Source organism: Corapipo altera, unplaced genomic scaffold (assembly GCF_003945725.1).
Source record: "Corapipo altera isolate COAL_440 unplaced genomic scaffold, ASM394572v1 0, whole genome shotgun sequence".
Classification (NCBI taxonomy): Eukaryota; Metazoa; Chordata; class Aves; order Passeriformes; family Pipridae; genus Corapipo; species Corapipo altera.
This window is the reverse complement of record NW_020884872.1, coordinates 57,744,033-57,868,084: the sequence shown is the minus strand read 5'-3', so window position 1 is coordinate 57,868,084 and position 124,052 is coordinate 57,744,033. Positions and strand designations below refer to the sequence as shown.

Sequence of the window (124,052 nt, the reverse complement as noted above, 5' to 3'; positions counted from 1 at the left end):
ACTAGGCTCCTTGTAAGAAACAATTTTCATAGGACAGGACAGAAGCTGATTCTTCCCCTCCTGGCCATTCCATACCCCATGTCTGCCATTTACTGTGATTTTGAGTTATATTTGTTGGCATCTTCCTCTTCTGCCTGACTTTCTCCTCTTTCCATTGCACAATACAGGATGGAGTTGTGGATGGCACATTGGCCTCATGGACAAGAAGGACACAACAAGGTCAAATGTGTGAGCCATATGCTAAGCCATGGGAGCAGAATCTTGTTGCAGCAGTGGGAGGTCTGGTTCCATTTTAGTGGCCATCATGGACAATCGCTGCACAGTGCTTAGGAAGCATGATGAGGAGTGAGGACTCTCCACCTTACACAGAAGCTGAGAGAATTGACACTGAGGCCACAGAAGACTAATGATCCTTTCCACTTTTTAGAGCTTGCTTTTTTCTATTCAGCTGCTTTATACTTCTCCTTGAAGGTTTGGCTGGACTTAGAGGTACAACTGAGCTCTGTGAAAGCAAGCCAGCCCACTTTCCCACTGCCGCTTCCCAGTGCAGCACACCGCCCCACGTCTAGTGCCCCACAGCACCAGGAGACTCCACAGTGGTGGGTTCCCATCTGGGGAGAAAAGGCATGATGGAAAAACAGCAATTTACAAAAAGGAAACCAGCCTGCTGCTGGTGTGTACAAAGCCCAGAGCCTCGCGGAAGCTGTCCAGAAGCCATCAAGGTCTTGTTGCGGTTTCCAAGGCAACTTCCATCTTCCACCACCCAGGTGAGGCTCAGCTTTTATCATCATGTGAGTAGAATACAAATAGTGGATCTGAGGTGGAAAACAAAATGCACACAAAATGTCATGTGTTACCCCAGCTGCTCTGCTAGTAGTTTCTCATCTTCCACTGTTCCACGTCTGTCCACTGAGGAAAAGTGCCAGGAACAAGGAATCCATCTACCGAAGCTGAACCTCCATGACTCATTTGCTGCCAGAGGGAAGTCAGGTAATTCAAAATTACCTTAGGTGGCTTCCCAACTGGAGTTGTGACTCAAGAGCCCAGGGACCTCATTAATGGACAGCTCCTTGATGCCCACAACACATGGATCTGACCTTCCATATGTGCTCACCTGAGAGGATCAATGAGTCCTCTCAGCTGGCATTAGCACTAGCTGGGCTTGACTGTTGCCTCAAGGCCATCTCAGGATCTTCCAGGGACATAAAAGAGTGAAGGCCTCTCAGACTTCATCTCCATGGCAACCATGGGAGACATGGGCTACTGTCACAGAACTGAGTAGCTCCTCATGCATACAGTCACACAGGTCAGTTGCTATTCACCTCTGGACCATCTGTGACAAAAGCAACTGGGTTTTAATTGCCTCTTCAGCGTGAGAGAGGAAAATAAGAGAAGTGAGAGGATGCGGTCACAGACACGTGCCATACTTTAATTCTTTGATGTACTCATTATTGTCCACAAAAAGAGCAAAGAAACCAAGGCCATCGCCAAAGACTTTGGGCAGTTCTTCCTGTCATTATCATGGTGTGCACAGACAGGGAACTCACACCAAAAATGCCAGCTTTCCATAGAGCCCATGAACACACTCCTGGATTGTGATACTGTTCCTTCCCTCCAACACCTTTTCACAACACAGACCTTGCCTCAGAGAGGGATGCAGGTGCCAGACAGAGCCTATTAGGGTAGAATCCAGCACAAAAACACCAACTCAGTGCTGAGGGTTATGGGGGATGCTCTTGAGGAGGTTTCTGCTCAGTATTGATGCTCTGGCAGGAATGAGTGCATGGCCAGGAACCAGAAAGGTACCTAGCAATGACATGTAATGCAAACGTTGCCTGAAAAACTGCCAGCGAGAAGCCCTCTTTTCCAGGTATTCACAGCTTTCCTGGAATGTCCTGTCAGCTGGCATTACCTATTCCAGGTGTCAGCTCTGAACCACCCACAAGACTCCGCATCACTTTTCTTTTTCAAGTATTTCAGAGCATAAACTTCAGTAGCACTGCGAATATTAAAGCGTTCCTAGCTCTGTGTTGTTAAGAAGCTTTGGCTTGGAATACGGACTTAAATTTGGGAGAGGCAAATTTGGGAGTCTCACCAGAATGAGGAGTATTTTTTTACTTTTTAGCAAATTGACCCCACCTACAAGTCTTGGACCATCTCGAGTCCCAAATGCTGAGAAGAGATGGGCTGGAGCCTGAGGAGCAGCTCCCTGAGACCTCAGGTGATTCTGTATCCCTAGACAAGGGGGCTGTCTGAGATCTGCTTCCCCAGCCAGGGGCTGCAGCAATGCCGGGGTGAGTGGATCTGTGAGCAGTGAGACTGTCCACTCCACAAGATCAGGCTTCTCCATTTATGTGGCTGGGCTGGCCTGCAGAAACCAGGTGGTCTTGTCCATTCCTGGGATAAAATGATGAATCATCATCAGCTGAGGCAACCAGTGAAATTTCTGTCCCATCCCCATTTGTCAAATTCTGCTCATCAAGGTCCTGGAAAACTGGGTGTGGAAGGAGCTACTCAGTCATCTACCAGTTGGGAATAATTTTCACTAACACTGGGAGATGGGTACAGCCTAACAGATTGATACCTCCTGGGACATGGACAAGTGAATAGTCTATTGCACATTTCTACAGCAGGAGAGGACTTGAATCTCTTCCCCTTGAAGCCAGGCATCCTGACTGGGAGCTTCAAAGATGGCTTACCCTGTGTTTGCAAAGCTCTCATGCTTTTGTGGCAGCAGCTGCCACAGCAGATCCCATGGAGAAGGAGTATTGCTCATGGAAGGCAGTGGGCAGGGCAGAGGCTGAGGGACTCCCCATAGCGTGGGCCAAGCCAGTGTTGCCGCACTGCCCCCATGGGAAGCGCTGACTGTGTGGGTGTGGGCTGTGCAAAGAAGCAAGGAGCTCTGGGACCAGCGGGTACCCAGTCTTCAGTGTCACCATGATACGTATTTATCCTGTTTAAAGAACCATCAGAGGAGTAAACTTCGACTGTGCCCAAGTTTTTAATAAAGCATGGAGATCAGCTGAGGCTTTTCTCATACCTGGAGTATTTTAAGCATCTTCTCCCTCAGGCTGCTCTGTTAGCTCTGAAGGGCTGGGTTTATACTTCTCTTGCTCTCTCTTACCAGATCGCTAGCAGGATGTCTTTCCTCAATTGGACCTCTAATTTCCATATATTTATGGCAGTATAGTATCTTTGGGATTTAGCTGAAACTGGTGGGTGGTTTCAAAATCTATGGAGGGAACGACTGTCAAGTAGGCACACACCTACACAGACAGCATGACCCCAGGGGCCTCCTTCTCGTAGAAAAACAAGCTAAATGCTATGTAGTCATGACATTCAAGGCTCTATTGCAAAGCTGAAACATAGAAATACAGAAATAATGGCGCGTGAGCAGCCTAAATTTTGGCCTCTTTTGTTTGGCTTCTTGACTTTGCAATTTTAATGACTCTTTTAAGGAAGCATTTTTTATATGCAATGCAGCACTTCATGCAATGGCACATTGATAGACTGTGTTTAGGTGGGGGAAGATCCCTTTTAAATTTCTGGTGATTTTCATCTTATTTGCATTTTTCCCCACACACACTCTTGCCCGCTAAGAGTAGATTCTCAAACTCATGCAAAAATACACAGAGGATCAGCAATGCAAAAGCTGTCCACATCTTTGTCCCATGCCACAGATGATGGGAGGCCAATGAGTCTGATCCTTGCACAGACAGGCCTATTGAACTTGACAGCACCACTTGTGTGCAGAGAGATGACTCACTTGAGCAGAGGCTGTGGGATCTGCCCCTAGTTGTGGAGACACTTTCTTAGCAAATTTGCTACTCTATAGCAAATACTGGCTGTTCAAACAACACTCATGTTTCTATTTTCTGTCACTGTTTACAAGTACAGACTAACAACTGTGGAAGAATGGAAATCTGCTACCAGCCAGTGGTCTCCCAGAGCTCTCAAAAGCAGTTGACAGAAGCTACATTATTGGTCAGAATGGACAGTTGCTTTAAATACCTTAAAAAGAGATGTAATTAGCTACCAGAGATATCACATTTCCTAAGAGGAAGGTAAGTATCTGGCACTTTCTCTAGCAGGTTAGAGCAGTAATTATTAGTGTGGAGACTTAGATACTGACTCTTATCTTTGACAGGTTGTCAACGATTTCTGAGACTAGGGAAGTATCACAGGTTTTCAAAATATCAGCAAATTTTCTAGTGAAGAGCTGCACAGTTATGGGTGCTTAACTGAAGCACCTCTTAATGGCTATCAGATATAATTTGCACTGTCTCTCAGCAGAGGCAATGGATGGTTTAACATCCAGGCCTTTTGTTCTGTACAGACATATCAGCTAAACACTCATCAGGCCCAAGGGAAGTTGCTACCCATTCTTTTTACATTTGCTTCTCTTGGTGTGAAATCTCCTGCTACTCCAACAGCCATTTCAAAGTCCCTCATCAAAATCGTAATGGTGGTTCAATCAACGATGTTTTACAGGAGAGAAAATCACTTGATCCACAAGTACTCAAAATGGAGTTCATGCCAAACTTACAACTTACCAAAGCATGAGGGCATTTCACATGATCTGCCTTGATCTTCAAAAGCTGAGTTTTATTGAGCAGTCATCTTAATGATTTTGTGTTGTCCACCTTTCTAATATAACAGTGGGCTCCTTTTTTTAAAGGATTCTGTATGCCTAGAAAGACACTTTCTATGTCTGTGTTTTCTTCAGCAAAAGCATGGTTGTATGTCACTGAGATCAGAACAAAAAGACAAGGAAAGCAAGTCACAGAAATTTAATCTCGGGTCTGGTACTCGTCTCTCCATATGGTAAGGAAATCCTTAAATATTTCCCTTTTTCAATTTCAACCATCTAGATGTTGAAAAGTATTGCACAGTTGTTAATGTAGTATTAATATTTAAGATTAATGATGACAGAAAAGCCTGTTTGAGCCAAAGGAAAGACTCCAAGTCAGTCAAATGAGATTTAAGTGGAAGACAAATCAGACTTCATTATTCCTAGCATGGTCAGAAAGATGTCTTCTCTCTCACCCTAGATGTTCTTCATATGAACAAAGAAAGTTCAGGTAATGTAACCATCACGCTGTTAGGGAGTTGTTATTGCCTAGTACAACATGCCAGCAAGTGAGGATAAAGTCTATGGCTGACTTCAAGTCATTGCTGCCTCCACTCCTAATCAAAAGGGTTAGGATCTTCAGTGGTAGCCAGGGCCATCAGAGGTGCCAGTGATGCACAGCAGGGACAGTGAAATGAGTGAGAAGCTCAGCTGGGTCCAGAGTTCTTTTTGGTGTTTTTTTATAAGATGGCTGAGTCAGATCAGCAATGATAGCAAATCTATAACAGCAAATCAGTAAATTAGAGGCAGAGGTGTTGAAGGCAGGAAACGTGGTGGTTCATATTGAAGTGTTTCTAAAAGGATTATGTTCCTTTTGTTCTCTAAGAAATAACTAGCTAATGTGCCAAGCAGACATGAACCAGATCCATGGGGCAAGGCAAGGCAGGCAGAGAGGAAATACTTTTTCTCAAAGAACAGTGTAGAAAAGCAAGACTGGTAATTTGCTGAGGGATTCTGAGCCCCAAACTAAGGACAGGCAGATTAGGCAAATGCTCTGATAATAAGAAACCGAAAGGATAACCTTACATGTGTTTGGTGTAGCACTGGTGCTGCAATACAGGAAAGGGTTTTAAGAAGGTATATGATAAGAATAAGAATATAATGGTAAGGCCCTGAAAAAGCTGTAACAACCAGAAAGGTTATCTGAGTGAGGAAAACTATCCCTACTAAAAAGAAGGGCAACTAAGTAACATGGTAAAATGAGGCCAAGAGCTTGAATTCACAGAACAGTGATAGCCACTGTAAGCCAAAGGGTGAAAGGAGGAAAGGTCCTGTGAGCCATAAGGGCAGGGAGAAGTAATGGGATTAGGTTTACAAAGCTAGTGAAAATACTGCAGGCTTGGAAAGGAAATCTCAGTGCAGACAGAAAAGGTCTATTGTTATTTAAGTTTTTTTCTTCTGGTAACTTTAAGAGTTTAGCATTCAGCTTTGTTACATAAAGCTTCAGTGACTCAACCTCAGGAGTACATGAAGCAAAGAGTTGACCTGACCACGTCAGGACTCCAGAAATGACACTTGCATGTGAAACAGCGTGTGAGCTTCTGGAGGGAGGCGGACATATCCTGCAAGCTGCAAGTGCTAATTTGAGGGCTGCTACTGCCAAATGCTCAATCTCCAGAAGAAATTGTTCTCAGTGATAAGCCTGAGGTTTTCAGCAAGAAGTAGACTGAGGAAATGGCCTCTGATAATAAATAATCCCAGAAACATCATATTTCTTTCTCCCAGCCCCATGTGTCATTTGCCAGAAGATAAAATGAAGCAACATGAGGCCATCAGGGTTGGCTGCGGTCTCTGCCCCTCTCACACTGTTTGACACATGTTCTCATTGGATCTTCTTGTCCTCACTGGTCTTATTTTCTGTTTTCCTTAGTCCTTTTCTGCTTATTTTCCTCCCACTGACTGAAATGCCATTTTTTTTTAATGTTTAACTCATAATAATTAACTAGAAGGTAAAATTTCAGACCTTATTTAACCTTATCCATCAACAGAAATCCAGTAAAATGTGATCCAGTTGTAGCTCTGTAACACTTTCTACTCATTCCAGTTTATTAATTTCAATTAACTGGGAAAGCCATTCTTTCTGGTAAAGAGAATGTATTTTGCTCTGGTCTGTAGTAGCACTGTTAGCTTATGAAGTGAGGAGACAAACCACTCTTGCGTAATCATATTTATTAGATCATTAGCACTGTTTTAGAGAAGTGCCAACAATCAGCACCTAGGGAAAAAAGAAAGTTGACAGCAAAGGCCATTAGGTGAAAAGGCTTTGGAAAGAACCTGCAGGCAGTACACAGCAGTAATGAAGCAGACCTGTCAGATGTCTCCAGTTAATTATATTATTGAGAGCTTGTTGCGAGGCACTGCTGTGGCTTAGCTGCAACCAGGTGCAAGGGTGGGATACCAGGTTGGATGTACACATAATCTCAAAATTATATACACCTGCCTATGCTTTCAGCTGTGGGCAGCTGCAGAAGGTTGTCAGACAGTCAGTCCAGCTCAGTGTGACCCCTATAGAGCTTGGCTTCCCAACAGCAAGGTCTTGTTTTTCTTTAGTAGCCATGTAGATTTGTTCTTCTAGTCACTAATGTTGTTTTTGCTCAGCTTAGTCACACAGCCTTCTCCTAGTCTCATTGGGAAGCTCCCTCTGCAAAACAATAGTCTGTTAGAATATAACAATAACATACTCTGGTGACTGTGCATTGTCTATACCTACATAATAATGGGAATATCAGTGGCATATAATCAGGTTTGTTTAATTATAACACAAGGGAAATAAATCCAATGCAAACTATTTTTTTTTGGTAGCTGAGCAGAAAATGCCTTGCTCTTCAACAAGTCATTTGTGCATTCAGCAAGTCCAGGAGACAAATGAATGTAGATACCACTGACCTTTCATGCTGAAGTAGTACGTCACCAGAAAAAAGGCTCAGAAAAAAAGGTAAAGGAGTGGAGAACTGGAAAACGGGTAGCACTGAGTTCTATATAACATCTACACACCTACAGTGAAAAGGCACTTTAGAAAGCAACAAGTTGCTCAGAGCTCATATTACCTTCGTACAATTACTGAATTGAAAATGTTGATGCTTTAAAATCTTTCTTGAGAGACACTGGTGAAAAATACTAGATAATACTTTTTTATGCAGAGAGAGGCAAAACGTAGCTTGAGTTAAAGAGACAATGTCAATTTTATGGTCATTTTTAAAGAAATTATTTTAAATGAGGTTCAACAATATTCTCTTAAATTCTCTGACAAGCGTTTTCTTCCTTTAAAAAAAAAATGCAGCTGCATCTTTCAATTCTCTCTTCTTTTTTCTTTCTTTCCTTGATATGGTGAAAATCCAAACAAACTAGAGACCAAGATGCCTACAGTCAAATTCACTGCACACTGTTAACATGATGGAAGACATAGTATGGGTGAAACTGTAAGCAAGCTGCAGTGCCACTACCCTGAAAATTAAGTGTTCTCCTATGCATAGCAAAGATAAATATGTGTGGCTGTAAACATATAGAAAGAATTAAAAATGATTAATTAATGAATGAAGATTGCCCTCTGATCAGAACTGGGGGTTTGTGTTCTGTTTTCAGGCAGAAGTGCCATGTTTAAGATTTGATACTGCCTAGCATTGTATTGAAATGGGCGCTCTGCCACGATCTTGATGCTTTCGCACCCTCCGCCACAGAACAGCTTGGGGTGAACAAGTCTGTTATTAACGTGTTGCTCAAAAGCAGTTTGAAAACACAATGGCTACAACATATATTTTGGCCTTAAAGAGACACTGAGAATCCTTTGTTGCCTCAGGAAATAGATAGGCAGAGTGGCCCATGCCCTGTTTTGGGAATAAACAACATAGACTTTCTTTTCTCCTATTCCAAAATAAATGATCATGATCCCCCCAGATGTTTTTTGCCTCTCTGTAGATTATTTCCTCTCTTTTTTCCAGCTTACACAGACCACTTGCAGCGCAGGCAAGCAAATGATACATCATGGGTGAAGATGGCAAAAGTTTGCCTTCTGCTTACCCTGGTAGTTCAAGCATTAACGGTAGTTTCAAGATTTAATTCTTGCACCCTTGCATCTTTGCTGGCCGAAAAATCAGATATTCAGGCTATAGGAGAGATCCTCACTGGACAGCAGAGCTCTGCTGATGCTGTGTGGAACTTGTAATGGAGTAGGACAAGCAGGCCTGTAACAATCTCACTCCATTAGTTTTCCTCTTCCAAAGTGAGTTCCCTGCTCACCTTAATTTGTTAATGAGAAGGTTGGCTGACAGGAATGAAGGAAGTCAGAGCATTAGCTGATGGTAGAATAGTTTTCCTGGCTCAGTGCTCCCAAATCAAAGTCAGCTTCTGCAAGAGCTTCCCTCTGTGCCTGGCAGCAGACCTCAGCTCTAACTCCAGACTCAAATAATTTGACCCTGTGGTCGCCTAGCATAGCTCCTGTGAACACAGCTGAACTGCTGAACTCCGGAATCCTTCAGATGTGGGCAGCACTCAGCTCCTCCAGCACCTAGACATGTTAGAAAACTAACTGGGGGGGTTACCTCATCCACAGAGGAGAGGAGAGGTGAAACTAGATTTCTGCAATATCACAGTCTTTACCTGTGAAATGCCTTCTCAAAACATGAGAACCAAGAGATGAGGAAAGATCACACACCTACCAGGAATCACTTGCAAACGCTAAGGGCTCCCATCAAATATGAAGTGTGTCTCAAGGAGATGGTGATCCTGCAACTTGCTCAGTGCCAGCAGCCAGAAAAGGAGATGAGTGGTCCAGCTGTCCCCCAGGAGACCTGCTCTGAGGAGGAGTGAGAAATCACCAAAGCAAGGTGTTCTAGCTGCATGAATCTAAGTGAACACTTTGGAGTATCTAAGCACAGCATCTGGGCTGTGAGATGGCCAAGCTGCATCTGGTCATAGCAAGGAAGTTGTGGCCTCTGGCTTTTAGGGTGCCCAGTTTTTTGGGCCAGTCGGGTGGCCAGCATGACCTGGGCAGCCTCGTTACCCATCTCAAACTCTTCCCATCCCTATGTGTCTCCAGCCACTCAAGTATTGTGATGGGATGGAAGCTTGCTGGCCGTGCTTCAACGCCTTTCACAGGAAGGGGAGACTGTGGCCCAGTGGTGTGGTTTATCTTGCTGGGAGAGCCCGTGGCTCAACTCTTGTGGCACATCTGGACTCTGAGTTCCAGAGTAGCAAAGCTGCTGCAGCAATTCAAGGTAGGAAGAGGCTTTCATGTGTTTCATGTGATTTCACAGGACCATAGCTAGGAGCTGTAGTCCCTCTCCTCTTTGCCTGTGCCAGACACAGTTCACCTCCTCATCCATCACGTGGAAAGTAATAAAGACAGGGAGTCTGCAAATGCATTGCTGGCAGAGCAGTGAAAAGGAGCCAAAGTCAGCCGTGACTGTTTTTCTGTCACTCAGGGCAATATCTTCTCTGTTGTCATGCATGTAGGGAAATTTTGTTCCTCTCGCTGAAATTCCATGCACTCTGCCTTGCTTAGAAACCGAAACACAGGTTGGGATCCACCTGCTTGATATAATTCAGTGCTTGTAGTTTAGTGTGATTAGAGTTGATTTGTTTAATCTGGTGTACAAAACTGTTTGTTGTCTGCTAGTCTATCCAAATTAGAATGGTTGGGGACATCTGCACAGAGTGCAAAACAGATCTCTGTGTTGTATTAGCTTATAATACGTTAATTATTTTGTGCCCTATTTTTTTTCTTTTCTACACCAACTTCCCCAGGTTTTTCTCTGCACCAGGAAAAATATATTAAAAATGTAGTTTTCATCAAGACCTCTGATGTTTCTAAAACAGTATCATCCCATAGTTTCTTCCTGACAGGCAGGGAATAAGAACCGTGTTGAAGTACTGCGTGCAGTTTTGAGCACCACAAGATAAAAAAGACATTAAGCTCTTAGAGCACATCCAAAGGAGGGTCATGAGGATGGTGAAAAGGTCCGGAGAGGAAGCCATATGAGCAGTGGCTGAGGTCACTTGGTCTGTTCAGACTGCAGGAGACTACGGAGAGACCTCATTGCGGTCTTCAACATTGTCACAAGGGAAAGCAGAGGGGTAAGTAACAATCTCTTCTCTCTGGTGACCAGTGACAGGACTTGAGGAAACAGCATGAAGCTGAGTTGGAGGAGGTTTAGGTTGGATATCAGGAAAAACTTTTTCACCCAGAGGGTGGTTGGGCACAGGAACAGGCTCCCCAGGAAAGTGATCACACCACCAAGCCTATCTGAGTTCAAGAAGTGTTTGGACAATGCTCTCAGGCACATGGTGTGACTCTTGGAGTGTCCCAGTCTGGGCCAGGAGTTGGGCTTTATGATCCTGATGGGTCCCTTCCAACTCAGCATATTCTATGATTCTATGACTCTATGAATCATCTTGCAACTAAAACCAGTGAAGCTGGAGCAAAGGAATCCTGACATCTTCAAGAGCTGTCTTTGTGGGGGTTCCTCTGTTTGGTGCTATTAGGGAGGCTCAGGAAAAGAAAGCCTCCAGGGGTTGCTGGCCAGCTCTCTACCTGTATATCCAGATCTCCTTTCCTCCAGTGGGAACCAGTGAGTCACAAAGCAGTGACTAGTGTGTGCATGAGTGTTGTCCCTGGTGACACCCTTGGGAAGATGAGCTGAAGAGACTTCCCAGGTGTCCTGCTTTAGTGTTACCTAGCTATAAAGCAGGCTTTCTCCACAGAGGATACAACTGAATGGTTCGAGCACTCTCTCATGGAAAAACCCAGCAGGTTTTTCCCCCCCTAAGAGCTTCATTTTATCGCTAAGAAGTGTTTTCAGTGGATCTTCTTTGATGGTGTCCATCACTGACATCTTAGATGGGAACACCAGCTTCCAGAAGCACATCTCCTCTCATTCTTGCCAGTTTTTGAGGAAAGCACATGAATTCCCCTTGGCAAAACTCCCGTCAGCTTCAACAGGACAGCATCAGGCCTTTCGCCTCTTCTGCTGTGCCGGTTTTCATCCAGCACCATCAGAATGCAGTGATTAGCCCGGTCCTAAAAATGATAAAGAGAAACTTTGTGCAATGCTGACGATGTTGCAGACTCTTTATCTCACCTCACTGGACAAGGGGAAAAAAAAGAGAGAAAGGTTGTGCAAGTCTGAATTTGGCCACCTCTCTCCTCAGGCATAACATCTGTTTCAATGCCTGCAAGAAGAAAATGGTTGATTAACTCACAACTCTGCTGCTCAGCAGCTGGCCCCTGGATCCTCCTCCATGGCACTAAATGTGTCCCTGGCAAACAGAAGGTTGAGATTTTAAATGATGAATTAATGAAAATGCACTCTTTTCCTGCTTGTTGTCCCTTCAAATTCAGTTTCCATGGAAACAGGTATGGAAAGGCTGCCTGGAGGAAGCGAGGAGAGATCTCTGCCTGGCTGCCTTCCCCTCTGGGTTGCCAGCTGAGCCACCCCGATTGCCAGGCTTTTACAGAGGTTTTTACTATTGTCTTTTCTGCATGGAATATGAATGATGACTCCTCACTGATTCCTTCTCCAAGGAGTCTGATGTGGTCAGCCGTGCTCCTGTCACCTGCCACTGAGCTGCTTGCAAGTGGAGCTCCTCTTCTTCCATGGCCCATCTGGTGGAGCACAGGTTCATCTGTACCCCCGTGACTCCACTTTGCTGTAAATGTCACTCCTGTTAGAAACATCCACTCCACTGTTTTTTCTTTTTGAAAAGTGGTGGCAGGTGTGATCTGAGCACACAGATTGAGCTGGGAGTGGCGGCAGAGGGACAATTTTGTTGTTAATTCAGTGTTTTTCCTGGGGGAATATTTGAGATCCCACCTGGGGTACTGCATCGAGCTCTGGGGTTCCCAGCACAAGGCAGACACAGACCTGTTGGAGCTGGTCCAGAGGAAGGATGCTAAAATGGTTAGAGGGCTGGAGCACCTCCTCTATGAAGACAGGCTGAGGGAGCTGGGGGCCTGGAGAAGCTTTAGGGAGACCTTATTGTGACCTTTCAGTACATAAAAGGGGCCTACAAGAAAGATGGAGAAACTTTTTACTCAGGGCCTGTAGTGAAAGAACAAGGTGCAAAAAGGGTAGGTTTAGATTGGACATAAGAAAGAAATGTTTTTAAATGAGGGTAGTCAGACTTTGGAACAAGTTGTCCAGAGAAGCTGTGGATCCCCCATCCCTAGAAATGTTCAAGGCCAGGTTGGATGGAGCCCTGAGCAACCTGGTCTAGTGGAAGGGCAAGGGATTTTGAACTAAATTATCTTTAAGGTTGCTTCTAACTCAAACTATTCTATGATTCTATGAGTAGGACCCAAAGCAGACTGCAAAATGATGGTGTTTGTCTGTGTAGATCCATCCTTTTTTTGGGTGAACAAAACCTAAGGGTCTTAGACCTACAACATTTGGAAGTAGAACAGTCCTAGGAATCGTGGCTGGTTTTACAACTGTTGAGATGCATCTGCTTCCATTTTTGTTAGCATTTAAAGAGATGATCTGGTATGTCTGTGAATGGTTGTCTTAATGAAATCTGAATTTCTAGTGAAAGCTGACTAATAATATTAAGCTCAACCCACCCACTCAGGTGAGTTCTGCAGACAAATACAGTTCCAATGTAAAAGCAAAAGTAATTTTTAATTTTAATTAATCTTAATCAGAATAGTTCAATGTTAGCTGTTATTTCTTCAGATATACATAAAAGCATTGCCCTCCTTGGTTACCTAGATGCTTGCCTATAAATAGAAAGGCAGACTATCATATCTGAGATGTAATACTGAGATAGTTTTCTGCAAGCTAGATGAGCAATTTCTTGCATATTGTACCAGAAGAACTCTCTGCTTGCTGCTGGTACAGCCTCAGATGGAGTACAATCTTCATATTGAGCAACCAGACTTCAAGGAGGATGTAAACCTGTACTGGGGGGGATTTCAGAGAACAATGGGCATGACCAGAGGTCTAGAAAATATGACCTATGAGGCAGAGCTGAACGAACTGGGGTTATTTACTATAAGTGGAGGCAAACCAAAGGGAAATATCTCAGTGAAGGGATAAAGTAAAACTGCAGAGAGGAAGGCAATAAAATGCTTTCTATGCCATAGAATCACGGGATCATAGAGTGGTTTTGGTTGGAAGGGACCTTAAAGATCATCTAGTTCCAACCTCTCTGACATGGGAAGGGATGCCACCCACTAGACGAAGTTGCTCAGGGCCCTGTCCAATCTGGCCTTGAACACTGCCAGGGATGGGGCATCCACAGCTTCTCTGGGCAACGTGAGAACCAACCAAGGTCCATGCCTTTCTTGTGAACACAATGGATAGAAGAGAAATAACAAGTTCAAATTGCAAAGAGGAAAACTTCCCCATACATAGGGACAGTCATAAAGTAAGGACTTAGAGAGGTTTTTCTAAGCCAAATACGCCCCACCTCAAAGCAGGATGGGCAGGCACTTGCTCTCTCCTGATACAGAACATTTTCAGTGTTCGAGACACTATCCAACCTTCAAACACCCTGTTCCAACACTAGACCATGAGTTCCTTTTGTGGAAAGCTAAGCTTAATTCCTTACTTTTTATCCATAGAAAGCAATTCACCAACTGTGTTTTCCTGACTTTTGTGACCTTTGGGCACACCATGATGCTCTGACCCCTTTCCTGGGAGCTGGTCCTCTACCGGCCATTTCCCTTTCACACAGAAGAGTACTGTCATGGCCATGCCTCCTCTCTCCAGGCTGCTCCTCCAGTTCCCCTAGATCATTTTGCATGCTGCTGTTGTTCTTCAGTGTGCTTGGATAACTTTTCCTGTACAGGGAGAGAATAACTTCCCACTCTACCCTGTACTGGGGCAGCCTCATCTTTAATCTGGGTGGAGTTTTGGGAACCACAAGATAATGGTATAAAGCTACTCGGGAGTGTCCAAAGGAGGGCTACTGAGGTGATGGAGCGCCTAGAGGGGAAGCTGTATAAGGAGCAGGTGAGGTCACTTGGTGTGTTCAGCCTGGAGAAGAAGAGACTGAGGGGAGACCTCATTGCAGTCTACAACTTCCTCATGAGAGGAAGCGGAGGGGCAGGCACTGATCTCTTCTCTGTGGTGAGCTCTAGTAGGACCAGACGGAATGGCCTGAAACTGAGTTAGTGGAGATTTAGGTTGGATACTGCGACAGGTTTTTCAGCCAGAAGGTGGCTGGGCACTGGAACAGGCTCCCCAGGGAAGTGGTCACAGCACCAAGCCTGACAGAGTTCAAGAAGTGTTTGGACAACACTCTCAGGCACATGGTGGGATTCCTGGGGATGTCCTGTGCAGGGCCAGGAGTTGGACTCGATCATCCTTGAGGGTCCCTCCCAACTCAGAATATTCTGTGATTGCGTGATTCTGCAACTTCCTGCGGCCGCCACCGGAACCGCCCCTCCTCGCGGCCCCGCCAGGGCGGGGACTCGAACCCGTGGCCCGGACGGACACAGTGAGGGCCCGCCCCGCCGCGTAGTGCGAGAGGAGGAGGTTTGTCCGCCGCGGGCCGCCGTTTGCCGGGTGTGCTCTGCTGCCGCCTCTCTCGCTGCCGGATCGGCCCGCGCTGTGCCCGCCCGGCCCCGCCATGAGCGACAGGGCCGAGCTAGACCTCACCGGCGCCAAGCAGAACACGGGCATGTGGCTGGTGAAGGTGAGGAGCCGCCGGCGCGCCCGCGGGCCCGGCCCAGCGCGGCCTGTGACGGCCGGGCCCCTCCGTTCGTCCCCGCCCCACTGTGCTCAGGGTGGCTGCCGGCGGGTCCCGCAGCCTGAGACCGGGGCTGCCCGCGTCAGGCTTGCCCTGTGCCCCGGGGCAGCCGCCCCCTCCCGGTGCCTTTTCTCGAGGACAGCGCGGGACTGGGCCCGGATACGTGCTGAGTGAAGGAAGCACCGCAGGGAAAGTTGGGTACCGGGGGCCGTCATAGAATCGTGGAATGTGAAGGGGTTGGGATGGGCTTTAACGGTTATCTGGCCCAACCCCCCCCCAACCCACCCCCTTCCCCCGCCATGGGCAGGAATATCTGTCTCTAGACCAGGTTGCTGAGGGCCACATCGAGCCTGGCATTGAACACTTCCAGGGATGGGACAGCCACAAACCTTCCTGGGCAACCTGTGCCAGTGTGTCACCGCCGTCACAGTAAAAAATCTCGTCCTTGTCCTTGGCTGGTGCTTTGTTACAAGTAACAAACATGGCAACGTAACTTTATTTCCCCAAAACTCTGAGGCTTGAGGAGAGTTTGAGTGTGCCCAAAAAAACCCAAAAAACCCCCAAAAACCAGTAAGGAAAGTGAATGTCAGTATCTTGTCACTACAGCTCCCTTTGGCGCTGGAGAAGTACAGCTGTAGTGAAGGGGCTATGAAAAGATACTGAGATCATCAAATCAAACCTGTCTGATGCAGGGCCACACATCTGGTGCTTCCTCTCCTTCCTCCTTTAGGAACAGGCTCAGACCATCCACTTCAAAGAACCTGTGGGGACAGGGTGGTACCCAAATACTGGTCCTGGGTGGTGAGGGGGGCGTGACATCATCATACTTCAGCTACCAAAGTATCTTATTATGGCCCTTATAAATGATGGGGAATTTCAGACTTGATTTGCTGAATTTTTGGTGGGCAGATCACTGCCTCTGTCTCCCTCTTTTGTAATGACACTTGAGTCTCTGGTGTGTCTTGTCCTGCCACCTGAGTGTCATGAAACCACAATAAATGCTGCATAGTGCTATAATTGTAATAGCTATCCAAGGCAGTATCAAGGAAAGCTGACAGGAGAAAGCTGCAGAAGTATATCATGATACACCGAGTGACAGGATGATAAAATGGCAGATAGAGTTGAAAAATCTAATCCTACGTGCAGAGAGAAACATTATCCTAGTTATACATACACAGCAGTTTGGTCTCGGCTGGTTGTTGTCATTCAAGAAGAAATTTACGTTTTCAGTATATGTGGGTAACTCTAGGAATGTCATGTCAGATGAGCAGAGTGAACATTGGACGTGATTACAAAGGATACAGAAAACAAAAGAGAAAATGTTATTGCACCATCATGTTGCCTCTGTTTGGAATGCTCTATGTATTTGTGGTCTCGTCCTCCCCACTGTGGAAAGTGTACAGTGACCTAGAAACAGTACAGAGGAGAGTACCAGGGATGGTCTTGGAAACAAGGAATGATGGCTGTGGAGGGAGCTCCTAAATATGTTATTACCTTTCAGGTTGGCAAGTTTGGAGATCTTATAGAGATCTGAAGTAGTAAGTAATGTCATGTGTGGACAAGGAAGAAGTGAATAGGCAAAAATAAATAGGAAAGAGTAATTTTGAACACAAGAATTAGAGGTGTGTCAGATTAATTCAGCTGATGCGGCTTGGAGCAAACAAAGCAGGTACCATTTTGCACAATATCTAGTTAAATTTTGAAACGTGTTGCAATAAGAAGTTGTGAATTTCAAAATTGCAGAAGCTCAAATCAAGTTCAGGCAAGAAAATTGAATTGAGAGATTAAAAATAAATATGCTGCCATAACCCAAGTCTGCTAAAACATCCTAGAAATTAGAAGAACATGCTGGGGAAATATCTTTTCTTCGTATTTTCTCCTGGTATCTGCTGTTGGCTGCATTTGGAGACAGGACACTAAACTTGCTTGTCCTCTAGTCTGATACAGTTTGATGTTTCTTAAAGCAAGCCAGGAATTTTCAGGCACATGCCTGCTTACAGTTGGTACCACTCTGAGTAGAGAGTGCTGCCTGGTTTAATGAGAAAATGGGACTAAAACGAACGCTTAAAGATTACTCTTCCAAGTAAGTGTTAATGTAATCCTTCGAGTATGTGTTCTGAGCTTATAATTTGTCTGTCTTCTTGTATAATAGTGATAATAAAAAAATATTAAAATGTTGCTAACACTGATGGACCATAACAAGGGACATGCACGATTTTATCCTTTGATTTCCTTCAGACTTGAACTTCGAAACAATCATCCTTGTTAGTAGGATTTCTAAAACACTTAGAGGCACAGTACAGGTACTGTCTTCACTAGCTGGGATAATGAGGCTGAATTTATTCTTCCTTAGAGGGAGGGAGCAATCAGTTCTGATGGAATAAAAAACCTGACTTATTTGATTTCCTTTTAGCATGCATTGTGCTAGCATGGGAATTATTCCAGGGAGACTACTTAACAGGCAATAAAAATGCATTGATGAGTGTTTTAAAAACATGAGCAGTAAAAGGAGGTACCATAAAGAGAGCAAGTTGCTTTAGTACAAGTCCAGAAAGCAACTGGATTTTTTTCTGTGTTTCCAGTGAAAGCCAATATAGAGAAATACTATAAGAACTTTTAGTTATGTACTTGTGGTAAAGTGAAGCCCATTTAGTGTTAGCTGGTAGAATTGTCAATTTTTATTCCCTGTGTGTTGGTCAGGTTTTTTTTATTTAATGTGCTGCACTTATCTATAGTTAGAAAGATGATATCTTTATGTAATTATTTTTGTATGTTCAAAGGAAAATTGAAACATAGAACCTGACAGCAGCCTTACTCAGTTTCTGATGTACACACTGCATATGGATTGCTATATAGAGAAAGAGCTAATTTAGTTTCTTATAGAAAAGTGGAAGTAGTTTGTTACAGATAGGGGCTACTTTTGTGTTTTCTCTTGAAGGTGGATAGGAAGCTGTGAATAAGCTGAAAGATGTGTGAAGCAGCGGCCCTCATGTCATACACTGTCTGCAGGGTGCATTGTGTACTGGAGCCTGAGCGTGTTTGTGCAATGTGAGTAGCAAGAGGAAAGCAGCAGTGTGAAGAGGTCTTGAAGTGATGCTCCTTAGTACGTCAGATTTGTTCTAGTGATTAAAGTGTATATTTTTTTTGAGAGAAGAGTATTCTTACCAACAAACCTCAGAATAAAGGCCTCTTGTCTTGAAAACGTTCAGTAGCCTTAATCCTGTTGTGAGATCTTTGGAAATTCTGCTCTGTAAAAGCAGGTTGCTCTTGTTTTCCATATGCTCTTTCAGGAAGTGTTGAGTTTGAAAACTGACTTTTCTCCATAAGTTAAACTTTTATTATGCTGAAGTTAGGAAAAAGGGGCAAAATAAGATGTCGACAGCGTGTAAGACTTTATTTAATCTTTCCTGTAATTGTTCATGTCATTAGTGTGGTATTCCAGAGTTTATTATGTGGTTTTGTGAGTACTGTCTGGTTTTATCTGAAGTATCTGTGGATAGCTAGAAGTAATCCTTTGATCACAGTCCTTCATAACCCTTTGTCTTTCTGTGCATAGCCCTTGATTGCAGGTAGGCCAGCAGAAAGATGATTAAATGCACTCTTTGAGGCTGTTTCCCTTGCAACTGAAAAAAGCATGATTGATCTGCCACCTCTTAATCTGAATAAATTTCCTGTCTGAATATAGCAAGTCAGTGATTTTAACAGCATGACTGTCCTTTACTCCTTGTGCACTCACACTGAATGTGCGTCTGCCTTATTACCTGGCAGTATAACTTAAATACAGGTTAGGTGCAAGTACATAATAATATTTCTATTGAGTCAGCTTGAGCACATGTCATAGCATTTATCTTGGCCTTAGAAAAAGAATTATATCTGATCTGGTGTGGAATCTGCTGTAGGAAATTACTACTTTGAAAACTGTGAAAAATTATATATTAATAGATGGTGCCAGTTGATGGCTCTCTATTGTGCTTTTGTGGTATTTCTGACCCAGTGTCTGAACTTTATGGGAACCTGGACTGACATTCAGTTAGTCTGAACAGTTGGAGGACATCTGGATTTTCTAGTTATTCCACAGTACTTTATGGAGTGCTGTGAGTCTAAAGGAAAGTGCTAAACACCAGTTCCAGGATATCTTCTGGAGTTTTTGAAGAACAGGTAAATGCAAAGTTATTGTTAAATTAATTTGAGCTTTAGGAAGTTAGCAGGTTTCTTTTTGTCAACAAGTTCTTGGAACATCATCTTTGCCTTCTCAGCTCTGTTGTGAAACTTGGCTTAGTTTTATTCTATGCAAGACCAAAGTCAGACTTCAAAGTGCTTCTTTACTGCTTGAAACAGAAAATGCCACGCGCATAGCTTAGTGTGTCTCTCATTGGCTGTGCCTCACACCTTTTTTCTACGTAAGCACAGATGTTTTCAGTAGCTATGGACTGTGTGAGCCACAGTAAGCTTTGCTGTACAGTAAAGAACATTGCTGCAAAGTTCTGAAGAGCACGCTGCTTCCCAGAGGCCTTTATTGTCCATTATGAGCCCAGGTCAATCGATGCTGCAGATACCAAAATCTTTGTAACTGAAGGAATTTGTGTGTAGGTGATTTAACATCACTGGAACAGCTTTTAATTCTCGAATGTGTCACGTTAAGCAGGCCTCCTTATTCCTGTCCCTGCACTGACCTCTAATTTGTGCAACTGTTCAGGAAAATGGGTTGGGAAGCTCATTTGGTTGTTCCACCCACTAAATACAAAATCAGCACAGCTAAAACATGGAAGTCCCCCACATCTCCCAGCCAGATCGGTCTGTTTTCTGTATAATGACCAACTGCACAAAGACTTTTCCCCATACAGTGGAGGTGTGGGAATGAGTGATGGGAGGCAGATTTGCCTCAGGTAGTTCTGCTGTTGGCAAAATGGACATCTCGTAGAGTGGGGCTGTGATCTGCTGCTCAGCATTTCTGAGGTTTCCAAACTCTAAGCCTTCCCTTCAGAGGCACCTTTTGGTCTCTGACTTGTAATTCTCTAAATTCTCATCACTGTGATTGTTTGGTTCATGTTTTTTTTTTTTCCTGGAGAGATTATAAGTTCTAATAAATATTTAAAAGTATAGTTTTACCTCATAAAAAATAGAGACTACTTAGTTTAAAAATATGATGCCGATCTTTTTCTGCCTTTCATGATTGGATAATAGTATTTGAGATTCAAGTTATTATAAGATTTTTCCCTCATTTGGGACTCTATGCCAACCTTATTTTTGTTATACCCTTTGTCTCCCTAGCAGAACATATGTATATATATAACTGCTTGGGAAGTGGGCTCGTGTGAACCTCATGAAGTTCAACAAGGCCAACTGCAAGGCCCTGCACCTGGGTCAGGTCAATCCCCAGGATCAATACAGGCTGAGGGATGAAGGGATCGAGAGCAACCATACGGAGAAGAACTTTGGTTCTTCTGGACCAAAGGGGCTGGACATGACTCAGCAACGTGCACTTGCAGTCCAGAAGGCCAACTGTGTCCTGGGCTGCGTCAAAAGCAGCATGACCAGCAGGGCAAGGGAGGTGATTCTGCCCCTCTACTCTGGTGAAATCCCACCTGGAGCTCTAGGTCCCCCATCATAAGAAGGATGTGGACCTGTTGGATCAAGTACGGAGAAGGGCCACTAGAATGATTAGAGGACTGGAGCACCTCTTCTGTGAAGAAGGGGTAGAGGGGCTGGAGTTGTTCAGCCTGAAGGAGGGAAGGCTCCAGGGAGACCTTATAGCAGCCTTCAGGTACCTGAAGGGGCCTGGTAAGACAGATGGGGTCAGACTTTAGTAGTGCCTCTGGCAGTTGGACAAGGAATACTAGTTTTAAGTGAAAGGAAGGTAGATTTAGACTACATGTAAGGAAGAAATGTTTTATGATGGGGCTAGTGAAACACAGGCAGAGGTTGCCCAGAGAAGTTGTGGAAACATTCAAGGTCAGGTTGGATGAGGCTTTGAGCAACCTGATCTGGTTGCAGATGTCCCTGCTCATTGCAGGAAGATTGGGCTTAGATGACTATTAAGGCCCTTTCCAACCCAAACCATTCTATGACTCTATATTATCTACTACATTTACCTCATACTTCGTTCTGAAGTGGTCAGGGTAAAAGCATTTGAAGAATATACACATACACAACTAATACAGAATTTTAAAATCTGCTTTTTGTGAAATCTGTCTTCTTTGATTAGGTCCCCAAATACCTGTCACAACAGTGGAATAAAGCTTCAGGAAGAGGTGAAGTGGGAAAACTAAGGATTGTCAAGTAAGCCTTTACTATACCTTTACTAGTTGAATTTCTTAGAAGAAGTTACCTGCAACAATAGTTGCAGCTATTGTAATACGTAATCCAGTTTCTTGCCAACAATGTACCTATTTCTCTGATACCTGAATGGTACTTGCTCGTGTATGATTAGGAATATAAATTGTACAAAACTATGCTAGGGAGTCACTGTATCCCATTACATGATGTTTGGTTTCTTAAACCTAAGAAATGTAACTGGAGAATTTTCTTTAACTTACATGTGCTGTTTTGCTGCTTCTGTTCTCATGTGCTGACTTTTCACGTGTATTCTTGGGCACCAGAATAAAAAAAATGTTGAGCAGCTCAGGAGTGAAGATGAGTAACAAAACTAGAATTTGAATTTTCTTTTTTATCGGGAAAGCTAAACTTGAGGAATTAGGTTATGGAAACGTTGTTAAATATTTTAAATATTTATATACTTATTAAATATTTAAATATTTTCTTTTGCAGAAATCAAGGAAGAACGGAAGTGAGTATTTACTAATTAAAAAGACTATAAATGTTTATATTTTGAATTCTAAAAATTGTTTAGAACATGTTGGTTTCTAATGTCACATATTTTTTGTTACACCTGTACATAGAATCAGGAGGAGAGAATTCTGCTAGTAGTTCTGCCTGTAGACTTACTGTGGGACTTCCATCTGGTCTGTCAGTTCCCTCAGTTTGTTTACCCATCTGTAAGCAGCAGTCATAGTGATGACATTCTTTCTTTCTAAACGTTTTGAGATGTGTTAGTGCTAAAGGCTAAGTTGAATGCACAGGAGAAGCACACAGTGCTGGTCTGAAAAATCCCTCTTCAAGTTTCTTTCTGTGACCTGTGATTCTGGTTACCCAGCCCCCCACTCCTTAGCAAAGGAGCCATGTTTAAATCTCTTCCAGGCTGTATGAAATTCAGGAGTCCCAGGCTAATAACACTTGTTGTGATACTTGAGCACTTTTTCTGGAACTCAGCTGGCTGTGTGAAACATTTTTAAGCACTCATACTGAGCAATGGCTGAAAACTTATTATGCCTTACATTTTAATCAAATTGTTCTCTGACTTAAGGAGGAGGTAATTTACAATTTTTTAAAATTTGAGTAAATTTTATTAAGTACATGAAAGCTTTGAATTCTGTATTTCAACAAGAGATTAATGTAGGACTCTTATCCCACTTTTTATGTTTTTGAAATGGAAATGTGCTATGCTACTTGTATTTTCTCTCTTTTTGTTTCCCTGTAACTAGAAAAAACAGTGTAATTGAGTCTGTTTAGTAACACTCTGGCAATTGTGACTGTTAGGTGTCATTTACTTTGAATGAAGATCTTGCAAGCATCAATGATATTGGAGGAAAACCTGCTTCAGTCAGTGCACCAAGGGAACATCCATTTCTTTTGCAAAGTGTGGGAGGACAGACCTTAACTGTGTTCACAGAAACTCCAGTAGGTAAGTTAGAATTAAAGTTATTTGTTATGATTCCATTATTTATGATTTCAATAAACTCAATGCTGTAAAAGAAGAAGACTTGGAAGTAAGGTTTTGGCTCTGTTTTGTTGCTGTCTGCATACATAGCACTGTTGGATTTTTTTGTGTCTGCTGTCTCTTTTCTTCGTGTGGTTGAGCAACTGATTTATGTTCTTCACAAAGGGTTATCATGTACAGTTCAGCTGTGGGTCTGCTGAAGAGAACAGTGTGGAGTGCAATATAGAGTGCAGTACATTGTGTACATTCCCGTTTGGGGTTTTCACTGCAAAAAATGTTTCCGTGTTCCTATGTGTTTTTGAGATGAACTAGTATTTCTTTTTCTCCTTGAGTTGGTCTCTGCTGTGAATAGGGTTTTATAAGAATGCTGATTTTTCCTCTATCCAGTTGAACAGATGCATTTGAACAATAAACACATCTGTTCAGCACATTTTCTGGAAGTATATACATGGTTTAAGTGTATTAAAGCTTAATAAGGTCATAATAACCAAACAGTGCAGCAGTGAGGTTATAGTTTTTCTTACTGGATTTCAGATGCCTGCCTTAATTTCAGATCAGTAGCTGTATGAGTGATTAGGATATTCAAGGTTGTGTGCCCTAAACTGCATGTCAGACTTAAGAGACATGGTAGTGTTATACTGTACAGTAAGTTCAGCAGACTGCCTTGTATATAAGTCCCTTATGCGGAAAGGTTTTCTACTGGAATTACATGAGCAAGTTCTGGATGTTAGAGAGAGAAGGCAGGTGTCTGCAGAGCATATCTCATTGTCTGCAGAAGGTATCCCAGTTTCAGGAATGTAGGTTTCAGTGTTTCCAGAAGACAAATATACTAGTATTGTTTGTTACCTCTGTCTTCTGCAGAGCAGCAAACTACAGCGTGACCAGCTTCTGATTTTTTTGATGTTCATAGGCTGGCAAGTAATTGCTGTGATGTCAGTGTGATAAATAAATGAAGGAAGGAGAATTGTAACTCATAGGACAGACTTACAATACTTAGTAGGTTTGACCATCTCCTTTTAAAAATCTATTTTAAAGCTTTAATGACTGAGCAGTGAGATATTAAGGTACAAGTAGCTTGGCTGTCTCAGTTGTGTTTAGGTATAAAAGCACTTATGATACAACGTAGGGGCTTTTCATTTGTTATCCCTTTCTCTGAAATTAATGTGATGGTGTTATTGGTTTTTCACTTTAAAAAATTTGTATTTTTCTGTGTATGACTTGCAACTTTTTAAAAATGCTGGAGTTTGTAATTCATAGATTACAAATGCGGAAAGAGACAGGCAGCAAGTTTTCAAGAATTTTCCAAGCATTTTAGTAGTACCTCATCCTTTTTCCTTTCTCTATGCCTCAACCTTAGAATGCTTAACAAAAGAAAGAGATTTTAGGTTTGAAGATGTGTTTAGAATATACATTCAGTGACTTGTGCATGTTTGCTGCAAATCCCAAGACACTTTTGATACAAAATATTGCTTCAGAAACCTCTAACAGTAACTTAAACTGCAGTGAGTGCTGATGCTTACCTGGAATGTGGAGTATTTGTCATCAGTTGGAATGAAAGTCGTTATGTGGTAGTTAGAAGATGCCCATTTATCTCTGTTCTATCATCTGTTAATACCAGTGTCTCAAAACTTTTACATACTCAGAACCTGTCCAGTCTTTTTATTTAATCAGTTAAAAATTTTGCATTTCTCAGCAACCAGAAAATGTTATTCGAGGACTATGGATCTACTGAGTAGAAGTTATTATTTTAATTGAGAGCAAAGTGTAGTTAGTGACATGAGAAATGTTTGGAATGAAGCACTGAATAAGCATAGACCTTGTCAAAATTGGTTTTGCTTGAGATTAGCAAGCCTGACATACAGTCAGTGAGTTTTCATGGAACTGGTTTGGATGCAAAATGGCTAAAATCTCTTGCTCTTGTGTTTGAGTTGGTGTTGAGAGTGCAATCAGACATAAACTTTATTGTGCTTTTCTTGCCTGACTTCTTTTGCTTGTAAAAATGAATGTGGCACAAATATTCCAAATTCCATTCAGATTCCTTACTGACACTGTGTTTCCGCAGCCATACTTGTGTTTTTAAATGTGTATCACCAGTATGTTTTGAGCTCCATGACTAATTTCAACAAATTTCATAGTGAATTGTGACTAGTGTGAAAATAGGTGTCTGAAGAGTGGACTGAAACTGTATGGATATCCCAGCTGAAAGAAAGGCTGCTACCCTGTTTTCCATGCCACATGGAAAAACCCACTATATTTATATCAACCATGGAAAAACACTCAAAAAAACCTTACACATCTTTGCACATCAGTCAATCCACAGTAAGAGACAGTCATAGGAAGTTGAAGTTCATTAATTTGTAGGTTCACAGACTTAGTACTTGTCTTCATATTATAATTAGCACATTTTTTTCTGAAAAGCATTGGTGATCCTATTCCTCTTCCTTTTGTGAAGTGTACCATGTAACAGAAGCAATATGCTGGTTTGAACCGTGGGCCAGAGATTAAGCTGGTATGGAACTGCAGATGTCATGCATCTGGAAGGATGCATCTTGGAAATTAGGCAAATGAAATATGAATAAAAAAGTGCTTCATGCGCCATTGCTCTCAGTCCTTCTTGAGGACTGAATTTACCTAAAATGGAGCAAATGGCATAAAGCAGTTTGTTTTATTTTGCAGAGGGTGCGGTTTATTTGTGCATTTGTGTTTTATTCCCCCCCCACTCGTTTTTTTGAGCATATTGAATGCCTTAAGATCTATTCTGTGTACAGTCCTTTAATCCTGTGATCCTTATGTTGTAGTGTCTTTCTTATGGTCTTTCTGAAGTATGTTGTAATTTTGGAAGACGCTGCAGGGAGTTCACATATTCTGGATAATTCAGCACTTCACATCGACTCATCAGGTCATTTAGAGCAAGCAAAAAAGATCAAATTTGACAAGTAATTTAATATTTTCTGTATGATGTAATTTCTAGACTTCTGAATGGATATTCTATGAGTTTTGCTTTGCTCTGTCTTAACTGAGCTTGCTTCTAATACCTGTTTTACTGGAAGAAATCCTTTAGTTCTTTCACTGTAAACCTCTGCATGTCTGGGTGTCCTGTATTAGTTAATGGACAGCAGCAGACTTTTCTGAAGTGAAGTTTGGTATGTCCAACACCTAATGAATTGGTTTTTTGGTCTTCTGCAGTGTATGTACTAGATCTGAGCTAATATAAAGCTGGATAAAATGGCTCCCATCCCAGATACTATTAAAAATCTGGTCTATCCGCACATGCTGCACGTTCTGTTTGGAGTAACTCTGGGGTTTTCTCCCGTTTCTTTTCTTTTCCTGTTTTTGTATTTTGAAATAGCTCCAGTGAGTAATACAGAGTAGTACAATATAGTCTGAAAGTAGTAGTTCCTACTTCCTTTGCAAGGCTGTTTGCACGTGTGAGACATTGCATTGTCTTCGTTGCTGGGTCGATCACTAAGGCCTGCGGGATGGTGTTCCTGAGCATCAGGATAGCAAAGCTGGTGGGAAGTGTGGCTTCCTTCATGTCTGCAGAGGGATCTGAAGCACAGTCGTCTCTTACTGTCTAGGTCTTGCTGTCGAGGCTGGTTTCAGTATTATTTCTGCATTAAATATGAACTACATTCTGTTCCATAAACATGACCATATGTACATCAACAGTTGCTATGCAACAATGCTATTTGTGCTTCCAGTCATTTTATTTTTTCTTTGTCATCAGCTATCATAGCTGTAATTTTTGGGGTGGGTGGAAAGGAGAGCATCTTGCTTATATTTTAATGTATTGAATAAAAGGAATCTATCTTATGTATAGCTACAAATTATCTAGGGGCAATTCATGGGCCTGGTATATAGAGTATATTTGGTTAAAATTGTTTTCTGAGCTTCCTACTAGCAGACACCCTGGCATAAGGTAGTGCTATAATTTAACAGTTTCTTTCTTGGTTGAAGGAAGAGGAAGACTCTTTTGTTAAACATTTAACAGCAAACATTTCTGATTGTGATTTTAAATTAGTTCCCTTCCTGCTTTAATTGCCTGATGCTTAATTTTTCTGCCAGCATGTAGTTTAGGTTTGCAGGATCTAAATATAAATGAAAAATGCAGCTTTGTTAGAGATAATGATAAATGTTTCTTACTGACCTCTTTTTTGGAAAAATGTGCTACTAATGTGACTTGGGAAAACGCAGACCTTGGCAAGCAATTGCATCCCGAACTGTAAAGGACTGATAGGTGGAGAAGAAGATTTTACACTGTAGACACAAATAAAGTATAAGATATTTCTGTAAAGTTGGGTGAGATGATTCATTTTATTGAAATTTTGAATATATCTTCCCAACTCCCCCTTCATAAGTGGGATTGCCTTAATGTCTGTTTTTGTGTCTTTAAAGTCTTTCATGCTCTTTCAATCTTACTGAAAGTAAAACATGTTCAGAGAATTCCATTGACAGAATACCTGCCAGAGCTTTGCTTCTGAGCAGCATTCATGCATGGATTGTCTCAGTGTTTCATGCTTCGCAGAACATTTCTGTCTTTTAGCATTGTGTTTTTCTTCTGTTTTCTGAGTCTTCTCTTTCAGAAACTCAATTCATGACATTAGATTTTTTTCTTTTGTATTCTTGTTCAGTAAAACACATAACTCCACCTATATACCTTAGAACAGCTTCTTTATTCCCACATTCCTCGAAAATTCTCCCACTGTTTTGAATTGTTGTTTTTTTTCCCTTTATGCAGCTTCTCATATACAAAAGGACCTTTTCTGAGTTTGTACATGAATCACACCTGCCGTATAATGTACAATGTGCAATTGTATTCAGTGAAAATGGATATTCAGAGGTTTTTATTCTGTATTTTGTATATATGTATTTTTACGTATTGGATATATCCAGCCATTAAAGTAATGTGAAGGGAAGAAACACTAATGAAAATCTTTCATTCAAGCAGCTACTTCTTTAATTACACTTAATTATTTTCAGTAAAATACATAGTACTCAGAATCTTGATGCCTTGTAATACTACTTCCACTCTTGTTAGATAAATGTTTGAATTCTGAAGTTCCTCATCAAACTGTTACTTGGGAAATAAACACCCTCGCTGTTTCGCCATCTTAGCACAGCCTGCTGAGGGGTTTTGGTGTTTACCTGTCTACTATAACGGTACTTCCCAATTGTCTCTGTTCAGGCTGTCACTTAACCACATATTCCAGTCTGCAAAACACTTTGGGATCTTATTTAATGTTTCTTTGTTCCGTTGTGTACTTTAGTCTTTTGTGGACTGTTAGCAGAAACAGAAAACCTATCAGCAGCCTCACGATCAAAAGAAATAGAAATAACAGCAGCCTTTCAGATCTCTGGCATTTATGCAAACTTCTGAATATTTTTGAGGATCATAAAGGTGAAACCTGTGATCAGAAGAGAAGAATGTGTGACTCAAGCTAGTCTAATTACAGATATCATTTTGATGGCTCAAAATTTTGTGTGTATTATTGTGTCAAAAAGTCCATTTAGAAGACAATTGTAACTGCTTACATCATACCCCTTCTCCATGGCAAAAAAAGTGGAAGTTATATTTATTTAATTACTTTATATGCATGTTGGATGACTAAAAAATTACTGTAAAGGAGGCTCAGCTGGCTGGCAGGGATAAGCTAATCTTATTTTCATTTCTGTTATTAAAACTGCAGACTGTTAATTTCTACACAAATTTAAACAATTGAGGATATGACACACAAATTATATGGTATGTTAGAATGAGCTCACTGTGATGAGAATAGTCTTTCTGCCTGCTTTATTGACTTAAAATATCTTTGTTTTTTTCAGTTTCAGGGATGTGCATGTAAAAAACAATATCCCAACACCCTGTCACCACAACAACAGCAAAAACCCCCCAACAACAACCAAAAAACCCAACTAACCAACCCCAACCCGTTGACCTTTATCTGTGACAAGTACACTCTCCCTGTAGACATAATATACATTTATTGTTATTTGAATCAGAGATGCTATTAGCAATGTTTAAGTGTGATGTCTTTGGCTATAGTTTTGGCTAGGTGACTGATCTTCCATTGAAACAGAGTTAGAAATGAAACAGCTTTAAACCCAGCTGTATCTCACATCTCAGTCTAGACAGGTGTTCATATCTTGGTATGTTTGTATGTTCTTCATTAAATCCTCTTTGCATCTTGTGTACTGAATGTTTCCTTAATTAAGTTACCATTGAGTTAGGGTATTGGTTGGGTAATAACTTTATGATGTAATTGTGCTAAATACACACCAAAAATAGTGTCAACAAGAAAATGCAGGGTTTTCTGCAAACAGGCTATCCTGCATGTATATCTGAAAGTTATCAGGAATCTTTACTCACTTTATGAAGGCTCATAGCTCGGAGGAGACTATATAGTGATGGTTTCTGATTGAAAAAGCAGATGCCTTCAGTTGCTGAGACCAACAACAGCCACCTGGTATAAAGAAAGAGATTGGTGGCAGACTGGTTTTTAGATTTGCTAAAATTGATCTGCTAAGATTGTCAGCAATCTCAGTGAGAAAAGAGGGACATCAGACTTGAAAGCCAGCAAGAATCAGTGGCAAGAAAAAGATTTTTTAAAATATTTCTTGTTTTCAATTCTGTTAATACTCAGCCTATAAGTGGCAGAAATGATCAACCTAACTGAACTAAAAAATTAGTCTTTGAGTTAGAGCAGTAATTCAGTTTTGTCTGTAAGTAAATAGCTGTGACTTGTTTGAGTTGAAAGCCAAAGACAAGTATATTTTACCATTTTTAACTGTATTTTGGGTAGGTGAAAATGTTCTTTATATCCTCTGCCTTAGAAGATGTGTAAAAAGAAGAAATATAGGAGGAACAGTCAAGTATAAGCTTGACAAATTTATGTAGGGGTTTAATTTCATAGGACTGTGTAAGTGTTAGAACTCAGTTCACCAAAATACATCTACCGTCTGCCATTTCTTGAAATGTGGGATTGGAATTTGTTGCAGAAAACTGTTTCTGAATCTGACTCTGCCATTCACCTGAGTGATAATAGTTCAGCAAGTCACTCTGCAGCACTGTGTCTGTTTCTCCTTCTTACATACTTAAGATTCTCTGCTCTGTGGAAGAGGTGATGTTTCAGATTATGTGTATTTGGTGTACTTGACAAGTACAAATACTTGACAAACAGATAAAATGGGCTATAATGTGGTACCATTTGAGGACAAATGTTATAGGTTTGAAAAGAGAAACTCCCTTCATTTTTTACCGTGGAGCCACCATCGCTCTTGTGGCTGTGAGCAGTTGTTGAGCTGCCGGGAACAGCCCGTGGACAGCCCGTGAATCTCACAGGGAGCCACAGAGGCCACCACCTGGGAAAGCAGGACTTGTTTTGAAAGTTTTGATTGCACCACTGTTGCTTATTTGGATTTGTTATATATATGTTAATAAAGAGCTGTTATTTTTCTTTTCCACACCTTTCACCTGAAGCCTCTTAATTTCAAAGTTAGAATAACTTGGAGCAGTTTGGTTTCTTGTTTCTCCCTAACCTGCCCTCCTTTGCAAACATTTTTGTCTTTTTAAGCTAAGACAACAAACAACCAGAAAGGAGTAAGGTTGAAGAAATAAATTTTTGCGTGGTCTGTAAAAAGAGTAGAGAAAAGGTTGATCAAGTTCAAAAATCTACCTAGTGCCTATTAAGAGCATTCTTTTGCAAAACCTTGATTATTTTTTTAATATACAAAAATTATATTTGTTTTATCTAGGCTGACCAGTGAGATAGATTAATAATGTACTTCGCTTAAGCATAATCTTACTACTGATTTTGCATAAATATATAGCTTCATTCTTGCAGACCTCAGACGTGTAATAGAGTTCTTTCATTTCTCTCATTTTGAATTTGGGCACTAAAGGACTTCTTTTGTTGCTCCTAGTGGCAAATTATTCTTCAGAAGGTAAATTTGTAAATATTAATCAAGTCCAGTGATTATGATTTTGTCGTAATTTATCATTCTTTGCTTTGCAACCCACTTTTCAGATGTAATTTCGAATAAACAAAACAGAAACGTTGATTCCTTTTTTGTTTATTTTTTTTTTCAGAAAGCCAATCAGAAGAAAAATCGGAAAGTGGCAGTGCTGGTGAGTATGGACACTTTCTTTGAAGCACTTACAAAAATTACTTTTCAGTTTTACTTTAAAAAAAGATGGTAGATTAAAAAAAAAATTCTTTTTTTTAATATCTAGTGGAATACCATAAAATTGAAAAATAACTTGATAAACTGGTTATCTGCTGTGACCAAAAGCTTAAATTATTAACATTTTTTATTTAAACCAAGGGGAATAAAATGAGAAGGGAGAGGTTTAGAAATGTTCTTTGGATTGTTTTATTTATTTCTCAACTCTTTTACTTAGGTTCCTTGTATGTATTTTTTACTTTGAATTCTTTCTTTTTGATTGGAAAGTTTGTAGCAAACTTCCAGATGTTTTGTTATTCTGTTTCAATTGCATAAACTAAGCAGTCATAAAAGCAGTCCATAAAGATTAGGTTTTATCTCTGATGCACACATATTAAATAGTATTGGGAGTGGGATGGCACTCGAAAGTGCTAATTGCACAGATAGGAGATGGGTGGGAAGAATCTCACACCCCTACCTTTCTTAAAAGCAATTCCTAAATGTAAGACTAATGCTAGTGGGCGTTCAAAATGTCTTCTTGAAAGTACTGTTTTGGGCACTTAGAGATATCTGCTTTTTCCAATGTTTGACTTCTTTTGAATGGTATTTCAGGATCAAATGTTATCACAAGTGTATACTTTGTGTCTGGCTAGAAGTAGGGTTTGAGTTTTCTTTTCTCTTGTAGGGAATTCTTTGTAAAATTGAGATGCCTTTTATTACACTGGCTCAAGCATGTCAAAAGACTAGTGTTAGAAATGTTAAAGGCTTTAGACTTGTACTGAATCCAGGGTGTTTTTTATAGCTTGCAGTTTTTCTCAATTACTTGGTAAAACCTGTTCAGTCTGATTCTGTGTTAATTGTCGTGTGGTTTTAAGGTTATGAAGGGCTAGTTTCTAAAAATTAGTACTTTATACCACTTGGAAACAGACTCACTGCTATGTAATGACTCAGGTAAAATAGATATTGAACGTTTAACTGCTAAAATGAATCAGAATTTTGATACTTACATTTGGTTGTTTTGTAGTTTTAGGAATGCACCCTTGGTTTTGCTTGGGTTTTGTGGTTTGTTTATTCTGTTTCGGTTTGGTTTTGAATTATTGAATTGTCTGCTCTTTACTCTTGGTGCCTCGTCCTTGTTCTGTGAATATTGTGTAAGGTGGCCACGTGTTTAGTTGTTTTTTTTTTTGCTTCAGCCAGAAGAATGAATTACTGTGTGCTGTTTAAATATGCTGACAAGATGAGTACTAAACTCATTTGGTGGAATCAAGCTGGCTGTGGATTCAGCTTCTTAGTGATGGTAGTGGGTTACCCTGGGGCGTGTAAAGGATTCTTAACAGTCAGTTGTGATTATTTGCTTACTCACTTTTTTCCTCAAAATTGTTGTGGAACTCAGATGACCTTTACCAAACTACCTCTCAAGTAATTCAGATAATTGAGTACTCCGTTTTTCTGGTAATCTACTTTATCCTGGCCTACAACAAGTACTTCTGAGGCGAAGATGATGTCTTTCATGTATTTATGTAGCATTTTATTATATACTATATATATAATTTATTGGTATTTATGTTATATATTACATGTATATAAATATTAACATTAAACATTAAATTTATATGTAGTATATAATAAATAATTACATAAATAAAAGACAACAATAAATTATATGATAAATTAATATCATATGATACATATATTTAATATTTTAGAAACAAAACTTTTGGGTATTACTGTAATACAACTGTGTGAGGTTCATTTGTAGCTAGAAAGTAAAGGCAGTAAATGAGATTAATAACATTCAGAAGTTGTTTGATTTATATCCTTAAAAAAATTTCTTCACATTTTTACATTGTTAAACTTATGTCATAAATCATTAGTATTACGTATGATATTTTAAATCACATTTATTATTGGGATGGTTGTAAACCACTTATAAAAGGGAAGATAGTACCAGTGTTGCTACTTTACTTCATAAACATTTGGAGACAGGCAATGTAAAACCCACCTAGTCCAACCCCCTGTAGTGAGCAGGGGTCATCTTTGACTGGATCAGGTTGCTCAGATCCCTGTCCAACCTGACCTTAAATGTTTCCAGTGATGAGGCATATTACCACCTCTCTGGGCAATCTATTCCAGCTTCTTCCAGCCTTTAATGATTCACAGTTCAGAGAGAACCAGAGCTGGGGGTGATGGTGTATTATTTAACAGGGTCTCATGGATTTTCCCTCTGTGAAATGTTCCTCTTGATTGAGCCCATGTAAATTTTAGTATCCATAATATCTCAAATGATGCTATGGTTACAGTCAAAATATGCAAGAATCAAGATGTATGTGTAAGAAGTTTACTTAAACTAATGTTGAACTCCTTTTGCATATTATCATTTTAGATCACTTTTCCACACAGAAATCCTATTTGTTTAGTGCTTGTGATATAAACAGTGCTTGATGATTAAAGCAGTGTTGTTTAGTGCCTGAAGGCTGGTTTATGTTAAATGTGAAAGGAATGTAGCAAGCTACACATGTAGCTAAAGGAAAAGAGAATTAAGAATTGGCTTTGCTTGATCACGTATGATGATGAGCAAGTGATTTTAAATCCAAATATATGTATGTAGCTCTTGTTTGTTTATGGCGTTGCTTGCACCTACCTGTAAGTGCTGTCAGTGGTGACAGAAGCTGTGAAAACCAAGCATTTGTGCCAATATAAAGTGTGACCTGCTCCCTCCCCCCAATAAAAATACCCAAAAGCTGCTGCTCTGAGCCTGTACGGTCTGTTAGGAATGATACAGTAAAGGCATGCATTCTCATGTAACAGCAAATGTAAAGAGGTGCTGTCCTTGTGGAAGTGTGTTAAGTGGAAGTTGCTTGTGCAGGAACTGAGTATATAGTGTTGCCTAAGCTTTGAGCATGTAGACAGACAGTACAGTATGAACTTACTTATTGACTTATTTACAATAACTTATTTGTAATAACCTATTTATTTATAATGACTTATTTTTATTCACAATTTTACCAATTGTGAATGTACTTGTTTGTCTGCAGACAAAAATATACAACATTTGAATTGTCTGTAGATCACACTTACTTAATTTTTTGATGTAATAAAAAAAAAGGATTCATGTGTTGTTTATACATGTGTTGGAATATTTGAAACTCAGTGTAAGCACTATGATAGAACACTAAACTTCATGTGATAAAATCAGCAATTTTTTGTTAAAGGCACAGAGTTCTTATGTTATAACGTGGGGCTATATAAAGCTGCTCAATGTACATTTGAGTTTATCCTCTTTCAAGCAGTTAAAATACATTAATAATACTTCAAAAGTGAAACTCTAAATGAAAAATGATTGTCAAGAGGAGTAAAACAGTAATCCTTAATTTAACTACTAGCTTGAAACTCAGTGTTGAAGATAACTTAAATATGGATTCTGCCATTTTCAAGCCACAGGAACTGTTTGTGTCTTGGAAATATAACTGATTTTGTTGGCAGGTAAATACAACAAAACTTAAAATACAAGCTTTCCGGTACTTTTCCAGGAGTTGTAATCAGTGAGACTCCATTTGTAGCTGTTGAAACACAAGTAACAATTTCTGCTTTAAGGTATATCATACTGGTTATAATAAATGTTGTGGAGGAACAGGGAAGGTGCACTAGTACAACAACAAAAAGGATATGGATTTAATTTAGGTCAGCACTAACTGAAGTTAAATTTTATAAGAATTTGCATAAATATCCTTGGCGTCCTTAGAGTCTGGCTATTTGTTTCAGTATACTGTATGAATATTCCAACATTTATGTTTGTCTGAGCGAACTGATGTATTTGTTGTCATACAGTCGCCACCCTGAGAACAGGACCTGATACAAAACAGTGGGAGTTAATCCCACAATGCTGTTCTGTCCTTCAGTGATGTCCAAGTCGAGCTTGTTGAAGTACTGAACTAAGCAGAAGTGTGCTTTTGGCTCGTATCAGAGTTCTTGGTTTTCACTTATGGCTCTTGAGAAATCCCAGGAATGTCAGCCATGCCTGGCGTGGCAGACTGTGACTTCACAAATTGTGTTTGTCTTCTATGAGGGATTTTGCTGATTACTGCAGTTCACCCACCTACCAGCATGATCACATTGGATGGGTTCAGACCTTTGCAGTATTGCAAATTAGAGCCTTGAATGATGGATCAAAGGAGCAGAGAAACAAGACTGGCGAGTAGCAGTTGTCTCCTAGCAGGAGGCAATTTCAAAGTAAATAAAATGAGGTAGTTCTGCATGCAGAATGTAAGTGAGCAATTGAATTCCTTGACAGAAGATGTGGACATGAAGGTGGTATTTGCTAAAGGTGTACACAACCTTAGAGGAGACCAAAAAGATGTGTGAAAGAAGATCACAGAATGTTAAAATGGTTTGAGTTGGAAGGAACCTTGAAGATCATCAAGTTCCAATTCCCCTGTCAGGGGCAGGGACACCTTCCACTAGTCAAGGTTGCTCAAAGCCCTGTGCAGCCTGGTGTGGAACACTTCCAGGGATGTGGCATTCACAACTTCTCTGGGCAACCTGTCCCAATGTGTCATCACCCTGACAGTAAAGATATTCTTCCTAATATATATAAATCTACCCTCTTTCTGTTTAAAGCCTTTGCCTCTTGTCCTATCACTACATGCCCTTACAAAAAGTCCCTCTCCAGTTCTGTTGTAGCCTTCTTTAGGTACTCGAAGGCTACTCTAAGGTCTCCCTGGAGCCTTCTCTTCTCCAGGCTGAGCAACTGCATCTCCTTCAGTCTGTCTTCATAGAAGAGGGCTGCAGCTCTCTCAGCATTTTAATGGCCCTTCTCTGGGCTTGCTCCAACAGATCTATGTCCTTCTTATGTTGGGGCCACCAGGGCTGGAAGTAGTATTCCATCTGGGGTTTCAAGGGAGTGGAGAAGGGCAGAATTACCTCCATCGACCTGCTCATCGCCCCTCTTTTGATGCAGCTCAGGATACGGTTGGCTTTCTGGACTGTGAGTGCACATTGCTGGGTTACCTTGAGCTTCTTGTCAATTAAAGTCCACCAAATGGTACTAAGATTGAGAGGACGTTGGGTTTAAGAGACCTCGAGCCACAAAAGCCAGGTGGACACTGGGATGCATACCCAGTAGGTGAATCATACATGACTGCACTTCTTTGTGGATATTCAGTTGTGACCACTGTGCTGCTGGAGTCGTGATGTTGAGCAAAGCAGCAGGCATTTAGTCTGATACAGTTCTCTTACTCTCAGGCTCTTATTCTCCTGTCCCGTCCCTGCCCCCCTTCCACCTAGTTCTGTTCTGTTGTTACAGAAGTTCCAGTTCTTTCTTCTTTTTAACCATGGAAGTAGCTTTTCTGGGGGAAGGCAATGAAGGCAAAGGCAAGAACAGCTCTTCTAAGAGTCATTTATTTCTACCTTTGCTGACTGCAGCTACAAGAACACTGTAAGCTGTAGTGCAGTAGAATCTGAGCTTTCTGTATGTTTCAGCCTGGACACAGTCTGTCAGAGCTCATTGGTGCTCTTCCTGAGCTTATAAGGCCTTTTCAGCCCCAGTATCTTGCCGATATCAGGGGTGATACAGGAGCAGGAACAATGTGTAGCTGTGCTACTGCATATTGTCTTACTCATGCAGGTTGTCTTGCCCTGTACTGTGTCGGCAAACCTAGAAATCGTAATCTCTGCATGGCAGAAAAGTTATGGAGGTGGACTTCATATTAGAAGGCATAAAATAGCCTACATGTTACATTTCTTCCTGTTGGGAAAGAACTTTATTGCAGTTCATTTTAGAAAATGTGTTGGAAATATCACAAGACCTGGTAAATGCTGCAGGCCTTAGATAACATTAGTATTGATGAGACTCCTAACTTAAGAGCACGTTTTTCTCTGTTCATCTGACTCTTATCAACCTGCCTGGCAGGACCTTTAATTTGTCTCCTCTGAGATTACCAGTTTCAGCATTGAGAAAATGTACTGCTTTATCCCTAATACTTGCCAAAGGCTTTATTTAAGTAGTAGAGAGGCAATAAATGACTGGGTTTGGTGTTCACAGTTGTTTGTTCTGTTTACATTGTCTGATGCTTAGCCTTCATTGCTAGTTTGTGTGCTTATTTTTTTCTTCCTGATTGAGAAAGTCTGTACCCTCCTCTGACCTGTTCTTTTTTTTTCACTTCATCTGTTCCCTATGGTACAAAATCAAGAACCCCCTAGGAGCTAACAAGCAGCCTTCTATGGAGCTGCAGCAGTAGATTTGTAGCTCAAAGTTTTCTATTAACAAAGTTTTAAGAGTTAATTCCTCTGACTTCTGCTACAATACAGAAAATTGCCTCTTTGAAACCTGATATATGAAAAGTCAAAAGAGAATTTTTTAAAAACTTTTTTTCCCCGTTATTTATTTGTTAATTTCAGGATTATTAGACCTTACTTGTACAACCTCAGTGTTGCACTGTGTGGGTATCTGCCTTCTCCATAAACCCAAGACCCTCAGGTAACACCAGTTGCCTTCCTTTTCATCTAATGGTGCTCAGGTATTGTAGGCTCTCTCACCACACTACTCCCTCCCCATCCTCACAGCTCGGGGAGTCCAGCAGTGCAAACTTCACTGAGCATCAGACTCCAGACTCTAGCAAGTCCCTTGGACCTCATCTTTCTGGGGTGTTTCCCCAGCAAGCAGCCTTGGGTTTTTAAATTAGAATTCTCATCTCCTTGTTGCGCTTCTGCGACAGGTGAAGTGCCACCCCCTTACACACAATGCCAAATCTCTCTTCAGGAGATGTGAGTAAGAAAGTGTTATGCTGCCTTTTGGCTAGGCTTTCCATGCCTGGGACAAAGCTGCTGCTGAAAGCTTGGGGTGGGGCAGTGGCAAAGGCAAAAAAAAAAGATACATCCTGGAAAAGCATGGAGATCTAGCTTTTCACATAATTGAAATAATGCTTGGGGTGGAACTAGTGGAATGCCCCTTTAACGACCACAAGGATGGTGGCCTTCCTGAACTCTCTGTAAACCAAGGTTATGTCCCCCAAAGTCACACCGTTGGCAAAATTTGCAAACAAACAAGGCAATATTGTTGTAATTTTTAGCATTACCCGGAGAAGTTTACAGACATTCAGAATGACTCAATTTATAACAGTCATCTTCTAACTACTTGGTTTTGAAATCTTAACATGTTGAACTTGCATATCATTGTGTCATAATAGTGTTTTAAATTAGTAGATGCTGTTTACAGCTATATTTGTTGTACCAGCTCAGTTTTGTTTCTGAACTGGCAGAGCAGTATTCTTTTCTGAAGCTTAAAATGAACAAACATGGTGTTAAATGATAATGGCAATGATGTTCAACTGTTACCAGCGCCAGTAGAAACAGCTTCTTGGGAGACTGTTGCATTAGCTGTGTGTGATACTCCTACTATACACGTTTTTAGGAAAAGCAATCAACTGTTTAGTTCTACAGAATATTACACAATTTCTTGCAGAAAGAAAGGCAACTGCAGTTTCTTTTTCTGAGTGCTTGCTCATCCACATTCCTCAGGTATCATCATACATCTTCCTCCTAGCTTCCCCAGTCCTTGCCACACTGCTTGTTTTCTGGCATTTTGTTGTGAATGGTGATGATCTGCAGAGGCAGTGTTTTGAGACAATGTTCTCTGTGATATACCACTGCACAGGAGTTACAGAGTGTCTATTTCAAAAATAAACCCCATAATGTTATTTTTTCTGATCCTAAATTTCTTGTGTCTCATTTATTGATTTTGTTTCAACCCAGTGGATTATGCAAGCCTCTCTCTTCGTATAAAAATTCCTTCAGGTTTTTAACTATTAGTCACTTTCCTATGAATCTGCCCTGTGTTGCAGGGCAGGAGACAAAATTAGGATTATGTAATAGTTATTTAGCAAAGATGATCTAGCCTAGGAAAATAATATTTATTTTGTTATATACCCAAGTTAACATGTCCTCTTCATCCCCAATCCTGATTCTTGAATCAACAGAGTAAGGGCAACATGACCCTTCTACCCAAAATAGATAAGATGAGATACTGCTCTTATTAAATTGTATTATTTATTGCCTGCCATTATTCTGCTTGTATACTAATGGGGAGAGGAGAAGGAAGATAATTTTCTCAAACTGTTCTCATCTTACTGAATGGAAACCTTGCAATACTTTTAAAAGGTGAAAATAATAATACCACTGATTGCTGCAAATGATGATGTAATTTTTTTTCCGTTTATGATCTAGAGGGGCATTACCTACTGTAGAAAAGAAGAGACTAATTGTCACTTAAACAGTTGTAATAGGTACAAATAGAAAAAAAAAAGACATGAGTGTTTGAAAATGTCAATAGTGCAATTATGGTGCTGTGAAACTTTGGCCAGTGGGTGAGCTAGAGCTGGAGGTGCAGAGTTGGAGCTGCAATTGGACAGCCTGTGTATTTCACAGCATCAAGGCTCCTCCTAGAAACCAAATCTAACTCTAGAAGTCATTGGGCAGTATGTGTTTGGAGACTGAGGAAATACTTCAAGGGGGCATAACATATGTTTTTTCTAGTTTTATATTCTTTCCTAGGCATCCCTAGGAATGGTCTGGTGAAAGAAAAATGAAAAGTCGTTGTATGATGGGAGGAGAGAACAAGGGGAAGAGTCAAAGGATCAAAAATGGGGATTTCTGCCCAGAGATGGGAAAGCTCAGGGGTTAGAAACAGTTCACAATGACCAGGGGACACTGGGCTAAACAGACCTTAGTCTGGGGTAGTGCAGCCTCATAGTTTTGTCCTCATATAGAAATCCATGCAGTTGGTACCTATGCCAGTGTACTATCAAGTGTGATAAGGAGCCCTTGGCTTCTCCTCTACCAATGGGGAAAGATGGGCATCCAAGTGTCAGTATTTTGGTCAATTTGGCAACTATTAATATTTTTCTATGAGCAGTCATTCAAGGAATTCATAGGGGCAAGGATATTCTTTTTGCAGTGTATGGGGGTCAGTCCTACCTTCAACTGCCTCTGTCCTCTCTGCTTGGTGTCCCCTTTTCTCACCCAAGAAAATGGACAGGAGGCAAGTGGAGCTGACCAAGCCTGGCAGCAGGTTAAGTGCCTCCTTGGGGAGAGGGGAGGAAGTTCCTTTTTACTCATAGCCAAGCAGTTGAAGATCATTGGATAAATTTTGGTAATTGTCATTCCTTCCTGATACTTGCAGGAGAGTTCTGGTAAGTTCATTGTGATCCAAGTCTTAATGACAGAAAGAAAAATAGAAATACTTTGCATGCACATTGTGTCCTAAAGGATGTTGTTAGAAGAACTGTTGGTATTTCTAACTTAAGCACTTGATTTTGCAACTTTCCTATTGTTATGGTAGTTATTGAATTTGAAATTTCCAGCCTTAAAAAAAGACTGAAGAGATAACTGATGTATAACTGGGTACCTTTTCTGGCACACCCTACTATGGTGGAACACAAGTATCCACTGGACTGACACAACATATGCAAAATATATTTAAGTTTTATTTAATATCTTTATGGAGTAAAAAGGAAACAGTATTCACAGTATGGAGATTTTATGTGATCATTTTATTCATATATCAAAGCAAGACACGCCTCCACCCTGGTTTGAAAAATTACTCAAGTTTATAAGTACTTTGAAGTGTCTGTAGCTGATATGGCAGCTGATATATTCAATATGCTTGTGGATTTGTTCAATGTGAACAGGGAAAAGAACGAATTTTTTACTCTATGTTCCTTTCTGCTTTGTAATTCAAAGAGCTGAGTGAGGTGCCTCTGATCAGAGATGGTGTGTAAAAATTTCAAGCCCTGACACTTGCAGAAATGCATGAGTGCTCATGAAAATGGGAAAAGAAGACAACACTGTGTTACAGCAGATGTCTTCACATGTATGCCATAGATGTCAGTGTTATTTACACAGACATATAAAAAATCCATTTAAAAGTGTGTAACTTAATGAGTCACTGAATTAAAAAAAAAAAAGGCAACAAACCAACCAAACAACACAGGAGTTTATTTTTACTAATGATTAGAACTGTACATTTTTCACTTAAAAAAAAGGGTTTCAAGTTCTCTTTCACAGGTTAAGAGGGCAGTAGGTACTCTGAACCAAAAACCTGACAAATAAAGACTTTCTGTAAATCTTTTATGATAGACTATTGTATAGAATATTCTTAGAAAATGTGTCAGATGGTTTGCATTTTACCTGTGATTACCAGTTTATGAATAACTTTAATTAAAAAGGTATTTTCTACAACAAATGCAGACCTATCAAATTCTCTAATGGTTTTTCATGAGTGAAATCATGCTCTGATAAATACAGGTACTGCTTTCTGATATAAAGTGCTAATGATTGATTCCTTGATGTTTGGCATCCTAAGAGCCCAACTGAAAGGCAAACAACCACAACATATTTTAATTAACATATATTAATTGTTTGAAATCAAAATTGATTGGGGCTTTTTTTCTTTTCAACTGCAATGACATTTTAAATGTCAGTCAAAGATCCATTACAAATGAAGGTTATAACCACAAGCATTTAAGTGAAAATGGATGATTTGACATCCTAGGAGCAACAGCCTCCTCCACTTTGTGCTGATGCAGGCTGTGTATTTGACAGCACTGAGAGCATACTGCTTTAAAACTTGTAGATTCGTTATGGAGCTTTTTTAGACTGTCATGTCACTTTTTCTTGCTCATGTAGAGAATTGTGTCTACAAAGGCCTTTTCTTGTAATTGTTCTGTGTGATGGTGTTTCTTGATCTTGTCCTAGAAGATCAGCAGGATTTTGGATTTCTTTTAGGGGAGCTTTCACATTTATTTTCACAGAAGTTCTACAGATTCTTATAAGCACAAGATTAGTGGTTAATGAGGATTTTTTTTAATATATCAATTAGAAAAGAACTTGGAGGGGGAGGAGAGAAGGATGACACACTGATGGCATATGTAAAGAATAGTATTTTACTATATTATACCTTTTGTTTGTAGATAGTTAATGCATTTGGACAAATTCAGAAAAGTTTTGGGATACATGGACAGTTCTTCAGCTTGTATACCTGAAATGTAGAGTGATCTGATTTTTAGATAGTTGAGTTTGGAAAAGTTCCACTTAGAACCACAACTTTTATGAACTGTAAGTCTGTACTGTGGGGACTGGATTAGAAAACTTGATCATTTCTAGATAGTGGATTCATTCTGAGGGAGTATTCTGGAGAGGTGGAATTTTCCCATTTGATAAAATCATATTGGAATATGGTTCAGTCACTGCTGCCTGGTCTGGAGTTGTGGAGTCCCCGTCTTAGTTGATGTCTGGCAAGGAACCTAGTTAGCAACACTTGTTGTATGTTACAAGTGAAACAGTTTCATCTTGAAGGATAAATAGACCTTGCATTTATATTTGTAGTTGGTACTACTAAGGATTGATTTTTTTCCCTCTAAAATCCAAAACAAAACTGTTCTCAGCTTGTCTCGTGTTAGCTGTTTTTCTTGGCTGTTGCTTCTACTATAGATTGTACTGTGTTCTGTTGACATTCTTAGTATTTTTTCCTTTACAAAATTGATGTTTTGGGAGAACTACTTAGTTGGTTTTTTTATTTCATTTTTTTTTATTTATTATTATTTTATTTTTTTTTATTAGCATTTTACCTGAATTTTGGGTTCATATGAGCTGTGAATGATGATTGTGTTCAATGACAAACAAAGCTTAAACTTAGATTTAGTGAAGCTTTTTTTTTTGCCTTTTGTGATGATTTTTCAGTTTGCTTTTGTGAAGTGACTGCTTTGTAATGCCTGTGGTTAAATTAGTTACAGTTGTTCTATAGAAGCTATTACAACTTTGTTTAAAATATAAATGAAAATATTTGATAAATAGTGGAGATGAGGAGAATTAAGGTTTATTCACTCTATTACTTAGAGTGAATAATCTTAAATGCCAGCAGGTGGTCTATTCAAAACTGATAGTACTAGTTGCATTTAGTAAGCCACTGTGCAAAGCAAGGGCTCTGGTAATTGCCTGTCCTTATGAGCACAAATGATTGCTAGGAAATAGTGACTATAGCATTGTAGGATGTCATTACTGGAAACCTGTTACATTTAGCTTTATGTCAAATATTTTTATTAGCCATTTGATATGTATATATATTAGAAAATGTAGCATTCTGTGCAGATTGAACTCGTTTCTCATAATAGAATGAATCTCCCCCAGCATTATTTTGTTGGTTTACATCTTTTTGGCAATTGTTATTAGTGTAATAACATAGTATAAACTTGGTAGTGAGTTGAGAAATCATTTAAAATCAAGTTGATTAATTTTAAACTCTCTTTCAATCTTGTTTTTTGCAAATGTGGTACAATAGATTAGCATAAACACTAATGAACAGTCAAAATCATTTATTCCAGTTAAAATCCATTTTAAATTTGTTATAAGCAAAACATATTTTAAGCCTATTTATTATGTGAAAATACTGCCACTGCTGTTCAGCAGAGCAGTTAGGTGTATGCATGTTAGTCACACAGGTACACAAAAATTCAGCTAGACTCTGCTTGAAAGACAGCAGTGGAAAAACATATTACAAAAAGCATAAAGCATTCAATCTGTGTTTACAATGTTAACAGGTAATTTTTATTAAATTCAGACATAAAATTTTCATTCAGCTTAGGTAAGCCAGAGATAGATGTCATTATGAGATTTACATACCATTAGCTCACATCAGTTGATTAGCAGCTGAGCTCTGTGGTACAAGGCTAGTTAGATACATTATTTGTGATGCCAGGAGGCTGCAGCTGAAGGAGGTTTACTGGCTGCATGCTTGTGTCCTTTGCCTTTGTGATTACTTGATAAAATGCAGTGCATCACTGTGAACAATTGACCCTTTTGAGCAATCCAGACTGGTCAGCAGTCTAAATCCACATTTTAAAGCCGTCATTATAGCCTCAAACTTAAGAGTTTCCAAGGTGCAGACAAAGGTGTTATCCTCCTTCAGTACCAGTCGTGTACCATTTTCAGACTTTATGAAGTACTTGAATTGAATAATATTTGAAGATACTGAAAACTCTTCCGGAAATCCATCCAGCCTGCTTTTAGACACCAGTACAATTCTGGATTTTATTTTTGCAATGAAATCAGGAGCATTACAAAAGATTCTGAGTCCCTGTGAACGGTCGTGGCTGTCAGTTATTTCCAGGAAAGTAGTCTCTCGAGATGCTAGCTGCTCCTTCTCCCACCTTGATTTCACTGCATCCGAGAGTACCTTAAGCTGGAAAAATTCAGCTTCTTGTGCCAAAAGTTGATTTTCTCGAAACCCCTCCGGTAGAAGAAGTTCTCCATTTCGTAGGAAGTTGAGTATGTGTCTGAAAAGGAGTCCATCTCTGTCTATGAAGTAATGACCATCTGCATCAAATGGACACATTATTCTTCCGTTTATGATTCCTTCCAGAAACGAATCAGGATACTTGGTTAGTGTCTGTTTTTGTGTGATATATAGATAACCACCAACATTCAGAGTAATCAGAGACGTTTTATATTCCTTGTCTTGCTCAGAGCCTTCAGAGTTCCTGTTTTTTTCTTCGCATTCATTTTCTCTTCTGCTTGCTTTTTTCTCCATTATTGAAGCTGAGACAAAAAGCCAGCTATCCTGCTTTGTTCTTGTCAGCTTGTAAAGAGGGTGTTTCTTTTTAAAAAGCACCTTTATTCAGCTCCGGAACGATGTTGGAATGGAAATGCTGCTAGCATTGCTCTGACTGCCAGCTTGGGTTTGCAGTAGGTGGCGTATCAGCTGTGTGTGCAGGGTGATAGCAGGAATATGACTGTAAAGGAGAATTTGCATTTAACTGTATAAGGGAAGAAGGGTATAACAGCTGTTTGTCTCCTTCTTTCCTTTAAGTCTTAAGAAGTTTATGTAGCTTCTGGGCTTATCCACAGAAATGCATACTACTGTTCTAAATGACACCTTATCTTTAATGGTTGAGGATATATTTGTAGTATCAGCTAGCCAAATCATATTTAGTGCTTAAAGTGTTAAACAGATAGCTTTATTTATGTTTCAAGGATTTTAATTTTCACAAGGCCTCTTTTGACATTTTTTTTGGTAATGAGTATAGTATCTGACACATACAGCAGGACAGTACTGAAAGGAAAGGTGTCCCTGTCTGTACAAGGGGGCTGTCGTCTATGGAGTGTGTGCACATGCATGACACTCATTTATTGGACACGTACACAGCAGTGAGATGTTTCCACAGAAGATACTCTGGAGGTGATGCTTATGCTTAGGGCTCGTTGGTCTGACTGTTTTAAGTTTTTGGTGAAAGCTCTCATTTGCAGTCACAGGGAATATCCTCACCAACACAGGAGCTGCAGCCTGATTAGGTTTTGCTTACTGCCTTTCTGTGTGCCACAGACAAAAACTGTTTTAGAGGGGGTATTTACTATTTATATTTGTAATTGCTTTTAAGTCACCAAGACTGTCTAGCATCAGTTTGTTCTTTTTTGATAGAAAAACTGAGCTGCCCTGTGGAACAAAGGGTTAGTGTGCCTAGAGATAGCTTTGAACATCACATAACAACACTTAGCAACACTTGGGTGTGGGGAGGCGAAACATCGTTGGAATCGAATGGCTGTCTTCCCTCCTGTGCTTTAAGCCTCTCTCTCAGTTGCCTCTTAAAAAAAGGTTTCCCCTTTAAACATTTGCAGCTTGGAGCAGGAAAGGGAAAGCTCTCCACACATCTCTATGTTTCTTTCCTTGGGGAAGTGGACGGATGGGAGCCACATCATGCATTCCCCAGCACAGGTGGAAGCAAACGCTTACCTTGGGCTAGATCTGGAGAGGAGGTCCCATCTTTTTCAAGATGTATTTTTCACTTTACAGGTAGATGTGTCCTGTTTTGCCTGATTAGCAGTGGAAAGGCAATTATTCTTATGTAAATTCTTCTGCTCTATTTCTAAATATTTCTACTGCTCCCACTTTCTCTAAGGCTGTTTATTGATACTGCAGGGTAATTGCTATTATATTTTATTAATTAATAACTGAATCTAGCGCAAATAAATACACTTTTTTTTTACTCTCTATTCTTCTTGCCAGGGTATCTCTAGCACTTACACACTAAATTTTTCTGCTGCTGTATGTGATATATTAAGCAGATATTATTCATTAGGTTTGATTTATCAGGAATTAGTCATGGTTTTGTTTTTAACTCTTTGATATGATGGATATGTTCATCATAACTTCAGTTGAAGGAATTTCAACTAGTTTCTAATTTTTAAACATTTGGATTTTTTTTCAAAATTAAATCCTTTCATGGTTATTGAATTAATAATTGAGAAAATGAAAGAGCCAATTAGTTTCAAGTGTGATTTTCTTTTTCTGTTACAGGAGACATCCATTCAAATTTAGTTTATTGTCAAGTAATGGAAAATTTACTTAATGGGCTTACATCGGGCATAGCTACAGTATTAAACCATCTTATAGTCTGTTAAACTCTAAGAGAATGATTTCTGTGGTGCTTGCATCTTACACAGTGAACTTGAAATACTCTGAAGCTGAACTACGAGTGTCCTGGCACAGGTGAGCAGGAGTTTACAAGGAGAGCAGGGATTTGTAAAAGATAAGAAATTTTCCATGGCCAGTTAAGCTGTCTACACTTTAACAGACAGAAGTTAGAGAACAGTATCTGCTTACTTAAATTTTCATCATCTTCTCAGTGTTCTAACTCTTGCAGTTGAAATTTTCCACTTTGGTAAACGAGTAAGTATTCTTTGAAAGATCATGCAAAGTCGTTCTAGTAGTTTGTATGATACAATATTCAAAATGAATTTGATGTGGAAAATATACTCTGTGGAGTTCATGAATATTTACATTTAAACCTTTGAGACTTGAAAAATTTAGAGCTGCTGTAAAATTTTCATCACCACAAACCCATGTAACTTTATTTCACTTCAGCTGACAGTCATCTGTGATACAAAATTAAAGCCTGGCATTTCTTGGTGAAAATTTTCCACTTTCTGTGCCATACTACAAGACTTTTCAAAAAAACCCATGGTTATTCCTGTGCACTCAGTGATACATATGGTATTGTCGTGCCTGTAGTTTTAGTGGGGCGGTTTCACATAGCTCGTTGTTTTTTGAAGGTGTAGCTGTGCTGGATTTCCTTTTTTCTGTCTTTTTGTCCATGCACTGGAAGATCATCCAGAAGTTCATTTTGGCAAAGATATGGAAGTATTTCTTGCAGTCAAGTTCGAGACTTTGACCGTTTTTGTGCTTTGGGAATCTTTTTTTGTTGTGTACCGCTGTGACAGCTGAGATATGCTAAATGCATCCCAGATCTTCTTGCTTCCAGCTTCTATTGAGACAGAGTAACTTGTTGCTGGGTGCATTCCCTTGCTGTGAGTGAACTGTCTGTTTCTGCCCTATCCAGCTGAAGTGTCCCACTTGCCCATGTGGGTAGCTAGCAATCCTGAAATGACTGCTGCTTCACAGATTATCAATGTCACCTGTATGCTGGGATTGGCCATTCAAGTAAGGAGTAGTGCTGGAATCCAGCAATTGAAAGCATATTGTTTGGGTTCCATATTAAGCCAGAAAATATACTAAGCACCCTTACACACACTTAGGAGAGTGGCTGTAGTAGTACTCAGTTTCCAAGTTAGTCACCCTTTGGGTTGCACCAAAGGGCAACCCACAGAGCTTTTCGGTTTCTTCTCGGTCAGACAAACCATCCTGGAGACAGTGAAAATGCAGTGCTGGTATTTATCACTTACACAGAAAAAACAAAACCAAGGAGGAAGAGGCTAGCCTGCTGCTCCTCATTCTGCCCTACAAATTTCCTTTTGGAAAATAAGGTCACTCCCGCTCAGTTTCCACCCTCTTCCTGAACCTCCTGGTCTGGAAGCTTGAGCATGCCATGGAACTGAGAATTCACGTCCAGAGCACACCACAGAAAAGTTGGTGCTTTACTAATGTTTCAGCTTACCTATCCAAAGAGTACCAGCCTCACTGACAGTCTGCTGTCCAGTGAAAATAACCTGGGTTACAGAAAACAGCTACTTTTATTTATTACAGTGCAAAAGGATATGAGGAGAAAACTCAGCTATAAGATGGAGAGAATTTTAGATGTGTATTAGGAAGCCATGCTAATGGAATCCATTTGGGTTACTGAGGCAGCTTACTTGCCATTTAATGTCATAACTCAGAAAATTGGCCAGGTCATTGGACAATTAAACCATTCAGTAGCTCCTGTTTCACGATGTTGGTAGCACAGATATAACTGGAATGAGAATATCTCCAGATGTTGATTAACAGTCATTGAAGCTGTTACGTAGTAACAGCTCTATATAGTAATTAAAATTGAAGATTTTCAAATCAGCAAGTCTGAAAAATTTGCATTCAAGTGATGGCTTAAGGTCCATCTGTTTTTTTTTTATTTTTCTAATTTTTATAAGTTTTATAAGTAGTTATATACCAGAAGTAGGTTTTAGAAGCAGCAGCACTTATTCCCTTACCTTTATCTTAGTAACTACAACCCTTTTACCCCAATTCCCCATATCAAATATCCCCTGAATTCCATTAGAAAATGTTTAGTCTCTTGTCAAGGTAGGCCTATTCTGTTTAGAGAACACTTGTACTTTGGCCTAAACCACAGAGCACAGTCAAGGACTAGGTGACTATGTGCCCCCTGTACCCTGAGAAAGATGAAGAATGATGAAGAGAGGGTCTCAGAGACCCCAGGCCCAGTTCCCAAGAGGCGTGACTGAGGGTGGACCAGGGCAAAAGCCGGGGTGGAAAATCTGGGATTGGACAGGCAGTATTATAAATTGTAACATTTATAACAGAGAGGCATGCTCGCATCTTGTAGCTTTATGCCTAGGCACAAATTAAATCCTTTCCTTATCTCACCTTCAAAACTAAATTGTCTCGGAGTTTTTCTCCCTGAATTTTCTTTTAGGCATCAAAGAGTTTTCAAAGGGCTTTCTAAGAAACTATTCAGGTTGCTGTTGATATTTTTAATAATTTTTGAGCACTGCAGTGCTACAAGACTGGAAAAGCAAATGCTGTGCCAGTATTTGAAAGGTGAATTGGATGACACAGGTATTTAAATATGAAAAGGTACTGTACGAAAAACAATAAAACATCTGACTTGGAAATCAATCAGTTAAAAATTAAGGGAGAATAATATAATACTAATCAATATGGGTGGAGAGAAAATAAGTGGTGCCAAATTTTTTTGCCCTCTTTTTTAGTTAGAATTTGTTCGGAACAGCAGATGATGATTTTTCTGTTAAATCTTGCAGTATGTTTCATTTGTCATTTTGTAGTAGAATGTATACCATATTAGTTTTCCTATAATTTAGCTATACAAAAATTGTCTGCAGGCTTCAAACTGGGAAATGTTAAGTAGAGAATTATCACTGAAATGTTCCTGTGATTTGGTTCTTGGTCCTATGTTTTTTAGTGAGCGATCAAGAAAGAGATAGTTAGTTACTGGTGATCTTGGAGATGATACTGATGAGAGTGTAATCAGTAAGGCAGTACACTGCTGATGCAGAACCATTTGGATTGTTGGTTGGGATAGTATTTTAACATCACCAAATATGAAGTTTATATGCCCAGGAATACACCCTAGACAGGGCTTGCAGTGTGTATTTTTGCAGGAGAGTTAGGGCAGAGGCTCTGATCTATATATAATGCATCACTGGCAACTGAACATAAGGTCATTTTTCTGTGCAGTGGTCAGTAAACAAATGTAGGATGCATCCTTGGATTCCTAAATAAGGGAATGCCAAGTGAAGACTGGGTGATCCTCTTCTCTAGTTGCATAGCTGCTAGGGAAGGGTGGTCTGAGAAGGGCACCAGCTTTGAGGCTGCCTTTTGAATGCAAGAGAGGTGCCATAAAATGCCTTTAGTCTGTAAGAGCAGAGCTTAGATCTAGTGTAGGAGGGGGCTATTCCATGTCCAGCCAACACATGTAGTAGCTGGGAAGCTGCACAGCAGTTTAAGTGAGCAGAATGGACTTCCAGGGCTTCCAACTTGGATGCTGGTGTGCTGCTTTTGGCTGGGGTAGAGTTAACTTTCTCCACAGTGGCTGTTATGAGGCTGTGTTTTGGATCTGTGCTGAACACAAGGTCGATGATATAGAGGGGGTTTTTTTATTGCTGAGCAGGGTTTACACAGAGCCAAGGCCTTTTGTGCTCTTCATACTGCCACACTGGCAAGGAAGTTGTGGATGCATGGGAGAAGACACAGCCAGGACATGTGACCCAAACTGACCAAGGGGATATTCCAGACCATATGACATCATCCTTATATATGTAAACTGTGGGAAAGAAGGAGGAAAGGGGCAACGTTTGGAGTGATGGTGTTTATCTTGCCAAGTAGCTGTTGTGTGTGATGGGGCCCTGCTCTCCTGGGGATGGCTGAACACCTGACTGCACATGGGAAGCAGCAAATTAGTTCCTTGTTTCACTTTGCTTGTATGTGTAGCTTTTGTTTTCCCTATGAAACTGTCTTTACCTCAACCCACAAGTTTCCTGTCTTTTACCCTTCCGATTCTGTCTCTAATCCTGCTGGTGGGGGAGTGAGTGAGTGGCTGCATGGGGCTTGGTTGCTGGCTGGGGTTAAACCATGGCAGTCCTTTTTGGTGCCTAATGTGAGGCTCAAAGGGTTTGAGACAATGACAAATTTGATGGGAATGTGCTGGATTGAATTTATCACTGTTAGTGGTGTTCAGCTAGAAATGAGCAGGCTCATGCTCAGTCTGTGGGGCTTGGTTGCTGACTGGGGTTAAACCATGACAGCTGGGAAGCAACAGCCCAGCTTCTACCAGTCAAGGAGCTGGAAGCACATGTGCCCATAGCCTGTCCTTACTGCACTTTCATCTGCTTTTTACCACTGCCTGAGAACCATGCATACTGAGTAAGGTATTCATCTCCTTCTTCCTTGGCACTGCCCACAAAGTGAAGGAGTTGGTAAAGGACCAGATCCTGTCCCACATGCTGTCAAGTCTGGCTGTGATAGACGTCGTCTCAGGAGAGACATTCATGAACTGAACTTTTTCAGGCCAATAAGAATGATTAAGAAGCTGAAAAATTGGCATAATGGAAGATTCAAGGAAACATGATTTATTTTTATTAGACTTGATAAAGGTGGAGAGTACATAAGTGCATGGATGGGCAGAAATGCTTTCCTAGCAGGCTCTTCAACCTAGCAGTCAATGGTCTAATAAGACAGTGGCTGGAAATTGGAGCTGAGTGCAGTCAAACAGATACATTAAAATCTCCAAGTCAGCCCATCTCTCTCTAAAAACTCCAACAATCGAATCCATATCAGACCATATTCTGCACAATTTCAGTAAATTTCTTTCATACCTGTTTGTGAAAATTGCCTTAAATGCTTTTACTGCATTCTGTTCATTTGATAATGATTGTCAGCAGGACTTGAAGCTGGAATCAGCATCTCCCCAGCATATCTCTCAATTGTCTCACTGAGACAACAGTTGAAATTACTTTATGACTTAGCACCAGGGCATTTGGGCAGGGAGGTCAGGGTGAGCGTGCAGTTGGCAGCTAACGATGAAGCTATGGGTCACGTAGACCAGCCTGTTGGGAGCTGCACTGACTGTGTATTTGTACCTGCCATCCCATTTAGGGCAACTGAGAGCATAAGACACTTGGGAAAATGTTTTATTTTCCCTTCTCATCACTGGTCTTAGCTAGTTTTCCAGACCTATTTATTTATCTTGTACTATCTGCATTAATTTGAGTAGGTATTTTTAACAGGGAATTGCCACTTTCATGCCTTATTCATCCGTTACCTTATAGGCTGATGTGACTATGGAAATACCAAGGCAGATGTGTAGCACTTTGGATGTTTTCCAGTGCAGCTGTGGTCCTGCAACAGGAGAAGACAGACTCAAGTCTCTGAATTTGAGTTTGGTGAATGAAGGCTGAGTGGGCTGCAAAGACACTAAAAACTGTATTCCGCCACTACAGTCTTGTATCAAGAGGTTTGCATGTGTCTTTGCAGATTTATTCTGCTAGACTCTCTGGGTATGTTAAAATCCTTAAGAGGGTCCAGGGAAAATGGGACATAAACCTTGGCTTTTGGACAGTGGTTGAGCTTAGACATCAGACAAGCTTAGCTGCAAGGCAGCGTTCTTGGAGACTGTGGACAACCTTGTACTGTGAGGCGATTGGAACATTTGATCTGGATTTGACTGCAGAAGTCAATCTGGATCAGTGGTAATTAAAAGAGGGTATTAGCCAAGACATCGAAGAGGACATATCCAGAGAAGTCGTGGATGCCACATCCCTGACAGTGTTCAAGGCCAGGTTAGATGTGGCTTTGAGCAACCTGGTCTAGTGGAAGATGTCCCTGCCCATGGCATTGGGGTCGGAACTAAGTGATTTTTAAGGTCCCTTCCAACCCAAACCATTTTGTGATTCTATGATAATGCTGAGAATAAACATGCTTAATTGGCAGGTTCATTTCCTAAATAGTTGGTATGGGGGAGCTCTCTGCTTTACCTATCCTAATCCTTAAAACTTAAAAATAATTCAAAAATTCTGCAAGGTGCAGGGAGATTGATGGTGACATGTCAGTGTTCAGGCAGCTGGCCTGGATGGCTCAAATGAATATAGGTTAGCAAGCCTTGAACCTGTGCCAGAGAAACTAGTGGAAAAATTGTTACCTAGTTCAAACAAACCTAATTTTGTTTATTTGTTTATTTTGAAGATTGTGAGTTGAAAGTAACAGCGTGTTTGCAGCCTGCTTAGCATTTCATATTGCACATAGAGTCTTGTGACATTCCAATTTATGTATAAAAAAAATCAGCAAACACAGAACAAGATGAAAAACTGACAGTTATCAGAAAGTAATTATGAATAGGAAGCCACTGGGGTTGTAGTTTGAAGGGCTTCCTCCAGGATTAGCGAGGAGGATAGTAGTGGTAAGTGAGAATCACTGCTTATAAAATGTCATGATTGACACAAATGGTGGTCAGACAGTGAATAGCTATGACAGGACTGTCATGGTGTGACTGGGATCGCTTAATTCACAGAATCTGTTTAAAGACAATGCATTTTAATGAAGCCAAAGGCAATTATACCCCTAGGAACTGGGAATGCAGAGCACATAAATGTGAGGTTAGAAAATACTCAAAGTAGTTGTGTTAGTAATATAATAGCCAGTCAGCTCCATAAACCCTCAGATCTTGATTTTTAGAGACAAACTGATCTTAACACAGTTTAGCCATCTAAACATGAAGTGGTCATGAGACACAGACACCACTGTCCTGCCCCACCCCCCCCAAAACCAAACCCCAAAAAACCACAACAAAAAAAATCCAACACAAGGCAGATCACTGAATTCTAAAAGAAGTAGGACCAATTTTCTTTCAGCAGTCTCCCTTCTTCCCTCTCTCAGCTGAATTCAGAGATTGAATTGAGATGTCTGAAGTGAGGTGAGAGAAATTCCATCTCCTGTATCTGTTATTTAACCTCCATGTATGTTTTTTGTAAGATCAGTACAATAGTATTGTATCTGGTTTCTGGTCTCTGTATTCAGCTTCATTTCAAGATTGAACAAGTTGCAAATAAGAAACTCAAAATTGATTTAAGTGTGCCATAAATGCTGTGTGATGAGATAATGCATGGGCTTAAATTACTTCATTTATTGAAAAGATGGTTGAGAAATGATTTGATTACTATGTATAAGTACTTTCAAAGGGAAAAAACACCAGGTACTGAAAGGCTCTTTATGAGAGTCATAAGAAGAACCAACTGCTAGAAGCTGGAGTCAAATTCTTATTAGAAATTAAGCAGCAATATTAGTACAACTAGCCACAAATAGTACGTACAAAATAGTATGTCCTAATAGTACAACTAGCCACAAGGTTCTGTAGAGAAGAAAGACAACAAAATTTTTCTATCTGTAATACATAGGAAGTCAGGCAAATTTACCAAGTTGTCTCTCCTGACCATAAACCTAGGAATCTACAAAACCAGAAGTGTTTTAATACAAATTTTCTTTCTTTCATTCAAAACTATCTGAAAAAAATATGGCATTCTTATTCCCTTCAAGGATTACCAAGAAATTTTAGATTAAGTCATTTTAAAATACATGATGTTGGAGTAATTGCTCTCTGCGTTATTCAGGGAGAGCAGACTTAGATTTGCAGATGTAGTAATATTTCAGTCTATAAGGTAGTAGAAAAATCAGAGGCGTCTCATAGTGCCTTGTGTTACTTGGCATCAGTACATCTAAGCATTTCTGTTATCTTTTGTGTTGCCAATTGAAAGTGACAATGGCAATGTGGTGCCCTACCCCAACAGCAAGACAAGGCTCTCTGTTGGAAAGACATTTTAAAGAGTGAGAGCTAATGAAGCCATTAAAGCTCATTGTTTGTTGTATGGCAAATCTGTTCCAGAGGTATCTGTTTTACACATATTGTACTGGCGATGTCCAAAAGAGAGGAACAAATTGACAGGCTCTCCCCTCCCCCCCCATCATTATGCATTAGAACACTGTAGTAGAGATGCAGGTGTTTGCCCACCATCACTTCTCTCTTCCTTTCTACATCAAGTTGCTTTTAATTTTTGGGCTTCCCCACCTTTATTGAGTAGGCTGTTACTGCTCTGTTAGTCATCATCGCTTTAGGCAAAAAGGTGGATTGGATAGCATTGGATAACAGCGACTGTCACGGAGGTGACTGTACAGAGACAAGTATTAGCTAGAATACATGTACGTGATGTCCTAGGTTATTAACTGAAAGTTTTTATTTCTTTTTCCTGAGTGTTAGCATATGTTGTTCCTTTAGTGAATTTTTTTTTTATATTGTAATAAGATGAAAATGTGTTACTCTTTTCCTGAGGATAGGAATGAAATTAACTTTTCATTTTACTGTCCACTAATTTTGGATACTTGATAATTGATTTTCTTTGTACATTATGTTTTTATAGTCACTGACTATATTCATTGCACGTTTCCAGAAAGCAGTTCCTAGATAATCGGAGCGCAACATCTAGAGAAAGGAGGTGCCACTTCTTACTTCAAATTTGATCTTTGTGATTCATTCTTAATATATAAAACATCTGAAGGCAAAATAAGGAAGTCTAGGGTATACCAACTGTGCAAACATGTTTTTCCTGCTTATTTCTTTGATGTCTAAATATCAGATATTTTAGAACTTTATTTGAGAACATATAATTACATTTTATTTAGTAAATTCTTACTTAGTGAAAAATAATTCAAATTTTGACCATGTTGGTGACACTCATTTTAATGTCCAGTTTTGTTTGTTTTTTTTTCATTTTAGATAAACTTGCCTTGGAAGGAATAGTGGTGCAACGTGCTGAATGCAGACCTGCAGCTAGTGAAAATTATATGAAGCTGAAAAGGTAGGAGTGCTTCATTAAAATGGATATGTGATATCCCACTTTGATGCTTTTATTATTGCCTTACTAGGGGTGGATGACTTCAGTATTATCATGGTCTTACTTCACATTTATACGGGATCGGAACTGGTCTTGCTTTTGGGGTGGATTTACAGTAGGGAGGGAATGAAGGCTTGTGTGGGACTTGTACCTCCCTCTGATTTTGTCTGGTGGGATGATGCAGACCTCTGTGTCCTATCATAGGCAAAACTCTTACTAGAGCACATGCTGTGCCTCTTCATACCTGAACATATGAATGTATGACTATATTCAACTATGATTGAAGCTGAATTTCCTGAAGACTTAAAGGTTTACATTGGTCTGTTCAGGACACACTTCTTGAGTATGGGTTTCGCTGTGGATCGTCCGAGTTTAATTCCACTTAATACTGTGCCATGTTAGACAAAAAGAATCTCTAAAAAGATAATTAAAATGCCCAGAATAGGAAAGAGTTTGTGGAGAAGTGCTCTAGCATGCTTGCTAGAAAAGGTAATGACTGAAAGTATCAGAAGTGGTATGGAAACCACAACACATAGATTTGAAAAAAAAAATCATTTAGTGACTTCTAAAAAGTTCAGCAGATATGTCTAGAGTTGTGATACGTGTGATTCATGTATCTTATGGATACATCTTTATGATGTTCTCTAGTAATAAATCAGATTTGGGATTGAAATGTGCATTGTATTAAGTGCTTCTTTATATATATTAAGCATGTGAGTTTTCATTAAATCACCCTTTTGTACTGGGAGTTTGTTGTAAATAGAGAAATTCAAAGCAGGACATTTCAGGAAGAGAATCACGTGTGACTAGTTTTAGAATTGTCAAAAGAAATGCAGAAAAGGCAAAGTGATGTTTTTCTCTAATTCCCGATCTGTTTTCTATGTATCATATACATTTTCAGTATCTTATGTTTTATTAACCTCCTCTGTCATCTAAATTGCTCCAGTATTTCCTTATTGCATTCATTCATTTTCGAGACTTTATGTTCTAGCTCTTGGCAAATCAGTACCATAAGTTTGTTCCTGTGCAGTGAACTGCTTCATTTCAGACTGAGTTTTGTGATTGCTATCATGGTTTTTGTCATCAGGGGGAAATGGAGTATGAGGCGAACGTGATGGTGGCAGAAAAGGACTCATTTCAATCTGGCAATTTTAAATATACATGAATATAATCTGTGGGATGTATTTGCTTCATAATTGTTCTAATTACAGGTTTCCCGATCCAAGTGCTTTTTTGCATTTTGCACATAGTTGATCAGATAAGCTGCTTCTGGTAAGGCCTCAGCAGGAGACTGAAACAGAACTGATAGCTTTAATTATGTGCTACCCAAACTTTGAATTTTTCAGCATTCTGCTTTCTGTCTCAGATGCATGCAGCCCCTCCTGGTATTCAATTTTGTCATATTCAACTCCTATAGGAGCAACAGAAGTACAAACATAAAGGCAGATTTTGTGTTTGGTATTGTTGTTTTTTCTTTCCTGCAGAAAAATTGTCAGGCTGTGTATACCTACTTTCTAGTTTTCCATGTTTGTAAAGATTTTTTGCCTTTTACCAAGAAGTTTAAAAAAAAGTAATCTGATCTGTTGGGAATCGGCATGAGATTTAGCAGATCTAGCAGTCACAGCTTCAGAAGAAATTGAGTTTTGTCCAAATACTGTGTCTGGTATTTGAGTAGTAGGATCAAATTTTTCACTCCCTTTACGCTCTCCCACCTTCAACATGCTGCAGTCTGTATTTGTGCATAAAAAAGGGTGACAGTATTAAAGATAAAACACATAAGTTACACAACCATGTTATATTAAACCATTTTATTCATTTTTCTGTTTACTGTTGTGCTTTATATGAGACAGACTCTCCAAAGATGAACTTTATAATATTGACAGAACAGCAAGTCTATTGTGTAGGCTTTAAGTGTTACAATATTAAGTTGAGTTGGGGAGGAAATAAAATTAAAAGATAAATACAGTTGCTTCAAACTTTTAAGATCTAGAAAATGAAGTTAAGCTGCATGCTCTCAACAACTGTAATCGTTTGTTTTCTGAGAGCTAGCAATGACCAAAAGAGATTATGTATCTCCTGGTATTAAATGCAGATATGGATCCTGTCTATTTTACCATCTGTATCTGGGTCAACAAGATCAGCTGATGGATGCATGGTATTTGATTTCCCTGCTGCTCAATAGAGTTTCAGTGAGAGGACAAAGCAATGGTCTTGTGATGCAGTTGCCAGCAGTTAGGTGGGAGATAAGTGTGACATGTAGGTTTGAGGATGAATAATGAAATCACAGAAATTGGTGAAACATGTGAGTGAAAGTGTTATCAAGTGTAGTAGCTGGGAGAGGTTTTTCCCCAAGAAGCAGCTTTTGATATGATTACAGGAAGGCTGTAGATGGCTGATGTTCACAACACTTTGAATACAAGGTACAAATGAGTGTCTAGGGACAACTAACTGGAAAGGTAAAATAAAGGTTGTGTGACCTTCACTTGGTGTTTTCTATTTTGGAAGTTTTGTTGTTGGCAGATTTATTTAATTTTTTTCAATTTTCCTGAACTTCAAGTTCTAGAAGGAGAACAAATACCATGAAACTCCTGCAATCCTGCACTAGTAAAGCTTTGTGCTGTTGAATTTCCTAGAAAATTTTTATTAGCAATGTATTTGTTCTTTGTAACAGCTTAATGATTAGTTGTACATTTGCAATTAGTGCTGCTGATGCTATTGAGGCTAGCTGGAAAATAATGTGTGGTTTCCAAGCACCTGTCCTGATTTCTGTCTTGTGGGAGTGGATCTCATGATCCCATTTAAAATATTTTAACTGTGTGGGGGGAAGAAATGAGCAGTCTATTCCCAGCTGCAGACAGTTTTACTGTGCCGTGGTCACAGAAAATACTGTGCCTACACTATACTTACTGTTTGATAGTTCCCCTCTTTACATCCTCTCTAGCCGGTCCCACCCAACCTAGACTATTTTCTTCATCTTACTTTCCACCATGAAGATGCATTATCTGTACCTTTATTTTTTCTTTCTGAGCGCAAGAGATTTTTTCTTCTATTACATTAATTTCATGATCCCAGTGTTTAACCACCTTGGGGTTAATGGCTCTTCAAAAAGAAAGATCTCCCAAGAGGCTTGTCTGCACTGGGAAAAATGGGGCACAGGGAGAGAGGAGTCCCCCAGACATTCAGGATCTCTTAGGCTCCAGATGATTTGAGAGGAGATGAGAATAAGATGTTGACACTCGCAAGGGGCTTTTGCTGTTCACAGAAGAGGGGAAATGGGGGACTGGCATGCACCCCATCTCAGATTCTTTCTGACAAATTACCTGTTTCTATCCTTCACTGGTCCTCATGTCTATTCTCTTCATCCCTCTGATCTTAGCAAACTCTCTTCTTCCCCAGTTCTTTCTCTGTCCCCCTTTCCCATTTTTGTTTGCTTCTGTTTCTCCATTTCCTCACAGGAAAAAAAATTTCAAAAATATTTGGAACACATTGGTATCATATACCTCAAACTACATTTCATTTTGAAGTAAAGTTGAGAAGAAAAAAAAAAAAATCTAAGAGCAACTTCTGCAAAGCTCCAATTCAAACTGATATTGTCAAGTTCAGTAGTTACAGAAAGTTCTAGAGGGCTGCTCAGGTCCTCTGCAATGTGATGGCCAGGCACCAGACTCACAGTTCTTGGGGGAGGTTTTGAAGGTGCATGAAACTGCAGCTCTGGCAGTTGTCAAATGCACTGTTTGATAGCGCTTCCCCAACAGCAGAGGATGGCAGGCAAAAACCGAGTTAAAATCATAGCCCTTGTTTTCATTCTCAAATGTGCTGCTGAAATACTGGTCACCTTTCAAAATGGATTTTGGAAGACTCTGATTCAATAACACCTAATCTGAACTACCAAACTGTCACAAAATGTACAAAATGAAGAAGATAAAAAAAAAAAAAGAGTCCCAGGATTACCTAAAGCCTGCAGGAGCCAACATTTAACACTGCAGTGAGGCTGGTAATGCCTACAGTTCTCTTAAGTAACTTAAAAATACATTTTGAAGTATGGTTAGTCTAAAGTGGTGATTGCCAATATGGCAGCTTGTAACAGGATTGCAAGAATTCTGTATATCTTTTTGCTTTTTCCTACAAGAGTTTTCTACAAAGAGTAGGATGAAAGTCCTTAGTATAAGCTAGTGGAAACATGCATGATAGGGTTTTAGGAAAAAATGAGTTGCAAAATGTTCTAGAATAGTTAAGGAACTTCCATGTTTGAAAAGTCACATCTTTACAACTACACCGTGGAGGCCTCTAGAAGTCCAGACATTTGGTGGTCTGTGTCAAGCAAGTGAAATTTATTAGTGCATATGAGTTGCTCACCTTCTCTAAAATACTGTGAGAGGATTGACTGACTGACAGTTTAGAATATTGCTGAAAATGAGCATTATACCAGTTCTTTTTTCACAAATAGCCCCTACTAGCAGAATAAGATTAATAACTTGACCAGCATGCTGTTTCATATATGTTCTTGTAGATATGCTTAGTTGGCTATGAATTCCTTTCCAGAATGAATATGTGTGCATACATTTGTGCATTTTCCACAAAAGCTGACACACTGCACAAAGGCTGCTCAGTTTGTTTGAGGTGGGAGGCCATTTTTATGCAAAGCTGAGACTGCATCTGCCTCTGAGTCAATACAACCTTGATTTTTCACATACCGAAGATCATTTTCTGTGGCTTGAAGTAGGATTCAGCATAGTACAAAAATACATTCCTCAGGATGATTTGAGTTACTCATCCCATACAAAAAATATAATTTTTTTCCATGTGCTAAAATGTTTCCAATCACAGTTTTTCTGGAGAATTTTGTGCAATTTGTGAAAAATTAAACATATCCATAAGGGTACTGTTAAAAGATGTATTTTATATTATTCTTGTGTTCCTGGACACCCACCAGGACCCACAAGTCAAGCAAATAGTTTTCTGATTGTGAACAATTGAACTGCAGAGTAGCAGCCACACTAGTACTGAAGTCTCTTTGTCCATTTTTAGTCCATTTTTCACATTTTTCGAAGAGACTAGTGGAGAGAAGCAAGTAAGAAAAATAAGGTTAAAGACAGATCAACTCGGCAGCACAGAGGAGTGGTTATTCCCCATTTAAGGGGTCAGGAGAGTTGCTTTTGTTGGTTTGCTATATATTTCTTTGTCATCTTAGGTTCTTTTCTCTGTCTCTCGTCCTTTTCATTTTGTCCGTCATGTTTTACTGTTCTGAGACTGGATTTTAATTGGTCTTTTATATTACCATGCTTTTTTGTTCAGTGATATGAAAAGGTCGTAATTTTGGTCTCTGCTTCCAACCATTATAATAATGCTAATAAATAAGGAATAGCTAATGTTGGTAATGCAGCAGGTATTTTGTCATATTCCTCTTAAATCTGCAGCTGAATGCAGAAGGTTAGCATGTTCTTTTTACCCCATTCTTGTCTTTAGCTTCTAGTAGCCAGATGTATATAGGCCAGTTGGGGGGCGGGGTGGGTTTTGTAGGGAAAAAAAAAGAGGTATGGTACATTCCCTCTTTTTTTGATACATTTTCTGGCATATGAATTATATTAGTTATGGAAACTGATACTTTCTTAAATTCTGGGAGAGACCGTTGATCTGATCACTGGATCTCAGTTTCCTTCCTTTTTGTAAATGCCTGGATACAAAAGATGAAAAGCATAGGCTTACTTGGTGGCTGACTTACCATTCTCCTTTCGTTTTAACTTAAAATGACTTTGTTACAGTGTGACATGAAATTTGCCTTCTTTCTGTTTTTTAAACATTATCGTTTCCAGGTTAGAGTCACAGAATCACAGTATAGTTGAGCTGGGAAGGGACCTCTGGAGGTCATCTAGTCCAAACACCCCTGCTCAAGCCAGGCCACCTAGAGTTGGTTGTCCAAGACTGTGTCCAGACTCCCCCTTATTTCTCTGGAATTGAAATAGTTTCTTAACAGTGAGCATAGTGAGTGTGTTCTGTGCCTTTTTAGAAAGGCATATTGCTGAGAGAAGCCTAGCATGAAGGTCATTTTCAGAAAGAAGAGAGATTGCATGTATCAGAGGGAAGGTACATATATAAGAATAGTTTATAGCAAATACTGCATGGATTTTTTTCCTTATACTTTGGGGAAGAAAATCAATAGTTGTGATTGGAGAGTTCTCATTGTTCTGGTTTTTTAACACCAGAGTTCATGAAACAGTATTTCTCTTCAGCTGGTTATACTGCTCCTTTTCCCCTGCCATCGGAGGCATTGCATTTAAGAACATACCTAATTTACTTTTATGGTAATTAGCAAAAAAGCATCCATTTCCTTTTTATCTGCTGAAAGGGTTGAGGCTAAAAATAGTCACACTGGAATATGTTCAGGCTTCAGTTGTAGCCAGCTTCTTCAGGCTGAAAAAAAGCCTCATTCAGTACCATTGCTCAGCACCAGAAGTTCTGGATATTTGTAATTCCAGTAAACCTATATTCCTGTCAGTGGCACACATTCCTTCTCTTGAAACCAATGTCTTTGGTGTCGTACAGTGCTGGAGGGCTTTTAACCTTACTGTTAACAGGACTACAATAATTATGAAGATGTCTCTGCTGCTAAGGTGGTTTGCAGATTTCAATGAGGGACTTGTTTAGTGCATAGGGACATCCTTCCTCTTCCCAGGGCAGACCAATTCCTTCTTTTCATCTCTTTTCCATCTGTAATATGAAAGTCACACTATAGTGGGTGAAAATCTGAAAGAGGGTTCGGTTTTAGCTGTCATGAGATATATGTTGTTACTAGACGTGTTAACCTTCTGTTCTTCTCATTTATCATCACGCTTGACCCTGCCAGGGAAAGTGGGATAGGCAGCTGATCTAAAAAAGGCCATTTCTGTATCGGTGTTAGCCTTTAGATGTAAATTTTCATTTTCTCTGTTGCAGAGCAGAGCTCTCTCAAGCTCATGGGTCTCTTCCTGGCTCCCATGCCAGATGCTATAGTCATGCTGAGTACTGCTGGTGTTCTGGGTTCTGCAAAGCTGCTTTGGCAACTACTAGGCTGATAAGTTTAAATTTTCACAATATGTAGAATGTCAGCACCATAGCACATCTTCTATTTTTAAGCAACTTTGCTCACATACTACTGATGATATTTAGAGTTTGTGACATACTACTGATGATATTTGGAGATCAGTAGACCAGTATCATCCAACAGTAACCCTGATGCCAAGGAGCTCCCAAAGTTATATGATATCACTGAATACTAAAAATTATCCTGGTGCGAAATCAAAGATTAGAATCAGGTGGCAAGTTCTGTCTGTGGCATAGTAATTTCCTGGCTTATTGAAGTATTTCTGGAACTGATGAAACTGAAGGAAGGCAGTGAAACAATGGCCTGAAAGATGACAGGGTACATGTCTGTCCATCCAAATAGCACTTGTTACTTGGGATGTCACAAAGTTCAAAAAAGTTCATAGATGACAAATCCTCTGGTTTCTGGTTCTTTTTCGAAGGAATGTCTGTCTGTAGGACTCCAGCGCTTCTCAAACTGGGGTTGCCTGTGATCAGTGGGTGATTTAATTCGTGAAGCCATGGCAAAACTCCAGCAGGAGCTTAACTCCCAGAGTGCCGCAGGACCAACTACACCATGGGGGAAGCAGTGGCAGTATCTCCGGTGCTCTTCAGAGACTCTGTGGGAGGAAAAAATGCCAGCTTTAGAAACTAATCACAGCATTACATTTTATGGAAGAATCGTTCATTCTCTAAATATCTCAGATATTAATACAAGATACTGAAGCACTGCAACCATCAGTTAATACTCAGACACAATCCTGAAATATTTTCCAAAGGAGTGGATACTGTGCAGCCACCTGCTAATACTTGAGTCTGGGATGTTTTTAAAATGGCTTAGGAGTTGAATTCAAATGAACAACATACCTGAGATTGAAATTAAATGTTTTTTTTCTAAATGCTTTTATGTACCCAACAGGAAAGCATAAAGAGTGCTTGTGGACTGCTGCTCAGTTCCTCCTTCCCTGTTGCCCAGGGTAGAAAGCTGGAACTAAGCAGCTTTCTGACAACTACCTGTGATCATTAAGGTTTAGGGTCAGTGTTATTTTACATTACATTGTTGTATATATTTGTTCTATAATATGGGTTCTGTAGAACGCATAGATATATGATAATGTACAAGGTCCTGTGCCTGGGGCAGGGCAATCCCCAGAATCAGTACAAACTGGGTAATGAGTTGACTGAGAGCAGCCTGGTAGAGAAGGACTTGAGAATACTGGTAGATGACAAATTGGGCATGAGCTGGCAATGTGCACTCACAGCCCAGAAAGGCTGTTGCACCGGAGTTGTGAAGATCTGTTTTGCCTTGGAGTGCCATGTTCTAGGTGACTGCTCTGTGCTTTCTCAGTGCCTAACAAAAAGCCTGAAATGTCCAAACACAAAGTTAAAATGGATAGTGCAGTACCTGGGAATTGTCAGCTTCTACTGTTTCAGGTGCTTGCAAGCCATGAGTTGGAAGCAAGGTATGACATAAAGTAGTGGAACTTAGAAATTGTATGCTGGTATTTGAAATTAAAGTTTCCAACAGAGTGTAATTAATATAGCAAAGCCACTAAATGGAAATAATTAAAGAAGAGAAGTATGCTTATCTTCACCTAAGTTGCTGACGCACCTCAACATTGATGATGTTATGTACTAAAAGTGATTCTGCATAACTGAATTAATATCTTGCTGATATCCATGTGTATCACATTGGTAGATACAATATATGTTACCTACTCTATTAAAATTTTTAAGTTTTCTTCTCTTTGGGATCCATTGTCTCTCCTAAGGTGGTGTAACATAGCTACCTAAAGCCACTTCTAGTTGGGCTGTGCCTGAACAATTTAGAAACCATGGTGTGCAAAGACCAGAATTTAGACTTAGAAGATAGAGGACAGGCAGTAGTGAAACCTGCAGCGGTGGACTGACTGGAGTTGGGATGTTTTGGAGGACAGACTGACTTTTTTCAGTTGATCAGAGTGTGTGTGTCTTTTTCCATCCTCCACCCTTCTCTCATCCAGCCTATTTTTCTCACTCAAACTTTAGGTGTGCTGAGTGCTCCTAGTATTGTCAAGCACTGTTGAATATTTGCTGATAGAAGATTATGGTGACCCTTTCTGACTCAGAAGGAATTGCAAGTGAATTTATCCGGGAGTTGTCTTTATCAGCAGTTTTAAAATATAAATCAATTTAAATCTGTGCTCAACTCCTGTGAGTTAATAAAATAATGAGTTAATTTTTAATAAAATACATCCTATGATGTATTTTATTAACAATTTGCATTTAATTTTCCAAATGCCTGAGGTAGCAAACCTCCAACTTTATTAATATATGAGTCCATTGTGACAGACAGTACATACAGTTAATTCTGCAAGTCCAAAAAGACCTGTCAGAAATTAACAGGTACAGCACTATCTTGCAAGTCCTACACACACTGAAACAATAACAGAGAAAAGTGTGAACAAACTGGGTCCTAACCAAAGTTAATGCCAATGGAATATCTTTGTTAGATCTTTGAACACGTCCGTGTTTTTGCAGGAATAACTGACTAACCTCTTTTTTAATGATAGTGGCAAAATCAGGAGGAACTGTACTCTATGGCTTGTAATAGAAATTTGAATTACTACCCTGCTGTTTCCTCTATGTGAGTGTGCTTGAGTGCTTACTGAGACCTTGCCAAGGAGGAAGATAAAGAAGAAATAGTAATGAATTAGGCAAAGAAACAGCTCACTGAAGAGCTTTCCTCTGCTCCTTCTGCTCTTGGACTGTATTCAGTTCTGAGGCTTTGTGCAGCACTCCCATTAATAGGCATGGGGAAGTTTGAGATTTTACAGGGTTCATTTCTGTGTGTAACATAAGGTTCTGAGTTCATGATTCCAGTCTGCAGGCGGTGGAGACACACGGGCGTCCGTCCTTCTTCAGAATTGGTGGAACTGAACACCCTGAAGGTGAAGAATCTGCGTGTAAAAAACTAGGGTAACACCAGTGCTTAACTCCTCCTGAACTCAGGCTCTTGTTAATCCTTAGACCATCATGACCATGACAATGCAATGGCTTCTGCTTTAAAAGCAGAGGGAGGTGAAAAAATCACTTTCAAAATGGTTCAGATTTAAAAAAAAAAAAAGGTGTTTAGTTGGGGCTAGAAGCAATGAGACACACATTCTGACTGCTAAGCTCATTTTTAAAAGTTCCTCTGTTATTTCTGAAAAGATCTTAGCTCTCCAACAGTGTTAACTATATCTGTTTCTGAGCTTAAAGAAAGCCCCGTGTTCAGAACTTGTTACAAGGTTGAATGTTATCTGTATTATAGTTCACTCCATTTTTTTTCTAACTGGAAAACAGACAGGAGAAACAGGAGCACAGAAATATCCATGGCCAGATTTCTTTATGTAAAAAAAGAAGAAAATCCCTGCATTCTGGGATGTACTTTGAATTGAGAAGTCACTTTGAAAGAGAAATTTCAGTGTATGTGAGTGTAGGCGGGAGTATAAAAATGTGATAAAAATAGCAGACTACATGGAAATCAACACTGATATGTGGATGCATACCTAAAGATGTTACATGATAACATCTGAGAGAGAATTATACTTTAGAACTGTATTTATATGATACATTCCAAAAAATTTAAAAATGCCCTTATATAATTTTCAAATTATATTTCAGATAATCTCTTTATTTTGAATTCTGATTTTGACTCAGACATTGGCTCCTGTTCTGATTTAGGGAACTGCTTAGAAAAAAAAAGTACTCTGTAGTTGGTGGCACATATTGACAAAGAACTTTTCAACAAAGTCCTTGGGAAGTAGGTACTCTTTCTCTGAAGTAAAATGCAGGGAATAAGTACTACATCCTGAAAGTTTGAAAATTATCAAAATGCTTAGAGCACATAGAAATTGCTATATTGCAGAAGTGACCACCCAGTTAACAAGAGGTTAATTGATCCAAATTGTGATTTTCAAAGTGAGTGTTTGTAGGCTCTCATAAAACACAATTATGGGTACAGCAAACTGAGAATTTTTTCATATGCAGTGTTTATAGTATTGGAAGCAAAAGATAAAAGTTTTGTCAATCTGCAAAGTATACTTCATGAGGTTAATTTGTTTGTACTGTATAAAATAAACTGCCTTTCAAGTTGATATGGTAAAGCAACTGGGAAAAAACATTTATACTTTTATTCAGCACTGTTTTTTTATTCTCTGACTGTACCTAATGCCATTGGAAAACCACCCTTCAGATGTGCTCTTAAGTATCAGTTTTCTTTGTTATTATCAGCATGATGCAGGAGCAGCATATGTCTCTGGGAATGCAATTTATGATAAAATACACCTAATTAAATCCCTTGAGGATTTATATTCACACATGCTGTGAAATCGAATCATATGAATACTTCCTATTAAATTGTAGCAGACTTGAAGCATCTGTTTTAATTTCTAACTGTGCACCTAAACCCTTTTCCCCTGTCTTTATACCACAAATGTAAACTAACATGAAATATGCTTTATTGCTGCAATATTGACCATGAGGTACTCAGGGCAACTTGGAGAGAAACACAGCATAGTTATGCTGCCTCATGTTAGAGTAGGAGGAGTAGTGTGGGTTTTGTAGATTGATGCCTAAATCACCCAATCGGAGTAGATCATTAAAGCTGTTTTTATTGCTGTTTCTTCTTTTAACTCTTTTAAGCTCACTTTTATATTAGAAGACAAATATGTGATTTAGTATCCACTCTAGGGGGGAAAAGTGCTTCCCACAAACTGGTACAGTTTGTGGTATCTTAGCAAGGACAAAGCTAGCAAATAGTTCTTCCAGATTTGATACATTTTATTACAATCATACACAGATATTTTTTCTCTCTTCTCTGTCCTGAACTCTAATATGTATGGTGTGGTACAGAAAGAATTGTCAGTTAATACATCCTTCTGCTGCTTTTAAAATAAAAAATAGTAACTTTGAATGTCACTTGGGTATTGGTTTGTGCTCTGTGGAGGATGTTTATTGTGTACCATTTAGATTTTTTTTAAAATTATTTCATTAGGCTGTATGTGAGGGAAATGTGAGGCTAGTAAATGATATGTTAGACTTAGTGAGCATACTGATTTTTGTTCCTGACCATGCCTAAGAACTAGTACTTGTGGAAAATGAGCTGTGGTTTTGTGTATTCAGTGAAGTATATTAGTTACTGCATAGCCTGTACTTAACATAACGAAATTTGGTAGAACATAGATTGGAATATGGCAGTTATTTGATTTAATTCCATTATAGGCTCTTAAAATTTAAGAACTTGTTTTCTATTTATACTCTACTTCATGTTTATAAATGTACATTATACAACTGAAAGAGGTATTTTACAGGCTTCAGTTACCTAAGCACAGCATTTGTGGAAGTCTAGAAACTGCTTAAATGGAGGACAGGATAAAGTTTTTTGGAAATAACTAGGACCTTATTTTTGTCTTCAGGGTATATACTGAGACTTCAGCTGTATGAAGGAAAGTAAGATTTGTGAAGGCTGCTTGAAAAGCAGCTGCATGATCTAAACGGGGCACAGTTGTTCATCTAAATTGATGAGAACAAATCATAAACTGATCTATTGTTACTATTTTCCAACAAGGATTTCAAACTGCCATTTCTTTAAATATAGTTTTAAAAAAATACTTTAAAATGGTATATAAGGAATCACAGGTAAAGCGTTACCAGCTTTAGTGAATCCAAGCTGATATGTTTTAGCGGTAAGTACACAAGTTGGGAAATAAAATGGCAGATGTGCTTTACTTATGGTTTTATTTCTCTGAAAGGGTCAGTAAATTCAAATGAGTTTATACACCTCAGGGACTTTTCAGTCTCTGAACATCTGGGTGATGAGCCTGGAACAAGGCCCTTGAAAACCATATCCTCACTTCTGGAGGAATAGAACCAAATGAAATGTATATAATTAGTGATATGTTCCAATCTATACATGGGCAGCTGTATGCTTGGTGCTGTGTAAATATTGCAGAGATAAACATGAGTAATGAAAATCAGGAAGTGCCTAATTATGCATGAAGTAATTTGAAGATTATGGGCAGATCCACTTCAGAAGCTACTGAGTGAAGCACAAGTGTCCTGTGTGTCATCCAGAGAAGATGAAGAGGATTTATAAACGTATTTGCCCACATGTCACATATGCCATTATTTTAATAAAAGAATAAACACTGAATTCAAGTCTACGATTTAGGAAATGTGTTGAGTGCAAAACAGAAGTAGTACATGGTATAGATGTCTGAAACTTGCTAAAAAGCAAGTGCATAAGCTCTTACTAAGTTCAGAAAGACCTGTGTCGTTTTTGGAAGCAAGGGAAACCATCTTGTTACATGGTCAACTTTGATGGTTACATGGGCCTTTTGATGTATTTCTCTGTATAAAAAATGACTTGATGCACAAGACATTTATTTAGCAAAATTTAAAGGGCAGAAATCAAACAATGTCGTGAATTCATGACACGCTACAGCAACCAAGTAGTTAGTAGGAGCTTCTAGGGTCTGATCCCTAAATCCTATCAAATCAAAGAGGAAGGCTTCCATTGGGTGTAGCAGTTATTAAATCCATCCCTTTAATGGTGGTGCAGAATCCATGTGTTAGCTATATTTTGTGGTCATATAATACTCAGTTTGCTTTTTCAATTTTTTTTTTTTCTCTTCTCGCGGGTCTGCTTCTACTGTGTAAGCAAAGAAGATGCTGCTGTAGCAGTGCTTTTTCCCCCTGGAATAAAATGCAGGGTGGAGACCACCCATTCTGCAATACTGCCTTCAAAATGATTAAGTGTTGTTTTGTCTCCCAAGTGCTCCTCGGATAACCTGGCTTCTCACAGTGGCTTGACAGTTGCAGCTCTTCTCTTTATTAATCACTATGAGCACAAGCAAGTGCTCTGGACCCAGTTAATGTCAGAATAAAATAAATTGAACCTGACTTTGTCTTCAGTTTTGAGTGTGAATTGAAAGTCCCCTGTGAAAGAAATTGAGGCTAAAAAGGGTCATCTACTCTAAGTTCTCAGAGACCAGGCGATTAGCACACACTGCTTTTTTGCCTTCTATTAAGATAAATCAGTAGTTTCATTCGGAGTATAGGCATCTTCCTTACCTTGTAAAAAATAAGGTTTTGCTTTGGTTTTGTTCAGAAATTTTCTTAAGTTGAAGAAAAAAGATTGTTGAAGGTTTGGCAGGATGCAGAAGTACTTCCAGTTCATTGCAATTTTAATAAATAAGGGAAAGAAAAGTCAGTTTCAGAGGCTTTAAAAACCAGCTGACAAGATGATTCTTGTTCAGATACAGCTTCTTGCTGCAGTAGACAGGAGCTTTTTGGAAACAACTATGTCAAAGTAAATGACTCAAACCAAGTGTCTAGTAGCCCATCTTCAAGGAAGATGAAGGTCTGGGCATTAAAAAGAAAACAACCAAAAAACCACAAAACCCCTCTCAAGATTACAAGAAAGAAATACTTGATGCCATCAACAGTTCCTATTCCTCATTGAAATAGCCTTGAGGACGCCCTGTTTTAACTTCTGGATGGAGACTGAAGTGCAATAGTTCACTGTCTCTACCTACAAATGGATGTGTTTTTCCAAGAATCCCAAGTATTCAGACAAAATTCTGTCTGATGTCTCTAATTTCCTATGTGAACTACAGAAAATTAATTAGGAAGGCTGTTTGTGGGCCTCTCTTTTCTATTTGTTGGTTATCTTTTTTCCTCCCAGTTGTGCCTTTATTCCTTTTTGAAGAAATCCTCTTTTATTTATGTGATTGTGACTTCTTAGTTATTTAGAAAACTCTTCCAAAACCCTCCCAATTTTCTGTAGTGTGTTTCTGTCTACATTTTCATTCTTCATTTTCTCTATCTTTAGGGGATAGTCCTATCTGAATGTCTCCATGGGTGCATGGAGTTCCCTGCTTGAGGCTGTCCTCATCAGGTCAGGACTATGTTACTTCATCCTAAATAAATGTAGTAACTTGTAGATCTTTTTTTTTACTCTGTTTTATTTATTGTAGTTCTTTTCTATCATGGGTGTAAATGTCCAGCTTTGGTCATGTATGTGCATCTTGAGGTAATTTAATTTCTCTGCAGCTTCACTGGTCAGCAGGAGTAAGTGTTTCACTTTTTTCTTCTTCTGACTGTTTTTAGGTTAACTATTTACAGAATCACAGAATCACAGAATATGCTGAGTTGGAAGGAACCCACAAGGATCATCAAGTCCAACTTGGGCCCAGGATCATTTGCAAGAGTCATACCATGTACCTGAGAGTATCATCCAAACTCTCCTTGAACTCTGTCAGGCTTGGTGCTGTGACCACTGTCCTGGGGAGCCTGTTCCAGTGCCCAACCACCCTCTAGGTGAAGACCCTTTTTCTAATATGCAACCTAAACCTCCCCTGACACAACTTCAGGCCGTTCCCTTGGGTCCTGTCACTGGTCACCACAGAGAAGAGATCAGTACCTGCCCCTCCTCTTTCCCTCGTAAGGAAGTTGTAGACTACAATGAGGTCTCCCCTCAGTCTTCTCTTCTCCAGGTTGAACAGACCAAGTGACCTCAGCTGCTCCTCATTCAGCTTCCCCTCAAGGCCCTTCACCATCTTTGTTGCCCTCCTTTGGATGCTCTCTAAGAGCTTAATATCTTTCTTCTGTTGTGGTGCCCAAAACTGCACACAGAACTCAAGGTGAGACTGTCCCAGTGCAGAGCAGAGCAGGACAATCCCCTCCCTCGACCAGCTGGTGATGTGTTGCCTGATACCCCCCAGGACAGGTTGGCCCTCCTGGCTGCCAGGGCACTGCTGACTCATATTCAACTTGTCATCGACCAGGACCCCCAAGTCCCTTTCCACGGCACTGCTTTCCAGCATCTCATTCCCCAGTCTGTCCATACATCCAGGGTTGCCCTATCCCAGGTGCAGAATCTGGCACTTTCCTTTCCAGAACTTCATCTGGTTGGTGATTGTCCAGTCCTCTAGTTTGTTGAGGTCTCTCAGTTGGCTGATCAAACCTGGCAGCTGCTCCACTCTCATTTGGCCTATGAGTACTGTCTTCAGTCCTGGCAAGCCAGCAGCCCATTCACAACCATGTGGCTGTCATTAGTTGAATTCAATGTGTTTCACTATCAGGAGATATCATAGAATCGTAGAATCATAGCTTACGCATTATTCCAAAGTGGTACCACTGTGTTTATTCACATGTTCATGGCACAGCTCAGTGGGGTTTGTTAATAGTCCATGTAATATGCCTGTATCCAGGGGTCATGAAAGGCTTTGCATTTTGAATGGTCAATTTTATGCTGTTTTTTCAAGTGGGGAAACAGGCATATGGAGAAGCTGACTAGCCCAGCTTTGGTGAGTGAACTGATGGTGTTCTTCATGTCGTGACAGAAATTCTGTGCCATGGTCACTACCTAGCTTCAGGCAAAAAACAGGTTCATCTTATTTTCCTTTGTCTATATGGGTCATATGAGATGCTTCTGTCCCCCCAAGACTCTGAAGTCAAAGGCCTTGGCTTTGAAATAATACTCACTCAACTCAGAAAGTCCTCCTTTCCGTTTTTCTTCTCTCTCTTAGACTTATTTCTAGCAATAGGATTGCAGCAATATATGCCTTTGTGTCCTTGTATTGGATCCCATCCTTCTGCTAAGAGGTACCTTTGAGCAGAAGCTAATTAAATCTACACACGTTTAGGGTGACATTAAAATTCTTTTTTTTTCCTTACTTACTGTAGCTGCTTTATGAAATATGATTACTGGCCTAGTAATTAACATTTCTCAGCACTGTCATTTCAAGTGAGTGAGAAAAAATCCCAACAGTATCTGATATGTTTTCTCATTCTGGAGTGTCAGTTTTATTGAGCTGGAGCTGCACTGTAGTTACAAAGGGGAGATTCTGCAACAGCTCACTTTTGATACGTGGTAGAGGGCCGTGCCTCAGTGCCTCACTCTGCTCAAGGGAAGGACAGATTGCATTGTCTCTTCAGTTTTCCTGGTAAATCCAGCATGTTGTGCTTGTCCTGTGATACATGTAATGTTATATTTGATGCATATGACAAGTTTAATGCCTGAATTGAAGATTGTCTGCTGGGACAGGGCAAAAACTGTCTCACGGAATGTCTGAAAGAGTTACCAGTAATGGGTGGCTTAGAGAAAGAAGACTGTTGGAACAGGGTAGGCACCTGATGATCCTCTCTCAGCACAGTCCCTGAGTCTGCAGCAGCTCATATCTTAAGGACTGTTGGGTTGTCCTGGCGTTTACCAGTTGTCAATAAAGTTACTTTTTGGGAACTCATATGCAGTTTTAACATCCATAATATCCTGCATCAGGAAGTTCCATCATTTATTTACAAGTTGTGTGAAGAACTGCTTTCCTCTGTTTGCTTTGGATTTTCCTATGACTTAATGCCTGCTAGTTCTGGTATTCAAATCATACCGTTGTTCCCTATTTGTTGTCTTCCTGGACCGAAAGAATTTATAGACCTCAGTCATACTTTCATATCTCTTTTTTTTTCTTTTTCAGCCCTGAAGGGTCCTGCTCTTTATTTTCTTAGAGCCTAACTTGTTCCATACCTCTGTGCATTTATCCTGGGGCAGATTAGTGCCTTAATAGTTCTTGTTTCTTTTACTGTCCTTTCAAAGAAGAGAAGACCACAATTTTTAATGAAATACTATTTCATTAATTGTATCTTACTGGCCTGGAAATAATTGTCCTTGCTACTGAGGATGCATAAAATAATAATGGTGGAATCTCACTTGGGCTTCTCAAGCATTTATCTCAGGTTCATTTTTGCGATGCTGGTCAATCAATGCGTCACAAAATGTCACACTAGTATGCCAGCCTGACTTTTCAGCTGCTTATAAGAAGCGTTCTAGTCTGTGAAGTGTCAGCGGTTCTAAAGTCATCTGCCTGGTACTGGTGATGAGTGATGTGGGGAGCAGGCTGGCTTGGGAGTGCAGGGCTGTGGCGTTCCTGAGCAACTGGAGCTGGAGTCTAAGGTAGTTTTTGTCATTTTTGTCGCCACAGCGAGCCATGGAAATGGCAGTTGTGAAACAACAAGAAATACATTAATTTCAGTTAGCAGCTGCTGAGGATACTGGGAAAGCATATCTTGTTTTGGGAACATGATGTTTGGGTTTCCAAAACAAAATTTTGAAGGATTTCTGTTCCACGAAAACTTCAAATGTTGGCTTACCTCCTGATCTAAGGGGGTTTTTTTGTTGCTGTTGGTTTTGGTTTTGGCATTTTTTTTCCTTGAAAACACAAAACCCATGTAATAAAAATCCAGATTTCCAGCCAGCTCTACTTAGGCTTCAGTTGGAAGATTATTTCTCTTTTTTTCTACATGTTATTAGTAAGAAACTTTCTTGCACCTACGCCTTTTGCATTTGTATTTCTTTCATCACTGCAACAATTGTTAGTGTCCCAGTGTGCTGCTTAAATTTTCTTTTGCCTAATTTCACTTCGCTACTTCATTGCACAGCCTTCAATAATCCACCTACTTTTTTGTTTACACCCTTGACATTCTCAAATAACGATGCTTTTTAGTTATTCTGTAGCTAAACTATACCTATTTGTCTCAAAGTCTTCTGATTACAGAGTAAATATGCAGCTATAGAAAATACACATTTTCTAATGTATATTAGTAGAAGCAGATGGTGCAATCTGTTCATCGATGGAATTCAGTTTCTAAAACTGATTTAATCTGGTTTGCAGCAAATACCGTTCCAGTACCGTCTGTCATGGAACATGTGCAAAGGGAGACATCCCATTTCAGGTTGTTTGTATTTCATTGCAATAAGGTGTTTATTTCATGTGTTACATAGGGTATACCATAACAGAACACCTGCTGTAAAACCATGTTGTTTCAATGCACAAGACCACTTTGTTTGTTATTTGGTATTTTTATGTATTATTATTTTTCACTACCTTTTTTGCATTACAAAGCTGTGTACTGTTGGTCCCTTTGTAAACCTGATTTTCATGCAGTCATTAATAGAATTTACACTTGAGAAGAAACAATGGAGAACTATTTTCTTAATTTGTGAAGTGGAGAGGAATCTTAAATTAATTATAACAGCATTTTGTGTAAGTTGGTATTTTTCCCATTGTGAAAAAGTTTCTTCAGAACGGAGGATTTTCCAGAATTAGGAAGGCTGTATAAATTGTTTGCGTTCTGCTTCTGCTAAGCCAAATGTAGAAGAGAATACAGTGTGTAGTGTCTGTCTTGTTTAGCTGAGAGAAGTCCTGTAGTCTCTAAAGCAGGAACTACTTGGCCTGAAATGCTGAATTGCCATAGAAGTCTTGAAGCTCTGTATAGCTGGAGAAAAATGCTAGCAGAGAGAGTTTTCTTCTCCCCACTTACCACAGAATGTTTGCAGCTTTAGATACAGATTTTGCAAGTAATAAAGACAAGAAATTGGTAGGTAATTTCTATCTCATTTCCTTCTGCAGTGAAAGATGTGTGAATCCTTCAAAATCTTGCAGAGTTAATAAAGAGTGTAGCGGGGTAGAGCAGGTAGTACAAAAATTATTGCAGAAGTAGCATGATACAAAAGCATGTGTTTGGAAAAAAACCTGTTAGGCTTCTTGCCTTTTTGATTAATTGCTTGACTGTTTTCTGCATTTTGAGATTTAAATATTTGCTACAGCTACTTTTTTCTTTTAAATCATTCTGTTTTCCAGTTCTGTTCTCTAGAGTGTCTTCATCTCCTCTGGAGCTAGAATTCAAAAACTGATCTCCCACACAATTTAAACCCTGTCCATCAGCTCCAAAGCTGTCAAATGTCACAACTTTCACAAAAGGTGGTTTGTTTCCCAGGTCCCCTTAGAGCTGCTTATAACTTTATTTTTGTACAAAGCCAGTAAATAATAATGATAAAAATTAATATGGGTCTTTAAAGGTGATAATATTGTATAAACCAAGAGGAACTTAGTAGGAGATGTGTCAGTGGGGAAAATAAACTTCCTTTTTCATTGAATCATAGAATGGTTTGGGTTGGAAGGGACTTTAAGGTTCATCTGTGTCCAACCCCCTGACATAGGCAGGGACACCTTCCACTAGAAAGTGTAGTAAAGTAGTAAGTGTATATGATATACCGAGATGGTTCCTAGAAGTATGCACTGAAGAGACAGCACACGCCCAGCAGTTACATCGTTCTGAGCTGACCTGTATCTACTGCTGTTACTCTCTGCCAACACTAGTGTCTGTGTTGTTTCATCCCGAAAACTTCTCCTGCTGATGGTGATAGTTTTTAAAACATTTACAGCTCTAAATATCTCTAATACTAAGGTAACTTTTTATAATGTTAGTTTTTTTAGCATTTCTGAGTGTGGTGTGTAGCCTTGGCTGGCTGCCATACTCCCACCCAGCTGTTCTCTCACTCTCTCTCCTCATCAGGGCAGTGGAAAAAAGTAGTATGGAAACTATCATGGGTTAAGTTAAAGGCAGTTTAATGGAAGAAAGCAAAGGTTGTGTGTGGAAGCAAAGCAAAAAGATAGATTTATTCTCTACTTCCCATCAATAGACACTTTTTGGAGAGCAGGGCCCCAGTATGCTTAGCAGCTACTTTGGAAGACGAACACCTTAGTAAATGAATATCTCCTCCTCCTCCTTTCTTTTAACTTTTATTGCTGAGCATGACATTGTATAGTATAGGATATCCCTTTGAACATCTAGGTCAGCTGTCCTGGTTGTGTTGCCTCCCAACCTCTTGCCCACCCCCAGCCTACCAGCCCTTGGGGGTGTTGGAGAGACAGCCTTGGTTCTTGTGGGTGCTTGTGGGTGGGTTACCAACACCCTCCTAGACACTGATTGGGCTGCCGTGAGGAAGGTTCAGCCCATCCCATTCAGGTTCAATACAATGAGATGCAGTGTTTTACACTGCCATTTGATAAGTGTATGCACACTGAATTAAAAATTGTAGAAGGTTTTGGAAAGGTTTTCTCAGTAATAATGGTTTCACATTATATTATATTTCATGTTTGGATTACTGACTAACAAATTCAGTTCCATGCAAGTTAATGACAAACCAATGAAACTTCTGTGGAGCATTTCTTCCTGTATATATGTGGGTTTTTTTTTTTAAATTGCAGTCTTAGGTATAATTAAGAAAAGAGTTATGCAGAGCAAGCTTTAAAATACAATGGTCCTAGAACTTCTTTCAAGACTTTTTTTTTTTTCTGTGGAGGACTCAACAAAATTACACATGAATGGAGTCTCCTTGCACACAGATCTTATGGAGGACCTAGTTATCCAGCTTCCTCCTGGGGAAGCTAGACAATGTTTGTGCTTCAGCCATTAACTGGTTTTGGAATTTGTCATGCCAGACAAATCTATAATCAAATCTTTGGGGTTTTTTATTTAATAACAGACTAGGTATGACTTCACAAAGCCTGAGTAAGTTTCTTTGTATTCACAAATAACAGGAACTCTTCTGAAAATCTCTAATTAAGAGGAGAATATTAATGTAGCAGAGCTCAGAAGTGCATGGAGCTAAGTTTATTTCTTAACAAATAAGCTCTGTACAGAATGCTCAAAAGATAATGTTCTGAACTACTTGGATTATGATAGTTTTTTCTTCAAAGCAAAGACAAAGTTATTTATAAATTACATTTTTCAAATGCAAAATCAAATCTTACACCTTCTGGACTCACCTGAAAACCTAGACATATCCTTGTGCCTTGTGGTCATAGTGTGCTTTTCAAAGAAAGATATTTTGAAATAATTTTGAGGATTGTTGGTTTAAAGCTATAGAGGAGCTTAAAGCTCCAGACCCTGAATGTAGTTTCAATTTACTGAGTGAGAGCTCCTATCAGGGCTAATGGTGATACACCTGTAGCTCTGGTGAGCACCACTTTGAAGATGATGCACAGAAGCCAGTTAAGGCTTTTTAAGAAAATAACACTCACATTTGCCCTCTGCAGCAGTATTTCCAAGAGCAGACCTTGAGGAAGGTGACTCGGACCAAACTGTGATGCCGTGCTGGTATAAAACCATCCTTCACAGCTTGGCAAGCAGGAGCAGAGTCCTGTGGCAGGTGGCTCTGTGGTGGCTCTTCTTTCTCTATTGCCATCACCTCCCAGCTGCAGTGCAGCCCAACAGCTCCCACCCATATTCCTGCTTTCTGGGCTCCCTCTGCACAGCTGGTTTCTGCCTCTGGCTTTGCTACAGCCATGCACCCTCTTGCTCTGTTTCTGGTAGCACAGTTCCCACTTGAACAGGTGAGGAATATCTGGTAGTGATTTTCCACTGGAGGTGAGCACGTATATAATGTGTTGGAGAGGGAGCTGAGGGAGCACTTGTTTTGCAAAATAGGAGGTGGTAAAATATGGTTAAACTGTTTGAGCAAATACAGCAGAGCAGTAGTGCTGTACAATTGGCAAAGGAAATACAGTTGGCTGAAAGAAGGATCAAAGTTTTAAAAAAAACCAACTCACTTTTCTGATTTAACTGATACATCGGTTCATTGTGTTACATTTATTTTTTTTCCCATGTTTTGCAGGAGAAACTGGTAAGTTTTCCAGCTGGGGGTTGAGCAAGACTGCATTTTTGCATGGACTAATGAGGAAGGTTCTTTACTGTATTTGCTTTGGATTCCTAGGGTTGCTGAACCTACACAGCTCATCTTAACTTAATCCTGATTTTGTTTGGATTATGTGTGATTTCAGAGTTCAATTGAAACCAATTTCATTTTCTTTGCTTGCAGAAAAGAATGTTGAGTGGGTTAATTTGGCAGTTCAATGTGAGCTAATTCGGCAGTTTAGTGCAACCATATGTTTAAGTTATTGCACAGTAGCTGAACTGTGCAAGATTCCCTTTTAAGCTATCAGAGGCACTATGTAGTCATTAACACATGGTCATGCCCGATGTGTTTTCCCAGCAGCTTCCTTTCAGTACCCTTTGCAGCAGTCCCTTGTTGGTTGTTTCCAGATGTATTTTAATAGAAGGGAGGTGGAGGTCCTCAAAAAGGCATCTGCTATGCAGCATTTTAGGTCTGAATGCTAAGGAAGGAAGAGGCAGAGAAAATCCTCAAGGATTTGAGCCAGCTAGGTTTTTTAGGGAAGCAGTCCAAATGTTTCCCAGATTGCCACAAACTGTTCAATTGTTTACGGTAAATTTTAACTGGAAGATCCCCAATGGAGCCAGATGCCGTGGCTGTTTGCAGAGTGATTGGAGGAGTGGTGAAGTATTGGGAAGTGGAGTTTTAGAGATGGGAGCATGTAGTTGGAGGCAGAGTGCTGGCAGCTGTAACTTGATAAAGACATTTTGCAGAAGGGGAGGAGAGGTTCAGATTTAGATATAGCTGAGATGCTGTAGGGATTTTTATTTTCATTTGAGGACTTGTAGCCAAGAGGCTGCCTCTTTCTTTCCATCTCCTGTTTAGCTGTGAGCAGTTTCACTGCAGAGTGAATTGACTGAGCCTGTAAATCATCCATCCTTTTACCAGTAATTCAAGACCTAGGCCTTTCAGGGTGTGGTAAAGATGTACCTTTTCTGTCTAACAGACTACTTTTAAAATTCTCTTTCTTGTCCTCATTAGCAAAGTGTTGCAACATTTCTGGATCTGCAGGCTGACAAGAAGTTTGTGTTGCCTGGATTTAAAAACCCCTGTTATTTCTACCAGTGGTTTCAAAAGAGCAACAAGCGCAGCAAATTAGTTTTGGCAGGAAAATGAAGATTACGTCATTTTGAGACGTCTATTTGTTGTACTTTTAAAAATAATTAATAGTTGAGAATTTAAAATTCCTCTTCTAAAATCTAAATTGAAAATAATGTCTAACAAATGAATCCATTTGTTGTGGAGAAATTTGAGGACTGAGGAAACTGGGAGCAGGAAAGGAAACTGCATCTTTGAAAATAGAAGTTGGAAAGGAGACTTCATCTTTAGAAACATGATAAAAAGGTATAGACATGCAGTGTTTCTTAATAGTTTTTGGTTTTTTGCATCACGACAGGATGTTTTTCTATAAATGATTTGTGGCAAAATTGAAATTATATCACGGGATCCTCTTCAGTCGGTAGTATACAGAAGAAAAGATTAGATTATCGTTTCATAATTATAATGGTAATTTCTGTTCTTAACACATATAAATACCCGAAGGTAATTAATTTTTAAAGATCTGGTTTGACTTGTTTTTGTCTCTAAGATGTCAGATTTTTTTTTTCTCTGTTACCTCCTCAGGCACCAAAGCATAATATTGCTGCTAATTGTTTTATGACATCAAAGAAAATATTCAGGTTGAAGTTCTTAAACAGGAAACAGTTTAGAGTTGTATATACAGGTGCACACACTTTTAAACACATTGTTTATTCATATGGGTAGAAGAGTGGGCAGCCAAACATCTGATTGAAAAGCAAGAAAAGGTCTTGAGCCAGATCAGGGGAGATAAAAGTATTCCTTGCACTTTTGCCTTAAAAATAAGAAGTACATTTCTTAATATGTTTTTGCATGTTTTTAAGCTAACTTGTATATTTTCAAGAAGTCTGTGCCCTTTTCCAAAACCATGCAGTCTTCTGGTTTTTTTCCAACTTGCCTTCAAAACCATCTAGTAGCATAAAAGAGGAAGAAGTGATGTTGTATAGTTGTTTCCTAAAGGTTCTTTTTTGATTAGGAGCAACTAAGATACGTATGCATGCATAATTAAAATTTTATGTGATTCTTTTGGAAAAAATACATCTGGCTTTAATTCAGGAGATAATCTTCGTGTTAAAATTAAAGGGCTGGGCTTTTTCTGTCCTGCTTAGGTTGCTAATGACTCAGTTTTCCTAGATCTTCAGTCTTTGCCTTCTGTAGTATTAGTAATGGGCTTGTGAGACTCCTGGTGCTTCCCCTGAAGCGAGGAACTGCTCTCTGTGGTTATTCATCCCTACTGATATTTAAGGTGCAGACACCTGTCTGCATTATATAGACTGCTGTACAGACAGTGTTGAATGGTTAGCTCAGAGGTAGCGATCTGTAGGTCTTCACACGTATGTCTCGGCCGAACAAACACAAAGGGAAACTAAGATTTTTCAACCCACTTTTCCCCCTTCCTTGCTGTTATTCAGGAGTATGTCCACCAGACTCCTACCTATCCAGCCATTCCCATTGTGTTGTGCTTCTCTTGCAGCCTCTGTGTTGCCTCTCTCTCTTTTGCCATATGGGACTGACATGGCTCTTCACAGCTCTCTCCAAAATTTCACCTGCATTCCCACTTTTTCTGGCATGCTGCTTAAATTTTTATGTTTGGTGTACCTTGTCACTCTGTCTCACGCCTCATCTCGTGCCTGTGGTTGAGGTACCTTACATGCTCTGGACAACATAAAAGGACATCCAGGTTTTACTTAACCCTAGTTTTAGACCTTTCTATCACTGGAATAAGCCACAAGTGTAAACACCCTGGTATAAATATGTACCATGTCCTGTAGTTTTATCCACTTAAAAATTAAGATGAAGTGCCCCACAGCAAGATACAGCATGTAACTGAGCATATGTGGATGGACTTAGTCCTCAGGGAAGACTGTCCCCTTTAGCTCTGCTTTTGTTCTTGCACTTAATCTTCTTGTTTGTGTTGGGCTGAAAGCTGAGCAGAGCAGAGATGTTCATGGTGTGTGTTAAATGTTAAAATGGTGTGAAAATGTTAAAAGTATGGCAGGAACCAATAATGGAGGGTTTGTTTCCCTTCTGGGCACTAACTGATTGAATATGACTGTAGGTTGGAAAGGACTGCAAAATCCTGACTTCTGTAACAACTGCAAAGCTGCAAAGTTCTCTGCTCCTCCAGAGTACATGAATTGTGATAAGGAAGTGTTGATTTCTTTGCAGTAATTGATAGGACAAGAGGAAACAGCCTCAAGCTATACCAGGGGGACTTAGATTGGATTTTAGCAACCATTTCTTCAGTGAAATGGATGTCAAGCACTGGAACAGGTTGCCAAGGGAAGTGACTGAGTCACCATCCCTGGAGGCATTTAAAAGATGTGTAGGGACTGTTAGGGACATGCTGTAGGGGTGGACTTGGCAGTGCTGGGTTAATAGTTAGAACTGATGATCTTAAAGGTCTTTTCTAACTTAAGTGGTTCTATGATTCTGTGGTTGGCTGTGCAAGACCTTTCCATCAAATCACAGCCTGAACAGTGCTGAAAGGGCCATTTTACTTGACAAGGTGGTGATGCTGTGACCCAAGTCCTACTGGAAGACCAAGGAGAGTGCAGAGGCTGCTTTGCTTCACAAAGGAAGATGGGAATCTGTGCCCTTAAGGATATCTTGTCAAGGATCCTTTTCAGTGCAAAAAAGGGTGCTGAGTAAATGGGGAAGCAACAAACCAAACATACAGAGACACAAACCTGGACAGACAAACCTAATGGAGGAAGAGACAAGAAACAAACTTTGTCAGCCACAGTAATTGATGGGCTACTTATAATCTCATTTAACAGTCACATTGCATAGAAGATATCTCTGAGTTATGATTCCTTTTTGAGCTTAGCCTTGGATAAAACACTTCCACCCACTCCCCAGTGTGGACCAGGTACTGCCAGAGCCTGACTTCATTGGTGTCAGAACGCTTCTGGAGGAAACATCTGTAGACACATGTGAGCTAGATTAAAAATATCTGTGATGTCAAGCAGATATTATAGTTTTCTTCATGCTAATTGCATTAGGGTATCACTTAATATGTTAAAAGTTGGGCATCAAGTAAATCGAGAAAATTATTCAATTATATCACACCTAGAATGCTGAAGTAGGTCTTATTTTATCTTTACATGATTTGTTCTCACAACCTCAGCGGAGAAGGTTTTAGTCATTTGCAATGCTAAATTCAGAGAGGAAAAATGGGAGTGGTTTTTATCAATTATTCACATCTTGTCGGTCCAGAAAACAGAATGCATAAGAAATTGTTACTTATTGTTGAATTGCCATTTATGTCATCTCATTTTCTGTACTGGAAAAAGATACGTAGAATTGGAGTCTTCAGTTGTGACTGTGATGCCTGTCTGAGTATTAGACATGAAATTATCATATATTCCTATGATTCACTGCTTAGCCTTCAGCATATATAGTTGAAGATGTCAACTTCAGAAAAATCTAATCTGTTTCCTGAACATATAATAATTGTAGCACTTTTCTTGAAATGTCAGGATTTCAGGACTTAAAATTAGTTATAAATCATATTCTCTATTAATAATCTGAAACATTTCATTGGCAAATGCACTTCTTAATGCCATTTCCATTCAGCTCATGCTCTTCTCTGTCTGCCTGTCTAGTCTTAATAAATGGGGACAGACTCACTTTACTTTGACTCTGTGTGTGTGTGTGCTGGAGTAACACGCAGCATCTCAAGAACAGTGGATTCATCTGTGCAACAGTGGAGTCATCCGCCTCCATTTAACGTGAGACAGTAAGACCTTGCAATGAAACCACAACATGCTGAATTTTCATGTTGCTAGTTCTTATGTTTCAGTATATATGACAAATTGTTTTGTGTAGCAACAGTTTGTAATTTTTATTACTATATAATGTGTATTTTTACCGGTGTGGCCATTCTGGTAGTTTCCTATGTTGTTTGTGCATGGGCATTGCCATGGGGTTGTTTTACCAGGATGTGCCCCACAGGGTGCTGAATTCCCTTAGTTCTCACAGAATTACAAAAACTTTTTAAGTTTCAGTATCTTCCAGGAGTGTTCATCTCTTTCCCATTTCACTTCTTACATTACTAATATTCTTACTTGGAAGAAAAGTCAAAAGAGATGCTACCTGAACCTCAGCAAGGTGCAGTAGTCCAAATGAATACAAGAGAAGTAACTGCAAGGCTATATTGTTATATTTATTGCATTAGTTTGTTTTGGATGAGGTTTTTCAGGATGTACCTACCTCTGTCATGTTTGGGATGCTTAGCAAAATCGGAAAGCAGAGAAAAAGCTTTGTGGCCCTTATCAAGTATTGTGAAGCTTCATGTCATGCAGCTGTCAATGTCTGGTTCAAGTACAGAATTACTGAGTACTGAAAGACTATGAGAGCGTTAGTCCTTGGCTTTCAATTCCCTGGTGTTGGGCTGGGAACTTCTGTGAGCAGTCAGAAAAAAAAGCTGCAAAACTGTGCAGAGCTGGAGAGTTTGTGTTTCTTCCCCTCCAAAGTTTGGGCAGTGGGTCTGCTCTTTTCCAGTGCATTTCTGCTGGTTGATACTGCGGAGAGAGAAGCAATCTAACTTTTCCTTTTTTGCAGCAGTAAGGCAAAGCTCCTTGCTTACATATAGCCAAGCATAAAAAGTATTGAAACTTTCTTCTCTTGTCTGTGGAATAATTTCTTTAGAAATGTAAAGAATTCAAGCCCTAGCAGTGTTTCTGATTAATACTTTAATGCTTCAAATCTTTGAAACATTTGTTTTGTGACAAAAGATTAATCACAGTAGATTATCAGTTCTAAAGGTCCTTGGTTTATTTTTTATTGCTGGAAATTACATTGATTTAAAAACAAATGAATATCTCCTCCTAGGAGTGTATGTACTGTCTTCATCTGTCTCCCTGTATGAGCCTGCTGCATGTCGACAAGTCCTATAGAATTATATCCAAATTGTTTGAGTGTTTTTTTCCTCCTATTCAACTGTAAGCATAATGACAAATCAGAGCTGCAGTATAAAATGTATTTTGCTGGGAAATGACTGTGATGAATTCAATGCCGTGCTGGTTACTTGCTGTATTTCAAGGCAGAAGAGCTATATTTGATCTTGGGGGTGGAAGAGAAAACCACAGTGTGCAGGCTAGTGGCTGCTCTGTTTCTAATTTATTGGCAGTTTTGGGGGAAAAAGTCTGCATTCTCTTTTTATTTTTTTTTAGGCCAGATATTAGCATGAATTATGGCTCTAGCTATTTCAACAGGAGTTCAGTGGAAAATTTATTTCCTTGGAGAGTCTTCTGTAGTTCTGAGCCATAACTAAGTCTTTTAATTCCTGCAAATCATAATAAAGAGTAATTGGTAAAAAGCCACTGCTCCTTTAAATCAGTGTCACCAGTGACTCAGAATATCTATTGATTTTTTTCTTTATTCCTACCAGCAGTTTCAATTAAGATTCAGCAGGTCCACTCTGAGAAAACTGCATAAAACACTGCTTCATATTTTTGGTTAATACTGCTTTTTAAATTCTCTTTAAGAAGTGAAAAATTAAAAGTAATTATGTCTGTAACACATTAAAACATCAGTCTAAAAGGCTAGTATAATGCCCAATTCATAGCTTTTGGTGTGTATTTTTGATTGTATAATTACTGGAATGTATATATATATATACACACACACGTATTTGAACAAATTTTTTCAGACAACAGCTATACAAATTTATAAAGTCAGTTGTATTCACTGAGGCATATTACTTTCTGAATATGAGAGAACTGCAGCATGGTTTTGAAAAATAAAACCAAATGCTGTATTTTCCCTGCAAGTAGTGTCTGTATCAACAAATCATCTGGACAAAATGATTACAGGCTGTTTGTCTTTACCCTTTGTAATGCACTTAGCAAATTTCAGTGCTTCATCCACACGTGAACCATTTGATAATTTGGTGTTTATACCACATTTGTCAGTCCCTTTACTTGTATTCGTGCATTTTAGGGAAGCTAATTCCAGATGTGCAACAGCTGTTGTTCCACATAGGATTGTGTGACGATATTCTGCATGGAAACCTGGTGGAAGGAAGGTAACCTGAGGCTGTGTCATTCTCTATGAGATCTTGAAAGCTGCAGAAAAAGAAATGAGAAGGACAGCCATTAGGGAGAAGAGCAAGATGTATGTATAGAATAAACGATAGTAATAAAAAGGTTTCCCTCCTGGTTCACCACGCTTACCATATAAATTTCTATATTAGCATGTGTCCACTGCTGTAATTGTTTGCATTAAAAAGTAATACCAGGAATGTGGTATATTTTTAGCTCTCACTACAGCAGTTTGTCAACTAGAAACAAAAAAAAGGTCAACATTTTACTGTAAGATGGTTTTCTAAAGACCATCAAGATCTGTGAGATCTGTGAATCCTTGTAATTTGGAAACCTTTGGCAAGAAATCTCAAAGTACAACACAAACATCTCTGAAATTTTAGAGACATACATTTGTAGCTGATTAATTTGTTATTTGCTATATGTAGATCTTCCTGAAGTCTTCTGCCATTTCACAAACAACCTTAGATTATCCATTTCCATTTTTACTAGGTAGGCTTCCATTCTGTTTCCTAAGCAAGCAGTAAGTTTTTCTGTGCTTTCAAGGTTGTATACTGGGGCACTTCCCTTGTTAAATGTAACTTCACCGCCATCAGCCTTTGGAAGAAGGCCTTTGAGAAGTGTTTTAACTCTCCTACATGTTTGGGTTTCTGCTGGTTTGGAAACTGGCAGGTTAAAATAAAAGAGCTAAAATGCATATCCTGCATGATGAGTGAAAAATGTTAAGAAATATGTTACTGGTGTTCTTTTAAGCAAAGAAGGATTAATTTAAGGGAGCTGCACTGAAGTGGGGCTTGAAATGTCCTATCTTGTGATTTTAAAATGCCAGAACAGGAAGAGACCTTTAAGATTGAATGGTGTCTGATGTTCATGACTGATGATTCACCATTGAAGGGCTAATGTTCTTTGGCTGTTTACCTGAAGAAATGGAGGATGTTGTAAATTTACGTTGTAAAAAGTAATCAATATAAAGCCCAGTGCAAGGAGGATTAATCATGATGAAATGCCTCCATGGAATGCCCATCTCTCCCTGAAAATGTGACACCAACTGATGTATTTAGGTGTTGTTAGGGCCTTGTGCTGCAGCTGTAATGAGAAGGACTCTCAAACAATATCACAAATCAAATAACTAAATCTAGTGCACGTGAAGTTGGTGCACTGGCCTTGGAGGGGAGAAGAGTGACAAGAATTCCCAGTTTGTCTCAAGGACCCCCTGTTTCATGAACAGGAGCAGTATCAGTAAGCAGGTTGAGCAGAAAATCTCCTCTAAATTAAAACGTGGGGAGAAGTGAGATGAAAAATAGCTAGAATAGGGGAGAGGGAGGACTGGAAAACTCCCCAGGTCAAAACAGTAGAAAACATGGTGAAGAACTGCAAAAAAAAAAAAAAAAGCCAAACTATTTAAAAATTTAAAAAGTCACTGAGACCAAAAACAAAAAAAAAGAAATGGAGAAGTGGAGAAAAAGACAGATTTGTAGAAAAGATATTGATTTAACTTTAGCCTTTGGCTCTTTGTGAAGCGTGAGTTTAGAAGACCTTTGGTAACCAGATCAATAAAATCTTTAAAATCATTTAATTAGATTGAAGGCCAAAAGATAAACCCTTGTGATAAGTGAAAAGTGTTCAGTGTTCATTTGCCTTCCAATTGATGTTCCTTCAAGCTAAGAAAGAAACATGCTACATTTGGATAGAAGGCAGCATTGATAGAGAAATGTAGAATACAAGGCAGTGGTTGCTTAGGGGTAGTTAAAACTATAGAACAAATGACAAGTCTGCCAAGATTCAAGAGGAAGCAGGTTTATATCTATGTATGAATCAAAACTGTTCCCACCTACTGTCCAGCAATATAGCTATGAAAGATGATTGGCTTTACATCTAGTTGCTAAAACTAGAGAAGAATTTAATATTTACTTCAAATTAATTTATTTAGGTTGTTCAGGTGTTAAATCAAAAGCACGCTGAATTTAAGCTTTAGCTTTTTCGGTGTACATTATATCTTTACAAAAGTAAATCAGTGATTTCAAACATTTATAAGGGTTTTTAAAGAACTGTTTTATCATTTTTATGTTTTACACTAGTAAACATGCAGTTATTATTTGAATTAATGTACCATATTAATTTTTGTTTGGAAAGAAGTAAGCATCACTGTACATTTATTGGGCTGTAAGTCTTGTGTTTAGTAAAAATTGACTGTTCTGCCTAGAAGATACACTTTTGGAATTAAAGAGCTTCACTGATGATGAACATATTAATTGTATGTGCCATAAAGCTATTTGTCTGAAGGGACCACATCCTGCACCTTTCTAGAGCTTGGTGTCTTGTGTCATTTCAAGTAGTAATTCTTGAGTGCTAAACCTGAAGTAAATGGAACACTCCCTCTACACCATCATAGATAAGTTTTAAATTATGTAGGGATGAGCTTGACAGGATACCTTCAATATCTGACCTTCTCAGAGTCTTTCCGACTGTAAGTCACCTATTGTTGTCTGTGTGATAGAGTCTTTATTGCACATTCGTTTGAAGTTGGGTGGATTTCTCTGGCTGCACATTTTTAAAAGTGCTCTTAAAACTATTGTTTGTGCTCTTAATGTACTGTAATGCCAAAAGAAAGGTCACAGAAATTTATGTTTTTACATTAAAATATATAAGAGAAGGTCATGGAGTCAGCAGAGATGAATGGAAAGCTTTTTCATCCCTCAGCTGAGTAAACTGTGAGATTCTGAGTTTATTTGGGTCGGGTTTGATTTTTTTTTCAACCTGAGCATTAGGCTTTTGGAATGAAATTGTGTTCAGACATTGGTTTTAGTATCTTCCCTTCACAGTTGCTTTGTTTTCAGTATTTCATTTATCTTCTGTAGCATATAGCACCCTAATAATTCAGTGCCCTCAAGCAAAAATAAAAACGAAAAAACCTAATTCAGAAGAATGCATCGGGTTTTGCCTTATGGTTTATTTGCAGCTGACCTTTGATAATGGCTGGTTCATACTTGCAGATCTTCAGAATTCATTTTGAGCATGCGCTTTTCTGAACTTTTTATTAATTATTTTTTTCTTTTCTTTTGCAGATTACAGATAGAAGAATCTTCTAAACCTCTAAGGCTATCACAACAGCTGGACAAAGCTGTAACCACGAACTATAAACCAGTGGCTAACCATCAATATAATGTAAGTAGCTTTTAGTATTTTCCCTTCTTCTCTTCAGGAGGAGTTTGGCTTAGGATTCCAGAATTGCTCTGCTGCAGTCCTGCAGCATTTTGCTCAGAGTTGGCCACTGTCTTTGGAAATGCTCCATGTTGTCTGGTTTTCTCCCTGAGTTTGTCTTCTGGGGATCTTTCTGTCTCATGACCAATATCACCCTTGGGGCTGAGGTCTGCCAATTGTAACTGTCTTGTGTTACCTGATGGAGGACAGACCATCTTCACCCAAGCCTTTTTAGTGGCTTTATTACATTTTTCCTCTAGTCTTTTTTTTTAAATGCAATTTTGAAGTTTGTGGGTAAAAAGCTGTTCTGGCTTTATGCTATGAGATGTGGAAGCACTGCTTAAAACCAAATAAAATATCATCTGGAGCAGGGTAAAGGACTTGAAAAGAATCATTAGTTTCCAGTCTTTTGGAGCAATTAACAAGTATAAAAGAATAACAGCTGATAATTTTTCACATTTCATACCTTCACAGTACATGTTATTGGCATCATTGGCTTTGTCAATATTACACCCACACTGCTGTTCCGGATCAGTTGATGTACATACAAACTATAATGTCCTTTTCCTTAAAGATCCTCTTTGAGTAATTTGTGCATATAGAATCACTGTTATTGTTGAATGTGAGAAATGTTAAATCATGCTTAAAATGAGTCACTGTGTTAGTCATTTAAACTTTTACACTTTTTATTAAGATTTTATTTACATAAAACAAATGACAATATACTAGATGATATTTAATCCTTATTATGAAAGTCAGTCCATTTCCACAGAACCAAAAATAATCGTTTCTCTCTCATGGGACTGTTTTGTAGTAGTTACTGTTGAAAGCCTGATCTATACATAGATGATCATACCAATATAACTATTGCAACTGAGGGAATGACATTTAACCAAAATAGTAACACTGGTATGTCCTGCTGTGGAGATGCAGTTTTGTGTGAGTATATTCTTTTATGATGCTACTGTTATTCCCCTTCTTTAATTCTGAAATAACCTTCAGTGATGTACAGCTTCTCTTTTTAGCGGGATGCTGTGCCATTTCCCTGACACTACCATAATTACAGCAGTATGACTTCAACCTGGAAACAATCTTAGTATCTTTATTCCAGTTGCAAACTGCAGTCATCATGTCATTACAGAAATTAAAGTCTCCTGTGAGCTTGAGGGGGTATAAATAGAACATAACTGGGACTCTTAGAAGTGATGATTCTCTTGTAAGGTTTTTATTGGTTATATATCTGTCTATGGTAATGGAAATTCATTAGCAGTGTGTTTACTTTTCATGTCTACCTTAAAGGTGTTCTGATAGGAAAATGCTAGTAAGACGTACTTGTACTTGAGTCACCCTTGACCTTGCCATGACTACCTTTCGAAAACATCTTTCTATTCATTAAGTCTTTTATTAAGGTACAAGTTAGATGGCTGGGAAAAAGTCCGTGAACTTTTTAAACCTCTTGTTCTCTTGTTTGAATTTGTCTGCTGTGTTCAAGCAGCAATCGCTTTCTTAAAACTTGCTGCACTGCTGGTAATCATATGACTGTTATGTTGGGGACAGGACTTCTCATAAGAAAGAAGAAAAAACTACCATATGCTGATACATTCAGTCATCATCTGGGCAGTTTCTGAGGATAGAATGAGTATCTACTAAATAAGAAAGAAAGGGTTAACATTTCCTGAAGGAGAAAATTTAAAATGGCGCTTAAGTGTGGCTGTTCCATGTACCTATAAATTTACATACAAGAAGAAGGAGGAGGGAAGTAAATTATATATGGATGGGAAATAGCAATAGCTTGTTTGAATTCAAGGACTGGTAAAGTGTTTAGGAGTTTTTTCACTAAATTATATTAAGCCTATCTTTTCTATTAGAAAAAATTGCAATTCCATTACAATATATGCTAAGACTGTGACTTAGCTTTTCTTCTCTGGGAAAGGGACCTTCATTTTCTGTATGTCTGTAAGTGTTACACGTGTTTGCAAGGTTAATATTTTTGCAGCTGGATTCTTTACATGATTGAATTGTAATACAGCAGAAAAGTTCTCTAGTGGTCCTGGTTACCTGTGCTGGTTTAAAGGTAAACCAGCAGGGGAAATGAACCCAACTCAAAAGAGAGATTATAAGTCAGAATAACAATTTAATAAAATAATACAATAAGTACAATTATACAGACAAACAATTGGTTTTAACCCACAAAACCCAAATGTATAACCCAGCACCCTGGGGCATGAACAGAGTGGTGTTCGTTGGGCCCCCTGAGTCCAGAGTAAAGGGAGAGGGGGAAAACCTGTTGCTGAGAGTGCTGTTGCAGTCTGGTCAAGAGTGGTGATTGCAGTCCAATTGAAAAGTGGTGGTTGCAGTCTGGTTGAGAGTGGTGGTCTGCAGTCTTCCTCTGGATCCCACGAGTGGTTAAAAAAGTCCCAAGACTCCAAGCTTATATATCCTCCAGTTCAGGCAGGAATGCCCAGTACCTCCCTCAGGGTGGGGAGTTCCACAATGGGTGTGAGGACACGAGCATCCTCCTGTCTCGCAGGCTTCTTAACACCTAGTTTATAGTCTGAGGAGTTAGGCATGCCATGGGCAGATGGTGTAAATGGTCTATTGATAACAGTTTCTGGGAAATGGCATGGAAGGCTATAGAATACCATCATCGTCATGGCTGGGCTTCCAGGACAAAGATTTGGGTTACACCCATACAGTGATGAACTGATCCCAGCTGTTCTAACTACGACATTACCCCTTCAAAGACTTCTTTGTGATCCCCTCTTCCCACTGTCCTGTACTGTAGAGGTTGGTATCCATGCTCCAGGAGATGGGAAAACCTTTGAGACTTCTTTCAAGCATCTTCAGATGAAACTTTAGATTTAAATTGCTTCTCTATCACCTTTGTATTATCTGTCTACTGAAGCAGCTACATCAGCTTCAGTGTTAATGGTACTTCAAGAAGGCAATTTTGACAGCTTTTCAGCAAGCTTAGCAACATCATGGGAAGGTAAACAAAGAGAAATTGATTTCAGTATGAAGTCTTGCAGGGATAAACTCACAACTTCTGTGCTAAACACTTTCTTCTAAGATGGTCTTTCCTTGAAGTAAAATCATATTTGAATGCTTTTTAAATTAAAAAACCACACAACTTTAAAACAAATCTAATTAGTTTACAGTGTTGGCACGTTCTATAATATGACTATTAAAAAGTGTTTTAAGCCTACTGCATAAAAGATTCCATTTGCAAAGAAAACAGGAAGGTAAAAAATGAAAGGCTGCATTGTAACTTGCTATGAGCAGTGTATTCACAAAACAAAAAAGAAGAAAACAGCAACAGAGATACCATTCTTTTTTTTTTCAGTAGCACTTCACAATGTGCTCTGTGTTTTTAGACAACTATGGGAGCTGTCGCTAAAGTTGGAGGGAAATGCTAGAGTGTTGCTAATTAAAATGTGGACAACTGGGACACCAGCTGCAAATAACTTTTCAGTAAAGGGATATTCAGTTTTCTGTGTGAGTTGATTTTATACATTAATGAATTAAGAATATTAGAATATTCACATTGCATTTGCCTAAGGAATACAAATACTCTTATCTGATTTACCTTAGCTCATCCAGAGAATGTAAAATAGAAGCTTCTACTGCAGAGAGTGTACTGAGGCACTAAAATAATAGAGAAAGAAGAGTACTGGGCAGTACAATTTACTACCAAAAAAAAGACTCTGCATTGGTTAATTGCTGTTAATTGCATCCTTGGGATTTTATACCCAGTCATGAAATAGTTGTCTCAGAGACCTAATATCAGTGAAGAATTTCCTTATTGTAACTTTGGGGTTTTGTGTAGGAAGCATAAATTTTTAAGCAAATATGTTTTTTTCTGCACATGGAAAGAGTTATAGTTGATAGCTAGTTGCTAGCTAAGCACATTTTCACTATATGTCATTTGAATTGTACAAACAGTACTGTGGATTTTTTGATGTTGTTCTTAGAGATTGCCTTGAGAGTCCCAGCAGCTTTTCCCGTTACAATCATGTTGCTTACCCATTATTTACATAGCTCTGCCTCATACAGAAGGAATAACCTCAGTGCTTTGCTCTTGTTCTTGCTCCTTAAAAACAAAACAAAAACCAGAACAGGAGGAAATCCGTTTCTTCCATCACTTCAGCTTAACCTTCCACCTGAGGAGGTTCCAGTTTGTTTCTGGTTTTCTTCTTGTTCATTTTGATTTTGCCAGTTGGGAAGGTAGAAGACTTCAGAAGGGTTAGTATAATAGCTGCTGGTGTGGCACAGGGATGCAGCCTGTGTCTTTGTCTTTTATGCCTCATCTTTCAACTGGTGCATTTTTGAGTCAGAGAAAAGCTGCTACCCTTAGAAACAAATGCATAAGTCTTTGCACTGAAAAGTGACCTCAGGTGTATGCAGGAACCCAGAACTCAAGCATTGCAAATAGAGATGCCATCTTCTCTCCTACCATCTTCTGAACTTCAGCTCTGAAGTGTTGGATGCTTTTCTGGCAACAAATTAAGGCTGGATAATCCATCTCTTCTTGTAAAATGTTAACATCTGCATGTATTCAAAAAGTGTTTAATGTACTTAGACCTAATTTCCCATAAACCAGTGTATCAAATGTAATAGGGCTCCAGTGAAAATCCAGTAGAGTGTATTTTACTGATATCAGCTGTGACCTGATCAGCAACTGCACAGAGAAACTGGAAAATTCTGTGCATCCCTAAGTCAGAAAAGGCTGAAAACTCGGGTTCAAGAAAGTCAGCTGCAGCTGATCGCAGTGACTAATTAGGAAACTGCTTCCAAGAGAATACAGTGTCAGTGTCTTGATTCCATGAAGTTGTAGGTGTACTTTCCTTCCCGTGTCGTACAGCATATCCTACAGGGCAATAATTCCAATGAACTACCAAGGGAAAGAATCTGGAGCAGTTTTCTAAGAGGACCAAAAATGTTTGTTCTATCCAACTAGATTAGGTTAGATTAGGTTAGATGATTTTTAAAAAGACCTCAACAAGTTGGAGAGATGGGCAGAGAAGAACCATCTGAAGTTCAACAAAGGCAAATGCAGGGTCCTGCACCTGGGGATGAATAACCCCAGGCACCACTAGAGGATGGGGGCTGACCTGCTGGGGAGCAGCTCTGTGGAGAAAGAGCTGGGGGTCCTGATAGACTACAAACTGTCCATGAGCCAGCAATGTGTCCTTGTGACCAGGAAGGCCAGTGGTATCCTGGGGTACATTAGGAAAAGCAATGCCAGTAGGTCGAAGGAGGTAATCCTGCTCCTCTACTCAACCCTAGTGAGGCTGCATCTGGAGTGCTGCATCCTGTTCTGGGCTCTTCAGTACAGGAGAGACAGGGAGCTCCTGGACCAGATCCAGTGGAGGGCTGCAGAGATGTTGAGGGGACTGGAGCATCCCTCTTATGAGGAAAGGCTGAGAGAGTTGGGCCTGTTCAGCCTCTAGAAGAGACAACTGAGAGGGAACCTCATCAATGTGCATATTAATGCCTTTTTGACACTAGAACTCTCACACATCTCATACTTCATCCTACATCTTGCACAACAAGGAGCCAGTCTCCTCCTACTCCCCACTCTTTGTGTCATTTCTTTAGGTGCTTCACAGAAACCCTTGTTCACATACCAGGACATGGATAATGCTGTAGTTATAGTAACTTTTAGATGAATGAGATTTATCCAGCTTCTTCAATAACTGCATGATGATGTAAACATACCCAGATAACTGGGCAACTGCTTTGTTGGTGGAGTTACAACCAACAGAGGCAGGTAACCCCTAGTGACCCTGGCCATACTGTTTGGTAAAGAATTCAACTCATGTCATGTTTTGGTGTGATAATTTTCTGTTGTATTAATGGATCCTGACAGTATTCAGGGTTTTTAGTTTTAAAGTATGTCAACTGAGTAGACTTGTTCATATATATATTTCAGTACCATTGCAGTTTTACTTCCTGTGTTTGTGACTAGGTGCAGTCTACGTGCATTGTCCTGCATGGTGAGATTGTACCAGTAGAGAAACAGAAATGCAATATACAACAGGACCTCCAAAGCTTGCAATTTAGACCTTTTCAAGGTCAACAGAAGCTCCTAATAATTGTCTCTTGGTGTTCAGAAGAAGCGAATGTTTTGACATACTATGGTTTATAGGAAGGCCAATGTGCTAGGTTTACATCCCTACTCTAGTGTCTGTGGTGTAGCAGTTCTACTGTAGGTCATGACAAGCAAGATGATGTACTGTGAAGTTGGTTTACTTGGTGTTACACTTTGCTATTGTTGCAAAGCTATTACTGTTTTAAAGATTTGTTCTTCTTTAAATGCAGAGACTAAAGAGTTAAATAATTACACAAACCTGTATTAGTGGATAAAAATCAATTGTGTGGTGGGTTTGTGTCATTAGATTGTAGCTTTTATAACACTGATATGCAGTTAGAAAAGCAGACAAGTATTTGGTTGTGCAAGCCCCTTTTAGGTTTAAAGCAGAAGAAACAGACTTCAAGCTACAGGTTGGGAACAATTGTTCTGCATTCAGTTACATCTGTTTCAGGATTTGAAAGATATTTGGCTGGCTGGAGATCTGTGAACTATGGCAAAGGTGGTAATAGTCTTAACCTGCTTTGGGACATCTACCAAGAGACAGGCTGTTTTCACTCTGAGACTAGGAGGGAGTTAGCTGGCAAGGAAACATAGGAAAAAAAAATAAATCGTGCCATAAAACCAATCTCTCTTCTTAAAAATAAGATTTTTAGTATCCAGTAGAACTGTGAATTTTCATTTCTAGGCTTTTTATCCAAAGGCCTTCCTTTTGAGGATCAGGTTTGAGACATCAGAAGCAGAATGACTCCCATAAAAAAATTATCCTAGCTTACGGCCAGGCATGTGTCCCTCATGGATCACATGAATCTTTTCTGCTGTACATTGTGCCGCTATGGATTCACCCACGCAGTTTGCCTGAAAGCACTTGATGATTACATGAGTTACATTACCTTCTGCATCACTTTTGTTGGTTCTGAGGAGCTTGGTGGTTTTCTGTTATCGGGGGCGGTATTGGGGGTGGATGGGGTGGTATGCTGGCAGGTGTTGTGGTTGGTGCTCTGTGGTAATTGGGGTTTGTTTGGGGTGTGATGGTCTGTGCAAATCATGCTTTTAATGATGAATCAGAGGAAGTATTTTTGGAAGTGATAAAAGTTTCTGCAAAAATACATGGTCATCTTGTGCAGATTATAATGGTTAAGCAATTTTTAATATGCAATTTGAAGTAGTATGATCTGTGGCAACAAGGGGCCTCTCCCTGCTTAGAAGGTTTGTGTTTTTGGGTGTAACTGTTGTAACTTTGGGTATACTACTGGGATTTGTCCTGAAGAGAAACCATCTGCATCCTCAAAGCATATCTTCCATTGCTGAAGACTGTATATTAACAGGGTGGATGCCCTGAGTGCTGTTTTTGGAGCAGATAAGGCAGTGTCCAAGGCCTGTCTGAGCATCCTTTGGGTTGTTATGATTGCAGATGTAGCCATGTTGGTCTGTGGATTTTCCCAAGTATGGCAATTTGTAAGTTATTTGACATTTGTCGTTATACTTCAGAAGCTGATATCAACAGAGGCGGATGGAGAATTCCATCTCAGTTTGGATTCCTGTCCTATTATTAATTTTCCCTCTAGGTTTGGGAACACCATTCAGGCTCTGTTTCTGCGGGTTTTTTCTGGTTAAAGCAGAAATACATATCTGAAAAGCTTATTGTGCTGAGGACAAAATGCTTAGTTTATGTTCGTAAAAGAACATTTGAATCTTCAAAAGAAAATTTTCCAGATGAAAACCACTGAGCCATTAAACAGTGTTTTATTAAATAGAAGAGGTTTTTTATATCTTGATGTTCACCACTGAGAATTACAGAGCATTACATATGAATGTCTTCAAAATGTGTTTTGTAACAGATTGAATATGAGAAGAAGAAGAAAGAAGATGGAAAACGAGCTCGAGCTGATAAACAACAGGTGTTGGACATGCTTTTTTCAGCCTTTGAGAAACATCAGTATTACAACATTAAAGACCTGGTGGACATAACCAAACAGCCCGTGGTATGTACTAGGAGTCTTGTAAATACAACCATTTTCAGTAGTTACTATTGTGTATATTTTACATATTTACATATTTTTACAGAAAATAGTTTAGTATATATTATATGCCTTTGAAACAGCTCTCTAAATATGTTTTACGATGGACTGAATTCATCAGTTTTAAGTTTGTTATTGTAGGACAGTGTAGGATACCAGTCATTGCAGTGAGTATGCTTTTTCTTGACAGAGATGGTTTAAATAACCTGAATGATCACTTTCTTATTTAGGTTTGCTTTAATACTGGGAACCAAATTCTGTTATGCTCTCATGTCTCCCCTGCTACTCTCCTCGGTGAAGCCTAATTCTTTTGGCTGTAGACAGCTTGTATAAGTGTGTGGTCAGTCCTTCCTTCAGCTTCTGAACTTTACCTTAGCAGAGCAACAGGGGTTGCTCTTTTTCTGTGGGTCTAGAAAACTGTGTTTCATGGAATTAGTATTAAATGCAGGCATTATCCACCTCAGGCATCATGTCAATGTTCCCAAAAGCACTGTATTTCCTTTACGAATAGAGTAATTTTTAGGATAAGAGTTTAGGTAGTTGATATTTAGGATTTATTTTGGGGTTTTTTTAAACACTGTTTTGATACACAAACAGGAAAAGCACAAAGGCATCTGCTTATGTGGTGGTTTTGTTGTCTTGCAGTGTCTGCCAGCCTCTTCATCTGTTTATCCTAACTTTCCAGTTCTTTCCCTTCTTCCCCTGTTCAAGCTTTCCTTGAGCAGACCAGTTGGGATGCAGAGGGAGATGATGACACGTGAAGTATCTTTGGTGTTTTTGATGTTTCTCACTGCCAACTTAAATATCTATCCTCAACCCAGCTGTATATTTCAAAAAACTTAAAGGGACTTAATTTTGAGTCTAAATGAAGCAACAATGTCACAAGAGCTAAAGCAGAAGAAAGAACAGCAACATCTGGATTATGGAAAAAATACTCCTATGTAAAAAAAAGGGGGGGAAATAAAGATGCTTACTAGTTTTGCTCACTTCACGTTTAGAATTAAGTATACCCATGTCAGAGCATTGGCATAAGGTGCACAATATAGTTAGAAGCTGCACAAAGATGTTACCCAACTCAAACCCATGTAGGTTCACTGTATTCTAGTACCTTAAAAGAAACTTAGTTGAGTAACATATTTGTGTCTTCCATTCCATTCATGTATCTCATGAGTCAATTCTTTATCTGTGTGGAGAAGGTGTGTGGATCATGGGAAATGAGAAGGAGGAAGGAATAGGAGGAAGATATGGAGGAAGTGACAAGAAAATTTTAAGTGTTTCTGTTTGTTTGTTTTGTGGTTTTCTGTTTTTGGTTTGTTTGGGTTTTTTTTGTTAGAAAGGTGTAACAATCACTGTCTTGATCACTTTGAATGTAAGTAGGTGCAGATTTATCCCATCTAGCATGACATCAACTAGCAATAGTCATCCACAATTCCCACTTAAACCACTAGAGAACTTGAAGTTACAAATAAGTAAGGGTATTTTTCTTACATAATGTTAAATGTAAATAGTAAATTAAACCCTTACTACAGAATATGTTGCATGTTACACAGGAAATTGCTGCCAATTTTATTTGTGATCATAAAATCACAAAGCAAGTCTGTTCTGAATACAAATATTATGGTAACCTGGGTTTATTTGTTTTCCATTTTAATGAAAAATAACAATTTGCACTAGTAGGCAAATCTATTGCCACCTACCCAAATGTAAGTACTGAGTGCTCCCTGGAAATACTACAGTAGTTCTAGATTTGGGCTACATGGTTGAGAACATAATACAATTTTCCGTGAGCAGTCAAATGTTTGTGAAGAATGGAACCAGTATGGAACCAGTGGTCTAAGATGAACTGTCTTTTTAAAAAATTACTTTTTAGCTTGAAGTAATGGTTGTCCTAAACACAGTGGGGTTTGTTTTCCCCTCAAGGTTTCAGAAGGATTTTCAGAGCTTGAAATTTCACTCCTCAGTAATTTTTATCCCATGATTCTTTAATAACATTTCACTTTTTATGAAAAAAAATCAAGAGGGAAGGTGGAACAGAGCAGGGGATGCCTTGAATGTAGAAACAGATCACGTACAAATGAGCTTCTGTATTAGAATTCTGTGTATATAAGCATACTGAATCCCTTTCTGAGAAAAGAATTGTGGGTCCCCAGTATTTGGCATTAGGGGGGGAAGTGTGGAGTTTCTCTCGATGGTATGGTGTCAGAGGAGTATGTTTCATGATGTATAGGCCAGCCTGGTGCAGTGCAGACCCAGATGGATAGTCCTGGTTTCTAGAAGGAGAACTGATGCACGTACAGTGATTTTTCAGGGCTAATGTTCTTAGCTACCCTCTCTAAAGCCACTGCTGCCTGGTTCTCCCCTGCACCAGAGATGGCAAATCATCAGTTGCTGCTGTTTCATTGGTTCCAGCTTGAAGTTCTGTTACTTGTGGCACTTGCTATTCAGTTTGGGTTGGTTTTGTTCCATTTTGTTATGCTGTTGAATCAAAACTCTTGGAAGTTTTGCCCTGAGAGAAGCAGAACTGCCTGGGGAGTTAGGTCTGAAAACTAGCTGAAATTAAAAGTAACCCTCATCTAGCTGGGTGGGCAGTTTTGAGTGAGTGAGCACCAGGAGCTTTGGAATGTGCAGCTGCAGTGGTTTTGCACTGCCTGAGCCCAGCAGCACCGTCACGCCTCATGACCTGGCTTCCCAGATACAGACCTGTCAGCCCAGGAAATGCATATGGATGTACTTCATGAGACTAAATGCAATTATAGGATTTTTTTCCCCAATTCTCTGTTCACGTGGTCTAGAGCAGAATTTAACCTTGCATCCAAGAGTTCCTTCCACCCTCTCTGCCATGTTTTGAAGTCTCTGTCAGTTGTATTACTGAAAGCTGCCTCGTGTGCCTGCACAGGGATTGCAATCAAGGCAGTGGATATGCAGCTTTACACATCTACCCATAACCCATGTAGAAATCTCTTTCTCACCTGCTTTCAGCACCTTCAAAAAAGTGCGTGGCACAAAGAGAGTGTCGTCCTACAAAAACGTTTGTGCACCGATTGCTGTTGTAGTGAGCGTGTTTGTCCTGCGTACCTGACTCTGGAATAATGACGGCATCTCTGCAATAGGCGAGATGCGGAAAGGTGTGCGAAGGGAGGTACAGCGATCTGCTGCTGCCACCTGCTGGGGCTGGCATCCTGCGCCCTCGAAGGCCAAGGAACCATCCTGGCAGTGCAAAATAAACTCTCTGCTCACAGCTCCTGTGCCCAGCCACTCCGCTCCAGGAGAAGACCCTAAGAAACTAGTTCTTATATGCAATCTGCTACGATCACCTTTCTTACTTGTGGGACCAACACCTCTCGTTGCTTTGAGATAGGTTTTTAAGAATAATTTTGCTAGATGAGTCCACATGAAGTGTCATCATTAGTGCGGGATCTGGATTTTTATTTTGCTTTGTATATTTTTGATGTGTACCTAGAAAGTAATGATTGGTTTCTCTAAAAGAGACATTTTTTTTTTCTGACTGAGAACATAGTTTTTATTTGTGTATTTCCCATCTTTTCCATTTAGCAAAAGGGAGAAGAGTGTAAGGAACAGACTGGGCCATCAGCATTTCTTTTTTTCTATCTCCTCAACAAATATTTGCTGGTTTTAATGAGTGGGAGTATATTGATATTTGTGCTTAGTGGAACTGTAGATGCAGAAAATACATGGGTTCCAATAACTCCAGTACAATATATGCACTCCAAGAAGATTAAATTGCTCAAACTAAAGCAATTATGAATTTAATGTGAGGATTCTTAAAGTGTGGTCTGTGGTTGCCATGGCAATCCATTCACATCAGTCCCAATTAATATTTAAACAAACAATCAAGAAAATGGCTGTTAAGAAAATTACTGGTGTTTATTATAAAGAGTAAAGCAGGGCAATATTAGTGAGCTGTGTTTTCTCAAAGGTTATACTGCTGGTATCATAGCTGTACTTGTTTGGGTTTTTTTTTCTTTCTCTTCCAAGTCTAAATAATGTATTAGAAAATCTTCTAACATCTACTCAGTTCTCCTCTAAAAATGAGGCCATAATAAAATGCTTAAAGCTTTTAAGCCAACATCTTGGGGCTTTGATAATCTGAATAAGGCAAGGAGTTTCAAGATAATCCCAACCCAAGCAAGAAGAAAGATCATGAGCTTTTAGCTCAAGTGGAGGAATTCCAGCAGGAGGATGTGTGAGATAACCTAAGCATCAGCTTCCCAGGAGGTTCTGGGAGCTTCATTTTGGCAGCCCATGGAGCATCCATCTTGCTAGTACTTGCCTTTCACAGGGGACTGTGTGGGAACCATCATCCCTGGGGCTCGGGTGCTCCCTGCTGCATCCCTGGGGCCTTGCAGCAGGTGTTACACCCGGGCTGCTCTAATCCCTGTTGGAGCCTGAGGGTTGAAGTCCATGGCAGAGCCGTTATTGCCAGCGCCAATCACCAGCCTTGCTGTCCACGCCTTGTGAACTGGGGGAATGCAATTGAGCAGATATGTAGGAACCCTGGCAATTGCCTGCCTGTGTAATATGAATTTGTGTTTTCTTTCAGATATACTTGAAAGAAATTTTGAGAGAAATAGGCATCTACAATGTGAAGGGGACCCACAAAAACACATGGGAGCTGAAGCCAGAATACAGACATTACCAAGGAGAAGAAAAGAGCGATTAACAAAAAAATTTCAAACCAAGAGAGAATTACAGTGATTGCACTGAGGGAACTGTGGTGGATTTGCAGACAGGACTGAGCACAGTGCAATTATGCAAGGATAAAGATAAATTAAAGCAACTGATACTTTGTCATTTTCTGTAGTTCTTTTCCCAAGGAATATTTCTTGTATGTTTCTATAACTGCGTTGTCTTTTGACAGGAAAAAAATGTTTATAGAATAAACTTGTATTAGATTTATCTTTATTAGAAATCTTTTGAGCTCTGAACTTACTTTTTCTTTGTAGCTTTGTGGCTTTTCCAAGCCTCAATGACTTTGAAAGAAAACGTGTCCTAGAGGAACCGAGGACTTTGTGGTTTTGCATTCCGGTATAACCAGGTTAATACCCTCAGTTCTGCTGGGATCTGCTAGGGCTTCGTCTGGAAGGCTGCAAGGGTACACAACCCTTTGTGCAGTGTTTGGGTGGAATGGACATGATGCTCCTATTAGGATCAGGCTTTAGGAAAAACAGCCACAACCATGGTGCTCATCACGGTCCTCAGACTCCGTGGGAACTAATCAATAGTTAAAAACCCGTAAAGCAAAGGCTGTTTGACACACAGATCAGTGGGACAAGGACAGTCCCCTCCAGGTGATTACTGAGAAAAAATTGAAATACCTGTTAGGTACAGCAAGGAGTGGTTTTATTTTTGTTTTCTTTTTATGCTGATACCTATGTTTTGTTCAAGCATATCAATAAAACATTATTTTAATTTGTACCACGCAATGTTCTACATTATTGACTGAACATGTGATTTAGGTGGCGTAGGTCTGAAGGGTGTTTTCAAACCAAGGGGTTTTTATTGCAGGCTTTGCCATTGGATTCCTCTGTGTTTTGGGAAAGATTGCTGAATTTATCTGTGTCTCTGTTTGCCCATTTTTCAAATGCATATTGCAAGGGTTGTCTGTTCAGCATCCTTTTGGGAGGGAACTATTTAATTATATTCTCAAAGCTTTTATGTTAAAGAAAGAGCAAAGAACACGCTGGAAAAAACCTTATTAGTATACCTGCAAGTGAAGCAGGTGAGGTTTGATAGCACAACTTTCACACTCCCTCAGGTCCTTCAGACTGTGTATCATTTCTGCCCACTCTAATGAAACAAGGTCTGTGTGAAAAGCTAACATCCCACTATTGGTCCACTTAGAAGCAATGAAAGGCTTGCAGGGGTGTCAAATGCCTTTGGAAGCTTGTAAAACTCTGACCCAAATTTTACTCATTTATTTTTTCTAGAGTTGTTTGTGTAGTTATCTCTGCACAGATACACTTCCTGCTGGTGCTCAGCTTCCTGTGGTGTGAAGTGTTCAGTTCCTAGGAGGTGATCTGCTGAGAGTTTTGAAGAGCAGATCACATTCCAGAGATATGTGTGTGCTTTCATAAATACTGCCATCGACTTGTGTCTCCTTGGGCTCTACAAGCAGGACCCAGCTTGCTAACAGTTGCAGGAGACATCTGAGGATGCTGAGGAACTCAGGAAGTCAGCCTTTGTGTCTTGCTGTGGTACATGATGTGCTCTCCAGCAATAGCCAGAGCCTGCACACATTGCTGTCCTCATTGGGCTGTTTGAGTCCTCCGTGGGCTTGTGCTCACTGACATATAGGATGAGAGCTCTTGTTTTTCATGAGCTGGGCTCCTCTGTTCGATTTGTGTCCTGTTTTAGCAGCTGAAGTACCTAGCAAGTCTAGATCAGCTTTTCCTTTGTGTTGCTCCTCACATGGTCCTTTAAAACCATGCAGGGGTATGCCATGCAGTCCTGATTTAGGAGTACTGTAATTCATTGTCACAGGTAAAAATGACCATGCTGTTTCAGAGGGCAGTGGTTACCTTTAGTGGGATCCACGGCAGGATTAGCTTAGCAGGAGAGTGTTTTGGATCTGCTTTATTTTTGGTATTATGAGCTGCTTCACAGTTAGACTTCAATTGAGGACATAGTCAGTGTAAAATGCCAGATGATTTAAGTAAAGGAGGTATTTTATTGATCTGTAGAATGCCTTGGACAGGGTAGATAAGCTCTATTCAGGTGTAATGGAAAGTGTACAGAGCTTTTTATGGGATTTATGGTTTTTACAAAAGACTGGGGTTTTTTTATGAGTATCACTAAAAACGTGGAGAGTGCTAGAAGTAAACAAGCAGTGGAGTTTTCAACTGATGAGCAACAGAGAGGTTGAGGAATGCCAAGGTGCACTGGTTTGCTTGCAGCCTTCTGTGTAATAGCACCAGTTATAAAAAATGAGGAACAGGACAGTGAGGAAACACCATTTAAAAAATTGAACTAGGAAATGCTATGCCAGGGTAAACTAAAAGATAACCAATGGGCAGTCCAGAAGCCAGGCAGCTTGTGAAGTACTTTTTTACCTCCTTCCTGCATGATTTTGAAGGCTTTCTGGCTTGCTAGGGTGCAATTGGAATTTTGGCCCCCAAAGCTGCCACAAAATCCAAGTGGCATGAGAGAAGGGATCCATGAGCCCACAGATATGCTGATGTGGAACGTGAAGAATGTGCCATGCATTCAAGGACTCTGCTGGCTCCTGCCTGCTAGGAGTGCACTAATTCTGCAAGAGGACCTTATGCAAGTGCTGTTAGCAGGATTGCCATCTGCCAGAAGAGAGGAGGAGGCTTGTAGGTGTTCAGGTCTGATTCCCTGCCCCCCACATTTGGATTAATTTAAACTCCAAACTCACAGCAGTGATAAACACTGATTCCCTGCTGGTCTTCCCATGTGCTGCTGTCTCTGCTCACTGCTGAACTCTGCTCATGCAGATGTTCTTGAATATTAGTGGTTGAAACACTGGTTGACAAGTGGGTCCCATAAGCACAAGCAGAAGTATCAATGTGCTAAATGCCATTAAATGAGATTAAAAACATGTCCACTCTAGCATTACTTCTCCCAAATGACTAGTTTGAGTCACTGGACATTTCATACTCAGTAAACCCAGCCAGTTACTAGCATGGACCTGAGCACACAGGAGGTGATGGTAATGCAGCTACCCTATTAGAGACACCTCCATGCCAGGGGGCTGGGAGTGGGCAAGAAGACACATGACTGGAGGCTGACACTGTAAACCGGGAAAGGCATGGATTCAAACCGAGAATGGGACGGGCTGGCCCCAGTGCTCTTGTGTTCCATTCCCTACCTGCCCACAGCTCTGCCTGCCTCATCCTCTGCTGCCCTGCCTGTAGCCAGCCAGGAAGCTGCTGGTGGGACAGCCCAGTGGGCATCAGGGTTGTATGAGGAATTGGAGCAGAAAACACCACATTAGTTTTGAGCCGACAGAAAGTTATATGGCTACAAGACCTGGTGCTGACACCACATCTTTGGCACAGGGCTTGGAGTGGGATCAGAGCTCACTAGCTGCTGTGATCCCAGTGGATGCTCACTAAAAGTTGTCCATGCTTTGAGTCACCTACATATTGCTTTCACCAGCTGCTTAGAGTTGGCTCCAGCTGAACATACCTCTTGCATGTCAGCTATGCCCACCCACATTCACATGTCCCTGTCGCCAGGATGGTATTTTCATTAGTCACTGTTTTTATGGACTCCTAACAAATTGTTTTTCTCACTAATGCAGTATCAGAGCTGAGCCATGGCTCCAGGCTCATCTGAAAGACAGCTCTGCATCTTGAGCTTTTTAAAGAGCTGTGGCTGGGTACAACCTGCCCCTTTTCTCATACCAATGGCAGGACTAGAAGACTCTTTCTTGGCTCTCCTAATCAAGGCTATGTGTGGCTACCAGGCTGCGGGGTCAGCCTTTCTCAGGGAGTATTTAATTATTCACACAAAGATGACAAATTCCAACACAAAAGATAAAAAAGGCACCTTTAAGCCAGAAGGGTCAATGAACGCCTCTGAGCCTCCCTTCGGGTAACTATACCTAGGGCTTGTGTTATAAGTGACAGTCAAGGACTTTACAATGGAGACCCCATTTTCCTGTCCAGCTCAGCAAACCTCGGCACAAGGAGCTGCTTGGGGCTAGTCTTATGAATACCTCAGCCAAAATGTGTTCCTTGGAGAAGGAATGCACCCCCAAGAGGGCTTTCTGCTCCTGATGGTGTTTAGGCTTTTGCAGGCACTATACTTGCAACTACAGGCAAATAAACAGGAGAAGCTGCAGTAGTTTGTTGTCAATCTTGAAAGGAAGAGAATGATAGTTTCTTTTCCTCTCTACTCCATTAACTGGTTTTACCTCTGGAGCTCATTCTTGAGATGGGACCTGTGCGCCTCCAGGAAGCAGGGAAGGTTTTCAGCAGCTGTGAGACAGATGACCAAGTACTGAGCACCAGAGGAACAGGTAAGGGTAAATTAAAATGATTAAAAGCAATGAACAAATCATGGAGAGTCCTTCCTCAGCCTCCTGGGCCTATGCATGCCCTTGCCCAGCTGCTTTGAGCAGTCTATGGGAGACTCACATAAGACACAGCATGGATTCCCAAAAAGCCTCCCTCTGCCACCTGGCCAAGCCCAGCCTTGGGAAGAAGCTATTTATACTCCAGCAATGAGAGAAGCTGCCAGCAGCAAGGGCTGTAACCACACAGGGTCCACCAGCCCAAGAGCCCCCCAGCCACAAGATTTTCCCTTTGCATGTCTTTCCTGCAGTGAGGTGGCCATGAACATGAAACCCTTCTACTTGTGGGCAGCTGCTATATTGCTCGTTTGGCTTAAAAATTAAGTGGGTTTATGGGAGTTAAAGCACTCTTAGGCCAACCACAACAGGTGTGTCACATGCTGCCAGGAAGTGGCTGCCGGGCTAGGGCATCTGAAGCTGATGTGAGAAGGGCTGCCCTGACTCCATGAAACCCCTTTTTGTGGGCAGTGTGAGGAAACACCAGCAGCTGCAGGCAGTTCTATGGCTGCAGCCTACAGCAACCACTCAGCTGCAGGGGCAGTGAATCATCCCTCCCTGCCTTGACTGGAGGGGCCTGGCTCATGTGTAGGTAGAGGAGATAGATCTCAGGCCTTGAACCAGACTATTGCAATAGCAAGTGGGGTTTTGCTGGCTAAGCATCCATGGTGAGCAGGGAGGGAACATCCAGCTTTACAGGGCTGTTTCTCAACTAGTCCGTAACAAAGATTTTGAGAAGCTAATCTTTAAAACCTTTCTGGGCATCTACTTTTATGGACATTCCGTATTAAAAAAAAAAAAAATAAACAGCTGCACGCTTTGGCAGGGCTGCCAGCATGCCAGCACCTAGCTGAAGATAGGAAGAAAGTGGGCTGCTCTCCAAAGTGCCAGTAGTGCTTCTTCCTTATGCTGCTGGCCACAGAAATGGGGAGGTGAATCCCTGCTGTTAGCTCCCAAGACAAAGGGAGGCCCGCAGAGGAACAATTGCTCAGCATTTTTATCACCATCCAGCTGCTGCCTCTGGCAAGGTTGGCATCACACAACCAAAATAGTCTTAAAAAGGCCTCCAAGGGTGTTTGGTTCCTTTCTGCTGAAGTGGAAGGCAATGAATGCAGCTCTAATGGATCAAAATAGCTCTGCCCATCCTCAACAGCATCCTGTGCATTCCTGCAGAACACACTTGCAGGACTGCCAGCATTTGCTGGCACCCAAAAAAAAGCTCCCTCTGGCCACCAGCCCTGGCCACAGCTACTTGGCTGCGATCTTTGCACAACAACTTCCAGCTGCAGCTTCAACCAAAAGGCAGCCAACACACAGGGCCTGCAAACCAGCACGGCTATTGGCATGCTCTTGGCAGTGGATTTTGTACTGTTCATGGCAAAAAACTTTCAGGCTTGGTTAGGAGCTTTTTTCCCCTCCCACCATGACATTTTTCTCTGAGCTAAATGAATACAGTGTTTAACCGCTGCTCTCCCACCGTGGGCTAGCAGCAACAGAGATTTCCTGGCTGGTTGAGCCAGGGCTAAACATCCCAGCTTTTAATTCCCTGGCCACAAGCCAGGGAAGTGGCTACAGAGCTGAAGCATAGATGGAGGTTCACAGGAGCAGAGGGAGGTGTCTTACCCGGTCCAAGCCAGCAGCAGCGTGTGAGAAAGCAGAACTATCTTGACACAGATACTATTGCTCTTAAATAAAAGCATCCTCCCTAAAGGGCTGTCACTGAAAACACCGCCAGGACTGCAGCAGGCTGGCAACAGCCAGAAACTTGCTAAGGGATAAAATGCAAATTACAGCTTTTTAATTTTTTCTTACCCATTTTTAAAAAAATTAGTCTAATTTTATTTCTCTGACAACAACCATGTTCTAAGCTTATGTTAATTCCCTCCTGGCCATGAACTAAACCAATTTAAAAAAAAATTCCACAAAAAAAGCCCCCCAAACCAAGGAAACCCCACGTTTCCTACTTACTTTCAGTTAAAATTTCCCTTTTGCGGGTTCTCCATCCTTGTTCTAAACTGAGGGCTGCACAAGGCTCCAGGACCATCACCCACTTAGGCTTTAGCATCCGCCCCCAGCCCATGCTGAGTGGGCAAAGCCAAGGGATGGAGTGGGGCTGGCTCAGCCCAAGAGGGGGCAATGGGGCCACCAGTGCCTCTTCCACACACCCAGATATTCCCTCCATTGCATGAACATCCCCAGGTATGCTGCACACTTTTCTCCTCAAAGCAGGCAGCCAAGGAGAAACAAGCTGCTGTAGCAGCATTCAGATATTAACATCATTGTTACTGTCTCATGGGAAATGTGGGTTTTTCTTTGCTTTCAGAGGGCAAAGAGAGTGGACTTGTAGATGGGGCAAGACCCAGATGGGACAGAACAACTGTGAGACAAAAGCAGGCACTGAGGGGGAACAGTGGGGTGGGAGGGCAAAAGGTGGGACACATGCCAAGCACAGCAGCTGCTTCCTCCAGCCCCAAGACATCACTCCCTTAACCAAGCACCACAAAACCATGAAAGTAAAAAGGGGAGTTTTTTTCCCCTCTTCATAAGCAATCAGCCTTTGTTCCCCTGTCAGCATCCAGCTCACAGTGGGTGCAGGAGACCTGAGCCAGCAGGGGAAAGGTTTCTATCTAGCTGCTTAAACTGCTCCATGAGGCACAGGGGAAAAGCTATTTGGATCCTTCCCAGTTCCACAGCCCTTCCAGCCACTGAAAATCTTTCCAGGAATGAAAGATACAACCCTGATAAGCACATTTTAAAATGAGACAGGCATATGTTTTAAAGCTGTCCTTCAGTTCAGGCTTGCGTTTAAGCAGCACCAGGGTAATTTGTAATCATTGGGGATTTTTAGCAATTAAATAACTCCAAAGCTGTTGTGTGAAGTATGAAGCTTTGTCTTCCCAAATCACCTCAGCTTTTCAGCCCCAGGAAACAGCTGCTTGAAATGAAGATGGGCCAGAAGAGGAACTGGGTTATGAGGAAATACACTGACTTCCTTTCCAACTCAGAGTTGCGTCACAGACTGTTGACAAGTGCATTTACCAGCCATGGACCTCCCACTTACCAGGATGTAGTGACTCCCAACCCTCCCTCACCCAGGCTCCACAGCAGGCAGCTGTGGCTGTGACAGCTGCTTGTTACCGCCACAGCTACTGGTCGTGGCCATGACCCTTCCCTGCCATTGATTGTGGTTTAACCTCTTCTCTTGGATGACTGACAGACTTGACACCGCACAACAGCAGGACTTGCCCTTTTCCCTGAGAAACTGAAGGCAGCAATACATTTTTGAGAAGTGCAGCAAGTGCAACAAGCAGCAAAACCACACCTCTTCCAGCTCACTGAAGAAAACAAACATAACCAAGTCCTTCATCTCCACAGCCTTTGAACTGACACTTCCTTACAGCAGGCTGGGAGGAGACTTTCCATCAGAGGCTGTGCTGTGCAGAAAAGCACACAAGACTGCTTGGAGCACAGAACCCTCTAGTCAGGTATGTTTGCCCACACCAGTTAAATATCCCAATTAGCCTGGAGGACAGATAGGATGATACACAATTTGCCATTCAACCAAACAGCAAGGCTGTGCTCGTCATGGTTTGAAGCACCTGCTTTTCAAAGCAGCACCTCAGCTGTACACAGGTGCCACGTAGCAATTTTCTCCGGGCTGGTGCCCAGGGCTCCCAGCCTCGGTATAACGAGCCAGGAAGGGGGAGGAGCAATTTCCCCTCCCATATATCAGCCCCTCACAGTTTTAAACTTATGATTCACCGGAAATGGGAGCCAGGGCTCTTAGGGGCTGCACAGCCATACCAGCACTGCCCTGCCCACACTAACTTCAGCTCAACTAAGCACCTGTTTCCTCTCTCTTTCCTTTAATCCTCCCAGTTTTTAACAAGGATGCAACAAGAAAGGTAAGATAACATCCTCACCTGGTCCCATTAAAGAAATCCTCTGCAAGGAAAGCAAGAGACAACCCAGTGATTTTATTTAGGCTTTGAACCTGCCTCCCTGCCTTTCAGCCCCATTGGGTGAAGGCAGGTTACAGCATAATTGTACCTCATCCAGAAGCTCAGCTGCCCCAAGATCCTTTCTTGGGAAAGCTAAAAAAAAAAAAAAAAAAAAAAAATTAAAAAAATTATGTTCCCACAGAACTAAAATAGGGTTTATTTAACCAGACAGGAACCTCAGAGATAACTAGGGCACACTCCACTCCCTCCTCCAGTCTCTCACTCCTCCCAGCCTGCTGCCACATCTATCTCACCTCTGCAGAAATGTACCTCCACCCTGCAGTACCAGGGGCCAAAAACTGACTCAAGATAGCGAAGATGCAAAAACTCACAGCTGGTGAGTGGGCTATGCCCTCCCCTTCCAGGCACCTTAACCTCCTATGCCTCTGCCATTGCTGCAGTAGGAAAAAAGTTAATCATTTGCAGTCCAAGGCAAAATCCCATGTCAGGCACACAGTCAGCAGTGACAGCTGGGGCTGTGAAGGCATTTGTGTTCCTTTATTCAATCCAAACTGCCACAGGGTTGGACAGGTAGAAAGCGCAAGGAACCTGTTACTGTTGCATCTCAGAAAGAACCAGAGAAGCAACGGCCGTTTGCTCCAGGTCTGTCAAACAGATGCATTTCCTAAGAAGGAACACAGCATGAACAGTACTTTATAAACACTCAGGTCTCAAGCACAGAGATGCACCTGGTTTGCAGGAAGTCTACACTAGGCCATTCCAACAGCTCTCTCCAGGAGGTCAAATACAGAAACCCCTCAAATCCTGCAACTTGACAGAGCTCCAGTTAACATGGTCCCTTCAACAGCTGTCAAATACAAAGGAGCCAGTACCACAGCCAGGCTGTGTTGGAAAACCTAGTAATTTCACCCTCTCCCCACAATGTTCCCGGTACCTAGACTCAGAGAGTGCTGGTGTTAAGACTCCTGCTCCCTCCAGTCATCCTCCTACCTTGATCTTGGAGCCATACCAGACCTGAGGACAAACTCGAGTATTCTTGTGTGACAAAGAAGTTCAGCCAGCACTCAGTTTGAATAGCACATATTCCATTCTGGGATTTTATTTTCTTTCTTTTTTTTTTTCCAGAGATAAGTCTGTGCAATCATGAAAGATGAAGGTGGTTCACTCCATTATGACATTTCTTGGACTTTGCCTTATTGACTTCTCTTGCACTCCAGAGCCACAGGCAAACTGTGAAATCTGTCTGGAAACAGTCCAGTTGTAGCACACTAGCACCAGGCTATGCTACTGATAGTACCAAATTCCTGGTGCAATTTCTCCTGTGAGTCACCTTAAGAAACACATCAGACCAAAAGACATTACCTAGAATGGGTTTAAATGAGTTTTATTTCAGACAACCTACATGATAGATGTTTTTTTCGTTTTTCAAAACAATGCCTCCACTCCAAATCAGGGTCAAAATAAGTGAATAAAGCTCAAGATGACATCAGTCCAATTGTTAGACATTGCCGATTCCTGGTGGTGTGCCGATGAAGAAGAAACAGCAGCCAGCTATGAAGACAAGTGATCCAAAACCATACTGTTTGATTTGTTACTGAAACAAGAGTAGCAAGTGTTAGCTCAAGGGTCACGACAGTCACAGTAAATTCCTACAACTTGTGTTTTCCCTAATTCAATCTGGGCTGCCACAGTCAGGCAGGCAGAAAGCGCAAGGAAATTGTTTTTGCATCTTAGTGCAAACCAGAGAGCAACAGGAAAACTGCCCATGGTCTATCAGAGGATGCTGATCACTTTTACAGTCATACAGAGCACCTGGCACCAATCAGCTGCTGAGCAAGCTGGACAGAATACTCATTCACACCCTTTCCTAAACAAGTACCAAAGCATACAATCTACTCTCTTAGGAAACTGGAATACCCCATTGATATTCTTTTACTCCATCTTGAAGCAGACATAGGTTACCCAAATTGCACATCCAAAAGGTGTGCCCCTGTAGAGAAGATGCACACAAGCTCCTGCTCCCAAGGATGTGCCTTCCACGTCTGGCCTGTTCTAGGGCCCAGGACAGACATCACCATTCCATCAGGCTGCAGGAGGTGCCAGGTCTGTTTTGGCCAATAAAAGCATTCCTTAGTTTGCCTACTGCTCCACACTACAAACTGGCTCATCTTTACATGATTTGCATACCAGAAAGTTTTTAAGAGGCTTTACAGATAAATTTAGCTGGCTATTAACAGACTTCATAAGTCCACAATGACTGGGGAAAGCAACTGGTGATCCTACACGGCACTTAATTCCACAGCTCTCCCAATAAGCAAAAGAAACGAGTGTTGGGATCCAAATACTGTTCTGTTGCAACCACATTCCAATACAGAGTAGTTAAAGCAGACCACAGGAGCTGTCTTGAGCTCAGGTAGCTGGAGATTCCAGAGAGAATAAGGTTAAATACTTGGTCAAGTATTACTGTGTTCCAAAATTTAGGGCAACATTTAAACTGACAGTTCTTGCATAAAAGAATATGGGCATCAGATTAAGTGAAAGAAGATGGAACGTGACCGCGCAAAGCAGTGCACAATTAAACCCCACCAGAGGGATCTGAACTACAAGTGCTTCATTTCAGAGCACATTGTCTTTCATCTTATAGTTTAAAACCATTCCCAATTACACACATCTTGCCAGGACAATTCCTTCTGCATTCCTTAGCCATTAAGTCACCATGAATCACTGCTGTGACACTACATCCCCGTTTAGCACAAGTTAATAGCATTCAAGGGAAGTTCCAGGCATTTTGCATAATATGAAGCACCAAATAGGCTGTACTTACACAGACTTCTAAGTTTTTAAACTGACAGCTACTGTTCAACTTACACAGGGACAAGAGAGAACAAGTGCTGCACTGAAGGAACTCATCACGTAGTTAGGCACATTCACCCAATGCAGTACTTACACACTTCTCGATTTCTAAGCCGTCCTTAAAGAAAATCATATATGGGGTTACACCATCCTCACGGAAGTCCAGGAGAGCCACCATACCATCTGGATTCATGTTCTCTCCTACAAAGAACTTCAAAGCAATGTGTTACTGAGACATTTAATCAGCCGTTACCAGGAAAGAATGCATTTTTACACAAGAACAATACAAAGGCACCAAGTTCAGGTTAAAAGTCTCCCTGACCAGCTGCAGGGATTTTGCTCTCCACAGCTTGCCCATTTTAGTACCACAGGAGGGAAAGGATGCTATCCAAAGGAACAGGCTTGAGAGGTGAGCTCATAGGAACCACATCAAGTTCAACAATGCCAAGTGCACGGTCGTACACCTGGGTCAGGGCAATCCTGAGCACAAACACAGGCTGGGCAGAGAATGGACTGACAGAAGCTCTGAGGAGAAAGACCTGGGGTACTGCTGACAGAAAGCTCAACATGATCCAGCAATATGCACTTACAGCCCAGGAATTCAACTGTATCCTGGGCTGCACCAAAAGGAGTATGGTTAGCAGGTTGAAGGAAGTGATTCTGCCCCTCTGCTCCGGTGAGACCCCAGCTGGAGTGCTGCATCCAGCTCTGGAGCTGGGATCTCAAGGTAAGAAGGATGTGGACTTGTTGGAGCAAGTCGAGGATGGCCACAAAGATGAAGGTTGGAGCACCACTCCTGTGAAGACAGGCTAACAGAACTGGGGTTGTTCAGCCTGGAGAAGAGAAGGTTCCAGGCAGACTTTAGAGCAGCATTCCAGTACCCTAAAGGGGGCTACAGAAAGTCTGAAGAAGGACTTTTTACAAAGCCACATTGCAAGAGGACAAGGGACAATGGCTTTAAACTGAAAGAGGACAAATTTAGATCATATATTACAAAGAAATTTTTAAGTATAAGGTGGGAGGCATAGACCCAGGTTGTCCAGAGAAGCTGTGGATGCCCCATCCCTGGAAATGTTCAAGGGCAGGCTGGATGGGGTTATGAGCAACCTAATCTAGGGAAAGGTGTCCCTGCCCATGGCATGGGGACTGGAATTAGATGATCCTTTGCAACTCAAACCATTCTGTGATTCTGTAATTTTACCACAGTGCTATGAACAGTGTAAGACTCAGCAAGGGCCAAAGTGATCCACATTTCAAGTCTTTTAACTCCAAAATCCCTAAACCACAATAACAACAAATGCAGCTAACTACAAGCACTATGAGCTGAAATGAGATCCCCAAACACCTAACACCCTTTTGCTGTTTCTCCTCCCTAAGTCTCAGAGAAGAGCAAGTTAGACATCCTCACAACAGGAGAACTCAAAATTCTCAACAAGCCACTTCAGTAGGTGAACCAGCTTGTAACACTGCAATACTACGGTAAGGAGATGCAAGTTACCTGGTAGTTTTTGAAGTTGGCAAGGATGTGTTTGATTTGTTCTGCAGCCCCTGTCATGAAAGGCTTTACTCTCTCTGGCTTGTGTTCCTCAAGTCTGGCTTTGATTCTGGAGGGGGGAAAAAAAATATCAAAACTCTGAAAACATGTTCTAGTTTAACTTCACTGTGTAAAGTCACATCATAGCAGAAACAGTTACTATCAAACTTTAATTCTGCTTTCCCCCCACTCCCTTTCAAAGCCCCCACGTTTTAATTTAATTTTGCTAGTGAAATAGCAGAACAGTGCCTGCCACTCATATCAGGGTCATTTTACTGCTAGGCTAGCGGTAGACAAAAATCAGCAAGTCATTTCCACAGCACCAAGAGTACTTTCTATCAGTGTCACAAAGCGTTTTCACCTTTAGTAGCAATCCACTGAACAGAGATCAACAGAAAGTACATCTTGAATTAGCAAAAAGTCCCATTCACACACATTTGTTAGATATTTGCCAACTTAGAAAAGCTTCAGAAAGCTTTTCTTTACCACCTCACTCCCATCCACAGGAAGGTTTGGCATAAAAAAAATACAGAAGAAAACAGCAAGGTTACAAACTAGATCTAAAGCACGTGATCAGGTCCTCTACCTCAGCCAAGATAAACATAGATATTCCAGTATCAACCTCTGGAGCTCCAGTTCTGCCAAGTATTCAGACGTTGCTGAAGTTTACAGCCAGTTTCACACCTGTATCAGAACTAACACCTACTAGGAATATGTCCAATGCTGTTTTTAAATCTCAATCATGCAAAAACTCTGCAATCCCATTCAAAGGAAAAGCCTATCAACACTTACGCTTTCATGTAATCCTTGATGTACTTCTTGTAGGATTCTTTTGTGAAGCTGGTCTCCTGAAGGTGGTGGTTAATTACTATATCAACACCAGTTATGACCGTGGCTTCTGTTCCATCTCCCTCTGGACCTTCAGCAGAGGCATTGCCACCAATTAGAGAGTCATCAATTTGACCCTCTGTCCTGGTGACCATCTGGATTTAGAGACATCAAAAAACTTAACGGCTCTGCAAAAAACCTTAATGCTACCACTCTTACACACCTACGACTTGAGAGCAGGACATTACTCCAGAGCCACAGATCAGTGCAAGGAACCTGACTGCAGCCTAAGCACTAATTTCCCAGTGACAGGAGAAGGGGGAACAGGTTCAAATTGAAAGACAGGTTTAGATTAGACACTAGGAAGAAATTCTTTACTGTGAGGGTGGCAAGGCACTGATACAGGTTGCCCACAGAAGCTATGAATGCCTCATCCCCAGAAGTGTTCGAGGCCAGGTTGGATGGCGCTTTGAGCAACCTGGTCGAGCAAAAGGTGTCCCTGCCCATGGCAGGGGGGTGGAACCAGATGGTCCTTAACGTCCTTTCCAACCCAACACATTCTATGATTCTGTGACTGCCATGCCGGGTGCCTCTCCTGGTGCCTGACCCAGACTCCATTACACTCCAGCCTGGTTGACCCGGGCTCTCTCAGGCACCACCCGGGGGAGCAGCCAGCCTTGCCCCGGCACAGGCACCGGGCCGTGGTGGGTCACCCCTCCCTCGGGCCCCTCGCAGGGACGCCAGCCCCGCTCCCCACCGGCCCTGAGTCACCGCAGCATCCCTGCCCCGCTCCCTCCCTTCCTCCCTCCCTCGGGGCGGGCGGACACTCACCTTCCCCTCCACTTCCAGGCACAGGCCGTCCGCCACCTCCCGGATCTTGTAGATGTCCGAGAACATCTCGTCCTCTGCGGGGACACGCAGACATGCACACACAGGGTCAGCCCCCGCCTGCCCGCACCCCCGCCCGCCCCGCCCCCCCCCCCCCCCCCCCCCCCCCCCCCGCCTGGCCCCGCATCGCACATGCGCGGCGGCACCGCCAGGCCCGGCGCCCGGGCCCGGCCCGCTCTCCCCACCCCCCCCACCCCGCGCACCCGCCCGGCCGCCGCTCCAGGCCGCGCCGCGCCCCTCCCGCCCCCCTCCCCGCGCCCTTACGGCTGATGCAGTCCCGGTAGATGATCATGGCGGCGGCGGGGGGCGGCGGGGGCGCGGGGTCTCAGCGCAGCGACCCGGGCGCGGGGCGGGAGCGGGGCGGAAAAGGCCGAGTCAGCGCCTGCTGGGGCTCATATAGCGGGCACGGCCCCGCGCGTCACCGCGCACGCGCACTGCGCATGGCCCCGCCCCCGCCACGGGCGGCGCCCCCGCGCGGCCGCTCCCGGGACCGCCCTGGGAGGGGGACACGGCCCCGAGCGCTCCCGCAGCGCCGGCCGGGAGAGCTCCGCGACACCCAGCTCGCCCGCTCCTCCGCAGCGCCTCCGCTCCACAGGGGAGGCTGGTGTGGGATTCCCCACCTCTGCTTCGTGCCGCCCAGGGGAGCTCCGAATCCTTCGCCGCGTCTTGCGGTGGTGGAGCAGGTGAGGACCCTTCCAAAAAGGGCTGACGTGCCTGGCAGGGTGTGCCCAGGAGGGCAGGGAGTTCTGTGAGACCTCATCGCAAAAAATCATAGAATTACAAGATATGCTAAGTTGGAAGGGACCCATCAGGATCGTCGGAGTCCAACCCTTAGCCCTGCACAGGACCATCCCCAAGAATCCCACCATGTGCCTGAGAGCATTGTCCAAATGCTTCTTGAACTCTCAGGCTTGATGCTGTGATCACTTCCCTGAGGAGCCTGTTCCAGTGCCCAACTACCCTCTGGGTGAAGAACCTTTTTTCTAATATCCAACCTAAACCTCCCGTGACACAAGGCCATTCCCTCGGATCCTGTCACTGGTCACCACAGAGAAGAGATCAGTGCCTGCCCCTCCTCTTCCCCTCGCGAGGAAGTTGTAGACTGCAGTGAGGTCTCCCCTCGGTCTCCTCCAGGCTGAACAGACCAAGTGACCTCAGCCGCTCCTCATTCGGTTTCCCCTCAAGGCCCTTCACCATCCTCATTGCCCTCTTTTGGACCCTCTGTAACAGCCTAATATCTTTCTTACATTGTAGTGCCCAAAACTGCACATAATATTAAAGGTGAGACTGTCCCAATGCAGAGCAGAGTGGGACAATCCCCTCCCTGATGCTTTGCCTGATGCCCCCCAGGACATGGTTGGCCCTCCTGGCTGCCAAGGCACTGCTGACTCATATTCAACTTGCAAAATGGGAAAGAGGGTTTCATCCTTCCAAAGTCAGAAGGGGTCAGGGCTGGCAGGGACCTCCGGAGAGCAGCCAGTCCTGCACCGTGCCAGAGCAGGGCTGGTGCCTCTCCCTCATCACCTGTCCTTGCATTTCATGGGTTTCAACACCAATTTTCCTCTTTCTTCTAATTTTTTAACCTCTCAGTAACACTTTTATTTTGTCTAGCTTCTTGTGATGTTTCTGGGATGTCTCATCCCTGGCCCATTTCTCATTACACAGTCACTGAGCTGGGCCGATCACATTTACATTTTCTTTTTGCCAGTTGGTGCAGGATGGAAACAGCTTTTGGGCATATCTATGCATCCGCTCTTTTTCCTCAATTTTTTTTTCCAGGGAGAGAATTACTCTCTTTTCTTTCTGTGGTATTATAAAACATCTTTGCACCCCCATGTTCCAAACCAGTTTCTCATTTTACATAGGCATGCTCATAAATACTGTAAGGTAAAACAAGAATGCCAAGGCAGTGGAAGGATTAAAAAAAGGTTTATTTCAGATGCAAGGATCACTTCTTAACGATGTTGCACATACCGGGCCCCCAGGGAAAAAGGCAATGCCCCGCCTTCTCCAAGGCTTTTTGTATCTTTTCTCTCTCCTCCCCCACCCTCTCTGGCCCGAGGAGGCCTTGTACATGTCTGCAAAGGTGTTATCTCTCTGCATACCAGGGAAAGAGAGAGATTGCTCACAGCTTATCCCTGCAACTTTCTCTGAAATGCAGAAGGAAGGAAAAAAAAACCACATCTAACCCGTTTGAGAAGGCATTTTACAGTCTTCCTAAGTGAAATCAAGTTCTAGCTTTCCATCACAAATTCTTCCGAAATGGTACCTATCCCTACAAATACACGCATTGACTTTCCAAGGAGAAGCACTCCCAGTCTTTCCCAGACACCCTGGGGAAGGGCTGCTGCCCGTGTCCCACCAGCGCCTGGGTGTCACCTCCATAGGCAGCCTGGCAGGTGTGTGTGGGGGGGGGCGGTGTTGGCTGTCCTGGCCACCTCCAGCTGCTGCCTCCTCCTCATGATCTCCATCATCTGGACAGACTGCCACAATGTGAGCCCTGCTCACACACTGCTAAGGGGCTGCAGACCTCTTACAAGGGCAGTGACACTGGGACATGGACATTCATTAGCTGTACTGGGTGCTGCACCTTCTCCAAATAAGTGATGCTTTTCAAATGGGCAAATAATTAAGAAGCCATTAGACTCTTTCAGTTATTACTCCCTCAGGTAAATCAAGTTGGGTATGTTCAGAGATACCACTTCTGCACTTGTGAAAGGGGTGGTTAATTTTTGGGGCAGGTATATTTTTCCAAGAATAAGTGAGATTTAGCCCAGCAGTCAGGGTCGAGATGAAAGGCAGAAGGACAGTAATTCCTAGACCTTTTTTCCCCCTTTGGACATACTTTTCTGCAGCAGCCCGTCACAGTTGAAATAAATCCAGACCTCACTTGAACCCTGATTCTTCGGGGACATTGCTAAAATACCTTCAAAAGACATCATGGGACCTAAAACGCTTAGTGCTGCTAATGATCCTGGACTTGACAGAGACACCAGAGCACAGGATACAATTCCCAGTCCCTCACCATCCTCAGGCAGTAAATTACTCATTGCTTTCTTTGTGTGTGCCAGAAGAGCTCCTGTTTTATCTCCTCCCCTGCTCTTCCTTCCTTTGCTCCAGATATCAGTGCCCTTTTTTTTTTCAGATGGTCTACCTGCTTACATAATCTAATGAAATATATAAGTCATTCTCTGCTGTTTTTTGCCTTCAAGAATACTGCTGCTATTTCAGGCCTGAAGAAGGGGCTTCTGCCCAAAAGCTTATCTGTCTTTTTTTTCCTCAATGACATCTGGCCTGATAAAAGATAACCCCTCTTTTTACAAACCACAGTAGAAAAAGAGCATCTTACGTCTTTAGCAGTGGGTTGAGTGACAGGGGAACATTTGGCTCCTTCTACATAGTGTAATGTGCAGCTAAAAACATCCAGTTAGTAGGTGTGCTTCAATTTGGTTTTATTTTGAAGAGACTGTTCTAGAAAAATGAATATTTCTAGTTTGGAAACCTCTTACAAATTCATCATTTCACCCTTACTGGAGTCAGGGCAGAAATCCTTTAGCACAATGTGAAGGTAGATGGACCTTCAGGTTGTTCTGCCTGTAGGTCTATGTTAAGAGTTGCAATTGTGAAACGTGAGATATTATTTAAAAATGCACCTGCTAAATAGACTCCTGTGTGAACACCAGTTTGATGTGGAGTTAAGCTACATCAGTATCAAGCTCAACAAGCTTTAAATGAGACTAGGAGTGTTGTAAAGGTTTTGCATCCTTTTCACTTGAGTTTCTTCTAAAACTGATTTAAACTCAGACAACTGAATAAATCCCAGGACTAAGTTAGCAATATTTTAGTTGGCTTTCTGTGCAGGCAGCCTCTTCAAGCACTTCTTACATCTAGCTAGAGTTAATATGTTCCAGAGTGATAGGTTAAAATGATGATACCTCCCTTCCTCCAACTTTTTAGGTGCTGACTGACATCCAAAATGATGTGACAGGTTTTCCTGACAGCGCACCTCATCTTTGGGGATGTGTAAGTCCCCAAGGACTGATGGAAATCCTGTGCTTTTATAGATGAGTCTTTTAATAGTGTTTGAGGAGGATTTTCTGGGCAGGTGTGTGCAGAGTCTCATGAGAAGCCTTTCTCATGGAAGCCACACCTCAGCTAGTTGTGAATTATTGCAGTGTTACTTTCATCAAGTATTAGCATCATCTGGATATGACTGTGCTCAACTAATTGTGTCTTGGATTAAAATGCCAGATGACAGCTGACACTATGCCATTCTTTCCCTAAGTAAACAGTACATTTTCAGCCCACTGTGGCAACTCCCATCGAGCTGTAAGAAAAGGGAGGAGATCATGCCTGCAGCTAAGTCTCCTGCAAAATGCGACCAGTGGAAATAAATGAGAAGTGAGGCTGGAGGAAGAGCGGTGATGCTGGGCTATGATATAAGGGGTGGCACCAATGTGTTCTTCTAACCCTTGTAATTCCTGGCTGGAATTTAGGACTTAAACAGGGGCTGTAATTTTGTATCCCTTGTACTATCCACACAGGTGGAAACAGGCGTTTTAACTGGTTTTGATCAAGTTCTTTCCCCAGTGTATTTCAGGGCAATAAAGATTGATCACTAGGTGTTAAAATTTCTTATTAATTGGGAATTGAACTCCAAAAACGATGCCATCAGTCTGATTCTTTCAGGTGAGTCTAGGTTACGCAATATAGCCAGCCTTTCAGTTCTTGGCAATCCTTGGAGTGTTTTGGATCTCGAGCCAAAATTCATACTTAAGATCTTAGTATACTTAAGATCTACACAGTGTACAAAGCCAGAAACCCAGATGCCAAGATTAGTATTTGAAAGAGTTGAGTTTTTATCATCAGCGTAGCTTATCTGGTGTGATCTATTCACAAATTACAGACTATGTTAGACTGGACTAGATAGATGAAGATACCCCAAACAAAGGCATCACTTTTTAGAATATACGAAAGGTCTTCGGTTCAGCAACAACCCCTCTTGCACTTTTACTCTTTTTCAATATTTACAATTCCTCCTGTTGCAGCTGAGTCTCTGAAAATCCTTGGCATCTGCCTTGGCTGTACACCCACAGCTCTGTTTCACTTGATGGCTGCTGCACTTCTTCGAACGGACACAGAGGTCACTGTGCAGTCACAAACCCCTTTTATCTGTGACATTACATGCACCAGGTCAGCTCACCTAAACCCTGCCCTGGGGATGTGTGAGGATGTCAGCTGGCACTGCAACTACTGCATTTTTAGGAAAAGCAGAACTGCAATTGCCAAGATAATACTTTGAAGCAAGCTGCTGCTCACCTACAATTTTAGACTTGGTAACCTTATAAACACCCCCATGAGTCAAGAGCTGTGGAGAAAGGCCTGCACCTGCTCCTTGAGTCTGCTTACTAGTCAGTGTCTCACTAATGTGCTGATTGATGGAATAGAGGGTGCATTCATTAAAGTTGCAGATAACATTAGATTGGGAAGGACCCCAAGTGTATTGGAGATTAAGATTAGAATTAAAATTGATCTTGACACGCTGGACAAAAGGCCTGAATTGTTAGACAGTACTTGGACAAGGCCAACAGGACAATGAGCAGTCAAACAGATTTACTAAAGGAAAATCTATCAAAGCTTTTTAAATACATGGATGCAACACAACATTCAAGCAAGCTCTGAGCCATACACTGTGAGGAACTGAGAGAGTGCATGGGCAAAGTGCTGCCTTGTCCTGGCCCTGGTCCTCTGCTCTGCTGTAGGCTTCTGCCACTGGCACATGCCAGGGGATACTGAGATGATGATGTTCTCTGTATGCATGCCCTGTGTCGTGCTCTGGTGTGCAGAGAAGAAATGATCAGCTACAGACAGGACAGAGAATTGGGCAGCAGTTCTGGAGAAAAGATCTGGGATGCTGGTGGGTCCAAAGCTGAACCAGAATCATAGAAGCATAGAAACATTTAATCTGAAAAAGGCTACTAAGATCATCGAGTTCAACTGTATACCCAGTACTGCCAAGTCCACCACTAAAGCATATCCCTGAATGCCATATATATATGTCTTTTAAATACTTCCAGGGATGGTGACTCAAACACTTCTCTGTTCTGATGCTTGACTACCCTTTTGGTGAAAAAAAATTTCCTAATGTCTCTTTTACCTGTTTTGAGAAAAGCCCACATCATATTGGAGTAGATAAGTGATGATGTCATGTGTAAGAAACCTCTTCTGTTGTATGAGGTGAGAAGATGAGCTCTGTTTGGTGCTGCTAGTATCTCCTAGAGCACTGACTTAAACTTTAACAACACATTTTTAAAAAGGTATAGACTGATCAACAAGGGTTCAGAAGAGCAGAAGGAGTGAGTAGAAGAAATATGAGTTAGGTTTTTTTGCTGTGAGGGAGTTTTAGATTAGGCTAAATGCTTTCCAGTACAGCCAATAGAGAAGCAAGGAATAGCCTGTCTACCTACTTCCAGAGTTGGACTCGATGATCCTTGTGGATCCCTTCCAACTCAGCATATTCTATGAGTCTCTATCCCTGCAGGTTTTTGACAATAGTCTAGAAACCTGCTCATGTGAGATCAGAAAGCATGTTAAATCCATCATTAATGATGGATTAATGTGGGGCAGTTGATTCTGCCCCACAATAGACAGACAGGCTGCCTCTAGTTCCTTTCTAGCTCTATTCTTCACCCAGTGATTTTTAGGTGAACTATGTGCTGTCATTTACACCTGTTTAGACTGGTTACACAATTGCGATAAAAATAATATCCTCATATCCCTATCCAGAATGAACAAGAGAGTTTGGAAAAGGGACGTTATGAGAGAGGAATGTGTTTGTTGTCCTGCATGGCAAGGTGGGTCTGCTTAGAAATCACATGTGCTCAGAGGGAGAAGCATTCAGGTTCTACAGTGCCGAGAGCTTTAATCCTAGTGAGTCCCTACTGTAGTCCTATTTAAATTCCATGTGGTACAGTCCTTTGACTCAGATCAGAGGTATGCTTCAGAAGGGGCTCCCTCCATGCCAAACCTAAGGGAAAGATGAGCAGGGATTTAACTAGTTGTGCTTGGTGGGACTTTGCTTAATCTGCGAGCAGTAAGCCTGGCTCTCTCTCTGCAGAGAGACCTGCTCTTACACCAGAGTGGAAAATTTCTAAATTCATCCACAGAAAAAAAAAATCAGTGCATGCCTGCCCACTTCAATTGTTTTGCAAAGAATGGGAGAGGAATTTATCCTATTTAACCTCCACATCAGAGATAGCTTACCACTAGATCCCTTTGTTAAGGGAGCGCAAGCTGACTTCCCATGGAGCAGCTGGGCCTACTACATAAGAGAAGGGGAGCTGGGAGTGTGAGTGGTGGTGAGGCGGGCAGGGCAAGTGTCCCCCTCAACAAGGGCTCACCCCACGGTGCCCCAGCCAGGCCAGCAGCGTGAGATCAGGATCTGAAGTGAAGCCAGGGCTGGTATGAGCAAGGCACAGGGTCAGACCCAGCCTGGCTGCAGCACAGCACAGGCAGGGAGTGAGGGAGAGGCCGGAGCCCAAACACAGCGGCTGAGCCATGGGAGAAGAGGGTCCCAGTGAGGCAGCTCACGGCTCCATCCCACATCACAGCTTGTTTTACTGCAACATGAGCCAAGGTTACAAATTCTATCTGCAGGCACTGCTCCGAAGTTAACCCTTTTTTTTTTCTAAGGCAAATGCCTCTGCCTAGTTTTCCACCCTGAAGACACTGAGCTGAACTGTATCCTCAGTTAACTTAGCAATCCCCATCGAGAAGACTCAAAGAAGACTTCCCGCTGCTAGGTCTCTGTGTTTTCACGCCAGATGTAGAACTGTTTGAGTGCCTGTGATATATGGAGACACCCCACTAGATGGCAGGACAGGAGCCGGTGGATGGCAAGCAGGGCTCTGCTCACCTTGGTAGGAGACCAGAGCTTTTTCCATGGGTGTCGTTCCCATGTCACCTGAAATGCCCCAGGACCAGCACAAGTAAAATTCAGTCTTGGGCCTGTAAATGATACAGCCCCTCTGGGCTCCTGGCCAGCTGGGTGCTGCACACAGATACTATTCTCTCCAGATAATTAGTGTCCACACGTGATGAGCTGGAGTCTCTTGAGTTTTTAACCATTAGAGGCACTAATCCTGCTGTGCTAAACTCAGCTGCCATTTTTCAAAATGTCGTTTGCCTCAGAAATGTTTTAAAGCCTGAAATTGAGTTCTGCCATTTTGACCCATCACTGTGTGCTCTTT

At 40.8% G+C, this 124,052-nt stretch overlaps 3 protein-coding genes, 1 long non-coding RNA gene and 2 other non-coding genes across 6 annotated transcripts; 2 read left to right on the top strand and 4 right to left on the bottom strand.

Annotated features, from left to right (window-relative positions):
* The first annotated feature begins 1,333 nt into the window (after positions 1–1,333).
* Positions 1,334–6,318, top strand: LOC113950525. Its single transcript, XR_003528767.1, has 4 exons — positions 1,334–1,394; positions 2,126–2,221; positions 3,898–4,064; positions 6,129–6,318. It is a non-coding gene; the product is annotated as an uncharacterized LOC113950525 (long non-coding RNA).
* An 8,801-nt stretch (positions 6,319–15,119) lies between these two features.
* On the top strand, positions 15,120–102,119 carry GTF2F2 (general transcription factor IIF subunit 2). Its single transcript, XM_027649255.1, has 9 exons — positions 15,120–15,262; positions 21,522–21,595; positions 22,085–22,103; positions 22,913–23,057; positions 31,180–31,218; positions 55,532–55,613; positions 88,436–88,535; positions 96,504–96,647; positions 101,245–102,119. The coding sequence occupies exons 1-9, from the start codon at positions 15,197–15,199 to the stop codon at positions 101,362–101,364; spliced, it is 789 nt and encodes a 262-aa protein (XP_027505056.1). The 5' UTR covers positions 15,120–15,196; the 3' UTR covers positions 101,365–102,119.
* Positions 41,224–45,067, bottom strand: KCTD4 (potassium channel tetramerization domain containing 4). Its single transcript, XM_027649269.1, has one exon. It carries the CDS (start codon positions 44,830–44,832, stop codon positions 44,059–44,061), a length of 774 nt encoding a protein of 257 aa, XP_027505070.1. The 5' UTR covers positions 44,833–45,067; the 3' UTR covers positions 41,224–44,058.
* An 8,106-nt stretch (positions 102,120–110,225) lies between the features above and the next one.
* Positions 110,226–110,361, bottom strand: LOC113951810. Its single transcript, XR_003529282.1, has one exon. It is a non-coding gene; the product is annotated as a small nucleolar RNA SNORA31 (small nucleolar RNA).
* Positions 110,362–110,810: 449 nt separating this feature from the next.
* Positions 110,811–116,239, bottom strand: TPT1 (tumor protein, translationally-controlled 1). Its single transcript, XM_027649242.1, has 6 exons — positions 116,068–116,239; positions 115,747–115,820; positions 114,880–115,070; positions 114,052–114,157; positions 112,648–112,764; positions 110,811–111,294 (listed from the first exon to the last, which is right to left on the bottom strand). The coding sequence occupies exons 1-6, from the start codon at positions 116,093–116,095 to the stop codon at positions 111,292–111,294; spliced, it is 519 nt and encodes a 172-aa protein (XP_027505043.1). The 5' UTR covers positions 116,096–116,239; the 3' UTR covers positions 110,811–111,291.
* LOC113951808 lies at positions 111,357–111,486 on the bottom strand. Its single transcript, XR_003529281.1, has one exon. It is a non-coding gene; the product is annotated as a small nucleolar RNA SNORA31 (small nucleolar RNA).
* Positions 116,240–124,052: the final 7,813 nt, after the last annotated feature.

Coding starts and splice junctions, on each gene's coding strand:
- GTF2F2 (XM_027649255.1), top strand. CDS start 15,197: ATGAGCGACAGGGCCGAGCTAGACCTCACCGGCGCCAAGCAGAACACG. Junction 23,058..31,179: donor GTTCACAGAAACTCCAGTAG/GTAAGTTAGAAT, acceptor TTTTTTTTTCAG/AAAGCCAATCAGAAGAAAAA. Junction 88,536..96,503: donor TGGCTAACCATCAATATAAT/GTAAGTAGCTTT, acceptor GTTTTGTAACAG/ATTGAATATGAGAAGAAGAA.
- KCTD4 (XM_027649269.1), bottom strand. CDS start 44,832: ATGGAGAAAAAAGCAAGCAGAAGAGAAAATGAATGCGAAGAAAAAAAC.
- TPT1 (XM_027649242.1), bottom strand. CDS start 116,095: ATGATCATCTACCGGGACTGCATCAGCC. Junction 115,071..115,746: donor GCCTGGAAGTGGAGGGGAAG/GTGAGTGTCCGC, acceptor CTCTAAATCCAG/ATGGTCACCAGGACAGAGGG. Junction 112,765..114,051: donor CCAACTTCAAAAACTACCAG/GTAACTTGCATC, acceptor ATTGCTTTGAAG/TTCTTTGTAGGAGAGAACAT.